Genomic DNA, 120,026 nt, shown 5'->3' with positions numbered 1-120,026 from the left:
TGATACATCTTCAATACTAGCAAGAAAATGTTATATATGCAAAACGACTTTTATTTGCATGGATTTAGTTAGAGAATCTTGCTATACACAGAACTATTTTTATGTACCGTAGAGAACACAAAGTTTCGGTACATTCTGTGCATTCATCATTTGTATTGCTGGTAGAGAGTGCACCAGGGTAATATCATAGTGTATATGAATCAGTTCTTTTTGTAACACAAACCTATTTGTCAGTGTAACAACTTGATGCAAATGGTCTGAAGGCAAACCAGTTTGGGTGTTCTACAAACAAATTAAACTAAATAACAACACTATTATCAAACATATATTACATTTATTAGCTTAACTGAAGCTTATTCAACAAGTTCATCTGGGTTACATTTTTGGTACAAAATTTTTAAAGATTAACTGACAGAATTTCCAAATTACACTATGTATACCATTAAAATCATGATATTTCATTTTTCAGCAATGATTTGAATGCTAGAAAAAAACAACCAGTTTTGGATTCAAAAACACTTGCAATGCAAGAACCAAGTTGTGACATAAGGAATTCATTTTTTTGGAAAAACACAAACACTTGAATTATTGAGTCAGTGCTAACGATAAGCCAATGCATAAACATGAGACAATAGCACTTTTATTGTCTGCCTTTCTTAAACATTTTCCCCATCTAGTCGCAGCGGTATGTTGTTATGGTTACCCTACATGGCAGTTAATTGTAGTGAAGGTTGAAGCTGAATCAATAAATAGTAAAAAAGTATCCGCCGTATTTATCTGTCCCGCGTTAACTTTTAAAAAGTAACTATTGAATTACACCAATTGGCTTATGCGTCCATCTTGTGAAGTGCACTAGCAAGAAATTCTTCTTTTACAAATAAGAACTCTAAAAAATTGTTCCTAAAAACAGCTATTATTGGAAATCATTGATTTGAAACCCATTAACAGATGCTCTGCTCTCCTGAACAAAGATTGATTTGAAACCCATTAACAGATGCTCTGCTCTCCTGAACAAAGATTTTCAACAAAAGATTTTTAGATAATCTAGTTCAGAAAATGAGCGATATTAGTATGATTATATATCATTGCAGCTGTTTTCGGTCAATATTTTGTTAAGATCGAGAATCATTCTGTCCATTTTCAGAACTAGAAAATATTATTGAAGACCACAATCTGTATTGTTATCTGCTACTGTTAATGCAACAGAATTTTCTGCTATCTGTTAAACTTTAAGGATACTTACAGGCTTGCACCATCAGAGTCTGCATCCGCAATACCTAACTCACCCATTTCACTATCTATAAAACACTAACTGCATATAAAGAAGCTTAAGATTTTAAAGCTGTCATCAGAACAGTGGATATTGAACATGCGGGACAATGTCCTGTCATCTAATAGGAGCTAAACAGTGTGTGTATTTTGGTTTTAATGAGCAAAATAGGTGATGTCCATTTCTAACAAGTTACACCGGTATAGTTTATGATACCCAGTATTTATCCTTTATTAATAAAAGCTCTAGATGTTGTTTACAGTGTCTGGAACTGATAAGAATGTTGCTGATGAGCTACCTGTAATCTACGAGCTGTCATTCACAATGGCTGGTTGGTATTCATGTTCTTATTATAACTACATGTATATGCAGACATCTGCATTTCTGTTTTAATAGACTGACCAGGGGAATAGGATTGGTAATGAATCTCTCTGGTTATATGTTACAGCGGGTAAAGGTAAAACCAAGGCTACATTGCCAGTTGCGGGCCGGACATTCTACATAGATGAGCTAGAGATATCTAAAGTCAAGTTGAAGCGACTGGAGAAGTCATTGAATTTACTTGGGGCTGTGAGTAGTTCGTTCACTGTCTGTTACGTTTTGATCTCAGTGTGAGAAAGCTTTATGGAGTTAGTCTAGGAACAGTTCTGCTTTGCTGTATGTATCACTTTGTCGAGAAGTTTCTAAAACAGGTATTGCCCAGTTAGCCATGTTGAGAATTCATTGCAGGAACACTGAAAAAATATAGCTATACCATGGGTTAAAACTGTTCACTTGTTATATATTGTGGATTTTTAGAAATTAGTTTCAATTCAAGACACACAAATATGTGACACATTGTAGGAGTGATAGGTTGAAACAAGTTTTGAGGGAAATGTGATGTTTGATGGAAAGGTTATTATAGGATTCAGTTTTCCCAACATACCTGGAGTTACTATCAAGTTTGATAAATAGAGTACATCTTAGTGGTAATTGCTGTGAAAAAAACTTATACATCGTAATAATACATGTGCTGTCATGGGCATCACATGTATCATCATGTGACACATGTGATGCCCATGACATCACATGTGTCACATGATACCAAATGACAATATGTAATAATTTTTGATTTGGATTTTTTGAGCCTCACAAAACACATATGATGTGACTATAAATGTTTCGCACTAGAAACCAGCACATTGAAACAAAATATAAAAATCATGTTTTCAAAGCTACACACAGAAAGTTAAAAAAATTCAGAATTTTATCAAGTCCTAACACACACTCATTGCTACTCCTGTAGACCTGAACCTTATAAAGTGAAGAATTCTCACCACGATTACTACTCATGCTGACAGCCTGATCTCGGAAGGCAATGGCTAGACTTATAGTCAATTATATTTTAGTCATTGCTTTCTTGTATATCATGGTTTTGCAGAAATTAGAAAAATTCTTTACAAAGGATATCTTCTGTCTTATAACCGATCACGCCCAGCCTACGGACTACAAGACTGAGTCACACAGCGCAAATGGAGGGTCGGCCTCCACTCCTAGTCCATTTGCTGCAACCCCTGGCAGCGTGGGGACTGTGTCTGAAGGCCTGAGTGGTAAAGCAGCACACAGCCGTGGGGCTCTTATGCTTACCAAGAGCCAGGAACAGAACAGTCGTCATGTATGTACTCAGACCTTTGTTTTATATTTAATATTTACTGACTAACTACAGAGTGGTAGAAAGAGATCTCATTCATATTCTTCCAAATAAAATGTTGTACGTAGAGAGTCGGGTTGATATTGGTTACCATTTGGTACATGATCATTTTTGTCCAAGTTACAGTTCTTCACATTCAGTTTATCACCTTAAATGTTTTTGACCAATTCAAATGCTAACAAACAATTTGGTTTTTGTGATATTTGTTATTGGCAGAGTTCTGTTGGTACTGTGTCAGTCAGTGAACAACTGGTCCGGAATGCCAAGCAATGGTGCATCAAGATTATTAGAACTGATGGTGGGTTTACTCTGTTTTGCTGTTTGTATCCATTTTGGTTCACTTTACCTGTATATTTGTTTATTTTATCCTCTATATGACATCGTTTCATCATCCGTGTGCCATCGCTTTATCATCCGTGTGCCATCGTTTTATCATCTGTGTGCCATCGCTTTATCATCTGTGTGCCATCGCTTTATCATCTGTGTGCCGTCGTTTTATCATTTGTGTGCCATCGTTCTATCATCCGTGTGCCGTCGTTTTATCATCTGTGTGTCATCGTTTTATCATATGTGTGTCATCGTTTTATCATCTGTATGCCCTCATTTTATCATCTGTGTGCCATCGCTTTTTCATATGTGTGTCATCGTTTTATCATCTTTGTACCATTGTTTTATCATCTGTGTGCCATCGTTTTATCATCTGTGTGCCATCGTTTTATCATCTGTGTGTCATCGTTTTATCATCCGTGTGCCGTCGTTTTATCATATGTGTGACATCGTTTCATCGTCTTTGTGCTATTGTTTTATCTTCTGTGTGCCATTGTTTTATCATCTGTGTGCCATTGTTTTATTATCTGTGTGCCATTGTTTTATCATCTTTGTGCCATCGTTTTATCATTTGTGTGCCATCGTTTTATCATCTGTGTGCCATCGTTTTATCATCTGTGTGACATTGTTCTATCATCTGTGTGTCATTGTTTTATTTCAGGCCACATCTCAATTAGCACAATTTTTTGGATCTGAACTCACCTCATCAACACAATTTAATACATTTTGGCATTTAAATAGGAAGCTCCGTGAGCAGATATCTAGCTACATCACATATCTAGCTACATCACATATCTAGCTACATCACATATCTAGCTACATCACATATCTAGCTACATTGCGCTAAAGACATTACACAAAATCTTTTGCTTTCTTTTATCATTAAAATAAACATTTCATTTCAATTTTAAGTTGTGCGACTTATCTTTTTTATCTTAACCTTTGCGTCTCATTGGTACAGATGAGATGGTACTCATTAGTACAGATAAGCTTCTCATTGGTACAGATAGGCTTCCCATTGGCTTTAGAGATAGGCTTTAGACATACAAAATTGTATGAAAGCATTCCATATAATGTACATGTACGAATAATTTCTTTATCAAAATATTTAAGAAAGTAGGGTGTTGCCAATGTTACTTCTGATCTGCTTTCTGCAGTTCATGTCACTTAAACAGATTATCACGATGGGAATTTGCTTTAAAAAGGTAAAAGTAGCTTATAGAGATTTGCGTTGCATCATCTTGTTTAAATTTGGCCAAAACTGTTTGGAATACCTTGCTGCGTTGGATGTTAATGTCCATGCCAGACCTCTTTTGTTTTTTAGTCGCTCTGCACTGGATGGAAAAGAAGATTCATTCCCTCGGACTTAACAAGAGAAGGAAGAAATCTTCTGATCGAGGCGAGAGAGCGCCCAGGCATGGAGGTTGTAGCACTATTTCATGTTTTCCAAAAGTTGTGTATGTTTGATGGTCGTCAATCATCATCGTGATGTTCTATGTTCGAGTTTCTCACTAATATGATAAGAGATTAATGAGAGAGTCTTGACTGCTTGTAAATGTCTTCAAGGTATCTGCATTAGAGCTCTCTCCCAACACATCCTCTCTGCATTAGTGCTCTCTCCCAACACATCCTCTCTGCATTAGTGCTCTCTCCTAACACATCCTCTCTGCATTAGTGCTCTCTCCCAACACATCCTCTCTGCATTAGTGCTCTCTCCCAACACATCCTCTCTGCATTAGAGCTCTCTCCCAACACATCCTCTCTGCATTAGTGCTCTCTCCCAACACATTCTCTCTGCATTAGTGCTCTCTCCTAACACATCCTCTCTGCATTAGTGCTCTCTCCCAACACATCCTCTCTGCATTAGTGCTCTCTCCCAACACATCCTCTCTGCATTAGAGCTCTCTCCCAACACATCCTTTCTGCATTAGTGCTCTCTCCCAACACATCCTCTCTGCATTAGAGCTCTCTCCTAACACATCCTCTCTGCATTAGAGCTCTCTCCCAACACATCCTCTCTGCATTAGTGCTCTCTCCTAACACATCCTCTCTGCATTAGTGCTCTCTCCCAACACATCCTCTCTGCATTGGTGCTCTCTCCCAACACATCCTTTCTGCATTAGTGCTCTCTCCCAACACATCCTCTCTGCATTAGTGCTCTCTCCCAACACATCCTCTCTGCATTAGAGCTCTCTCCCAACACATCCTCTCTGCATTAGTGCTCTCTCCCAACACATCCTCTCTGCATTAGTGCTCTCTCCCAACACATCCTCTCTGCATTAGTGCTCTCTCCCAACACATCCTCTCTGCATTAGTGCTCTCTCCTAACACATCCTCTCTGCATTAGTGCTCTCTCCCAACACATCCTCTCTGCATTAGTGCTCTCTCCCAACACATCCTCTCTGCATTAGTGCTCTCTCCCAACACATCCTTTCTGCATTAGAGCTCTCTCCTAACACATCCTCTCTGCATTAGTGCTTTCTCCCAACACATCCTCTCTGCATTAGAGCTCTCTCCCAACACATCCTCTCTGCATTAGTGCTCTCTCCCAACACATCCTCTCTGCATTAGTGCTCTCTCCCAACACATTCTCTCTGCATTAGTGCTCTCTCCCAACACATCCTCTCTGCATTAGAGCTCTCTCCTAACACATCCTCTCTGCATTAGAGCTCTCTCCCAACACATCCTCTCTGCATTAGTGCTCTCTCCCAACACATCCTCTCTGCATTAGTGCTCTCTCCCAACACATCCTCTCTGCATTAGAGCTCTCTCCCAACACATCCTCTCTGCATTAGTGCTCTCTCCCAACACATCCTCTCTGCATTAGAGCTCCCTCCCAACACATCCTCTCTGCATTAGTGCTCTCTCCCAACACATCCTTTCTGCATTAGTGCTCTCTCCCAACACATCCTCTCTGCATTAGTGCTCTCTCCCAACACATCCTCTCTGCATTAGAGCTCTCTCCCAACACATCCTCTCTGCATTAGAGCTCTCTCCTAACACATCCTCTCTGCATTAGAGCTCTCTCTCCCAACACAACCTCTCTGCATTAATGCTCTCTCCCAACACATCCTCTCTGCATTAGAGCTCTCTCCCAACACATCCTCTCTGCATTAGTGCTCTCTCCCAACACATCCTCTCTGCACTAGTGCTCTCTCCCAACACATCCTCTCTGCATTAGAGCTCTCTCCCAACACATCCTTTCTGCATTAGAGCTCTCTCCCAACACATCCTCTCTGCATTAGTGCTCTCTCCCAACACATCCTCTCTGCATTAGTGCTCTCTCCCAACACATCCTCTCTGCATTAGTGCTCTCTCCCAACACATCCTCTCTGCATTAGTGCTCTCTCCCAACACATCCTCTCTGCATTAGAGCTCTCTCCCAACACATCCTCTCTGCATTAGAGCTCTCTCCCAACACATCCTCTCTGCATTAGAGCTCTCTCCCAACACATCCTCTCTGCATTAGTGCTCTCTCCCAACACATCCTCTCTGCATTAGAGCTCTCTCCTAACACATCCTCTCTGCATTAGAGCTCTCTCCCAACACATCCTCTCTGCATTAGAGCTCTCTCCCAACACATCCTCTCTGCATTAGTGCTCTCTCCCAACACATCCTCTCTGCATTAGAGCTCTCTCCTAACACATCCTCTCTGCATTAGAGCTCTTTCCCAACACATCCTCTCTGCATTAGTGCTCTCTCCCAACACATCCTCTCTGCATTAGTGCTCTCTCCCAACACATCCTCTCTGCATTAGAGCTCTCTCCCAACACATCCTCTCTGCATTAGAGCTCTCTCCCAACACATCCTCTCTGCATTAGAGCTCCCTCCCAACACATCCTCTCTGCATTAGTGCTCTCTCCCAACACATCCTTTCTGCATTAGTGCTCTCTCCCAACACATCCTCTCTGCATTAGTGCTCTCTCCCAACACATCCTCTCTGCATTAGAGCTCTCTCCCAACACATCCTCTCTGCATTAGAGCTCTCTCCTAACACATCCTCTCTGCATTAGAGCTCTCTCTCCCAACACATCCTCTCTGCATTAATGCTCTCTCCCAACACATCCTCTCTGCATTAGAGCTCTCTCCCAACACATCCTCTCTGCATTAGTGCTCTCTCCCAACACATCCTCTCTGCATTAGTGCTCTCTCCCAACACATCCTCTCTGCATTAGAGCTCTCTCCCAACACATCCTTTCTGCATTAGAGCTCTCTCCCAACACATCCTCTCTGCATTAGTGCTCTCTCCCAACACATCCTCTCTGCATTAGTGCTCTCTCCCAACACATCCTCTCTGCATTAGTGCTCTCTCCCAACACATCCTCTCTGCATTAGTGCTCTCTCCCAACACATCCTCTCTGCATTAGAGCTCTCTCCCAACACATCCTCTCTGCATTAGAGCTCTCTCCCAACACATCCTCTCTGCATTAGAGCTCTCTCCCAACACATCCTCTCTGCATTAGTGCTCTCTCCCAACACATCCTCTCTGCATTAGGGCTCTCTCCTAACACATCCTCTCTGCATTAGAGCTCTCTCCCAACACATCCTCTCTGCATTAGAGCTCTCTCCCAACACATCCTCTCTGCATTAGTGCTCTCTCCCAACACATCCTCTCTGCATTAGAGCTCTCTCTCCTAATACATCCTCTCTGCATTAGAGCTCTCTCCCAACACATCCTCTCTGCATTAGTGCTCTCTCCTAACACATCCTCTCTGCATTAGAGCTCACTCCCAACACATCCTCTCTGCATTAGAGCTCTCTCCCAACACATCCTCTCTGCATTAGTGCTCTCTCCTAACACATCCTCTCTGCATTAGAGCTCACTCCCAACACATCCTCTCTGCATTAGTGCTCTCTCCTAACACATCCTCTCTGCATTAGAGCTCTCTCCTAACACATCCTCTCTGCATTAGTGCTCTCTCTCCCAACACATCCTCTCTGCATTAGTGATCTCTCCCAACACATCCTCTCTGCATTAGTGCTCTCTCCCAACACATCCTCTCTGCATTAGTGCTCTCTCCCAACACATTCTCTCTCTAAACTTTTTCGCTTAACTCTAAATTGATCTTCAGAAAAGTCACATAGAACTCGAGGATCAGAATCCATTAATTTCTGCAGTTTTATGGTTCATCTACCATCTATGTTGACCTCGGCTTATCTATATGTACTTCAATATTTCAGTTGTGGTTATTCAGTGTAGGGGTATTACTCTTTATTCGTATTCCAGTAACCCGCTGATTTGTAAATCATGGTTTTCATGCATTCTCCGCTGGGCATGGCATAGCAGTATTGTACAAGATACACAACAGGGATGAAGTTTTAGCGAAATTAAGCCAACACGATTCTACATGGGATGTCAAATCTTATGCATCATATGACCAAATATAAAAACAACAGTATATGTACTTATAATCGTTGTTTTATTATCTTTTTCATACAGAGTCTGTTGAGAAGTTAATCAATTTACATTTCTCTTATAATGCCAATTGATCGTTATCATTGTGATGATACATGTAATAATAAGAGAATGGCAACAGTAACATCGTACATTTGTTGTTTATTAGAAAAAAGGTTTTATGTAGTCTGTGAAAAGATAACGTGACGTCTTATGTAATTGTTTGAACGTCAGGCCTAATGATTTTTTAGTGTATTAGCCACTTGATACTGTATTAGCTGTTTTCTGATTTACTAGTCATTCTACAGTTGTTAACTAGATAGGAGAGAGTCTTGATTGAATGTTACAGAGCTTTCTTACGAAAGGAACATATATAAAGCTTGACATTGTTTGAGTTGTATTTTTTAGTTGTACAAGTTTAGATGCTAAGTTTAGCTAGAAATGTTATTTTGTGTCATTTTATTGTGACAGGTAAGGTACTAAAAGCGCCATATGTGAAGATAGAAGACAAGACCCAATCATATCGGCCGATTTATCGTCAGTTCGGGATTGATGCTGTACCAGTTCTCAACACAGCTGCTGACTGCTGCCCATTTGAAACAAGAGGGTGGGCCACAGCGCAGGCAAATACTACAGCTTCACAAGAAGAGCCAAGTGGAAATGCAAATACAACACTCAACACGTAAGCTTAGCTTCGTCAAGTATAAAATTAAAGGTTGATGTTCCCGTGGGAGTTTAAACAACTGCCTAGCTGTTTGTTTAGGAATGTAACTAACATGTAAAACTATGATAAAGAAGTCTGATGTGCATGTGTATCGATCAACTTGTCTCAAGGCTACTTGCACTTAGTTGTACTTTTTATAATGAGGTTGTAGTTTTTCTCGCTTCACAGACTTTGATTTTAGCTTCTCTATTTCAATTCCTCTTTTTGCTTAGCCTTTCTGAAAAGTAGCTGGAAAGGCTGCATGAATGGATCTTGTACACCCATTGTTTAGGCAGGTTTGATCTTTAGCGACCACCAAACACAAATATACCAGTTAATATATTAACATAAAATATGATTTGTCCTGTTACAGATGGTTAGTTTAATGAAAAATGCACGAGTATGAAATAGTTTTTACTGCAAGCTGGTAACATGTTATCAATTTATATGGAGTCAACCTTGCGATGACATATACATATAAATGATTTGGCATATAGTGCACCTTAGGATACGACTGCCCAAGTATACGATTTTTCCACCTCACAGTATGAATCTTATTTCACCATACGACTTCAACACAAATTTTATCCCGCGTTCAAATTTGGCAGTCGGTATGCTTATTACGTATGTTGAAATAACAAAGACGCCGAGATGTTCGCCGAAAATATTTTCACCACGCCTGAAAGAGACGCGATGACCTATTTGTCTCAGTTCAGCAATTCTCGTATGTAAAACTAATACTTTCCTTTTTGAAACCAGTAGCAAAGTTGGAGTGTCAATCCCTTCAAACAGAGGGATCAGTGGTTAGACAATTTCCTTAACCTGCTAACAAAAATCACTTCATCACAAAAACAGCATCGATTGGGCTTTCTTGCCAAATTAGGTTGAAAAAGTTTTAAGCAGATCTACTGAAAGTTCAGGTGAAAGCGAAGACAGGAACTGGTAGGTTATGAAATTTTAGTGATAAAAAGCTGAAATTCAGTAAAATAGTTAAAAATACATACTAAAACTTAGCTTTAAGTGTGTGTTTAGTTAGCTAAACTTATTTGAGGTGATTTCAAGGTTTATGTTATATGTACGTCTGTCTTGAAGGTAAGAACTCTCTACGGTAGTACTGCACATGGTACATTATAATGTTACATTTTGTTGCAGATCATAACCACTAAATACAACAAAGTTACTGTAGATAACTATAGTTATTAAGGTTAACATACTATTTTATTACTAATTTTTAATATGTACAGTACGTATATAAAACTTTGACGATTTTTACCAGGTCATGTTTGCATTATATAATTACTATGGTTTCTATACTCCTACATACGATTGTTTCACCATGCAATGCCAACCCTGGAACGGATCAAAATCATATCTTGAGGGTGCACTGTACGTTGTAAAATTTGAATTAATACATGCACTTGTCCCAACGTAAGAAGCAATTATTAGAATCCGCTGTCAACAATTTTTCTATAACATGATAGTCTTCTATCTAAAATAACGCTTAAAATAGTATCAACTAGATAAAGTATGTTGATACAGTCAGTTAGAGTAAGCCACTTGGGTATTTCTATTATTCACTCCACCATTCAACCCATGCATTACTAGTGCTGGGACGATATTACAATATTTTAGTATACCATCGATACCACTTTCTGATACCAACCGTATCGAGTGCTTTATGCCCATATCGAAATATCGTTGATATTTGACGATATCGATGATAATATCTATATTCTACTCGATTTGTTACCCGATTCTTCAAATAATTATACTGGTACATTGATTCATTAGGGATTTGTTCTCCCATGGCAGCTTTTTCTGACAGATAAGACAACTCCGAATGACAACCCGATACTTCGACATGTACCGAAACGAATTTTTGATATCGTCCCAGCACTATGCATTACCAAGCCTAGTAGTTGAAGTAAGAATAAAAATCTCCTTTAGCGTTATTACTTTTGATCTTACAAGCAATTTACCTTTTTTCATGTAGTTTTTTGATAGTTTTATATCATGTATTTGTTTTAATTATATAAATGGCCAATTAAAGTATTTATCATTTTTGATTGAATTCTAGAGCAAATTAAACTAAATACAATGCGTTCTTATAAAAACATTTGCTTCAGTGTACAACATTTTTGACTTGCGGAGCATTTAACGCAATGACAGTTCATTGTGTTACATGCTGAATAAGGGCTTCTGCAGCGATGATGTCACAAGTAGTTGCCTCTGTTATACTCTTACAAGCCATCATTAATGGTCTATATTATATAAATGTAGTTCAAAGCTAGAAGAAAATGGAGGTAAAGGGAAGCAGATGACCAAGGAGAAGACAAATAATGTTGCTAGCAAGCAGCCTAAAGGAGTGCAGAAGAAGCTGACATTTTGTATGGTCTGCAAGGTGCGGTTCGAAGACCTTGACCAACATCTTCGTTCCGATCAGCACAGGCAGTTTGCAGAAGACGACTCCAACTATGAAGGAGTGGATAATCTAGTGAACAGTAATGCTTGCATGGAGAGATTTCTTACAGACATCATGAAGTATCACTCAGTCCACCAAAAGGAGGGCCTTGCTCAGCAAGATAAGTGAGTAGGCCTACATGGAATAAATGCAGTGGAACTTATGGTACACCAACCTTGGTGTTTGCTGACCTCTTATTTAGGAGCTTTTAAAGAAAGGATAAATCTCATTATTAAATGTTTTAGTTCAGTTCAGAGGCATTGAATTCTTGTTTTTAGGTATATCTGGCAGTGAAAAACTGGAGTTTTTCTTTATTTTATAAAGCATTTCTAGTGGGCCCAAAAAAGCTGTGAGCCTTTTTTCTGTCAGCTCCACTGTGCTGCGCACTTAACCCTAATGAAAGTCTAAAACTATCAGGCAAGCAAATATCTGGGAAAAATTGTCTATGATTGATGAAAAAATTAAGACTCGACTGACCTTGTTCCATGAAGTTATCTCGTGCAATAGGACCTGTACGCTAATCTGTAGAGTGAAATATACCATCATCTCTGCAGAATATTATGAACCTTTCAGCATACCCACGATTAATATTCACATGTATCAGAGTTTGTATGGTCAGTTCTCAAGAATGTATCAGAGTTTGTATGGTCAGTCCTCAATAATGTATCAGAGTTTGTATGGTCAGCCCTCAAGAATGTATCAGAGTTTGTATGGTCAGCCCTCAAGAATGTATCAGAGTTTGTATGGTCAGTCCTCGATAATGTATCAGAGTTTGTATACTCAGCCATCAAGAATGTATCAAAGTTTGTATACTCAGCCCTCAAGAAGTCTGAGGAAACCCACTTATATTTCTGTCTGTCATGAAATAACATAACTTGTAACAATGGGAATTAGACTTGCTTCTCACAGGAGTTAACTTTGATGTTATATTTTACCTTGTCCTTTGCTAATAGCCTTTTACAACAGATAATCAGAGATGTAACATTCTAACATGGCATAGATCATACGGAGCTGCTATATATTATATGGAGTTGGTATATATTATATGGAGTTGGTATATATTATATGGAGTTGGTATATGTTATATGGATCTGGTATATATAATATGGAGCTGGTATATATTATATGAAATTGGTATATATTATATGGAGCTATCATATATTGTATGGAGCTATCATATATTATTTGGAGTTGGCATATATTATATAGAGCTAGCCTATATTATATGGAGTCGGTATATATTATATGTAACTGATATATATTACATGGAGCTGGTATATATTATATGGAGCTGGTACATATTACATGGATATATACACATGGATACATGGATATATATTACATGGAGCTGGTATATATTATATGGAGCTGGTACATATTACATGGAGCTGGCGTATATTATATGGAGCTGCCCCTGTTAGTTTATAACATTCTATCTTTTTATTTTGGACTTCTGTTGCAGGATGATAGATTCAGCCATAACAACTGCCTCATCGGCTCCAGCAAGTACATCTACTGTCCCTGATGTGTTAGATACACCAGGTTTGCCTGTCAATGTTGTCCACAGATCTGTCTCCGACTCGGAGGGAAGTGTCACTATTCCATCTCATGTCGAAGGTCTGTCTTAAGAATTCACTCTCTGTGATAACATCTGCGATAGTTATTAGATAGTCCGTTTATCTGCACTAATTGGTTGAGGGCAAGGAATTACATACCTCCTGCTCCTTTACACTGTCTGGGCAAACTTTTTACCTATGTCTGCGAAAAACAATTTATTGAAATAGCTCCACTTTACAATTCCGTTAGTTTTATTTGCTGCCTTGGAGTAATCAAGTCATATGTGGTGACAAATCATGTTCATTGTCGACCATTCAATAATTTACTTAACAACAATAGTCGGTAACGGTGCGTCTTAGGTCGGTACAACGTGCATACAACTCATGCGCAACGCACATATAATGCACTTGCAACGCACAAACATTGTGGATACAATGCGCATAAATAGAATACTTTGTGTATATTTTTAGACCTGTTTTATTAACAGACTATAAATATAAATACAATATTGAATAATAGTATAATATTATTACTACAGTATTATTATTATTACACATTAATATTATTAATGTGTTAACAGTGTCACGTTGTGGCGCATGCGTTGTTAATTACTTGTGTCAGCGTTGTATCCACAATGTTTGTGCATTGCAAGTGCCTCGTATGTGCATTGCGCATGCGTTGTAGGAGTGTTGTACTGACCTAAGATGCACCGTTACCCAAGAGTCAAACAATCAGCTACACCCTTCAGAATAAATGCTTAAAAATTTTCATTAATGATGTCTTTACCGGGAAAATTATAATGTAAAAACTCCCTACATCAAAATTTCACCATCATGGTTGTCTCTCAGCAAGACGCGTGCATTCCTTTTTTGAAAATGAAATCTATTGTTCTATTTTTTTTCTTGGATTTGAATAAATTTGGGCTTTCATCAAAGTTGCGCAATGCACTTGTAGACGATGCTGCATTAAATGATAGTGTAGCGCAATCTCCCCGCCCAGCAACAAGGGATGCTTCAATATCGGTCAGTGATGTCCCAAATATCAGCAAGGTTATTATCAAAGCTAAATGTGATGAGGGAAGTCGAGTCTCTTATCAACACAACTCCAGCATTGAATCTGATCGGGCTAGTTTTGCCGAGTCCCATATATCTCCATCAGAAGCCGTAAAGCTGAGAAAACGAAGGGTGACTATAAAAACGAATACAAAGTCTCCGAAGAAGAACTCACCAGGTAATTGCTGTTCGCTGCATGAAAATTAATAACAGCGGCTACTCAGACTTTAGCTTGTCCCTGGCATACTTTAGGTCTATGAATCATCAGTTGAACCTGCTCAACTCTAGTCATCCCACTATATAAATCTGTTGTGGTCATTATCACAGAGTTGCTTCCCGACTACTTGTTATTAATAAAATCTAGATTGTGAAAAGTGTTAAGACAAACATTTACTGGTTGTTCATCGATGTATATTTAGAATGCATGATAGCCTCCAACACATGGCTAGAGAAATGATAGTTAACTAATATTTACACACTCAAGGTAAATCAACATCGAATACTCATCAAATGAACGATGAGATTACAAGTTTGATTGACCATGTAGTTTTATAAGCAGACACCTTGCTTTTGAATGTTATTCTCTTTTTAACACTTTTGTTGATGTGCTACATGCATAGACAGCTACAATACGAATCATAAGCTTGAACTTCAAACGCTTTGAATATCCACTTCTATGCTATAGTTACGAGTGAATGTCTGATAAAACATTTCGCTACTATTTTCCTTTTCAAACCTTTCCAAGATGAATTCGATTTTCTGTTACAATTATTTCTCTTTATCAGCTTGAAACATTTTAGAAAGCAAAAGGATATAAACAGCTTCACCATATAGACTAGTTGCTTCTAGTTGCTTCTAGCCTAGTTATATTCCTGTCTCTCAGCCTCTTGCCTGTGGCACCTTTGAGCTTGTCCTCTCCTGCATGTGTGCGTTTGTCCTCTCCTGCATGTGTGCGTTTGTCCTCTTCTGTATGTGTGCGCTTGTCCTCTCCTGTATGTGTGCGTTTGTCCTCTCCTGCATGTGTGCGTTTGTCCTTTCCTGTATGTGTGCGTTTGTCCTTTCCTGCATGTGTGCGTTTGTCCTCTCCTGCATGTGTGCGTTTGTCCTCTCCTGTATGTGTGCGTTTGTCCTCTTCTGCATGTGTGCATTTGTCCTCTCCTGTATGTGTGCGTTTGTCCTTTCCTGCATGTGTGCGTTTGTCCTCTCCTGCATGTGTGCGTTTGTCCTCTCCTGTATGTGTGCGTTTGTCCTCTTCTGCATGTGTGCGTTTGTCCTCTCCTGTATGTGTGCGCTTGTCCTCTCCTGTATGTGTGCGTTTGTCCTCTCCTGCATGTGTGCGTTTGTCCTCTCCTGTATGCTACCTTACTGAACTTTAGCTTTTGCATTAGCTTATAATTTAATGTTATAGGCAAACGGCTGTCCAAAACTAAAAAGCCAAACAAGAAACTAAACAATTTGGCAAACATTGAAGCCAATTGGTTGGTAAGTACTGGCATACTAAATAGCATTTTCACCTTGTCATGGTTTTATTAGCATAATTTGATTGGTTAACTCAAAACTTCAAACCATCAACAGATTGTTAGGTTTTTCCTTTAATACTGTTGTCAAGCATTATGTGTAATCATTTGTGAAATCCCATATGATCCTTCGTGTCTTGAAACTCAGACCCTCTTCGCAGCTACTCCGTGACAGGAAACGAGATAGCAACACAAGCGCGTCTGTCCTCCCAATGGATGTATCATACGGCGTCCTGGATGAGTCCCAACTGGAGGTTCTGGCACAACAGGTAACCTGATTTATCTTGACAGTTTGCCATCTGCCCCTAACACTTCCAGTCGATGCTGTTACAGTTGAACTAAACCACTCGTCGTCATTTGTTAACACCTCAACGCGTTTTGGCTTGTTAATCATTTTATAAAAATTTTATTTAGAGGGCTAGTATTACTGCGATGGAAGATGATGACAAGTCATTGGTTCAAAGCATTCATGATCTCTTGCATGATGTTGCATTTGAAAGTCTGAATGAGGGCGCATCTAAGGAGTCAGATGACCCGCTGCTTTCTTGTGACAGCTACATCAATCACAAGTTATCACACACGCAGCAAGTGAGCATATGCCATAATCTCTCTAGCTTTTACTTTGTGTAACGCTCCATGCAGTCTATCCTCTACTTAAAAACATCTCAACATATGAATTTTTCCAAAATTTGATGTAGAATGTGAATGAGTATTCTATTACGTACCTAGCTTAATTTCTAACTTTCAAAGTTTTTCAAAACACTTTAGACAGAGATTCAGAAATAACAAAATTTCGTCAAGTCCAAGACTTCTAATCCTTACTTATAATTACCCTTATTAGGCATTATCACTCTAACACAAAGTCTTTGTAGTCTAATAGCCTAAGGCCTTTCTAGCCTATGATATTTAAAGGTATTTGAAGGAAATTATCAAATAATGCGTGATCTAAGTAAAATAGTATCCACACTCAACATCAAATGGAAATTGTTCAGCTTGGACCTTTTGAACAGATTCCATAATTTGTTTCATGTCACGCATGCTTATAATAAATGAAGCTGAAAAAATACAATGCATAGGTACTATTATTTGTTTGATAGGTCTGTTGACCCTTAAATATGATGAAATATTTTCAGGAGATTATTGGCTTGATTACCAATGCTATTTGGCTGGGTGCAATTTGGCTACTAAGTAACACTAAAGTACCACGTCTCTACGTCTCCAAACACTAGCTCTACGTCTCCGAACACTAGCTCTACGTCTCTGAACACTAGCTCTACATCTCCGAACACTAGCTCTACGTCTCCGAACACTAGCTCTACGTCTCCGAACACTAGCTCTACATCTCTGTAGACTAGCTGAATATGTTATATTTGTAGTTTTATACAAACTGTGAAGCTCTTTCAAGGGTTAGGATAAAGACAGTTACAGTTACAATTGCATATTGATTCTTTATTAATTTTAATACACCTTCAACCTGTGACTATAAAAATCAGTTATCAATTGGCAGTCAATTCGGTCAATTACAAAATAATAATTTTATAAATCAAACAATTCCTTTAATCGTGTAATTAAAAAAGCATGAAAAAATGCTAAAAAAGTAAAATACTGACCTGTGCCTCTATTAAATTCATTTAATACTCTGTTGTAGCAGTTCTGTATACTTCGGTCATGTCTTATCAGATTTACATTCAAAATAACAAACTAGCGTCACGTCAGTACTTTCCCAATCAGTAGGACTATTCTGGACCACTAGAGGTCAGACAAATAGGTTAGCTGCAGCAATGACCAATGATGGGCAGCCAACCCTTATCTAGTGACTCGCCACACTCAAACAAAGAGGTTTCACAAAATGAGACCATAAAAAGAATTTCGCAACCATCGGGGAGATGAACAGCCATGAAGCTAAGTGCAATGTTGAAATGAATGCAGTATAGTTATATTAATCAGGGCAAAGTGAGTCGTATTAATCAGGGCAAAGTGAGTCGTATTAATCAGGGCAAAGTGAGTCGTATTAATCAGGGCAAAGTGAGTCGTATTAATCAGGGCAAAGTGAGTCGTATTAATCAGGGCAAAGTGAGTCGTATTAATCAGGGCAAAGTGAGTCGTATTAATCAGGGCAAAGTGAGTCGTATTAATCAGGGCAAAGTGAGTCGTATTAATCAGGGCAAAGTGAGTCGTATTAATCAGGGCAAAGTGAGTCGTATTAATCAGGGCAAAGTGAGTCGTATTAATCAGGGCAAAGTGAGTCGTATTAATCAGGGCAAAGTGAGTCGTATTAATCAGGGCAGAGTGAGTCGTATTAATCAGGGCAGAGTGAGTCGTATTAATCAGGGCAAAGTGAGTCGTATTAATCAGGGCAAAGTGAGTCGTATTAATCAGGGCAAGGTGAGTCGTATTAATCAGGGCAAAGTGAGTCGTATTAATCAGGGCAAAGTTGCTTGTGCAACTGTTTGTTTGAAATTCAAAGAAATTTCTTTTACATTTTAAATGTATTTTTGATTTCACTAAGGCACTGTCTTACAACAGACATACAGAAAACAAGAATACTCATAGTTTGCGCTAGTTTTGTTTCTTATAAAGCCCATGCAACCTGTTCAAATCGTGTGCGGGTAATGATAAACTATTATAATTCATCTCTATTTTTTATATATATGTACTTGTATAATCAACGCCTTATGTGTATCCATTTAACATCCAAATACACATGCATTATTGCACCGACTTATCAATTGTCTGCAAGACAGACTTTGTGTTTGAAAAAGTTTTTCTGGGAGACTGCCGTAGTTTTCATCTGTTACAGCACAGTGATTTATATTTGAACGTAGATAGAAACTGGCTAACAATGGTTGGACAAGACCAAGACATGCTGCTTTTTCTGATATCAATGTTTGTCACCTGTTCCATCAAGTGCTTTCTGGTATTCTTTATTTCAAGTTTTACACAGAGATACTTTTTACTCAATGATATGGTACAATGTATATCCCCGAACAGGGCGCCTAATGTTCTATCGGTCTTTGCAGAACAGTATGTTAAAGCCTGCGTCTCCAAAAAAATCGCCGCGTGTCTGTCTCGGTGCAAGGGACCTGCCTGACGAGCACTTCTCACCACAAAAGCAGAGAATGTCACTGTCCATTGAGAAGGAGAGAAGACACTCAGAATCACAAGTCTGGCAGAAGAAGAAAGTTTCAAAATTAGATTTTGATAAACCAATCAGGTAGGAAATTTATTTTTAAAAAATCTTTCAAGGGCCATTTTAGGTGGCTAAGGACATAATTCCTGTGAGTTCTATTATGAGCATATGATAATTCCAGATGCTACATGATGAAGTATGCCAGATGATTATCATGCATATTTTGACGCTTTGATTTGGTAGTGAGTCTCCATCCTCTCTTACGGAGAACAAAGAAAACATTTCTGATGCGAGCTCCCCATATGAAGCGTTGGAATTGTCTTGCATCAATGGGGATGCCTTACACACAGGAGATGATACCAAAAGTGAGAACAGCAGAAGGTAGGTTTATGTGGTATACCATACTCTTCTTCATTCTCTATGCGTAATGCTTAGTATCACAGCCTTCTTCCGTGTTAAATTGTCATACACTGGTGCAGTTCACATTGTTGTACAAACAATGTGATGAACAAAGCGAATGTGCGAGATATGAAACGGGTCCCCTGATCCCAGACCTTATTAATAACTTTCTATCGACTGTAAAGTGCATAGAATAGCCCAATTCCTTGTGAACTGAGTATCATTGTGAAGCTCTAAGCTTGTTGAAAACATTGAAAGAAATGGAAATCAAGTACCGTCATACCTCGTCATACGACTGTTCCGTCATAAAAAATTTGAGAAACAAGAAAAATTGCAAGCAAATTTTTGCCTTGCTGTATCAAACAGAATGAGGATCTGAGCATGCAAGAGGCTGGTTTTCAAAAGGAGCCAAGCTGGAGGAAGATAATGAAAACAAACTTAGAATTGCATTTAGTGTAAGGTTAAAACTTGGGTATGTGCTTAGTATGCTAAATTCATTCAATTTAAAGTTTATATTATGTTGAGCGTCACAAAGGTGTCGTGTATCGCACTTGCTGCCGTCGAGTATTTCACACCGCCTTTGTCTCAAGAATTCGTAGTTTTTAAAACATCTCTTGAAACTACAGAATTATTTTCAAGTCACTTTAAAATCCCCACAGTATTTTGGCATTATCTCAAGAATTAGTAGTATACTGCAAACGCATCATGCACTAAGCAGCTAAACGAAACAGTCGAGTTTTCTTGAGCTCAGGCTTTCAAAGTGTAGGATCCTTTCCATGACAAGTTTTTGCACAACCAAACAGCAAAAAACTTGAAACAGTTGATGCTGCCTGTAGAAATTGCCGATAATTTGCCATAACATGCTAGTTGAATTCTCTACCAACCAATTTACAATGTAAGCAATCACTTTAGCTCATAATACAAAACCGATCATCTTAAAACAACTGCTGAAAGAAATATATTGTGTGCCCGTCAAAGGTCGGAGATTTACAGCTTTGTATGAATGTCTGGCAACAATGTGTTGTTGCAACAGAAAACCTGTCGCTGCTAGAAGGTGACGAAGCTACAAATGTTCTCCTAAATCTGTGAGCTAAGCCAGTTGTGGATATTTAAAGTTGCCCCGAGTAACAGGCGTTTTACATTACAATGTAAAATATCCGAATACATGGCTGTTTGAATTGCTTTATAGTGAATTTGTTGTTCATTTTGTTCAATCTATCACAAAATGCTACAAACTCTCAAGAGCAATAGTTACTGTAAACTAGATTGCCGTTCACTATATATGACTTACCGGCTGCAAATTTTGAGCAATTTCCTGTAGCATTGACATTAATCTACTCAGTAAAATGTTTTGGTTAAAAAATCACTTGCAACAGAGAAATTTTAGATAAAATTTGAGTAACAAATGATCTGCTGAATGTGTTGAAAGTCCAACTGGTAACTGTTTGCACTATGAGTGTCCTCATTTTTACTGATAGCTTATTCCCACGACCAAACGAGCGGATGCGAAGTTAGGAAGTTTTTATGATAAATGCATGTGCACACAACTTACGAAAATTATTCATCAACAATGAGACGAACCCTTGTTTGAAAATTTTGTCAACAAATTTAACCATCGTTTTGTAGATTAGTTAAAGTATAATAACGATACAAAACACATATAGGCCTATTTAAATATGTTACCAAGTCTTTGTAAATTATCGAAATTCTCTAAAAACTTACCCATCTGATCGGATTATACACAGATAGACAGATTTATTAGGACGAAAATCCTCACAAAACGCTTGAAAAGCTTAGTTTAATAAAAGTTAAGACCGGAAATTGAAACGGCGGTCGACAGAGAATAGAACCATCAAGTCATGCGCATTTCGTGAAAAAATAACGTGCACATTTCACCAGTCTATGGCATTGTTTACTTATAATCGAATTTATTTGAAGGTTTCTGTAATAAACGTAAACCATTTGAGGCGTTGACCGATTTATAGGTACGAAATTGTGGTACACAGTTTATCAGCTTGTTTTTTGTCTAATCACCGAAGGCTTCATTATTTACAACGTTAACCGAAATTCTTTAGAACTTATGTACAAGCTAGGGCTGAACTACAACGGCCCTTTATGACGAGAACCTTGTTTTATTTTGCTCCAGTTTGCAGAAAACTTTCAGACGCGTGAACGCTCATACTTGCTTTCTGTTAAAGATCGCTGCAAAATTGTGCATTGGTTTTCTATTATTACTGTATTACTAAGTTTGGATATGCTTTTTGATACTTCTTGATATTGTTAGCTATGACGTTTTTAAATGTAAACAAAATTGTTCATTGATTTTCTATTATTACTGTATTAATAATATTGGTTATTCTAATAATATCAGTGCATTTTACTTCTAATATTGCATTTCTCCTATTGCAGCGGGAGAGATATAAACATATAATCTCTTCCTTTCATTATTGCTGTTTGTCATGACCAAACACTTTTTTAAATAGATTTTCTAAAAATCTATATAAATACCACTTCTTGATATTGTTAGCTATGACGTTTTGAAATGTAAACAAAATTGTGCATTGGTTTTATACTATTACTATATTAATAATATTGGTTATTCTAATAATATCAGTGCATTTTACTTCTAATATTGGCCAATATTGCATTTCTCCTATTGCTGGGGTAGACATATAAACATAATATAATATTTTCCTTTCATTATTGCTGTTTGTTGTATGTAATAACACCCACACCCAGTACATTACAGCTACCATTGCAGTTATCCTATTGCACTGCAGTGCCATTTGTCTGCTAATATTGCATTTCTCAACCATCAGTACCCTTTCTTTTTTCCAATATCACTTTGGTCGTGGGCTGTATGACAGTGGAATTTATAGTGTATTAAAATGATATAATCTGCAAGTTTTTTGTGAGGTTATGTGATGTGCCAGTGTACATACAGCTTAACATTTTTTCGCTGCGTACATGACTGAATTTGTGAGCATCTTTTGCCCAAATTGCTAAGACTAGATGCCATGCTGAGTGTATGAATAGCCTACATACAGTAACATTGTGTCTACATTTATAAATAATGCATTTTTGCATAGGTAAGCCAATTAAAAAGTGTATTTGACAGTTGCACAAATCGCTTTAAAAAGGTGTCAATTAAGTCTTTGTTACTTGTAATAACTGCACTAAAAATGTTTTACGAAATTCTAAAAGCAATGAACAGTTGCATTGTCATTTCAACGCGGATAATAGGCCTATATCAATATATGTACCATTTCACCTTGGCAAGGATGTTGTTCTTCTTTTAGGATTATCACATCACCAAACCTCCCAATTGGAAATGCAACAACCCATGAACAGTGCATGTCAACACCTGCGTCACACAATCTTACCTCTACGCAAATTGTATGCTCAACACCTACCTCAAACAATTTTAAACAATCATTTGATAGCGAACAACAGTCTCACATCACAGCAGCTAAAGTTGTACGTCCTAAACGAAAATTTCGGCAAAAATGTAAATCACCTGTAACTTTCAAACAAGATGCGCGATCAATGGAGTATCCCGATTGTTTTGGATTTGATGAAACAAAGACCAAAGAAAGTGCGAGCATGGACAATTCTATTTACCCCTCAAGGCACACTAAGTTTGAGTATGAACGGCAGAATTCCTTGCTCAGTTTTGGCAGCATTTCACTTTCTCAATATGATGATGTTTTTAGTGAGCTTCCAGAAATGCTGGGTCCCTCAGTAAACCAGAGCAGCATTGAGAAGTCACCAGTTAAATCTCACCTAAGTGCAAAGCCTCCGTCAACTGCGGTTAAAAAAGGTTCGAAAGTTCCCGGGTTTAAAGGTGCATCAAGTGTGAGGAAAAAAGCAAAACACATAGGGATAGTGCAGCAAAGACAATCTTGCGTCGATAAGGATGGCACAAGAAAAACGAACAACAAAAGAGCATGTCCAGCAAGCCGAAATAGAACGTCAAAGAAAAACTGCTTAGAAAAATGCGAAGAAGGTGTTTTGTCGGAGCAAGATGTGGTGACTCGGTTTGAAAGTGTAGACATACAAGAGCATGCACCCGAATCAAGGTCTGCATCTCCAACACCATCATTTCGGAGTTTACCTGATTCTACGAGAGACTCAATTATTCGTTACAAATATGATTATGCAATCACGCCGAGCAGACAGCCCGATTCAGCAGATGTATACATAACCAAAAAGATACACACCTAGACATACACCTGCACACTCGATTTTATTCCATACAGTTGTTATAAATTACATATGTTGTACCAATTGTTCATATGTGTATACTGTAGAGTTGTATAGTCAGAGATAATATATTTTTATGCAACTTTATACATCATTGAGATAGCAACACAATTGTTATTGCACACATGCACTCATTCTATACATGAAAAGTGGTTTGTAACAAATATTTATACATTGAGTAGTGATTGGTTAATTGTCTGCCAGTTTTTGAGTAAACCAGAATACCAACCAGTGAATTGAATTTTACTATTTGTCAATTGTTCATCCCTACATCATGCCGCCCATACCACCCATTCCACCCATGCCTCCCATACCGCCCATGCCTCCCATACCACCCATTCCAGCTGCACCTGCTGGCTCTTCCTTTGGAATTTCTGTAATAACACATTCAGCTGTCGATAGCAGTGAGGCTACTCCAGCGGCATCCACAAGAGCTGTCCTGATTACCTGCCAATGACAATGCGTTTGGTTGTGAAAATTTATTTTACCAAGTTTATTTGTATCACATGTTACTGCTGAGGAAGACAAAGAGTGACAGCCAGAGAAATGACCTATTGCTGACTTTGTGGTCGAGTCAGAAAGTGATTTTTGTTCTACTTATCAGCATGCTTGCGCAAAAGTAGCGTAAATCAATGACAACAATGATTATAGCGATGTAGCCTACTATCTTAATAAACATGAACTTGGCTAAAGAAACTTCAAAATAAAAACCAAAACATACTACGGACAACGCTGCTGTGTCAGTCTGTTTTTCTTACAATTTTGCATAAATTTGTTTGAGACTGCCTAACATCCCTTACAAATATGTTAATGAGTGATGTTATCGCACCCACTTTTCCAATTTAACATTGCTAAGGAATTCAGGTCTACCGTATGCTGCAGTTTATCAGTGAGAGCAAAAGTTTATCGCTGTTATAAGTCTGAGGATCTGATAATTTAATGTTTCTTGAAATTTTGTTTCAACATTACCCGAATGGTACATGCAAACACTGATATTCTTAATCACACTAAAATATAATAGCCTATTTTAGGTATATACGCTTATATCAATAATTGAGTATGCATAGTAAAATACACTGTCGGCAACATTTGGCCGTACTATTGGGTAAATGTGAAAGAGGATGCAAATCTAAAGATGGTTTTAACAGAAACCAAGACACATTAAACCACATTTAAATTTGAAGCACACGCTAATCTTAATCAAGGCTATTTGTTCTGGCACTACATTGTCCTACCGTGCAAGATAAATACACAAATGTCAGTTTAACAGCAATTAATTTTAGTACTCAACATGTTCAATTTGTAATAACTAAAAATTTCAGAAAGTGAAGTTGTTCTTAGATCAGCTTACGTCCCGATTGAACAAAAAAATCGCACCACCTAAATGGAGTTTTTATTCTCTTAAAATCTCAAACAATCGGGAACCTGTTGCATGATAGGCAGGAGCTCTTGAAACACATCAACATGAATATTTTACCTTCGTTGGGTCAACAATTCCTGCCTTCATCATATCAACATGTTTCGAAGAGAGTGCATCATATCCCATATTGCCACCAGCCTTTGTTACAGTTTCAACTACTTCAGCTGGCTCTATTCCTGTGTTCTTTACAATTTGGGTGATGGGTACAGTCAGAGACCTTCGTACGATCTCAACACCTGGTAAACACACCCAAACTTGTAGCAATATCGGTTCGAAAAAGTACATATATACATTCATATTCATATATATATATATATATATATATGGGAAACATTTAATCAAGCCATACTGATTCTATAACATACACTAGATAATCGGCACAAAGATTTATCCATATTTAGCATAAGGAAACATTGAGATCTGTACAATAAACTATTTAAATGCTCTTGCATACCAGTAAAACAAATTTGTCTGCTTACATCGAGCTTTGCGCAAGAGATGAGCATATAACGCATCATATCAATAACTAACACGCTGACCATGTGTTAAGCAAGGTGAAAACTATGTTTTTATTGTTCTCTAGATGATTTGGGTAGATCATTGTTTCTAGTTGATTCGTCTTTAGCATTCATTTCACTTCTTGTTGAACTGCTTGTCAATCGTTGCCAACAAGCGTTTAACTTTGAGACTCAGACTAAGTTTGGATAATTTGAAAATGGGCCATCCTAGTATAAGTGATAACAAAATTCTGTTCAGATACTGACGAATTGATATTTATCATATATGCAATTTGTTAAATATTGCTACATTATGATTTATGTACTGCTATAATCTGCTTACAAACCTCTAGACATCTACATGTATATAAAATGATGCGTTTGATATCTAACAATAACATTATGATGATTATGTCGGCAAGCAGTCAGTTATTTAATATCTTGAACAGACACGGAACTGGAACTCTGACCAGAGAATACCTAGTTATAAAAACAACACAAGGCTAATTAATAACTATTTATCAGTGCGAAATCTCTTTAAAGATTCACTTAACTTGCAGTTGCGAAAATAAGATCTACACCTAGTATAAAAACTGGCAATGAGCAATCACTTAAATTTGGGTCAAAAGCATTATGATTATCGTTTATAGATCACTTATTATCCTGACGATTTTCATTATATTAATAAGAATAATATACATACATACCTCCTACATTTTATTTGCTTATTCCATGCTATATACATGTACATGTATGCAGCTGGAAATAAAAATATAATTACTATATATTCTTATTTCAAGTCATATTCAAGTATATGGTTTGAAATACGCAAATAAAAATGCATGCGGTGTGATTATATCTGTAAAGATTGTTGTCTTCAACCATTAGGAAAATGTTTAGAATTTAGCCTATATAATCATTCGAAAACACTTTACTGCTGTTTGGTTTACATATTTGAAATCTGGACAAAATGAGGATTAACTTAATATTTAATTTATGGCTATCGACTAAATTCAAGAGTAACAATGTTTTAACTGGGAAATTTAGTATTCCAACCAAGGGGGTTCAGTTTATTTAGCACACCGCCGTATTTAGGAATTGTCCATTAAGGAAAGCAGATAGGGTGTAGCAATTAGTAGGTAAACCTACTGTAATAAATAGATAGATAATATAGTCTTTAACTCTGAGAATGTAAGCTTCGAATTACTATATATACCTTCCTCAAGTCTTTCCTTTTTATATTGCATATTTTTTACATTTGATTTTTGATTACCTTGAAAAGCCTCTCCGCTTTCACTAGTTTTAGGTGTTCTAGTCATCGCACCACTAACTTTCATCCTCGCAATAACTTGACAGCTTCGTAGATTTGTTACAGAATTTATATATAGTTGCTTGTTTGTGTTTTTTATTGTGTTTAATTATAAGACACGCATCTCGTAAGTTCCCAATATTGCTAACACTTGTGCCAATATCCTTGGGACCCATAATCTTAAACATACGCAAGGAAGCTACGTATAAGCACTGTTTAATACATTCTGGCACATCAGCACCCCGAAGGGTCAGTCAGCATGAAATTAACTTTAATAGCGTTCGTCTACCACCTACCCAATTTTTGATCCTCATTGTCAACTTTAATTTCATCAAGGCAAGGCAAACACCGGAGCAAAGCCACGCCTCCTCCTGGAACAATGCCTTCCTCCACAGCCGCTCTTGTGGCATTCAATGCATCAGTAATACGGTCTTTCTTTTCACCCACCTCCAGTTCACTGTATCCACCGACCTGTGGAATAACAACAGTAACACTTGTATCAACAACACTAACTCTCATACCAACAACACTCGGGCTGGTTGTATATTGGGCGATGAAGCTACATGCTCAAAGCAATTTTTAGAACTTTTTCAACTTCACAAGATGCAACAAAATTCAGAATGACAAATTTACCATTTTTCACATGATAAACAAGTGCTTGATTTTAGCAAAATTTGCTAATATAGCACGGTCAACGCTAAAGCATTCTGAACAAACAAAACACTAAAAAATCAATGCCGGTGTTAGAGAAAAACACTAGGTTTTCAAGGCCTGGGTAGATCACTTTGTATCACTTTTTATTTGGCTATCGCGGCCATCAACAATTATAATAAAAATGCACTCTACGACAAAACCAGCAAACCTTTATAAAACAGATACCAGTTTTAATAGTCTGTGATTGTGAGATGCAAATCAATTTATTGCTAATAATGCAGGATTTTTGTAGATTGGAAATATGTAAGTGCATCTAAGTTCATGACAGCAAACAAGAGCGTCATGTCAAAGTCTGGATGTGTTTTTTACTGATGATCAGAGCTCATTACCATGTTAGCAACAAAGGTTAGTATATTATCAAGGAAAGATAATATACTTGACTCTACATAAGATGAGCTACTCTCAGTGTTTTACACCATAGACGCTGCCTCCTCTTATTTATTTCGAGTCTCACCTAAAGCTAGCAAGACTGACAGAATTACATATTATATAATATATACAGGTAACATATGATTTAGGTTATTCATCTGTCTGACAGGTTTACGAGCACCAACCTTGAGCACAGCCACACCCTTTGACAGTTTAGCTAGTCTCTCATTCAGTTTCTCCTTCTCATATTCTGATGAAGTTTCGGATATGGCATCTTGTATTTCCAACACTCTCTTCGTAATTTCCGCGGTTTCTCCTCCTCCCTAGTAACACATCGGGCACATGATTACGAATTTGCTTTTAAGATTGCCGACTGTGACATACAAGCTATCAATTCAGCTTGCCAGCAGGTAGTACCTACTACCTACCCTCATAAGAGGTGCGTCATCCTTTGTTACAACTACTCCAGCAGGTAGTACCTACCCTCATAAGAAGTGTGTCATCCTTTGTCACAACTACTTCGGCAGCTGAGCCAAGGTCATGCAGCTGAACATCATCTAACTTATGGAGGTCAGCTTCATCGTTGAAGACAATAGCACCGGTAGCTATGGCCATGTCCTTCACGGTGTTTTTCCTGTTGTCTCCAAAACCAGGCGCCTTAACTGCACACACTTGCAGGCCTATTTTTAACCTGCATAAATAAAGAACTAGGATAAAAAAGTTTTCACAGCAAAACCGTATCCAGGTACTGGCAACGTGGCAATCAGTAAACGTCAGGATTTCTAAAATTCACAACTACCTTAAACATGGCGGCAACATGAAGTTTAATTTTATCTCATAAATGCACAGAACAAGTTACCTATTAAGCACCAAAGTACTAAGGGCCTCTCCATCGATATCTTCGGCAACTATCAGCAATGGCCTCTTCTCCTTCATGGCACATTCAAGGGCTGGTACAAGACTCTGCACTGTAGATATCTTTTTCTCCGAGAAGAGGATAAGGGCATTTTCAAACTCACACTTGGCACCTTAGGAAAAGAGGGACAACAGTCTGTCAGGAACATTAGAAAAAATGAGCATTTGAGGTCTCTAAAGTAACCAAATAAACATAAGTGTAAATTTGGATATTAGTGGTCGCAGCAGACTTTGAATAACTGCGGAATGAAATTAGCAGCATGAGCAACCTGATACAAACCCAACTTTATGCAGTTAACATATATAGTTAACAATGACTAAAACATAATTGTATTCCTGTTAACATTAACGGAACAGAACTAAATTGAGTAAGTACTGAATGCTTATTCTACACAAACCACTGCTTCACTTTATCAACTGTAAATCACTCTATTTGAACGTCATGGCGTTCTATTTTTCAACCTTTCCACTACAGTGGGGTTATATCAGAGATGACGTCCAAAATAAGAGTGGCGCTGTATGTATCAACTCTTCTACGCTGACATTCTATTAGAGGTGGCGTTCATATAAGTTTTACGGAATTCATGAGCGAGCTTGATTGGTATACCACACGATGCTTGATTAAGCAAGACCTACAGTGTACCTTTGGTTTGATTGATGAAATACGGAGAAATATATCCTCTGTCAAACTTCATTCCCTCAATAACCTCAAGTTCATCAATGGTGGTTTTGCCATCCTTCACCGTGATAACTCCCATTCGACCGACCTTTTTCATTGCTTCTGATATGAGTCCGCCAACATTTGAGTCACCATTGGCTGAGATGGTCGCTACCTAAACAACAGCAAGACAAATCCAAACTTTCTAGGATTTGGCCATCAATTACATTTCCTTTAAAGGTTTACTTGCAATAAAATTGACATTACAGTTATTTGGTATCAAAAGATTCATCATGTCTTACTCTGCTGTGTTGTAGGTGCAAAATATGTGGAAATGTGATTAAAAGCTCTTAAAAGCGAACAGTTGATCGCCGCCATCACAAAACCGCTGTAGATTAGAATCTCTTTCCGAAACGGCTCAAATGGGAAGTAGTTGAACGAGATGGCTTCTGTTTACACTCATATCACGTATTCAATAAAAACCATGTCTAATGTCCTTACACCTCTATTTCATCGTCATTGTGTTGCTGTCACTTTCAGCACTGATATCTTATAACTTACCGTAAAAATTTGGTTAATTTTTTAACCTTAGCTCGAAGGAGTACATATCATTGTCTGATAAACATAACAAGCCTGTTGGTCACCTGTGATAGTCGAAAAATGCTGCAGAAATTATCCGCGTTGTTAGACAGGAAGTATGGGTTACATGATCAAATTACGACTAGACGATTAGACCAAGCCGAAACAACACTGTAAAGTAGCGAGTATCTATATTTTATATGGGCTTTTCGGTAAAACCTGAAGTGTTTGTCATAAACTAGTGCTACAAAAAGTTTTATAGTGAGCCTTTTATTGGCCTTTCAATTCACGTGAGAACATCACTAGGTTAACACAATAACCAAATGGAATGACTACGCCAGAGAAATAAACTGATTCCGATCTACGGAGGCTTTGTGATGGCGGCGATTAACTGTTCGTTTTTAAGCTTTTAAGAGCTTGTAATCAGATTTCCACATATTTTGTACCTACAACACAGCAGAGTAAGACATGGTGAATCTTTTGATACCAAATAAATGTAATGCGAATTTTGTTGCAAGTAACCCTTTAACAAAATTGCTTCATTGGATACAATTGTCACTGCTGGAATTTGTGGGTTTTTCAATTATATGGTATATTAGTGTGTTATACTATCATTACAATGCTAAAAGTATAGGAAGTCTCTTTGTCTATCTAAACATTAATTTCAGGTTCATCCTGTAATACAATTAATCATCTTGCCCTGGTAAATATTTGGCTAATGCAAAAGCTATATCATAAGAATTATCCGTTGAAAAGCTGCTCAATAAATGAATGATTGTGTAAAGTTGAAATTTTACAGTTAAACATGAATACTTAATGTCATGCAATAGCTGCTGAACAGTCATATTTAGTGATAATTATATTTTGTGAATGTTTAAGGTTTTTGTTATCAAGCTTCTGTGGTAAAGCAAGCCTTCAGCTGGTTGCTGTTGCCAAGTCACTAGACTTTTCTTTCTTCACCCAACAGATGTAGTTCAAGGTTGACTTGCAACAAAAATCACATTACAGTTATTTGGTATCATAAGATTCACCATGTCTTACTCTGTTGTGTTGTAGGTGCAAAATATGTGGAAATGTGATTACAAGCTCTTAATAGCTCAAAAACTAACATTTAATCGCAGCCACACGAGACCGCCGTAGTTTGGATTCGCTTTCCAAAACGGCTCAAATGGGATGTGGTTGTTACAGAATGGTTTCTGTTTACACTTTTATGCAACCTTATTCGTCGAATATTTTCACAAATCTACTTCACGCATTCAATAAAACCATGTCTATTGTTCTTACGCATCTGTTTTATCGTCATTGTAATGCTGTCACTTTTAGCAGTGATATCTTATAACTTACCGTAAAAATTCATTTAATTTTTTAACCTTACCTCGAAGGAGTACATATTATTGCCTGATAATCATAACAAGCCTGTTGGTCACCTGTGATAATCAAAAAATGCTGCAGAAATTATTCGCGTTGTTAGACAGGAAGTGTGTGTCACATGATCAAATTACGAATTGACAATTAGATAATGCCGAAACAAAACTGTAAAGTAGCGAGCATCTATACTTCATATGGGCTTTTCGGTAAAACCTGAAGTGTTTGTCATCAACTAGTGCTACAAAAAGTTTTATAGTGAGCCTTTTATTGGCCTTTCAATTCACGTGAGAACATCACGTGTTAACACAATAACCAAATGGAATGACTACGTCAGAGAAATAAACTGATCCCGATCTACGGCGGCTTTTCGTTTTTGAGCTTTTAAGAGCTTGCAATCACATTTCCACATATTTGGCACCTACAACACAACAGAGTAAGACATGGTGAATCTTTTGATACCAAATAACTGTAATGTGAATTTTGTTGCAAGTCAACCTTTCAGTATTGCTGACATATTAAAATTATCAGTGGCAATATTGGATGTGACCAGTTCAAGCAAAGTTCATATTCGGGTTTGCACACATGCACACGTAACAGGCACGGCATATCGAAAGACGTACATACACTTGACAGCTTCACAAAATTGTCCAATATTAGCAATAAACTAGTATTTCATAGTAAAACAGACGGTAGGATAAGAATTTGGAGAGCCACCTGAACTTTCGACAAATACAAAAATTGAAATCTTTAATAACTCGGCGCACTCGACTACCAAGCCAAGATGTTAAAAAAGCAACTCGACAGTAACTGAAAGATACCTGTGCAATCTCTTCAGGTGTGGTGACAGCTTTGGACAATGTTTTCAATTGGTTAACACATGCATCAACGGCTTTCATAACTCCCACTCTGATCTCTACAGGATTCCTACTTGATCCCTCATCTCTTAAACTAGCAAAACCCTCTGTAGCTATTGACCGTGCAAGGACTGTCGCACATGTTGTTCCATCTCCTGCCTACACCAACAAATCTGGCATATAAACTAAATAGAACACACAAAAACAAAAATGTCAAAGTAAAATAACAGGAACACTTGCTAGAATATAAAGGATGGTAAAAGAAAAGAGAGTAACATTTGTAACTCACTTGTTCATTGGCATTGTTAGCTACGTCCTGCACGAGTTTAGCACCGGTATTTTGATATTTATCAGAAAGTTCAATTCCCTTTGCTACAGTTACACCGTCTTTTGTGATCTTTGGACTTCCCCAGCTTTGCTCAAGGATGACATTTCTTCCCTACAAAAGTGTACAAAAGTTTCATCTACTCAGTTAACCAATGGTTTGGCAATCTGGATTGATCCAAGAGAGCACAACCTCCTGTCCTTACCTAACAGCACGTTTTAGTTAGTAAAACGAATTAATGAAACCATAAGATCTAATATTGATAGGTGGCCGTAGTCATATAGGATTAACTACACATCGAGTTTGCAGCTTGATGTGTTTGTAGTAAGATGGGATAGTCTTCAGGCTAAATGTATTGCAAGTTTTTTTAAAGCAGACTGAAGGTGAAATTGCTTAAATCAAGATGGCATGAGTAATTAACTGATTAAAGTTTATTGGCAAACAACAAACACATTTAAAAACAGGAAATGAGACAGCTTCATCTCCCTGGTCTAAATGGTAGAACATCATTCTTACATCAAATGCTAAAAATTGTGCTGCTCATGCAGACAATTGCATCTTATAGTACAGTGTTTTATTAATAGTCTTGGTTTTTAAGAATGAAGTGAATTGACAAGTTATGGAGCAAATTAGCTGGTGAATGGACGGATATTGATGCTGCAGCTGACAGTAACGCATTCGATGAATTAGGATGTTTGATAGTTCTGTCAAGATTAGCTAGCTGCTTGTCAATAAGCATGACAAAGCTAAATCCGTGACACCACAAGTGGTTTAATAAATTTTTAATAAAAACCAATTCGACTGATATAACATGAAAAACTATAGGTTTTTTTAGTAAGCTGATAAAAATGAATATCAAAAAAGTATAAGTTATATTACAGGTGATATTATAAAAATAATTGTAAGATGTAGATGTCATGAGTGTAAGATTACGTCTGTATTCGACACATCCTACTTTGGAGATGTGTACTTTTGGAGACAATTAATTGAAAAGTTGATGCTCGTACTACCATTTTGCAACGCCTCTATTTCAATTTTAGTTTGCTTCCGCCTATGCATGCGAGCATAAAAGGACCTGTATGTTGCACAACAGAAGGCTAGAGTGGAAGGTTATCACATTACCTTAGGGCCCATTGTTAATGCTACAGCATCTGCCAACATGTTCACACCCTCCAGCATGAGGACTCTCGCATCTTTGCCAAATTTTATGTCTTTGGCATAATGTCTGTGTAGTGCTGTAGTAGGAAGTCTGCTTATGGCAGAGGCAGATCTAGCAATCAACGGAAGCCTATACATGATGCTGTTCTGAAATGAGACCAAACATGCCACCATAGCTGTAAGTACAATTTTCAGTTAACTCAAGGCACATGAACCATCCAATTGATAATCGTCAGTGAATCAAAGAATATTGAAAAGATTGTTTTAAAATATAACTGATTTTACGCGTCAATAAATAAAAATGTTTGAAAAATATAAACCTAGTCCATATCACTGGCTTAAATAGAAACCATCGGTATATTACTAATTTTTTGATACGGGCAGCCTAGCGATGTCAGCCTAACCTGTATTTAGTTGAAAGAATTTCGAGTTCAACTAAAATGTAATTCTATATAACGCAAACATAATCCCGTCTACTCACGCTGTCACAAAGACAGCCTTATTACGTTAATTTGACCAAGTATACTAATAAATATAAAACTTTAACAGTTTTAGATAAAACATTTGCTACCTGTACGCAACTAAACATTGACATTACCTTATTCACTCAACAAACGCAAATGCCTAACGTCACCAACAATGGACAGGGTGGAGAGGAGAACCAATCTGCAAAACGTGCTTCAGCCCGGTGATAGCTTAAGATCTTTCGAGACTGATCGCACTGGTAATCTTAGATAGAGTCTCGCGAATGTGATAGAAACTGGGTGATAAACTTATAGTTCAAGTTTTAATGCTTCGAGTCCAAACAAAAATGTTATCAATTAGACTATTTAGTTGCGTGCGGCATTCATATCTCGGCTATGCTTTTTAAACAATCTCAGAAACTTCTCGAAAAACTGATGAAATTATAATAGAAGTTGTGCTTTCCTTAAATAACGTAATTTGTAGGAGTACGCAACTCCTGTTGTACTCCAGCTGAAAGTTATAGTACATGTACTAAGCTGTCCCCTGAATGTATGAACAATATTGTTACAGAATTTTTGTCCAAGTTCATTCATGTGTCATTCTCGATTTCTCCATATGCCAAGTTGAGTATAGTTTCCATGATAACATAGATCATTTTATGCTCATCATGCAGGTACATGTACATTGTATACATGGCAATTATATTGAAATGTTAAAACCGTCTCTTCAGTGATTCAGAATATCCAAAAACAAAACAGTGCAATTATGGATAACAATGCCATATAGCGATTAAACGTTACCATGTATATTATGTCATACAATGGTGCACATAAAGCCATAAGCAAATTACAACACTAATAACAGAATTAATAAGAATAATTGAAGCAAATAACATGCAAACAAGTTTGTAATATGGGAAAATTTGTTTGATTTGACTAAAGGGCTATTACAAAACTGTCAGAGATTTGAAATTCGGTTGACATAAAATAACCTTATCATCATAAATGGCTGTTGCCAGTGACTAAATTGGTGACAGAACCAATGAGAAGTTCAAAGGTTGACAAAAATACCGAAACTAATAATAAATCTGAAAGCAAACATGGAAGTTAGCAAAGCCATATTGAAAAACAATACGTATAAAAAAATTTTTTGCCAAGCTAGAGGTGATGCGATGTAAAATAAATATATCAGCCATGAGTATCAACCAAAAATATAGCTCTAATGCAGACAATACAAAAATTGTGTAACTAACTTCAAAAATAGTTTAGTCTGCCCAGAATTCACTGTGACACCCTCAAAAAGCTTACTGCCATGGGTCCTAAAAGCTCAACCTTCATACTCAACAAAACATAACAGTGACATCACTTTAAAAAGATTAATTTTAATCGAAACTTCCAAAGCTGCCAAAACTGCCAACGCTGCCGAAACTGCTGAGAGAACTCCAACTACCCCAGCCACCGCCAAAGCCAGGGTGTCCAAAACCACCAAAACCTCCTGTCATCTTCCCAAGCATGTAGCCTGCTGCTGCTCCACCCACCAGCCCTGAGATAGCAACGCAAATGTGTATGAGAAAGTAGCTAGTATGAAAGGTATCAACTCTGTTCTATTTCTGATCTAGAGAGATAATATTGATAATAGTAATATATAGAGAGATAATGTTGATAATAGTAATATATAGAGAGACAATATTGATAATAGTAATATATAGAGAGATAATATTGATAATAGTAATATATAGTGAGATAATATTGATAATAGTAATATATAGAGAGATAATATTGATAATAGTAATATATAGAGAGATAATATTGATAATAGTAATATATAGAGAGACAACATTGATAATAGTAATATATAGAGAGATAATATTGATAATAGTAATATATAGAGAGACAACATTGATAATAGTAATATATAGAGAGATAATATTGATAATAGTAATATATAGAGAGACAATATTGATAATAGTAATATATAGAGAGATAATATTGATAATAGTAATATATAGAGAGACAACATTGATAATAGTAATATATAGAGAGACAATATTGATAATAGTAATATATAGAGAGATAATATTGATAATAGTAATATATAGAGAGACAACATTGATAATAGTAATATATAGAGAGACAATATTGATAATAGTAATATATGGAGAGATAATATTGATAATAGTAATATATAGAGTGATAATATTGATAATAGTAATATATAGAGAGATAATATTGATAATAGTAATATATAGAGAGATAATATTGATAATAGTAATATATAGAGAGACAATATTGATAATAGTAATATATAGAGAGACAATATTGATAATAGTAATATATAGAGAGACAATATTGATAATAGTAGTATATAGAGAGACAATATTGATAATAGTAATATATAGAGAGATAATATTGATAATAGTAATATATAGAGAGATAATATTGATAATAGTAATATATAGAGAGATAATATTGATAATAGTAATATATAGAGAGATAATATTGATAATAGTAATATATAGAGAGATAATATTGATAATAGTAATATATAGAGAGACAATATTGATAATAGTAATATATAGAGAGACAATATTGATAATAGTAGTATTATAGAGAGATAATATTGATAATAGTAATATATAGAGAGACAATATTGATAATAGTAATATATAGAGAGACAATATTGATAATAGTAATATATAGAGAGATAATATTGATAATAGTAATATATAGAGAGACAACATTGATAATAGTAATATATAGAGAGACAATATTGATAATAGTAATATATAGAGAGATAATATTGATAATAGTAATATATAGAGAGACAACATTGATAATAGTAATATATAGAGAGACAATATTGATAATAGTAATATATAGAGAGACAATATTGATAATAGTAGTATATAGAGAGATAATATTGATAATAGTAATATATAGTGAGATAATATTGATAATAGTAATATATAGAGAGATAATATTGATAATAGTAATATATAGAGAGACAATATTGATAATAGTAATATATAGAGAGACAATATTGATAATAGTAGTATTATAGAGAGATAATATTGATAATAGTAATATATAGAGAGACAATATTGATAATAGTAATATATAGAGAGATAATATTGATAATAGTAATATATAGTGAGATAATATTGATAATAGTAATATATAGAGAGATAATATTGATAATAGTAATATATAGAGAGACAATATTGATAATAGTAGTATATAGAGAGATAATATTGATAATAGTAATATATAGTGAGATAATATTGATAATAGTAATATATAGAGAGATAATATTGATAATAGTAATATATAGAGAGACAATATTGATAATAGTAATATATAGAGAGACAATATTGATAATAGTAGTATTATAGAGAGATAATATTGATAATAGTAATATATAGAGAGACAATATTGATAATAGTAATATATAGAGAGATAATATTGATAATAGTAATATATAGAGAGATAATATTGATAATAGTAATATATAGAGAGACAATATTGATAATAGTAATATATAGAGAGATAATATTGATAATAGTAATATATAGAGAGATAATATTGATAATAGTAATATATAGACAGATTTTTTAAAGAAGTATCAACAGTTTCTTAAAAACAAAACCCAAGTTCTACCACTTTAAATATTAACGGTCAAATAGAATGCAATGAATTTAACATAATTAATAATGTAACACAAAATTCAAATGTACACAATCTAATACTGGACTATATGAACAAACGCATTTACTATCTACTCTTGGTAGTACGCCAAAATGTATTTGCATGCCGATGAGCGCTGTTGACCTCTGCTAGCTCTTGATGTCTTGCTTATTGATACTTACCAGCTGCTGTCTTCTGGTTCACTCCCATAATCTTCTTCTTTTTTGGCTTGCCATCTTTGTAGACTATTTGATGAGTTGGCTGGCCAGCATTTGGATAGCCTGAGTATCCTGGTGGTTGTGCATAAGCCCCTACAAAAAATGTATGTAAGACGCTAATTGCAAGTTCAATATAATTTTCAACCCTTTTCTCACAGTGGCGGTCAAATAGAGGTGGCATTCAAATAGAGGTGACATTCAAATAGAGGTTTGACGGTACATGAAGGGCATACTGAATAATATTACTGCTACAATGATGGAATAATATCGCTGTCCTAATAAGTAATGAGTTAAAAATTGTGGAATAATACTGTTGCCACAATATGTTGTGAGTTATCCATGGTGGAATAATATTGCTGCCACAATATGTAGCGAGTTAACAATGATGGAATAATATTGCTGCCTCAATATGTAGTGAGTTAACAATGGTGGAATAATATCACTGGCTCAGTATGTGGTGAGTTAACAATGGTGGAATAATACTGTTGCCACAATATGTAGTGAGTTGACAATGGTGGAATAATATTGCTGCCTCAATATGTAGTGAGTTAACAATTATGGAATAATACTGCTGCCTCAGTATGTAGTGAGTTATCAATGGTGGAATAATATTGCTGCCTCAATATGTGGTGAGTTACCAATGGGAGAATAATATTGTTGCCACAATATACAGTGAGTTAACAATGGTGAGATAGTATTGCTGCCACAATATGTGGCGAGTTGCCAACAATATGTGACTCATGCGCTGCCAACAAGGGATATGTGCCACAAGGTCATGTTAAGTGCATCACTGCAGGGTTACACTAGCAGCATTTAACTCTTTATTGATAGCAGGACATTAAGTTTGACCCGATGAAACCCAATGTAGATTTGCCATGTGAATTTTCAAGCAATCAAAAAGCTTCGCTTTTGCTGAAGGGATGTAAAAAGTACTTTCGCTTTTTCTCTTTTTTTCAAAATTATGGTCAAATTATGTTTAAAAAATGTTGTCAAAAATGTTTCAAATTTTGGAATTGGTCAGAGGTGTACATGCACCGGAGTGGTAAACTGGAAAGTGGAGTGTTCTTTCAAAATCGGTGCAAAATTATAAAAATGTGCAAGGGCCTTTTTTACCAGATTTTTGTCCTGAGCAAACTTACCACGCAAGCAAGGAGTGATTTCCGAATTGAATTTCAAAAACTCAAAAACTATCTCCAGACACACCACAGCTCAATATGAAAATGCTTACCAGGTGGTGGCTGGTTGTGCTGAGAATATTGCTGTTGTGGATAACCTCCCTGTTGGGGATATGTTCCCTGTTGGGGATACGGTCCCTGAGATGGGTAGCCTCCTTGCGGTGGGTACCCTCCCTGTGGAGGGTAAGATGCCGGTGGGGCCTGCTGTGGGTATGGGGACTGCTGAGGATAGCCCGACATAGCCTGTGGAGGGTAACTTGGTGCAGAAGAGCCACCTACAATCAGCATTGGGCTTTAGTATACTCTAGTCAGACACCACATATTCATACATATTGATGTTATTCAACTATCATGTCATCATACAAGTTAGTTAATGCTAGAAAGTTTGCACAAAGCTGTACAAAGTGCTTTTTAAAAATGTACATACACAATATTTTTGTAAATTTTATCAGAAAAAAAATCGGTATTTTTCTATTATATGTGGTTATCTTTATGTTTGAGGTGATCTGATTGTCAAAATGTTTCGATGAAACTTGATCGCGATTAAAATGCTTAGATGAAAAGGACATGTGAAATGACATCACTAGTTATTGTCATTGCGATAGTTGATATCAGCTACTGCCTTCAGGTTGCAGCATTATGTGTCTCTATTTTGTATGTCTCTTTGCAACTATAGACGCCATAAATGCACTTTCGTTTGATCTGAGCATTTTAATTCTGATTTAATTTTTTATTCTGAGTGTTTTAATCGCGATCAAGTTTTATTGATTTTAATCTTGAAACATCCTGGCAATCGGATTACCTAGCGATCAGCAAACAACTGCAAATGATAGAAAAATACTAATAATTTCTGATAAAATTTACTAAAAATTTTGTGCAGCTGCACATTAATACTGGCAACAAGTATAGTTGATAATTTAGAGTGACATGGCGCCGATCTTACCAAAACCTATATCAGGTTGAGGCATGCCCCCTCCGGAACTGGGGTACGGTGAGTTATTTGGATAAGGTGAGGGACCAGCTGGTGGTGCTGATGGTGGAGTTTGCTGTGGAACTGGAGGCAGCTGCAAGCGCACAAAAGTAAATCAGCATTGAACAATGTAAAGGAGTTGTGCTATCTTGAATAAGCTACAAGCCATCAGAGCAGGTCACATATAAATTAATGTAAAGGAGTTGTGCTATCTTGAATAAGCTACAAGCCATCAGAGAAGGTCATATATAAATTAATGCAGCTTTGATCAAATGTGAAAAGCTTACCTGTCATTCAATATCTTCTTAAATATTTTGGATACAAATATGAAAAAAAAGTTTATTAATTCAAAAAGCTCCGCAAATAAACTTCAACACATTTTTTTTATTTATCTGGCTCCGTACGGCAAAACAAATTGAGAGTTATTGCTTCTCGATGCACAAAATGAGGTTGGAAAGTCAACAATTATTATCAAAATGGCTACATACTTACAGTTGATACGATTTTAGCCATCCAGTCGCTACAATAAAACGCACAGACATGTGAACAGACTTATAAGATCTGTTGCTACTAGGCTTCAACTACAGTACAACATGTTGGGCTAAGTGCTGAGGTAGAGGTAGCAATACAAATTAGCAATAAGATCTGAGAGTAGTAGAATTCCTGTCATATACACATTACAAACACTTTTGCTGATAATGAAGTTCCACTTACTCAAGCTCAGGTTTTGTGTTTGCCATGAAGAACTCTACAAAGGCATCTCTACTTGGTCTGTCAGGCAGGGCTAGAAGCAAATCAACTTGCATCGATGTAACTTTAGGAGCCGAGGGGATTCTCGTAGCATACACGCCGACCGCAAAAAACTGTGCTACAGACTTTAAAAAAGAAGAATATGTATGAGTGTTTAGGATTAATCGATCGGCCTTAAAAACGATAATAAACTATGTTACAGAGAGACGAGACAATCTCTCTTGGCCAAGAGGTAATAGAAAATACTATGTGCAAGATATTGCTGTAAATACATACATAAGTTAACCGAGCAAGCCAACATATCTCTAAAAATACCCATTACATATGAACCTTGAGATACTAGCAGTCTGATATATGAGGATTTTTTCATTTTTGCAAAAAGAAAATTACTGATATCATGTTGTTCTTGTTATCAAGGAAAATGGCCTTGACATTTAATGTTAAAAATGTACTTTTCCAAGACCACCTCCACCTCTGTTAGCCACATATATCTGTCACTGAGACAAGAAAAGTTTATAATTGATTATTTTTTATTTAATCTAACTTTGTATGTGCTTTTATGAAGCATATAAATGTATTTATATACTTCATGCATGAAGTATATAAATACATTTATATACTTTTATTTGAAAGCATCTTTATTTTTATGATTTACAGTGATCATGGGATGAATTTTAGCTCTGGAATGCATTCATATATTTTAAATGGGGATAATTCAATTGACATAAATGTAGAGTGACATGCGGACTCGATCACGAAATGAATTAAACTAAAATTTCAAGGTTACACTGTAATTGATTAAAAGAGAAATGTATATACTTGATGTAATTGATTGGATACTAATATCCAAGTATTACTACCCAACATTAGTACCCAATTTAGGTTTGAAGCAGTAATCACTCTATAATTGATGTTTTTCCAGTTGTTGGAGACTAAAACGGTGATTAGATACCTTAAGGTTTACTTGGCCCTTTGGTGAACGGTCATTCTGGTGCTTGTACCATGCAAATGTACCATCACCAAACAGTACACACCAAATCGATTTCCAGCCTTCCTTCATAAATTTGCCTAAAATGAGTTGATTTGTTGACTATAAAACCACAACTAGGATAGAACATTACAATATGCTAAATACAATTATCTCATCGAGTCTTCCGCACGCTAAAGCTAAGGTTTCAATGCAAGAGATGAAATAAACAAAATCAGCAATCACAGAATAATATGTACCTTATGATTAACTCTGACAAACCATCCATCTACAAATCTTTTCTATCCCTTCATATAAAAACTAGATAAAAACAAGGTTAAGCAACCTTTGAAAGAAATGTAAAAATGAAAATACTTCAAAACAGCGGAGAAATACACACTTTTAAAGGGATCAAACATTACAAACATCAAGCATCAAATAACTGCAAGTGAAGGGATTGCTAAATAGTACAAAAGAGTAAGAGTGATAATGCTTACGGCTGTATCTTTGCAGAAATCCGGATTTTAATGGAGAAGCCATAGTTTCTGGTAAGCACTGCTTACAATATTTCTCACATTGCTGAAACACCTAGCATAAAATATTATTACAGAATTTAAACCTCGTTTATGCTTAAAACTTGATGCATTACAAATAAACTAGCTCCTATCACACGCTAGAAAAAAGAAATTATCCAACTGTCGAGATTTAAAAGAAACAATCAATAATTACCTCCCTTATCGCCTTCAAGTTTTATACTTTCACAACCATATGCATTCACTACAGTTCACATTCTTCAGCTATGCACTTGCAAAGTAGAGAGCTTCACCAGCATTAAACTGTTTTCATTTTTCAGTCAGGTCATTTTTTTGAAATAGAATTTTTCACTAATATATCTGCATCTCAATTTTCTGTAGCTTACAAAAGTTTCTGTAGTGATCAAAATCATCACCCAATATTAACTAAAAGGATTTTCGACACCAATTTTCTCAAGTCATGCTCAGTTATTTTGTTTTCGGATTTAGTAAAACGCGTGATGCGTGAAACAGCGTGATGTTTAGAAATACTTTTAAATAACATAAAATCCTTCTAAAACACTCATAGATGAGTTTTGGAGGATTTTCAGATACGTAAAAAAAATTGCGTGAAGGTCTGATGCCTGATCATGCCTGATGCATTTTAAGTAATATCTCAACAAACCAGAAAAATGTGTGAAGGTTAAAATTTGTCAAAAATGTATCAAAACCAGTTAAAACACTTTAAAATCTATTAGAAATCATCAAGAGTCATATTCACACATGCTTGGAAAAAACTTCTACCTCTATTAACTTGAAAATAATTTAAACTTAACTGGTAACTTTTGTCTATCTGTTTTGTCTATTTGTCTGTCTTAGCTTGTTATCTTAAATTTACAATTATATCATCTAAGTATCTCCTTGAAATATTAATCTGGCAAAACAGTTCCTGGGTTTTTAGGCTAAGTTGTGTAACATTTCAATAGCGAGTCAATATCACAATGAAAAAATAACTCCAAAATTATATTTTATTTTTACTTTTCAAATGAGAGAACTATGAAATTTGTTTAATAAGACTAGAAGTACGTGTATATAAACAAGGAATTACAATATAATTCCTTGATATAAACACTAATGTACTGCACTGCATGCATATTTGACCAATGATATACAGCCCCCAAGGATAGCCGACGGCTATCATATGGGCGGGGTTTAATGATGGAGCTCTATTAGGATTATGCTAGCCTGGGTTTCGGAGCAAACACAACTCTCGCGGGGCGGTCGCGTTGCCTTGTTAGGTTTTAGAAAACACGAATCGCTGTTATCGTTTCATTAGCTTTTTCAGCCAGTAGACCCCGCGGGTCACAATAGCAAACATTGAATTTCTGCAATGTAGGGGTAATACCTAACCAAAATAATGTATTTATTCAAAATAAAACATTTCAAATTACCTATTTTTAGTAATTTTAAAATTGGTAAAGGTCGTAGTATATGCCTAAAGTTAAATATAATTACTCGAACAACGGCATTATTTTTCTAGTTTTTGATTAATATTTTGCCACCCCTAATATAAAATGACAAAGTCTTTCATCAGTTTCACATTGTTTTACCTTGCCAATAAGATGGGACAGCAGGCAAAGCTGTGCAATGTAGTTTTCATACTCAAAATCTAAATGCGAAACCGAATTTGAGCTATTTTACGATCGTGACTATTAATATCACGAATGCTTGTGAATGGCAACTGACTGATCATAACGGTGACAATATTGGGATACTATATTTATTTGACAACAAAATGAATTCAACAGATAAGTAAAATAACCACTATAGTTCATAATATTCGTAAATTTACAAGGTGCTTTATTCAGCATATTTGTTTGTTCGGTTGCCGTATTCGGGTTAATCCTAACAGAGCTTCATCATTAAACCCCGCCCATATGAGCGCCGTCGGCTATCCTTGGGGGCTGTATATCATTGATTTGACTAGTAATTATTCTTAACACTTAGAAAATAATTGACAATGTTAAGCATTTGACAAGTCAAATAAAGTTCAAATACAAAAAAATATTTTGCGATTAATTGTCATATTTTTTTAATTTCACAGAAAGAAGTTGTGAAGATTGATGTATGGCACATCTTCTATAGAAAATCAGAGTTAGTACCTAAGGTATTACACAACTTAGCCCCAAGAACTACTTTGCCAGATTGTTATTTCAATAGTGCCTAAATGATATAATTGTAAATCTAGGATAACAGGCTAAGATGGACAAACTACATCGGATTTCTTTAAAAATACGCAAAGGTTTCCATTGATTTTCTTTCCAAGTTTAAGTTATTTTCAAGCTAATACAGATGTAAGTTTTTTCAAGCATGTGTGAATATGACTCCTGACAAATTCTAATAGATTTTAAAGTGTGTTTAGCTAGTTTTAATACATTTTGGACCAATTTTGACCCTCACATATTTTTCTAGTTGGTTGAGATATTACTTTAAATGCATCTGGTAAACCATTGTTAGCAATTTTATGACGATCTGGCATGATTTCAGCCTTCGGGCAGTGTCACGCAATTTTTTTTACCTAACTGTAAATACTCTAAAACTTATCTATGAGTGTTTTCAAATGGTTTTATGTTGTTTAGAAATGGTTTTAATCATCACGCTGATTCACGCATTGTTTTACTACACCCATTTTGCTTTTACAGTCAACAGTTCAAAACATCAGTTGTTCTATATCTTAGTTAACGGGTGATTCCATTAGATGGTTTACTACTGAAAACCTCCAATTCAAAGCACAAACTCCAAGTTAAAGCATTGTTATCAAAGAGCAACTTTTATATGACAATAATCAAAAGATTAAACTTCAAAATAATCGTGTAGAATAACCCAAATATTGTTAGCAGTGATGGCTATCTAAACACCTTGCAAGGAGCATGTAATAAAAGGGCTAAAGGAATAAAGACTTGTTATCGTAAGACTCGCCTATATATTTGTGTATGAACCAAGTGACTGGCTTACACGTCTAAAAATTACAAGCGTTTACAATTTTAGAACTTTTAATCATCGACAACTATGAACGGATATACTGTTCTTTGCTATATAAGCACAAAAACGTCGCATTTGGCCTTCATACTGATTTGTTCATTGGTTCATCTTATTGGATGCCAGTAAAATAGGCGTAAGCCTATTTGTTAACCATTGTAGCCAATAGTGTTCCCGCATTACTTGTTGTCAAACATGGCGGCGTTTATAAAAAGCTTTAAGCGTTATTTGTTGGAGTCAAATTACAAATTATTTCAGCCGTAGGACATTTAACAAAAATCTTAAATCACGGAATTTACTGCTTGACTTTATATCGTGTTAGTTTGCATATAGTTTGTTTTAGCTACTCTATATTTCAAAATGTAGAATTGTATTAATCCGATGCAGATAATTCAAATAATAATTCAACAGCAGTTTGGCTGTAGAACATAATTCTTTACTTTCGTAAATAGTCTGCTAGATGTGTATTCTTGTTTATGTAGTTGCAGTAAATTTTACCCTCTTTTTGTTTGAATTTCTGTAGATAGTTGGATAATTATCTTGGCGATCAAGGTTTAGGTTACTGTAATAGTAAGTTATTTGCATACAGCTGTTTTGCTACATCGTGTAAGTATTTTCATACCTTATCAGTTGTAGCAAAATTAGATAGCACTCATCACATTTGCTGCAATTACCCATTCACATAAAATTACTAAAACGCATTTTGTTTATTTAAACTTTCTGTTAATGGGGTTGTCCTCAGCGGCTGCACCTGAATTCTGATGCCACCTCTGTGATGTAACCGGATGGGTAGGATTAGTCATGCTGTCTTTAGGATGTATATGTAGGTGTGCATGGCAAGTGTTTTTTTTGCACTAACTACCCTAATGTCCTTAGTTGACCACCACGTACATATATATATATATATATACAGTCAAACATGGATAACTCGAACTTCACGGGACCGAGCAAAAGTGTTCGAATTATCAGAGCGTTCAAGTTATCAGAGCACTGTCACAAGTCCATGTATTTACTTATTTATTAGTAGATACATGTACACATGCAAACTATAATATAAATCAAAAGCACAAATGGCTTGTTTCAAATTAAATGCTTCTAATGTAAAGTTTAAAACGTTTTTATCAAAAAGTATAGAGATTTTTCTATCACTTGAGATTGGTTTGTTGTTTGAGGTAATGTTATTGCCAGGACATTTTTTTAGATTGACATTGGCAAAACTTGATCATTGTTGAAATGCTCAAAAGAAAAGACATCTTTTTCTTTTGAGCGTTTTACCCACGATCAATTTTGCCGATTTTTCTTGAAGTTTATGCAACTTCAAGAAAAAGTTACCAAAGAAAAATCTCTTACTTTACCTGGGATTCGTTAAGAGCAACACTCCGAGGCAGTTCAATTAAAAGTTTTACGAGGTTTAACGGTACATTGTATATCACTCACGCTTTTTGAATGGATACTTATTGAATGTACACACGTATTCTATGTTTAGGTCAAACGATGAATAGTTTTTTTAGCTAAGACAACGTATACGTTTAATAAAAACATTTTTTAAGACGTTTTAAACATTCAACATTCCGACGTTGATTCAACACGGAATCAACGTCGGAAAACTATTCGTCATGGGCTAGCCGGGTCACGCACTCAAGGATTTTCGCCACGCACATACAAAACAACATGCTGTTTTTGTTTTGTATGTGCGTGGCGAAAATCCTTGCGCGCGTGACCCGGCAAGCCCGTGCTATTAATCGTATAGCAGTATAAATCAAATTTGACCAAACCTTTAGAAAAGTCGTTGACAAAATTATTTTGCCGATGGTGGTAATAACAACGCTTATGAATTACGAAAAGATGAGGTTTACCTCTATGGCTTTGAATAAAGTGATTTTCTAAAGCGATAACAACCGTTTCGGTAGCCGTTGGGCAAAAAAACAGTTCGAATTAACAGTGTTGAGTTCGAGTTATCTATAGCAATTTATCATTACGTGGGAACGGACCAAAGAAACCGTTCGAATTAACCATGTGTTCGAGCTATCCGTGGACGAGTTATCCATGTTTGACTGTATATATATATATAGCTTCATAGTTTATCTTCAAGTCAGACTAGATGGAATTGTAGGAGAAAGAAGAGCAGGTCAGGGAATTACACCATATTTTTCTGTCAAATTTGAAGAATGAACTATGTTTTATTACTGCTTTGTTTTTGCTTGTTATATAACTATTCAAATATGGATTTTGGCTAATTAGTGCTATGTAATTGCAAGCTTCACGGTACTGGGTAATGCCTTACTTATTGCTAACAAATCAGTTATGAGGCAAACTTCCAGATCAGTAGAGTCTCCTTAATTATGCAATTCCAAATAACAATCCAAGTTTTCAGGTTTTTTTTACAAAATCCTACATCGGTAATTTTGTGATAGTCTCAAAAATGTAACTAAAAATATTAAGTTAGTTGAAGCATATATAGAGGTGAGGTTGCAAGTTGTTAGGTGGCCATAATTTTTTTCATCAAACGATGTGAAGTTGGTTTTGGCAAAACATTTCCAAATGTTGGTTAGGTGTATTAAGACGTTGCGTTTTTACTAAAGTTAATTCAAATACCGGTTTCTGTGTTTTCTGAAACCACATTTTAAACGCAGAAATTTTCCATAGTACAGCGTAGTGTGTACTGACCTGCTAATAATTTATAAAATATTCATATAGATGGGTGAAATGTTGTCTCCAGACGAACATTTTTCGGATAACGACTCTACTGTGGTATCATCTGTAACACTTCCTGAGCCTAGAAATGGCTGGGGTTCAAGTTCGACATCAGAAGAGACGACAAGTCAGTCATCACGACCATCTACTCTTGATGAATTAATTGGGAGTCCTAGATTGTCTCCAATCCTTATCAGAACTGAAACCTCGTCAGAGGGCGGAGACTTTGATCAAGATACAGTGATTTCTTTTAATGAACCAGATGCTGGTACTGTTGAGGTGGTTTTTGTTGTGAGTTTGAATGTTTTTTATTAGTTTAACAAATTCAACAATATTTTGTTCGGTTCCTTATGCTGCAAATACTGCAAAATCATCTAATATATTAAAGATAATCGACTTGTGTTGCTTGGTTATACTAAGATGTTTAACTGAGACTTTTTTTTTATTAAATTATTCAGTAATAAATTCAAGTCTAAATTTAAACATCAGCCTCCTATCAGCTCACCAAGCAATGCTTAGCGAACTGACATTGTGTAGCATTATTCAAGCTTCACACAAGGACGGCTTTCAATTTTTTTATTCAGGAAGAAAATACTAACAATCGTAGATGCGAGGAAGAGGTGATTACTGAACTAGAAAAAGACTCACAGTCATCTCTCACTGAGCCGAGTGGTACAGAGAGTGAAGCTGTATCAGCAGTGGCCAGTAAAGCAGAACTGCATCACCTTAAGAAGATGGTAAAGAAACTAAAAAGTGAACTAGATATAGAAAAAGGTGGGGTTAAATTATCATAACCATTGAAGCTATAAAATAAATTACATCGGTTGTCTGCGTCTTACTATATTGATTGTTTATTATTATTATCATGATATTATCACATTGTTTAACCTACTCCTGTAGACTCTGTGACACAGTTACGGAAGAAGCTAATGCTAACAAACAGAGACAAGCTTTGTCAGACTTCCCAGTTCAATGATGAGGTAAAGCACACAGATTTTACCTAAATGTTGTTGACATCTCACTTTGACTGAGAGGATTTATTTGAATTTTTTTAAATTATCATCAAATTTTATGTCTGCAGGTGCTTCACTTATTTCCAATAAGTACATATTGGGTGATTAATAAAGATCACCGCATAAAACATACTCGATGAGACAGTTTTGTAAGCTCAAACCAAATTGTATTATAAAATGAATAAATAAATTATCTAAAATTTTCAATAACATATAATTTTTAGTATTTGAAGTATAGTTTCTTTAAGGAACAACTTTTCCAACCAAATTCCAACCTTATCCTTGTGGATAGCTCACTACGTGAGGACTGCAAGTCTAAAATAGACGAAGTCAGTAAGGCCTCATGCGCTGTTACAATTGAGCTATAACGTCAAGTGACTGGCATATGTAAACTAGTATATCTACAGATGTCACTACTCAAGTGTGAGAATGTGGCACTGCAAGCGAGGCTGGAGGAGCAGACAGTTTATACGGAGCAACTTGAGTACGAGCTCGCTAAAGTTCGCAAAAAACAGAAACAGGACAAAGTGTTTGCTGATCAGAGAGAGGCCCAAGATACTAAAGAAATCGAGGATTTAAGAGGTTGGTCTTGTTTATGCATATACAGGTAGAGCATACTGAGTAATATTCTGGCTTGTTTATACATATACAGGCAGAGCATACTGAATAATATTCTGGCTTGTTTATACATATACAGGTAGAGCATACTGAGTAATATTCTAGCTTGTTTATACATATACAGGTAGAGCATACTGAATAATATTCTGGCTTGTTTATACATATACAGGTAGAGCATACTGAATAATATTCTGGCTTGTTTATACATATACAGGTAGAGCATACTGAATAATACTCTGGCTTGTTTATACATATGCATGAAAAGCATACTGAATAATATTCTGGCTTGTTTATACATATGCATGAAAAGCATACTGAATAATATAATTCTGGCTTGTTTATACATATGCATGAAGAGCATACTGAATAATATTTTGGCTTGTTTATACATATGCATGAAGAGCATACTGAATAATATTCTGGCTACAATGATAGAATAATAACACTGCCACAGTATGTTGTGAGTTAACAATGTTGAAATGATATCACTGCCACAGTATGTAGTGAGTTAACAATTATAGAATAATGTTGCTGCCACAATATGTAGTGAGTTAACAATTATAGAATAATATCGCTGCCAAAGTATGTAGTGAGTTAACAATGTTGGAATGATACCATTGCCACAGTATGTAGTGAGTTGACAATGGTAGAATAATATCGCTGCCACAATATGTAGTGAATTGACAGTGATAAAATAATATCGCTGCCACAGTATGTAGTGAGTTGTCAATGGTAGAATAATATCGCTGCCACAATATGTAGTGAGTTAACAATGATAGAATAATATCGCTGCTACAATATGTAGTAAGTTAACAATGATAGAATAATATCGCTGCCACAGAATGTAATGAGTTATCAATGGGGGAATAATATCGCTACCTCAATATGTAGTGAGTTATCAATTATAGTGGAATAGTACTGCTGCCACAATTTGGGGTGAGTTAACAATAGTGGAATAATGTCGCTGCCACAATATGTAGTTTGTTAATAATGGTGGAATAGTATTGCTGCCACAATATGTGGTGGGTTAACAATGGTAGAATAATATTGCTGCCACAGTATGTAGTGAGTTAACAATGGTGGAATAGTGTCGCTGCCACAATATGTAGTTTGTTAACAATGGTGGAATAATATTGCTGCCGCAATATGCGGTGAGTTAACAATGGTGGAATAGAGTTGTTATCACAATATGGGGTGAAGTAATAAAATGATATATCCAGATAACGAATTATTGGAATGTGTAGCATAATAAACACTACATAGTCAGTTTATAGTGACCAGATGAATGACATTCAGGGCGTCTATCAGAAACACAGAGCAAGCTTACAACGTTAGAAGAAACTCTGTCTATTATCAAAAGAGAAACTGCTGAGGAAATATACAAATTGAAAGTTGAAACTGAGAATAAGGATAGCCTCATTACCAGAACAGGCAAAGAGACGGAGATTGCAAAGACTGAGAACCTCAAGCTTACTGACTTCATAAAGGAGCAAGAAAGGTGATTGTTAGTTTTTCGTCAATATTTTATTTCAAGTTATGACAATCAGATTACCACAACGGCTATTTCTTTCATAGTAATGTTCTAGGCAAACAACGCGTTAGTTACTTTATTTACTAAACTTTTATAAATACTTTATGGGCTGCTTGCGTACTGATTGTGAAGTTATTTCAAAAGATAACTTAAATTGCATCTAACATTGTTTTGTCTGTAAGTTGTTATTCCGTCTTAGCTGAATCACTTGCCATGTCTCAGGGAAGGTTCCATCTTAGCTGAATCACTTGTCATGTCTCAGGGAAGGTTCCATCTTAGCTGAATCACTTGTCATGTCTCAGGGAAGGTTCCATCTTAGCTGAATCACTTGCCATGTCTCAGGGAAGGTTCCATCTTAGCTGAATCACTTGTCATGTCTCAGGGAAGGTTCCATCTTAGCTGAATCACTTGTCATGTCTCAGGGAAGGTTCCATCTTAGCTGAATCACTTGCCATGTCTCAGGGAAGGTTCCATCTTAGCTGAATCACTTGTCATGTCTCAGGGAAGGTTCCATCTTAGCTGAATCACTTGCCATGTCTCAGGGAAGGTTCCATCTTAGCTGAATCACTTGTCATGTCTCAGGGAAGGTTCCATCTTAGCTGAATCACTTGCCATGTCTCAGGGAAGGTTCCATCTTAGCTGAATCACTTGTCATGTCTCAGGGAAGGTTCCATCTTAGCTGAATCACTTGTCATGTCTCAGGGAAGGTTCCATCTTAGCTGAATCACTTGTCATGTCTCAGGGAAGGTTTTGTTAACTTGAAGGGAAGCAAATGTCTTTTTGTATGCTTGAATTTTAGTTTTAATAGTTTTATATTTATTTGCTTTTCACAAAGTTTCATTATTTTTGTCTAAATATTTAGTTTATCGTGAAACTATGATATCAGCAAACGGGCTTCAAGTCGACCAATCTGTGACAAAGAGTGACTGATAAAATTTTTCAATATTTGATATTATTCAACATGTTTAATATTTCAACGCTTATAGATGGACCCCCATTTTGTAGTAAGTTTCTTTTGTTTATGCCAACTTTTTAGGAATTCATGCTAATTCTCATACTAGTGACTGGAAAGGTTAACATTTAGGCGCTGAAAAATCTGATACTAGATTAGCAGTGCAATTTAGTTTGGTACGACAGATTCAACAAGGTATTTTTTCTGCTCTCAAATGAAGAGAAGATGAGAGTTCGCATCCCGGTGCTGAAAGCAGCAATTCTTTCCAATGTTAAAAATCTGAACCAACTGAATATAGTAGTTTAAAGTAGACAAACTGAATACTAGTGATACAATATAGCAATCAATAATAATAATAAAGGCAAATGAACTATACTTAAAACATTATTGACATATAATATTACTTATTATTGATGATTGCGAGCAAATAAATTCTTTGATCCATGAGATAAATGAGGTAATACTCAAAGCTTGGATCAATCAGTTAGTTTGTATTTCCAAGATGGCTACAACAGTTCTAAGACAATTGGTGGAAGATTGTAAAGAAATCGCTATAGAAATCGATATGTTGTAGGAGTTAAAAAGACTTGCTATGTTGTGCTGTGTATTTTCATGGTGTCAGTACAATGAAAGAGATGTTAGAGAAACTACAGAGTACAGAGACAGAGTTGACAGCAGCTAATGCTGAACTGAGTAAGAAATCAGGTGAACTGACGGAGCAGAAGGAACTCATATCAGAACAGCTCACCAGACTTCAAGTGGGTTACGAATAGTTTTATGGCAGTGCATGTAGGATTCTGGCTTTTGAAAGGGCTTTTTGTGTTTGATTAATCCAATGTTTCCATAGAGGGACTATTTTATAAGTGTTTATGGTTGTTGATGTTGCATAGAGATTTTCTTTGATCATGAAGACGTGTTGGTTTTTATTAATTATTAATGGTGCATTTCAGCTTTCTTCTTCACATTTGAGCTGCACAATATTGTAGCTGATTTTGTGCAATATTTGCTGTTTGTTTCATGATTATTGTTTTAACTTTAAGGCTCAGAAATGAAATGCTCAAAATTCTAAGTAAATATTAATGACACGTCAATGTTGGATTAAAAACAAACTCTTTTCAAATGTTCCCCGGAGCTCAGTTTGAAGTGAAATTAAAATGGTTGCAAACTATCACAAAATGCTGTTAAAAAGTTTAAAATTGCGTTAAACACAATCACCTCCGGCTCCTGTATATTTCAAAAGAACATTTACAGGAGCAGTTCGAGTCAATGCTTGTGGAAAATGTAGGGTAGAGCAGTCTGTCTCTATCAAACCCATAAACCAGAACGATGTTGAGGATTAGAGGGAAATTAATATACAACGTTAGACTGGCTGTAGTATTCAATTTTTACTATGATAAGACCTCTGTCTGCAGATAGGCCATGAGCATTATGAAAAACTATTTCCACAGCCGGGAATCAAACCCATCAAACTCACCGGAATCAAAAGCAAGCGCACTTCCACTACACCACTCAATCACCTTACTGCTCACTGGATAATAATGCACATACTGATTACTCATGACGATCTCTCACAGCGCACGAACTGCAAAGCGTACTAGTATTAATAGCGTTTACGTATTTCCAACAGATGCAGATTATTATACCTGCGCTTTTATAGCCCAGGGGTAAAATGTATAAAGAGTGTTTATAGTTACCGTACCGTCATGGCACCCCATTCTAACTCTGTATTTAACTTTGGCTAGCAAATTTAATAGTAAACTAATTTATAAATTGAGACTAATTTATATGAACATATTTCTGTATGTTAACTGCTGAAGGTTATTCTAGTTGTTTAACTTACTCACCATATAACAACTTAATTAACATAATAATCGTATTATAAACCAAAGTAAAGAGAAGCATAGAGCAGCAGTGGACCAGTGGTCTGGAACCCCTGACCTACATAGAGCAGCAGTGGACCAGTGGTCTGGAACCCCTGACCTACATAGAGCAGCAGTGGACCAGTGGTCTGGAACCCCTGACCTACATAGACCAGCAGTGGACCAGTGGTCTGGAACCCCTGACCTACATAGAGCAGCAGTGGACCAGTGGTCTGGAACCCCTGACCTACAAACAACAGGTTGGGGGTCAATTACCAAAAAAAGGCCACTGGTGATGACAGGGATGAGATCTAAACTTAGATTGCTCTCCGCTACTGGGTATGAGATTCCCTTGCCACTGGTCTCGGACAAGTCTAACCAAAACCACAGAACTATTGTTTTTGCAATAATACTTTTAAAAAAATTCGCACAGACTCTGCTTGCAGTAAGCTAGGTGGAAATCATACTTGATATTCGAGGGATTCCTTTAACACAAAGTAAACAAAACCTTCGCATTCTTTAGTCTGGTCAGTATAAATGAATTCAATTTCTGCTAGCATTAAAGCAGATTATTAGCTGAAAGCAGATACAGCCATCTATCAGTCATAGCAATAGTAAATATATAGCATTCAACTCCGTCTTCTTGCCTCGTTCTTTTAAAGAAGCTAAGTCTTGTGTCATGCTGTTCAGTTTCTATACAGGACCTCAAGGAGCAGTGTGAGTCTCTAAGCACTCAGCTCACAGAGGAGAAATTAGTAACTGGTAAACTCCGCAGCACTACTGACTCTCTTGAGGTAATTAGCATTTATTATTGAAGTAGTCACTATAATAACCTACAGCTGATGACACGCATTGCTGTCCAGTATATAAAATAGAAGAAGGTATGATCTACGATGCTGTGGTTAGTTTAACTAGACAAAGGTAAGATTCTAAGGCTATTAGGAAGCCTTCAACTAAACAGAGTACTAGACTGTTAGGCTTTCAGTAATAAGTAAATAGAACTTATTCACTTTGACTATGATCAGGTGACCTTCTGTAATTAATTCTTTACCTTCTGTGCCGGCTTATAAAAACTTTATATTTTTGACCTTTTCACACATTTTTTATCACTGTTATTATTAACCCTTAAAAAAAAGAGGGTAAGTGTTTGTACATGGCTCACATGTTTGTAACTTTTGAGATAGCATATCATAGTACGTATCACAATTCTTCCTGATTGGATTCCAAGTGTGGCCTTTCATTGTACATGTCAGCTGAAATGATTATCAAACATGAATCTCTTATATTAGTAGCTGTTATTTCAGATCTATTCAATTAGGTAGGGAAATCTCTTAATGGCCTAAGAGAGTCTTTTAACAGACAGTCACTTTTTAACAGACCCCAGAATAGTAACTTTTTAAGCCAGTTGCCCGAGTTTTCATTAATCTGTTACAATAAATGCTAATAACTACTATAACCTGTTGCTGGGCAGTCAAGAGCTGTTCAATTAGAATGTGCTCTCAATGGAGAAAAGGCAAACAGTGGGGAATTACGCTCGACCCTGGAGGTACTCAGGCTGCAGTACAGCAGGCTCGAGGAGACACAAACTAATGAGAGCAGAGAGCTTTGTGATAGCAAACAATCAGTTACTAGGTGAGTTTACTTTATGGTGTTGAAGGCTTCAGTTTTTGCTTGCTTGTAATATCATTTGTGAGAATCTGTTATGTGCTGATGTCAGTTTTGGGGCTTGAATGGTTCTTAGATGTCTTATAAATCATTGACTGTATGCATGAGTGTTAACTTATACTTATGCAATACACGATATATGTAAAAACTGAAGTACCGTTGCTACACCAGCCTGAGCTATCAAACACACCTAAGACAAAAAGATTCCTGAAGCGCTCCTAGAACAAAGCATCATTTGGCTCACGCCAGAACGAGTGCATCTCTAATTAGCTATTCCATATGAGAAAAGAGAAGCGTGGCGTGTCACTTCTGTTTAGTTTATAAAACAGTTTATTCGAGAAACCATGCAAAATTTTTATCTAATACCTTATACGAGAACCATGCACTATTTTTATCTTTTACCTTATGCGAGAACCGTGCATAATTTTTATTGGTTACCTTATTCGAGAACAATGCACTATTTTTATCGGTTACCTTATTCGAGAACAATGCACTATTTTTATCTATTACCTTATACGAGAACCATGCACTATTTTTATCTATTACCTTATTCGAGAGCCATGCACTATTTTTATCTGTTACCTTATTCAAGAACCATGCACTATTTTTATCTATTACCTTATGCAAGAACCGTGCATAATTTTTATCGGTTACCTTATTCGAGAACCATGCACTATTTTTATCTATTACCTTATGCAAGAACCGTGCATAATTTTTATCGGTTACCTTATTCGAGAACCATGCACTATTTTTATCTATTACCTTATTCGAGAACCATGCACTATTTTTATCTATTACCTTATTCGAGAACCATGCACTATTTTTATCTGTTACCTTATTTAAAAACCATGCACCATTTTTATCTGTTACCTTATTTAAAAACCATGCACAATTTTTATCTGTTACCTTATTTAAAAACCATGCACTATTTTTATTTGTTACCTTATTCGAGAACCATGCATTTTTTTTATTTATTACTTCGATTAAAAGACTCAACTTGCGATATCTGAACGAAATAGCAAGAATATTGCAATAGAAAGCAAACTGAGAAATATTCTACAGCGCTAACATTTACAATAAAAATGGTTCTGTCATTAGCATGACTCATTCGAATTATAATAATGCCTCACACGTTGCACGAATTTTGGTCAAGGACCTGTTAGTTGATGTTATCTTGAGCCTTTTCGTACCGCTAATAGTCCGCAGACTGTGAATCATTAGTAACTCAACTCACTCTTTTCACCAAATTATTTGCTATGTGCAAATCCTACTCAAAGGGATAACATCCAGGAATTACTGATGTGTTACCACCTAATACGCTATACTCTGATGAGCAATGTCCAAATGTTATTATATGAGAACTGTGTTCAATAGACAGTCCCTTAAAGCTAACATTGTCACGTTCTTATAGAGCGATTCATTTATCTCTACGTTACAGATCAGAGAAGGAGCTGGCCAGCCTTAAGAAGCAGCTACAGGTGGAGAAGGAGGATAAGAGAGATGTCGTGGGTAAACTTAAAAGGCAACTCGATGTTCATGAAGAGCATATGAAGAAACTCAAGGCTGATCTTGCCGCTGCCAACAGGCATCAGGTATTCTTTCTTCTCATATTCACCCTTCATCATCACCTTTGCATGCCTGTAATGTGGTTAATTCTGCTTGGAGGTAATAACCTACAGCTATAACCTATGTACATGTAGTTAGACATGAAGAGTTGCGACTGCTGTTTCTAGTGCTGATATAAATCAGGTATTACCATTCCTTCCTTTCATACTCAGACCTTGCCTGGTGTTGCAATTGTTGGGCTGACTGTTATATAGCCATTCTCTTATGAATGTCAAAAGACTAAAGCTAAATCATACTGTCTTGTGATAGTTATATAAGAGAATACTATGCGACTGCAATTTTATTTTGGGCTTGACTTTTCTATCAGCCGAGTAAGTGGCATACATTGAAAGTCATTGTGACAAAGACGCGATGTTGTAGCTGCAACACATTCAGAATTCTAGCGTTGTTTAAGGTTTCAGCAATGCTACTGCACAGTGTTTGTCACACGCATCAGCTTCATCACTCAGTCTGGCAGCACAGTTAACTTTTATCTCTAGAATCTACGCAAACTTCACCTCAATCAAATTTTAGCAAGTAATCAAAAGTTGAAATATTTCAAAAAGTTATTTATTTGTACATCTTGTTTCAGAAATATATGGAGCAAATATCACAAAAAATTGTAAAGGATCTTCAGCCTATCTTCAACGGTTTTCCACTTGAAGGAGGGGAGACGATTCTTGATACATATCATGCAAAGTCAACATCAGAAGAGCGAGCTAGGAATATTTTTGATACGTTATATAACACTGTCACTGGGTATAAACGGCGACTAACCTCTTTGGCGGAGGAGGTAAGAAATTGCTATTTAATATTTATGAAACTTATTTTGTGCTTTCTTCTAATTAGTGAATCATTTACTTTAAAGCTAAACTAACCATATTTGTTATGTTGGCGCAGAAAGACAAGGCAAAGGCACTGTGTGATTCACTGACCAAAGAGTCTGCATCATACAAGGGAATGTTGTATGATAAAGAAAAGGCATATGATGTAAGTATGGACAACTCCTGGTTCAACCTTCTTGGCAACCAAAGATATTACAACATAACTTCAGTTTGGTAGACAGAACTTGTTCATGTCAGTGATTGGAAGGAAAATCTAGTTTAGTTTTAATGAAACCTGAGCATGATTAATGAAGTCAGTATATAATTTAATAGCAAATCCCATTCGCATCAATAATTGCACACAGTTGTTACTTGCGACAGCAGAAGTTAGATAATAATAAATTGGAGAAAAACAATGAAGCAAACCTTTTTTTTAGGAGGTTTATTAATATCGTCGTTTGAATAATCCATGGTGCTAATGTAAGTTGGTTAACAACAGGAATATGTTAAAATTCACAGTGTTATTCTATACATTTTAACTACCAATAACTAATACATTGCTAACTAATACCTTACTGTTATGTTGCTCTTTAGTAAGACTGGCCTCTGAAAGTTAATCCACATATTTACAATGTTGTGTTTGGTAATAATGTGGTGGTAGTTGTTAGCGGAGTATACTGTAACACAACCTGGCTGTACAACATTTGATAATTGAATGACTACAGATAGCAAAACATGAGTCACACTAGACAAGGTCACTAACTAGAGCTAATATAGTACAAAAAACATAAGAACACCTATTTACAAAACAAAGCTATACATGTAGATGAAATGTGGCTGACATATACAGTGCAGTCTGGGTAATCGGGGCCAATCTTGGGACCATAACTCATGGCATCGATAAAACAGAATGGCCCACTAACGAGTTTTGCATACGCTGACTTCATAAAAAAGCCTGAAATGCCTGTGCACATACATAGGCGCATACATCATCTGCAATGCGTATATATTCTGTTGCATATTGTGTTGCAATATGCGACATAGCACCACCATAGTCCTCCTTAGTATACCATAGTCTACCATAGTCCTCCTTAGTCCACCATAGTCCTCCTTAGTCCACTTGATCAGGTGCCCAATAAGGCGGACTGCACTGTACTTCATACACAATGCTGATAAGGTAGTTGTAGGCCTCATGTGCTGAGGTATTAGCTATGTAATTGAGCACAGTTTGACGTGCATGACTACTTCATCCTCTGCTGTTCACAGGAGTGCAAAGAGAAGCTTGAGAATGTAATGAGAGAGACAGAAAGAGTCTCTCAAGACTCAACAGAACTGGAAGCCAAATGTGCAACTTTTACTGTTGACCTCGAAACCGCCAAGTCACATAACCAGACATTACAGTCGCAATGCCAGTCTCTTAAGCAAGAGGTAGGAATGTGCAGCACAGAAACTCTCGTGTGTTAATTTTTTATGATCTAATAACCAGAGATCTATCACGATTTGTGGAGAATGTAATTGATGGAATTTCTGGCCCGCATCATTTTACAGCCTGAGTGTCTAAAGTGGATTTTTGCAACTTCAAACTTTTTTGCTGTTAGAAGAGCCTTTGGTTCACCAACCTGACACTGGTCAGACAAGCTAGCTGGTTAATTTCCAGTTTCTATAGTTAAAGTGTTCACCCAACTCTGGTTACGTAGAGTTATTTTAGTAGATGATTACAAATCATCAGGAGCTGAAGTTATTACGCTAATGTATGAGGTCACCATATAGTTTTCTTATCTATCACTTCCAACAGCAGTTCTGTTTGATCTACTTGACTCTTCAGCATCTCTTCCGACAGATTCTTCAACTGAAGGCCAGGTACGAGCGAGAAGTCGATGAAAAACATCTTTACCTTCAGCATATTCATCACTTGCTTACGTCTGACCTCGATGTAAGTCAAGGTCAGCTGCTCGGCAGCAGTGGTAAGCTGTCATGGAACGAGCTGAGTACAACTGTGACAGAGCGCCTGGCAGCGGTGCTGACAGAACTCTCAAACCTAAGGTCACAGGTTAGTGTAATTTGTAAGCATTTGCTTGCTGATGCCTGATACTGATTTACCTAATACTGATATGCCTGATACTGATATACCTGATACCGATATGCCTGATACCGATATGCCTGATACCGATATGCCTGATACCGATATGCCTGATACCGATATGCCTGATACCGATATGCCTGATACCGATATACCTGATACCGATATGCCTGATACCGACATACCTGATACCGACATACCTGATACCGACATACCTGATACCGATATTCCTGATACCGATATACCTGATACTGATTTACCTGATACCGATATACCTGATACTGATTTACCTGATACTGATATACCTGATACTGGATACACCTGATTATTGTCATTATCAAAGTCGTGATAGATAAGATAAACTATGAATAAGTGAATAAACAGCAACTTTCTCTATTACTGAACAATGTGCTCGTATCAAACTGTGTAACAATTTTTTGTATTTATCATTTGATAAGTATTTAAGATAGTATATACAGTAGACATTCCTACAAAGTAAATATTCATTCCGAGATTGTTTATTTTATTGGGGTTTACGTTTTATGAACAGTAAAATACTGTATATGTAAATTGTACCAAACTTCGCCCTTTGGCCTTTTTAATTGGAAAAACCAAACTTTTAATTTAATGACTTTACAGTAACTTTAGTTTTAATTGTTCATATCAACAACTTTTCTCTTTTTGTCATTTTACGTGGTTCAGTTTTCATGATTATGATAGTTTTACCCTAAGTTAAGGGGAGCGCACACCTTTGTAGTCAATTTAAATTATTTTTAAAATATTTTTTGTAAAGCAAGTTCTATGGTAGAAAATAAATCCAGAGTATTGTGTATGTCTAAAATGAAGTAAAACAACAATATATATTTCCTATAGTAAATATAAACGAGTAAGTGTAATAACCTTATTATTACACTAATAAGATTTTTAGTGTAATACAGCAAAGGCTTTTAAAACGTATCCGGGGTAATAAAATCAAACACAGCCATGTCTGGGTGTCTGTTCATTTTTCTGAAGCCGAATACATTTTAAAAGCGTTTGCTGTATTACACTAAAAAACGAATTGCTCAGATATGTGTGAAAAATCACAATTGTGATCAGTCACATAATAATACTATACTATTTCTTGTGTTTGAACTGACATTATAAAATCCTTACTCTAAAAATTTAATATAAATACTATACAACCATTCTTCAATGCTCTTACCTTGCAGCAACTCAAAGGCATAACCAAATGTTGTAGATTAAAATTCAGCTTTTGTTTTTGTATTTTTGTATTACTTGAATTTGTAACCAAATTTAAGTAGATTCTCTCAAGATTTTCATGCGAACACTGCTGACACTTGTCACTACTTTGTGACAGGTGTACCGGCTAGATGAGAGCATTCGCAAAGGTGACAGTTACATGGAAAACATGAGAGAGGAGTATTCTTCTAAAATGGATGAGATAAATGCACAACTGGCAGCATCTATTGAGAGAAACAGCGCGCAGTGGAGAGCTGAGCGATCTCAGTTGGAGGACCATTACAACAATATGATGAATGAAAACCAGAACAGACAGCAGGTAAAACTTTGATGGAACTTTGGCTATTGGATTAGTATGTAGTACATTAAATGTTTATTAGCTAAACCATGCATTTGGCTGCCATTATTTCCCCTCAGAGCAGATCATTGATCCAGTAACTAATAGCGCTCCGGGTGTCCTGGTAAGAGAGTCTACAATAAGAATATACTTTTGTGATGTACGTTCATCTTTTGTTTGTCTGCTTCATGCACTTGCCTTGCAGCAAAAAGCCTGGCTTACAGACCAGAAGCTTTTTGTATTAGAAATGATTTTCCTATCTATGGCAGACTAAAAGAATGGTGTTTTCTTAGCACCTCCTTTTGGTGTCGTGATTACCCCATTCTATAAACACCTTAGATAATACACATATTATTTCTACATTAATGTTGCTATCATAATATTCTAATATGCTGATTTATTTAACAGATCTACAAAGAACAACTCGAGGTATAAGTATTCTTAATCCTGCATGACACACACACACACACACACACACATTGTCTACATGCACATGTGTCACATTACTACGCGTATGGAGTAATGACGGAGGCGCAGGTCTCTGCTGCAGACTAAGAGTACCTGCGTACAGTCACTATTTTGCACATATAATAGCAGCACCCTTATCAGTTCATATCCCTCCAAAATTAACCCTCTTAACCCTTAACTCCTGGCGCTTGTCAATGATGTATCAAATTTACTCACCAACCAATTTCATAGAGGGAGTTGTTTCTACATGTAGGTTCCTGCACGGCTTTGTTGATTTGCTGCTCTCGCTTTATTACTATGTTACTGTTGCTATAATTACTATGTTACTATTGCTATTATTACCATGTTACTATTGTTATTATTACTATGTTACTATTGCTATTATTACTATGTTACTATTGTTATTATTACTATGTTACTATTGCTATTATTACTATGTTACTATTGTTATTATTACTATGTTACTATTGTTATTATTACTATGTTACTATTGCTATAATTACTATGGTACTATTGCTATTATTACTATGTTACTATTGCTATTATTACTATGTTACTATTGCTATTATTACTATGTTACTATTGCTATTATTACTATGTTACTATTGCTATTATTACTATGTTACTATTGCTATTATTACTATGTTACTATTGCTATTATTACTATGTTACTGTTGCTATTATTACTATGTTATTATTGCTATTATTACTATGTTACTATTGCTATTATTACTATGTTACTATTGCTATTATTACTATGTTACTATTGCTATTATTACTATGTTACCATTGTTATTATTACTATGTTACTATTGCTATTATTACTATGTTACTATTGTTATTATTACTATGTTACTGTTGCTATTATTATTATGTTACTATTGCTATTATTACTATGTTACTATTGTTATTATTACTATGCTACTATTGTTATTATTACTATGTTACTATTGCTATTATTACTATGTTACTATTGCTATTATTACTATGTTACTATTGCTATTATTACTATGTTACTATTGTTATTATTTCTATGTTACTATTGCTATTATTACTATGTTACTATTGTTGTTATTACTATGTTACTATTGCTATTATTACTATGTTACTATTGCTATTATTACTATGTTACTATTGCTATTATTACTATGTTACTGTTGCTATTATTACTATGTTATTATTGCTATTATTACTATGTTACTATTGCTATTATTACTATGTTACTATTGCTATTATTACTATGTTACTATTGCTATTATTACTATGTTACCATTGTTATTATTACTATGTTACTATTGCTATTATTACTATGTTACTATTGTTATTATTACTATGTTACTGTTGCTATTATTATTATGTTACTATTGCTATTATTACTATGTTACTATTGTTATTATTACTATGCTACTATTGTTATTATTACTATGTTACTATTGTTATTATTACTATGTTACTGTTGCTATTATTATTATGTTACTATTGCTATTATTACTATGTTACTATTGTTATTATTACTATGTTACTATTGTTATTATTACTATGTTACTATTGCTATTATTACTATGTTACTATTGTTATTATTACTATGTTACTATTGCTATTATTATTATGTTACTATTGCTATTATTACTATGTTACTATTGTTATTATTACTATGCTACTATTGTTATTATTACTATGTTACTATTGCTATTATTACTATGTTACCATTGTTATTATTACTATGTTACTATTGCTATTATTACTATGTTACTATTGTTATTATTACTATGTTATTATTGCTATTATTACTATGTTACTATTGCTATTATTACTATGTTACTGTTGCTATTATTATTATGTTACTATTGCTATTATTACTATGTTACTGTTGCTATTATTATTATGTTACTATTGCTATTATTACTATGTTACTATTGCTATTATTACTATGTTACTATTGTTATTATTACTATGTTACTATTGTTGTTATTACTATGTTCCTATTGCTATTATTACTATGTTACTATTGCTATTATTACTATGTTACTATTGCTATTATTACTATGTTACTGTTGCTATTATTACTATGTTACTATTGCTATAATTACTATGTTACTATTGCTATTATTACTATGTTACTATTGCTATTATTACTATGTTACTATTGTTATTATTACTATGTTACTATTGTTATTATTACTATGTTACTATTGCTATTATTACTATGTTACTATTGCTATTATTACTATGTTACTATTGCTATTATTACTATGTTACTATTGCTATTATTACTATGTTACTATTGCTATTATTACTATGTTACTATTGCTATTATTACTATGTTACTATTGCTATTATTACTATGTTACTATTGCTATTATTACTATGTTACTATTGCTATTATTACTATGTTACTATTGCTATTATTACTATGTTACTATTGCTATAATTACTATGTTACTATTGCTATTATTACTATGTTACTATTGCTATTATTACTATGTTACTATTGCTATTATTACTATGTTACTATTGCTATTATTACTATGTTACTATTGCTATTATTACTATGTTACTATTGCTATTATTACTATGTTACTATTGCTATTATTACTATGTTACTATTGCTATTATTACTATGTTACTATTGCTATTATTACTATGTTACTATTGCTATTATTACTATGTTACTATTGCTATTATTACTATGTTACTATTGCTATTATTACTATGTTACTATTGCTATTATTACTATGTTACTATTGCTATTATTACTATGTTACTATTGCTATTATTACTATGTTACTATTGCTATTATTACTATGTTACTATTGCTATTATTACTATGTTACTATTGCTATTATTACTATGTTACTATTGCTATTATTACTATGTTACTATTGCTATTATTACTATGTTACTATTGCTATTATTACTATGTTACTATTGCTATAATTACTATGTTACTATTGCTATTATTACTATGTTACTATTGCTATTATTACTATGTTACTATTGCTATTATTACTATGTTACTATTGCTATTATTACTATGTTACTATTGCTATTATTACTATGTTACTATTGCTATTATTACTATGTTACTATTGCTATTATTACTATGTTACTATTGCTATTATTACTATGTTACTATTGCTATAATTACTATGTTACTATTGCTATTATTACTATGTTACTATTGCTATTATTACTATGTTACTATTGCTATTATTACTATGTTACTATTGTTATTATTACTATGTTACCATTGTTATTATTACTATGTTACTATTGCTATTATTACTATGTTACTATTGTTATTATTACTATGTTACTATTGCTATTATTACTAAGTTACTATTGCTATTATTACTATGTTACTATTGCTATTATTACTATGTTACCATTGCTATTATTACTATGTTACTATTGCTATTATTACTATGTTACTATTGCTATTATTACTATGTTACCATTGTTATTATTACTATGTTACTATTGCTATTATTACTATGTTACTATTGTTATTATTACTATGTTACTATTGCTATTATTACTAAGTTACTATTGCTATTATTACTATGTTACTATTGCTATTATTACTATGTTACCATTGCTATTATTACTATGTTACTATTGCTATTATTACTATGTTACTATTGCTATTATTACTATGTTACTATTGCTATTATTACTATGTTACTATTGCTATTATTACTATGTTACTATTGCTATTATTACTATGTTACTATTGCTATTATTACTATGTTACTATTGCTATTATTACTATGTTACTATTGCTATAATTACTATGTTACTATTGCTATTATTACTATGTTACTATTGCTATTATTACTATGTTACTATTGCTATTATTACTATGTTACTATTGTTATTATTACTATGTTACCATTGTTATTATTACTATGTTACTATTGCTATTATTACTATGTTACTATTGTTATTATTACTATGTTACTATTGCTATTATTACTAAGTTACTATTGCTATTATTACTATGTTACTATTGCTATTATTACTATGTTACCATTGCTATTATTACTATGTTACTATTGCTATTATTACTATGTTACTATTGCTATTATTACTATGTTACCATTGTTATTATTACTATGTTACTATTGCTATTATTACTATGTTACTATTGTTATTATTACTATGTTACTATTGCTATTATTACTAAGTTACTATTGCTATTATTACTATGTTACTATTGCTATTATTGCTATGTTACCATTGCTATTATTACTATGTTACTATTGCTATTATTACTATGTTACTATTGCTATTATTACTATGTTACTATTGCTATTATTACTATGTTACTATTGCTATTATTACCATGTTACTATTGCTATTATTACTATGTTACTATTGCTATTATTACTATGTTACTATTGCTATTATTACTATGTTACTATTGTTATTATTACTATGTTACCATTGCTATTATTACTATGTTGCTATTGCTATTATTACTATGTTACTATTGCTATTATTACTATGTTACTATTGCTATTATTACTATGTTACTATTGTTATTATTACTATGTTACTATTGCTATTATTACTATGTTACTATTGCTATTATTACTATGTTACTATTGTTATTATTACTATGTTACTATTGCTATTATTACTATGTTACCATTGTTATTATTACTATGTTACTATTGCTATTATTACTATGTTACTATTGTTATTATTACTATGTTACTATTGCTATTATTACTATGTTACTATTGCTATTATTACTATGTTACTATTGCTATTATTACTATGTTACTATTGCTATTATTACTATGTTACTATTGCTATTATTACTATGTTACTATTGTTATTATTACTATGTTACCATTGTTATTATTACTATGTTACTATTGCTATTATTACTATGTTACTATTGTTATTATTACTATGTTACTATTGCTATTATTACTATGTTACTATTGCTATTATTACTATGTTACTATTGCTATTATTACTATGTTACTATTGCTATTATTACTATGTTACTGTTGCTATTATTACTATGTTACTATTGCTATTATTACTATGTTACTATTGCTGTTATTACTATGTTACTATTGCTATTATTACTATGTTACTATTGTTGTTATTACTATGTTACTATTGCTATTATTACTATGTTACTATTGCTATTATTACTATGTTACTCTTGCTATTATTACTATGTTACTATTGCTATTATTACTATGTTACTATTGCTATTATTACTATGTTACTGTTGCTATTATTACTATGTTACTATTGTTGTTATTACTATGTTACTATTGCTATTATTACTATGTTACTATTGCTATTATTACTATGTTACTATTGCTATTATTACTATGTTACTATTGTTGTTTTTACTATGTTACTATTGCTATTATTACTATGTTACTATTGCTATTATTACTATGTTACTCTTGCTATTATTACTATGTTACTATTGCTATTATTACTATGTTACTATTGCTATTATTACTATGTTACTATTGCTATTATTACTATGTTACTATTGCTATTATTACTATGTTACTATTGCTATTATTACTATGTTACTATTGTTATTATTACTATGTTACCATTGTTATTATTACTATGTTACTATTGCTATTATTACTATGTTACTATTGTTATTATTACTATGTTACTATTGCTATTATTACTATGTTACTATTGCTATTATTACTATGTTACTATTGCTATTATTACTATGTTACTGTTGCTATTATTACTATGTTACTATTGTTATTATTACTATGTTACTATTGCTATTATTACTATGTTACTATTGTTATTATTACTATGTTACTATTGTTATTATTACTATGTTACTATTGCTATTATTACTATGTTACTATTGCTATTATTACTATGTTACTGTTGCTATTATTACTATGTTACTGTTGCTATTATTATTATGTTACTATTGCTATTATTACTATGTTACTATTGTTGTTATTACTATGTTACTATTGCTATTATTACTATGTTACTATTGCTATTATTACTATGTTACTCTTGCTATTATTACTATGTTACTATTGCTATTATTACTATGTTACTATTGCTATTATTACTATGTTACTGTTGCTATTATTACTATGTTACTATTGTTATTATTACTATGTTACTATTGCTATTATTACTATGTTACTGTTGCTATTATTACTATGTTACTATTGTTATTATTACTATGTTACTATTGCTATTATTACTATGTTACTATTGCTATTATTACTATGTTACTATTGCTATTATTACTATGTTACTATTGCTATTATTACTATGTTACTATTGCTATTATTACTATGTTACTATTGCTATTATTACTATGTTACTATTGTTATTATTACTATGTTACCATTGTTATTATTACTATGTTACTATTGCTATTATTACTATGTTACTATTGTTATTATTACTATGTTACTATTGCTATTATTACTATGTTACTATTGCTATTATTACTATGTTACTATTGCTATTATTACTATGTTACTATTGCTATTATTACTATGTTACTATTGCTATTATTACTATGTTACTATTGCTATTATTACTATGTTACTATTGCTATTATTACTATGTTACTATTGCTATTATTACTATGTTACTATTGCTATTATTACTATGTTACCATTGCTATTATTACTATGTTACTATTGCTATTATTACTATGTTACTATTGCTATTATTACTATGGTACTATTGTTATTATTACTATGTTACTATTGTTATTATTACTATGTTACTATTGCTATTATTACTATGTTACTATTGCTATTATTACTATGTTACTATTGCTATTATTACTATGTTACTATTGCTATTATTACTATGTTACTATTGCTATTATTACTATGTTACTATTGCTATTATTACTATGTTACTATTGCTATTATTACTATGTTACTATTGCTATTATTACTATGTTACTATTGCTATTATTACTATGTTACTGTTGCTATTATTATTATGTTACTATTGCTATTATTACTATGTTACTATTGCTATTATTACTATGCTACTATTGTTATTATTACTATGTTACTGTTGCTATTATTACTATGGTACTATTGTTATTATTACTATGCTACTATTGTTATTATTACTATGTTACTATTGCTATTATTACTATGTTACTATTGCTATTATTACTATGTTACTATTGCTATTATTACTATGTTACTATTGCTATTATTACTATGTTACTATTGCTATTATTATTATGTTACTATTGCTATTATTACTATGTTACTATTGCTATTATTACTATGTTACTATTGTTATTATTATTATGTTACTATTGCTATTATTACTATGTTACTATTGCTATTATTACTATGTTACTATTGTTATTATTACTATGTTACTGTTGCTATTATTACTATGGTACTATTGCTATTATTACTATGTTAATACCGTATTAGGCACAAGGGTTTCAAGCATCCGATTTCTTCTCACCTCACCATTGATTTGTCCATTCTCAGATGCAATTGTTTGATTGTCTGCATCATTTAAACCTTTTGTAATGGATGCGTGATATTTTTGTGCTCTCAATGTTGATAATAAAAAACTTTTTGTTATGCTGCTGGACTCATCATTTACATTCAACAAAGTTTTTCAATGAAATTTCTTCATACAGGTCGCCCAGATTTTTCACTGAGATAAAGAATCGGGAACAAAAATTACTTTCTTGAAATTTTATAACTTACTAAATGGAAATAGTAAGTCACAGGGCACATATTCAAATAGAAAAATAGTATTGTTTATAACTCGAGGTGATTTTAAAAATAGATTTGTGTGAGTTGACCATAGTTCTGTAATTGGTTTTGATAATTTTGTGATATGATCTGATTAGTGTAGTTCAGTCATATCTATAATATAGAGTCAACAGTGGCACTTGTCAGACTCTCTTGTCTCTTACCAGTCAGCTAGGCGTCAGATATCAACGACGGAGAGACAAGTTAATCCTATCCTGAAGTTGGCATGCCCCTCGTAAGCTGAAAATATATTTTAGTCAAACAGAACAAGTTTGGGGCTTGTCAAGGATAGGTAGACATGTTACCAAGCAGCGAGTGATAAACATGGTGTCTGTATATTGCTATGTTTTGTTGAACACAAGAACTGAGGTTTCTTGCTGTTTAATGGTGTAGAAGTCACAGCGAAGTGCTGACGAGGCGTGGGACAAGCTTAGAGATTCTGATGAAGTCAACAGAAAACTTGAGGCGGACAGGCTGAGCATTCAAGAGAAAATAACTTTACTTGAGTGTCGGCAGCGTGCATTGCTCTGCGCTCTTGCTCTTGTTTCGGGCAGTTATTTTCCACTTCTTGCTCGATACAGACATCTGAGGGAGCAGAGAACCATGCTTTTGCAGCAAGCTGAAAGGTTCTTTTTATGATTATGTTACCAGTTAGTCTCATTTCCAAAACAGATGTTTGTTAGTGAGTGTGCATGACATGTTATGGTTTTGACTTCAAGGAACCAAGAATAGAAAAGAAATTCAGTTGCATCACGCCAGTATGTTTAGAATGGAATGTTATTAAAGGACTTTTTTGTTGCAAATACATTTATATAAAAATCACTTTAGTTTGATGTAGAGACTCATCTATTCCTCGTGCAGTTTATACATGTGTATTCTTGTCCATGGGCTATGCACTCTGTATACTTCATCACATTTCTTGTGTTTATGTGTTCACTATTCGGGACCATATGTTTATGGTTTATGCTCTTGGTTTGTATAACCACCTGTTTAGGGCTCATACCATCTGTAAGTCTGTACTTGTAGTTTCATGTCCTAGTTCATGCTCTTGATAGCCTTTTGTATCTACAGGTCTTGCTTTCTGTGTAACAGGTTTGCAGCATTCAAAGCCCAAATAGGCAGTCTACTCCATACCCTTGTGCCAGATGCCACACCAAGCCTTTCTAACTCACTAGTACCTTCTAAAGTGAGACTGAGGCTCAGAAGAGCGGTCATAGTCGTTCTTGCTGTCGGCAGACTTCGCAACCTTCACACGAGGAATGTGATCTGCGTGAGAGATGATGATAAGTCTATGAGTCTCTGCTGGTCTACTCTTGATTGCGCAGGTTTGTGCCAATTTATAGTTAGTAGTATATAGTCAGTATGTCCATGGTTCGTGTCACAGTGTTGTCTGATGTAGTTTATAGTTAGTAGTATATAGTCAGTATGTTCATGGTTGTGTCACAGTGTTGTCTGATGTAATTTATAGTTAGTAGTATATAGTCAGTATGTTCATGGTCGTGTCACAGTGTTGTCTGATGTAGTTTATACTTAGTGGTATATAGTCAGTATGTTCATGGTCGTGTCACAGGGTAGTCTGATGTAGTTTATAGTTAGTAATATATAGTCAGTATGTTCATGGTTGTGTCACCGTGTTGTCTGATGTAGTTGATAGTTAGTTGTATATAGTCAGTATGTCCATGGTCGTGTCACAGTGTTGTCTGATGTATTTTATAGTTAGTAGTATATAGTCAGTATGTTCATGGTTGTGTCACAATGTTGTCTGATGTAGTCTATAGTTGGTAGGATATAGTCAGCATGTTCATAATAGTCGTGGCACAGTGTTGTCTGATGTGGTTTATAGTTGGTTGTATATAGTCAGCATGGTCATGGTCGTGTCACAATGTAGTCTGATGTGATACTTGCTTATATCTCTAGATTAATCTCTAGTTTTGCTGGTATTAGTTCAAAAACTGGAGCAGAATGCTTCTATGGCTTATTATTTTATGATTGTCTGGTGTAATGCATCTTCATCATACATCTAGCTTTTCTACAACAGTATTCAATGTATTGCTTTTATAGATTTACCTGAGTTTCAAGAGTTTTCACTTTATCAGCTCTACTAATTAGGAATACACATTGGGAGCAGCGGCTATATTTTTGTTTGCTTAAAAAGCTTTTCTCTTTCACAGCAATATAGTTACACATGTATTACTTGTGTAGTGTCTACAGAACAATCAAGGTATTATAGTTAAACATACATCACCCTGTGTAGTGTCTACAGAACAGTCAATATATTATAGTTAAACATACATCACCTTGTGTATTGTCTACAGAACAATCAATATATTATAGTTAAACATACATCACCCTGTGTAGTGTCTACAGAACAGTCAATATATTATAGTTAAACATACATCACCTTGTGTATTGTCTACAGAACAATCAATATATTATAGTTAAACATACATTACTATGTAGTGTCTACAGAACAATCAATATGTAATAGTTAAACATACATTACTGTGTAGTGTCTACAGAACAATCAAGGTATTATAGTTAAACATACATCACCCTGTGTAGTGTCTACAGAACAATCAATATATTATAGTTAAACATACATTACTGTGTAGTGTCTACAGAACAATCAATATATTATAGTTAAACATACATTACTATGTGTAGTGCCTACAGAACAATCAATATATTATAGTTAAACATACATTACTGTGTAGTGTCTACAGAACAATCAATATGTAATAGTTAAACATACATTACTGTGTAGTGTCTACAGAACAATCAAGGTATTATAGTTAAACATACATCACCCTGTGTAGTGTCTACAGAACAATCAATATATTATAGTTAAACATACATTACTGTGTAGTGTCTACAGAACAATCAATATATTATAGTTAAACATACATCACCCTGTGTAGTGCCTACAGAACAATCAATATGTTATAGTTAAACATACATTACTATGTAGTGTCTACAGAACAATCAATATGTAATAGTTAAACATACATTACTGTGTAGTGTCTACAGAACAATCAAGGTATTATAGTTAAACATACATCACCCTGTGTAGTGTCTACAGAACAATCAATATATTATAGTTAAACATACATTACTATGTGTAGTGCCTACAGAACAATCAATATATTATAGTTAAACATACATTACTGTGTAGTGTCTACAGAACAATCAATATATTATAGTTAAACATACATTACTATGTGTAGTGCCTACAGAACAATCAATATATTATAGTTAAACATACATTACTGTGTAGTGTCTACAGAACAATCAATATGTAATAGTTAAACATACATTACTGTGTAGTGTCTACAGAACAATCAAGGTATTATAGTTAAACATACATCACCCTGTGTAGTGTCTACAGAACAATCAATATATTATAGTTAAACATACATTACTGTGTAGTGTCTACAGAACAATCAATATATTATAGTTAAACATACATCACCCTGTGTAGTGCCTACAGAACAATCAATATGTTATAGTTAAACATACATCACCCTGTGTAGTGTCTACAGAACTTAAACTCGTAGGTGTAATAATTACTCTAATAATATTTTTTACATGTATGATTAATCTACACAGCAATTATTGACGAGGCTGGCGAGTACCATAACCAGCAACAATAATTATTACTATGTTAGTCACAATATCTGATTAAGATATGCAATCTTATACATTTTGTGTGATCTGTGGGAGATACAGTGTTTCTATCAAACACACAATAATTTTGGTATTATATTACATGTACTAGCGTCATCGGTACCTTGGGATAAGACACAAAGTACAGAAGCATGGCTCATACAGTGGATGAACCACACAGAGCTAGCATCAGTCGCTAGCTTGTGCACCAAGGATATTCTAGAAACTGTGGACAAGCCTACAGGTACCATTGCTATTTTATAATTAGAACAAGATGAACTTCATAGACAGATTTAATGTCTTATAAAAGTAACAATAAAATTCCTTTTCAAAATAGAATAGCTTGAACCGAGAGAGATTGACAGAATTTTCAAGTCTATTACTAGTCTACAGTGCTGTCAGAAATTATGAGACCACCCAATAATTCTCGCCTTTGTTCAACTTTGCACCTCTGCTGGCACCATATTAATTCATTCATTTGCCACATATTGTACATCATTAGATGCAGAAATTTCTCCTTGTTCTAGTAAAGTAAATCAGGAGTTTTTCATTGTTTTTTTACAGCATCGGTGATAGAATTAGTGTCATCAAGTTATCTTTTCAGTGTCCGACCACATAGCTTGTTGGTGGTAAAACGTGATGTCATCACTATGTGTTGTGCATTCTGTAATCTCACAAAGTCAAATAGTTTGGCATAAAAAAATAAAAAATGAATAAAATAATAAAATGAATAGAAAAACGAAAATATCTTTTCGTTTTTTTATTCATATCGGTTGCATATGCCTTTCGATTGAGATAAAAAATAAGTATGGATTGTTATTTGATGGAAATTTGCTTCATATTAATCAGTAGAAAATTCCGCATCTAATGGTATATGGTTTATGATAGTTTTTTGTAAAACTAAGTCAGTAAATCATTGCTACCACCTTGTCTCTTAAAATGTGAGGTGGTCTCATAATTTCTGACGGCACTGTAAATGCCCTTTCTGTTTATTTCTTTATCAATCAGGTCAAATGTTCAACCCTTTTACTCTCAATCCTAAGAGTTAAGTTTCACTTTCATGTATTGTCACATTTTTTTCACAGGTCAAATTTATTTTTTATGCAACAATGTGACTTTTCATGGTACATGTATCACTTACGTAAATATAGAAACTCATTCTTGGCTTTTAATGAGTTTGAATTATTACTACATTATTACTATTATTATTACATTTACGACCCACTTGGCATACGACTTTGTATCTACATATTTACAAATATGTAGATATGCAATTTTCATTGGAAGCCAATCTGTAAAATCTATGTTTTTTTGCTTGACTCGATCTTAGCAAATATCCCTAAATACAACACAGTTATTTTGAAAAGTGTGAGTTAGTAATAATATATTATGGCATATTATATATCTTGTTTGGAGCTAATTTTGCACCTTTAGTGCATCCCCAAATGAGGACTTTCGTGTTAAATATGATATTTACTCCTGGCAGCGATAAGGTAGTCATCTAATCATATCATGGCATTATAGATGTATTATATCAATGCTTAGATAAGTTTATTATATCAGATGCACCATATGTCTATTTATAGCTTGTTGTGGTTGATTGAATATGTGGATTTCCAGATTTAGAAGGCTCCGCATTTTCAAAGAGAGGACATTTGCAATCAGTCGTCTCCACTTGTCTTCCCAAACTGTTAAGGCAGCTCTCAGTTCTCTACACAGTAGACAGCACCCCTGTTTGGTCAACACCAAGCTACTCCGCTGCCACTAGCACGCTATCCATTCGGCTCCTCAATGGTCTCAACCGAACCATGTCTAAAGTCTGTTCTAAAGACCACCTACCAATTGGGGCCGCTCGGGTGAGTTTCATTTATGGTTAAATTAGTCACAAACTTATCAATGTTGACTAAAGGTCTCACAAGTTTTAGATCTCATTTGGTTTTTATTATAACATGGATTTATTAGAATCCATTTTGATGTACGCTTACTAGGTGAATGCCTGGCATTGCACAGGTAATAACTTGTCTTAATGAATTTGAGTAACTTCCCTGGTAAGCTAGCAAGTTATTAATTTCAATCTTCACTATAATAATAGCCGTGTTTGAAGCCATTTTTATAATCGTTACGCATAATAGTCAACTCCCAGGAATTTCGCTCTCTTCTATTCACCCCCAAGGCCAGTCTGAGATGTTATAAAATGCACCCTTTCTACTGACTTACACATTAATAAAAAAACGACCCTTATCGCTTCACCACCACAGACTAACTTCACCACTACTGACTTCAACAGCCCCTAAGCGCTACACCACAGCTCATGAATACCCTTTTCTGTTGCGTGGAACTCAATGAGACAGGTTTGACCCCTATACACTGCACCAAGCTAAAAAACATAGCCTTTTTTATGAAAACACTCTAGAGTGTCTGGCCACCAAAAAACACCATTAAAACGTGCTTTGTTTCGTCGAGCCCTTGAAGATAAAGTTGAGAGTGAAACCCCAGAGGGTCAACTGTGCTAGTTAAGTTTTATTAACGCTTTTAACGCTGTAATGAATATCATCACTATTATTAATCATTACAGCCAGCTGGACACGCTGTTTACTGGGTCGACTCGCCTGTCTCAGATCTGGAGACTCCGAGTTCAAATCTTTCACGAAGCGGATTTTTTGTGCCTAAAACTCTATGGCTATAAGTGGACTCACAAACGACAGACACTGGGAATTGTATAAATGGAGTCATATATATAAAAAGTTTTTCAGCAGAATAGTATTTGCTCAGCTTCACACAAGAATACAAGTTGTAATTGTAAAATTTACAAATTCAGCCCTGATCTGGTAGAAGGTTATTATACAGTAAAGTATAAAGAGGGCCCACTCCATTAAGTAGGATGGCTTAAAGAACATATTTCAATATCTCACTTTGTAGATCTTGGCAACAAATTTACAAGAAAAGGTTCTCAGTTTTGTTCAGCAACTGCACAATAGCGAAACAGATAGAAAACGTCTTAAAGAATCTGTTGAGAGACTCTCAGAGGCTAAAAATCAACTGCCACAATACCAGGAGGCATGCGCTGACCTTGAGAGTGAACTGCGTAACACCAGGAAACATGTGAGTTCAACTTATCACGTAGGGAGAACTTTGTTATCAACTGTGTTTTCAAGGTTTGGAAATTCTCTAGTAGCATTGAATTATACTAGCGTGGAGGAGTGTGAATACTATGTACCATCTCAACGCTTGTAGTGTGATATTTATGAACAATCTCAATGCGTAGAGTGTGACAGCTATGTGCTATCTCAATGCTTAGAGTATGACAGTTATGTACCATCTCAACGCTTGTAGTGTGATAGTTATGTACCATCTCAATGCGTAGAGTATGACAGTTATGTGCCATCTCAATGCGTAGAGTGACAGTTATGTACCATCTCAATGCGTAGTGTGACAGTTATGTGCCATCTCAATGCGTAGAGTGTGACAGTTATGTGCCATCTCAATGCGTAGAGTGTGACAGTTATGTGCCATCTCAATGCGTAGAGTGTGACAGTTATGTATCATCTCAATACGTAGAGTGTGACAGTTATGTGCCATCTCAATGCGTAGAGTGTGACAGTTATGGCCATCTCAATGCGTAGAGTGTGACAGTTATGTGCCATCTCAATGCGTAGAGTGTGACAGTTATGTACCATCTCAATGCATAGATTGTGACAGCTATGTGCCATTTCAATGCGTAGAGTGTGACAGTTATGTGCTATCTCAATGCGCAGTGTGTGACAGTTATGTACCATCTCAACGCGTAGAGTGTGACAGTTATGTGCTATCTCAATGTGTAGAGTATGACAGTTATGGCCATCTCAATGCGTAGAGTGTGACAGTTATGTACCATCTCAATGCCTATAGAGTGTGACAGTTATGTGCCATCTCAATGCGTAGAGTGTGACAGTTATGTACCATCCTAGAGTATGGAGGGTGTACTATCTTTTTAGTTCTAGCTGGATCATTGCACTCTGATTATCACATTAATTAAACAGATAATATAATTTTGTTATAGAAACCAATCTTTTCATGCTTTTTTCAATTCTGTAATACTCATTACTTGTTTATACCTATTCCTTTATGTTAATTTGGCACAGGCAGTCCTAAATTTAATAAAACAAGGACTCAAACTCTAGTCAAGCTTACGTTTTCTTATTTACATGTGCTGCTATTTTAGATGGAAAAACTTGTGCCTGCAGAGAATCTGCAAGACTTGATGACACAACTTCAAGAAGCACTCGAGAGAGAAAAAGATGCTCAAGCCCTGCTAACCCAACAAGGATCAGAGCTGAAGCAATTGGTGCTTAGGCTAGAGCACGAACAGGCTGACAGAGAGCACTCTGAACAGTCTGCCAAATTTGCTCTCAAGGTATGTGCTGGCAACCCAAGATCGGTGTTTGTCATGGTAGATAAAAGTTGTTCATATTAATTTGGCTCTAAGCAAACCATTTCTTCAGTCAACCATCAAAATTTTCGTTGTGCTACACTTAAAAGTAAGATCAAGTGTTTGTTTGTCATATGTCTAGTCTATAGAAATTGGTTAAAATACACACGCAGAACTACTAGAAGAACTTGAACTGGTACTCTTAAACTACTAGGAGAAAAATACCCCCCCAGATTTCTCCAAAAACAACGCTTGCAGCCTGATGCGCTGTGACAGATCATGATGTGATATGATTATAAGCACAATTATTCCAAGCTGTGGCAAGGTGGTGCGCTTGGCTTAACATCGGTTCATCCGAATGTGTGGGTTGGATTCCCGTGAGGTGCAATCTTTTTTCTTAATACCCAAATGAAAGGATAGACATGCCTCTCATTATTGTAAAGATTTAGACTAGCTTAAGTTACTGAAGTTTATTGCGTAAAGAAATTTAGGCAATGGCAACTACATTACCCGCCAGTATTTATAAGCTGTTTTAAAATTTGAGCGAATGTGTAGCATAAGAAACAAGAAATGTTTTTGAACAATCTGTTTTGGCAATGCCTCGAGCTTTCAAATATTTAAATTATGCATTGGATGGATACACCCAGAGATACACAGACACTTTCATTTAAAAATTAAAATGGTAAATATTGTATATATTGAATAAAAACAAATTTTCTGTGCAAATCTTGTTGTCATTATTGGTGCAACGCCAGGCATTCAATAGTCTCATATACTATATTAGCTTCGATGAGGAGTTAACTTTTGGAAGACATTCATGTTTTACGTTAATTGTTCACTGAGGTTCAAATGAAATGAATTACTATGAGCATCATAATCAAGGTCATAGTATTGTTACATAGAACTTAGGTACTTTTAGGAGATATTTTTATAGACATCGAAAATTAAGAGTATGCAATGTGTTTTGATTGCACCTACACTGCTTGTTTTTATGAACTTATTGAAATATTAGGTTTCTTTTCGGTTTGGGAAATATGGTAACAATCCACGTCTGTCATCAACCAGAGTAACTATTCTTGCGTATGCATGTGTGTGTTCTAAGTAAAAAATTTTCTAAAATAAAAATAAATAGATAAAAAATCATTATTTTTGCAGCCACACCTACTTAAAATCGTAATCTGTATTCCAACTTTGTAAAGCCACTAATCCTTCGTCTTTCTCATGCTGCTTCTAACTAAATACATTTACATACACGTATAGTGTAATTACATTCATGACACACAGCAACACACGGCGGCATACCTTACTGTGTTTGATGAAATTCCGCTCTATGCAATATTATAATTGACTGCGATTGTCTTCTGTCACCACATACCACTATTAAACATTCATTTCGAATGCTTGCAGTCCACAGTAATTTTGTTTAATATTTCAATTTTATATTGATCATTAAATACATTTTGGCAGACTCTCAATGACCAGCTGGACAGTAAGGCAGGAATTGTCAACAATTTATCAAGGCAGGTTTCAAGCTTGGAAGGAGAGCGTCGCTCTATTCATGACAACCTCCATGATGCGGAGACAGCACTCAAGTCAGCGGCGAGAGACAGGGAGGCTATATCTAACTACGTCGATACTCTCACTAAAGCCTTCGCTAGGGTATGAGAAGTTATATCCGTCACTTCTTCCTAGAGCATCAGGAGGAAATTAACTCCCAATAACTGTCTTGTTAACAATTGTATATGTAAACAAGCTTCTCTCTCACACTTGGATGTCGGTCATTTCGACAATGACTGTCTAATACTTAGTTTTGGCTTTTTGTCCCATTTTTATAAAACTGCATGAAGAAGGTATTAAGGAACACTAGCATTTGTGTTGTGCATTTGGGAGAGTCCTTCTCTGGGCAGTACAGAGATGTAAGACAGCAGGCAAGACCTGGCCCAGACATACTGACATCTTTGGTCTGCTGCAGCGGCTGGCCGGTCTCTATTCCCACCTTTGAGTGTGGCTGCGGCACAATTTCTGGAACAGCTAATCAGACACTTTGTTCCAATAAGATGCCCAGATACGGGCCCAAGCTTGGAGCTGGTGGTGCCAGTTTAGTTGTCAGCAGTCCTACCCATGACGCAGGTTGTGTCAGTTTTCTTGGTTAGTACAGGAGATACAAGTACCTGACCTAGACAATATTACTTGTCTGGGGTAAGGTAGGTCGAGAGTACGACCTACCTTACCTACACAAGTACATTTAGGCCATTACTTACTAAATATGATTACAAGGTTGCGTATGTACACCTTCTGCAAGTCAATGTGATGTTTTTTATTATATTACAGTGTAGCAATGATGTTAATGCTGATATGTCTCGTGTCTTACTGTCTGGAGAATTGATCCCGAGTGGCAGGGCTGCTCCTGACCTCCTCGCCGTGCAGAGGCTCGCTCAGAAGTTTGTCGAGTCTCACACAGCTCTGCAGACGAGGATATCAGCTCTTTCTACTGTAACTACAGAGCAGCTGCAGGAGGTATCTCGTCTTAAGCAAGAGATGTCACTCGTCTGCATGGGACAATCTCAGCAGAGCGGTCTGCAGGTTTGTTCATCATTGATAAGTTGATGGAGTAATTCATGTATGTGTAGAGAACATGGCACTAAATTAGTAAAATATTTAATCTTTATAATCAACTTTCATTACAGTTACACTGTTTATGTAGCTTTGTCCTTGGCATGTTGAAGCGTGATTCTAGATGCTTCACAGTTTCTAGTGGTGTTTGAGAAGAGGGAAAACCCATGTGAAGTTTGCAGAATCAAGGCTTTCCTTTCACTCTTTGTAGTGAATAATAGTGTCTTTTCTTGCATACACATGATTATCATATCTAACGATTGTCCAGACATGTGTTCAAAGCTGATTGGGTTCACATTTCTTTTTGTGTTCCTCATATGGTTTTTAAAATCATATCAGCCAATAAAATTTCTGTTTTGATTAAACCACATAATCAGCAGCCTAAAAAACTTAATAGATTCAAATCTTGAGGCTATTGCCTGTGAGGCTTGACTGCTATGGCTTCAATTCCTTTTAGAGATAAAAGGCTATTTGATTTCACATGTTCTTATAGACTTACCAGTACCCGTCCTCAGGCTATGCCAGCAGTCTTTCTCCACTCAAGGTTGGCAGCGACTACTCTCCAGCCAGACGTTCTCCTGCAGTCCTGGATTTAGGGCCCATGAAGCTTCCATTGCCTTCTTCTCCTCACAGGTAATCAATCCGTCAAGGGATGACATGTGTATGAGTGGATGAAGATGAAATCCAGGTGCAGTGTGCATTAATGAGTGACATAAAGGTAGTCTTGTCTCAAGGAAGAGGAATCGTTTTTCATGAGCTTTGTTATAGCAGAAAGCATATTGATAGCAATATTTCCACTATATTAATGTCAGTTGTATTTCACTTGTCCATCCTCAACCAGCAAGGCAAATAAGATTTTCTAGGCAACTTTTTGATAATTTTATGTAAATTGTCTGTGTTCTTGCAGAATGTCTTCCAACAGAGGCTGTCCTTCACCACGTCTTGAAATGAGTGGTAACGTGAGACGATGAGCAAAGAAAGCTGGGCTGGACACGCATGTTTGATGAAAATATATCACAGCAAATGATTGTGTGCTATTTGACTGCATTCCATATATGAATTTAGTATTTTATTGTGAGATGTATTCACTTTGTAATATTTATTGTTGTAGTGATCGGTTTGATTTCTAGCTGTATGCAGGAGCTGGTAGAGTTCTTTATAACACAGCGATAATTCGATACACCTGTATATAGCATTGCATTCCTACACATTAGTTTTTGAAATGAGCATGTTTGATGTAAACCAACAATAAATAACTATTCGCAAATGACACAATTAACTAGCCTTATTTGCTAACCGGTAAAACAATGTGTGTTGGGCTGAAACATATATTATAAATATATAAAATAATCTTGTATAAAACAAATAAAAATATATATAGGTCATTATTTTCTAAGTAAGGAAAGACGAACACAAACACTAACAAGTATATGAACTATACACTTATAAAAACATGTTTGATATGGTAACTAACCATTTCTATTAATCTTGATAAGTAAAAGGAACTACAATAAGTACATGATTTTACAGCTGAATCCTACTACAAAGACGTGACTGGATTAGACTTCAGCTAAAAGTCAGTCATGTATATATTGTTTTGACTGTTAGCTAAAGTCTAATCTAGTCAAGTCTTTGTAGTAGGACCTTTGTACTACCTGTACAACCAGTTTGGTTGGAGGATTCAATATAGCAGAAAGGCGCGCTGTTCAATTAGTTAGAAAGGATTGTTGATATTCTGTTGCCATATACGATATACAGTTGTTCAATAGTCATGTATATATTGCTTTATTGAACAACTGTATATCGTATATGGCAACAGAATATCAACAATTCTTTCTAACTAGTTGAACAGCACACGTTTCTGCTATATTGAATCCTCCAACCAAACTGGTTGTACAGGTAGTGAAATATTGAATACGTAATTACAAAAAAGGCTGATGAAAATAGAAGCCAATTAAGAATCAGTTGAACATTTTCAGACGATTCAATCAAGTTATTTCTTTCCACAAGTGCAAGATTCTTTGTTGGATTTGTCGGGCTTCACTGCAAAGAGATGAGTCAGAGGCTTTAGGAGGTGCTCAATGACAGGCACACACCATGACCGGCCAAGAAGCTTTTGTCTCTTGCCTGGCGCAAGATTACCAGCGTCTGTGTAGTGAACTGGTAGTCCAAAAACTCTAAAAGTTTAAAAGTGGACTAGAGATAACTCTATGTTTAAAATGTTGTTGGCAAAGACGGCATCATCAAAATCTTTTGACATATACAGCGTGTAGTACGTTTTTGTATGAAGATCCTCTCCTATAAATTCACCAAAGCTATCAATAGGTCACTGAAATATTGTGAAAAGGAAATATTTCACATTTAGCAACAATAGCAAATTAGAATAACAAACAAAAAAGATTTAGAGGAATCGAGTGGTGAAAACTGCATTCAAATTGCATCGACTGAGTGGTTATTCTGTGTGATAAATAAAGCGCAATAGATCACTGAAGTGAAAAAATACCCTTTAAGTTCAATTAGCTGCTCAATATCGCTGCAACATACTGGCCAACACAGCATAGCAACATTGGAGATGAGACATGTCTTGTATAGGAACTCCTTTTCATTTCATATCAAACGCTGTCACTTTACAAAAATCAGTTTTGCTTCGCGAGTGAGTATGGTTAAAAGAAAAATTAATCCTTTGCAACTATTTTGGCTCATAAAAATGTAAATGTAATAATAAATTTAATCATAGTAACATGGCCGAAATGATATTCTTTTTTCAGAATACAAGCGCTGCTTTATGATCACCTCAACGTCCCAACTTTTTGACATACGAAATAAAGTTTTTGAGCAAATATTTTTCTGGACATACAAAGTCATTTTCAACATCCATGTATGATACGACCTCAGAAGTGTCTCCAAATCTTGTAAATCAATACTATGATATACAGTTTCATGTCAAAGTTGGGTTTCATTGAGCTCTAGTAATATTGAACAGTGCTTCATATCTTGCTTCTATAGATGACAAATCAAGGATCCTAAGAAGAATTGAAACAAAAAATAATATAAAAATGAGTAAATATTTCCAGATCAATTTGAAATAAAACATAGCAAAAGGAGAATATTGAAAACACTTTTAATTAACTGTAAATCAATACTAAATCAATAAGCTACTACTGGCACAATCAAGGTGCTTTATATTTATCCCAGCCTCTATGGAGCCACTGAGATATTAATTTGGCTTAAGACCCACTTTTCGAGTTCTGTAGGCCACAGTTTGTCGCTCTGGCCATTCATCACCACAGCATGTGTGTCTTCGTTTTTTCCTTGCAGCAGTGATGCCCCTCGGGTTGTAACAGTTCTTATTTTGCTCACTGCTGCTTCTCGACCCTTCGATAACACATCTTGTAGCCTGATGTTGGCTGACGACATCTCCGGGCTGATGGGACTGCAGAAATGCCAGATTTGCATCTTGTGATTATATTTGTGTGATAAAAGATGAGTGATACTTTCGCGTATAAGGTATGTATATATTTATATGACAGCCATTTACAGTTGTTTTCTGTTGCATCAATCAGCTTACTAAAACAGGTTGACACATATGTCTACTATGAAAATGAAAAGATCATTCGCTACAGATATCCTTATTATATGCACTAAATGATCAAAAACAGGGGACATGTTTTAACAAAAAATGTAAGATAGATTATTCTTACCAAAACATTCCAGGTATGTTCCCCCAGAAGTAGCGAGCACGGCTCTGTGCGGAAAAAACTCCGGCATCCAGTTTAACTGGTTCACACTGTAAGTGCAAAATTTGCAATCATTCACATTAAGCAGCTGTTAAATATACTAAGCATTAGAATTTCTGGCACTGGCAATGCGATTAACACAAATCCTATAATCACTGCATACTAGGGTGCTAGTACAATAACTATGCATTGAATTCATTGGTACAATAACTATGCATTGAAATCATTGGTACAATAACTATGCATTGAAATTATTGGTACAATAACTATGCATTGAGATCATTGATACAATAACTATGCATTGAAATCAATGGTACAACAACTATGCATTGAAATTATTGATACAATAACTATGCATTGAGATCATTGATACAATAACTGTGCAATGAAATCATTGGTACAATAACGGTGCATTGAAATCATTGATACAATAACTATGCATTGAAACCATTGATACAATAACATTGCATTGAAATCATTGATACAATAATTATGCATCGAAATCATTGGTACAATAACTAAACATGGAAATCATTGGTACAATAACTGTGCATTGAAATTATTCATACAATAATTATGCAATAAAATCACCGATACAATAACTGTACATTGAAATTATTGGTACAATAACTATGCATTGAAATCATTGGTACAATAACTGTGCATTAAAATCATTGACACAATAACTATGCATTGAAATCAATGGTACAATAACTATGCATTGAAATCACTGATACAATAACTATGCATTGAAATCACTGATACAATAACTATGCATTGAAATCCATGATACAATAACTATGCATTGAGATCATTGATACAATAACTATGCATTGAAATCCTTGATACAATAACTATGCATTGAAAGCACCGATACAATAACTATGCATTGAAATCACTGATACAATAATATGCATTGAAATTATTGGTACAATATTTGTGCATTGAAATCACTGATACAATAACTACAAATTTAAACTGTAGACTCACAAACTATGCACAAAAATGTTTGGTACAATAATCAAGTATTGAAATCTCTGATATAAGGTTTCAATGTTGTGTTTTAGTTTTTCACCTTTTCAACAGCGTGTCTGAAAACCAAAGACTGTCAGTACACTATGGATAACTACTAGTCATTGATATCTCATAATTGTGATGTATAACAATTTTATAACTAGAACCACTAGACTTTCTAAAGCATAGCGCTATTCAACATAATTTACTGACAAATATTTTCGAGTCAGTGAGCTCGAGCCTCTTCGTGTCAGCGACCTGAAACCTCTCTCAGTCATCAGCTTGAAGGCATGGCTACACGTACTGACGAATTGAGCCATTTTCATTGGCAGCTTGTCGGCGATGCCCTATCGGCTTGTCCCCGATGCCTTGTCCACTTGTCGCCGATGCCTTGTCAATGTGTGGTTTCAAAATGAACACGTCGGTCAGCAGAGATAAAAGCAATGCACTTGTATTTGGCTGAAATAGTTCATTATAATGGTCTCGATTCAATTTATTCATTTCTGAGGCAAGCGAATTGCATCCCAAATTGGCTCTCAAGCGACGATGACAACAGGGCTTCATGCAAACAACCATTAATATGTGAACAAAGGTATTCTAATTTGTAACATATATATGAAACATTTTGCATGATTTTTGTATTAGTTATATTAAAATCCTCTTTCTTCTATAGTTTAATGTATGTCCTCACCTAAAAATATTTTACACTTGGATGTTTTCATCACTAACTTGTCAGATTTTTTGAGCAAAATATATCAATACATGTAGTTATACAAATGCTATCGCTATTACAAATCATTCATGGTCCGTATTATACTACAACTGATGATATTTCAATAAGAGTACTTAATAAAAAATCCAGCAAGGACGCCACAACCACCACCCGACTGAGGCCGATTCTCATTGGGCGATCTATTTATTAAACCACAACTGTCACGTACAACTTTTTTTCTTATTTTCTAGGTAAGTCAGACACGCTGATTCCGATTTTGTACTCCAAATAAAGATTAGTCCACTAACTTTCAGAGTAATGAAGGCTTTTTTACAGCGTTTTAATATCGGTCTCGAAAACAACACGATTGGCACAACAAGCTCCGCCCATAAATACGTGACGTAACCTAGCTTTTTAGGAACAGAAGTTACGTAGGGATGTTTAGACCGATTTAGAATGATAGAGATGGGTGTTTTAAGATCCATTAATATCTAAATTCAGCCTTGAAAATAATCTCAGTCCTTTCTGAAAGGTAGATTAACTATTTAACATTGCATATTTAAAAAAGCGCAATAACAACGCCAGCTTGTGATAAAACAGCACTTTTTGAGCTCATTTTTCTCGGCATCCAGCCTATTTAAACATCATGTAACAAGTTACGACCAATTTTAAATAGTTTATATACCTTTCATAAAAGACTGCAATTATTTTACAGGCTGGATTTAGATAATAATGGGTTTTAAGACACCCATCTCCATTCTTCTAAATCGGACTAAACATTCCTAACTTCCATTCCTGAAAAGGCTAGGTTTCATCACATATTTATGGGCAGAGCTTGTAATGCCGATTGCGTTGTTTTCAAAACAGATATTGAAACGCTTTAAAAAAGCTTAAATAACTTTGAAGGTTAGTGGACCAATCTTTATTTTGAGTACAAAATCGGAATCAGCGTGGCTGATTTACCTAGAAACTACGATAAAAGTTGTACATGACAGTTATGGTTTAACACAACACATCGCTTTGTAGGGTCGGTGTGTGTAGCCACAGCCAATGTCAACACTACAAGTTGTTGGCGATGCATTTCATTCAGTGTATGTAGCTAGGCCTCCATTGTCCTTAGGTAAATGATTTAAAGCATTACTAGGTTACCAACTGCTAGTATCCCTGTGCTACTAACCTCAAGGAATCTTGAGATAGCCTCCTTTGTCTCCTTGTTCATGTGAACAACATTCTCGAAAAGCCAAAGGACTGAGTGATTTGGCTGCCGGCTCATCAGAGTCATAAGGACTCGGTAGAAGTCAAAGAATAGAATTCCTGTGCCAGTTGCATCTGCCAATTCATGCAAATATTATTGTTTTTGTTTATATCATATGAAGGAGAGATCTAGTATTAGTTCATGTGTTTGTCTGTGTCTTTCCTATTTTGGCATCATGAATCTACCGTTTCACTTTAGCTAATACTAAATACAGATACGCAGGATTATCATTAGACAATATGTCGGTGTTTAAAAATCAACCTGCCGTAAGGCAATGCCATATCAACGGCAACCCATTGGTGATGGTACATCAGCAAATGCAATGAACTTCCTTATGGTTACGTAAGTCAACGTGATGTTGAAACATAACCAGTAATCAACAGAATGTTGGGCTTTAGCGTCAGGATGCATTTGAAAACTCAGTCTACTTAAAAAAAACTTGTTATTATCAGTATAACATTTCTAGCTATTTTGGTTTTACCATTCCAAAGGAGTTCACCAATAAACTAATGGGGATTTCCAGCGCCGAGTATACTGATGATACACAGATCATATATAAGTGAGCATTACATGTAAAATGTATGATAACATGTGGTAGAGTCCAGTCAACTGCTACATGAACGGAACACAATATCAGCTCTCAACACAAGTATATTTAGTTTACATACCATAGAGGCCTTTCCTCGCAGGATTCACTAGGGCCAAGTCATTACAGGGTGAGCCACCAACCAAAAGATCGATTCGTCCAAGTGATGCCAGCTTCAATTAAAGTAAAAAATACTCAATACAGCTTAGTAGTACATGTACTAAAGATATTACTATGGCTGAATAAACTCAAAGATACTGTGTGGATTTTATTATGAACTGAAAAAGTCTCCATGTTGGAGGGCTTTGATAGCCATGACCCAGTGATATGGTCCCTCAATATTAAACTTCACTATTAACCTTTAGAGTGACAAATGCTGCAAGTCAGAGTCCAGAAGTGATTGAATTAGCAAACTACGCACCTTCTCCTCTGTAAACTCCCGAATATCCCCGAGCTGTATTATGCTATCGCCATGATTCAGGTTTACCACTTGAATGGCAGCTTCTTCTATTTCGAGAGAATAATACACCTCCACATCCAGATTCAGGTTGTCAAGGACAACCTTGGCTGTGCCAATTCCATCGAATAAAGAGATCACCCTCAGTTTCCTATCAGGCTTGCATTCTGGCAACTGAACATCCAGAGACTTACTAGATATGACGATGACAGTGATATAACAGGAACAGTTTTCAAGTCTGTACAGTATATGACAACATAATCTTTGCTATAATAAGGGATAAATCTGTCTATTGGAGTTGTCCCCCAATTGGGTTGGGAAAAACATCCCGTCATACGAGATTCAAGCTCCCGGCATCCAGCGTTGCCATCCGGCATGCTACCACCTGCACCAATCGATCACCTCATGCAGTGCTAGAATTATTGTGCACATACTTATTCTCTGTGCCTTATTGGCACACTTGACAATCTCTCACAGCACACTGGACAGCCAGAGTACTAGTGTATATAATTTGTTGCTTAGCACGCAAAAAGTGGCAATATTAAAAAGCTCTAACTGAACCCTATCATGGATAGAAAGACATTTGTACTTCAAATAAGAAACACTTCAAAGTAGTAAGGATGAAATTACAAATGATTTAAAAAAACAGTTCATACATGATAATATCATTTCTCTGATTGAGCTGTCTACACAGACAACATAGAGTGCGTAGGCGATATCAAATTATCAGTTTCATTTTAGTACAAGCAATCCATGGTCTTTCCAGGTCGTGCACTAAAATATAGTGTGTAAATAATGATACATAAAAAAGCAAATAACTAACATGCCATTAGATTTAGGTTAGATAGCAATATAATTGACATAAGATACAATCATTTCAAGTACAATAAATTTAAAGGTTGACTTGCAATAAAATTCACATTGCAGTTATTTGATATGAAAAGATTCACCATGTCTTACTCTGCTGTGTTGTAGGAGCAAAATATGCGGAAATGTGATTACAAGCTCTTAAAAGCTCAAAAACAAACAGTTGATCGCAGCCACGCGAGACCGCCGTAGTTTGGATTCCCTTTCCAAAACGGCTCAAATGTGACGTAGTTGTGGTAGATGGTTTCTGTTTACACTTTCATGCAACCTTATTCGTCAAAATATTTTCACCAATATACTTCACGAATTCAATAAAACCATGTCTATTGTTCTTACGCGTCTGTTTTATCGTCATTGTGATGCTGTCACTTTTAGCAGTGATATCTTATAACTTACCATAAAAATTCGTTTAATTTTTTAGCCTTAGCTTGAAAGAGTACATATCATTGTCTGATAATTATGACGAGCCTGTTGACTACTTGTGATAATCGAAAAGTGCTGAAAAAATTATATGCGAAGTATTGGGTCACATGATCAGATTACGACTTGCCGATTAGACCAAACCGAAACAAAACTGTAAAGTAACGAGCATCTATATTTGATACGGGGTCTTCGGTAAAACCCGAAGTGTTTGTCATAAACTAGTGCTACGATAAGCTTTATATTGAGCTTTTTATTGGCCTTTCAATTCATGTGAGAACATCACGTGACAAGACAATAACCAAATTTCATGACTACGTCAGAGAAATAAAGAGATTCCAATCTACAGCGCCTTTTTTTTAGCTTTTAAGAGCTTGTAATCACATTACCACATATTTGGCACCTACAACACAACAGAGTAAGACATGGTGAATCTTTTGATACCAAATAACTGAAATGTGAATTTTGTTGCAAGTCAACCTTTAACTTTGCAAAAAAGCAAAGACCACTTAACACTAAAGTTGAGCTCTGGACACTTTTTCCAACCATCAATATACATTCTAACACCAGATTTACATTCCTTATAGGAAACTTACGTTGTGTAGTTTAGACGGTTTTTGATAAAACTTCATAAGCCTCTGCTTCCAATCATCCCTTCTGTGTATGAGGACACCCTCGCGACTCATTGGCTTGCATACAAAACATGCCCATGGATCAGACTCTTTCACATCCTCTAGGAGCTGTTCGCTACCCAAGACCTCTATACACTCATTGCAATATGTTCTGAAATACAGTCAGTCACAGCTTATGAACATGTTGACTCAAGTACATTATGAACACGTTGACTCATGTGCCTTATAAATACATGGACTCATGTGCCTTATGAACATATTGACTCATGCGCCTTATGAAAAGGTTGACTCATGTACCTTAAAAACATGCTGACTAATGTACCTCATAAACATGTTGACTCATGTACTTTATGAACATGTTGACTCATGTAACTTATGAACATGTTGACTCATGTACCTTATGAACATGTTGACTCATGTACCTTATGAACATGTTGACTCATGTACTTTATAAACATGTTGACTCATGTACCTTATGAACATGTTGACTTATGTACCTTATGAACACATTGACTCATGTACCTTATGAACATGTTGACTCATGTACCTTATGAACACATTGACTCATGTACCTTATGAACATGTTGACTCATGTACTTTATAAACATGATGATTTGTGTACCTTATGAGCGTGTTGACTCATGTATCTTATGAACATGTTGACTCATGTACTTTATAAACATGTTGACTCATGTACTTTATAAACATCTTGACTCATGTACCTTATGAACATGTTGACTCATGTACCTTATGAACATGTTGACTCATGTACCTTATGAACACATTGACTCATGTACCTTATGAACATGTTGACTCATGTACTTTATAAACATGATGATTTGTGTACCTTATGAGCATGTTGACTCATGTATCTTATGAACATGTTGACTCATGTACTTTATGAACATGTTGACTCATGTACTTTATGAACATCTCGACTCATGTACCTTATGAACATGTTGACTCATGTACTTTATAAACATGTTGACTCATGTACCTTATGAACATGTTGACTTATGCACCTTATGAACATGTTGACTCATGTACCTTATGAACATGTTGACTCATGTACCTTATGAACATGTTGACTCATGTACTTTATAAACATGATGACTTGTGTACCTTATGAGCATGTTGACTCATGTATCTTATGAACATGTTGACTCATGTACTTTATGAACATGTTGACTCATGTACTTTATGAACATCTTGACTCATGTACTTTATAAACATGTTGACTCATGTACCTTATGAACATGTTGCCTTATGTACCTTATGAACATGTTGACTCATGTACCTTATGAACATCTTGACTCATGTACCTTATGAACATCTTGACTCATGTACCTTATGAACATGTTGACTCATGTACTTTATAAACATGTTGACTCATGTACCTTATGAACATGTTGCCTTATGTACCTTATGAACATGTTGACTCATGTACCTTATGAACATCTTGACTCATGTACCTTATGAACATCTTGACTCATGTACCTTATGAACATGTTGACTCATGTACTTTATAAACATGTTGACTCATGTACCTTATGAACATGTTGACTCATGTACTTTATAAACATGTTGACTCATGTACTTTATGAACATCTTGACTCATGTACCTTATGAACATGTTGATTCATGTACTTTATAAACATGTTGACTCATGTACTTTATGAACATCTTGACTCATGTACCTTATGAACATGTTGACTCATGTACCTTATGAACATGTTGCCTTATGTACCTTATGAACATGTTGACTCATGTACCTTATGAACATCTTGACTCATGTACCTTATGAACATCTTGACTCATGTACCTTATGAACATGTTGACTCATGTACTTTATAAACATGTTGACTCATGTACCTTATGAACATGTTGACTCATGTACTTTATAAACATGTTGACTCATGTACTTTATGAACATCTTGACTCATGTACCTTATGAACATGTTGATTCATGTACTTTATAAACATGTTGACTCATGTACTTTATGAACATCTTGACTCATGTACCTTATGAACATGTTGACTTATGTACCTTATGAACATGTTGACTCGTGTGCTTTATGAAGTTGTTGACTCATGCGCTAGAATTTTGAGCAGCTAACTTATAACAATTGACACCGAGTTATCACAGTCGGTATAAGTTCTTTGAATAGAGTGATGTGGCAAAACAAAGATCTAAGAGGTTGTCAATATCTAACATGGTGATGAAATGAGGAGAGAAGTTAGTGACAAGCTTACCGTCCACATGTCTGTGAGTCGCAGACAAGTAGCTCTCCACCGTGACCACAGATAACGCAGTAAGACATGCAACCATCCGATCCAAAAGAGAAAAATGAATCTTTCACGTGATACTGCAAAAAAACTCTCGGTGAATGGAATACATTGGGTATATTTACTTCAGTATCAGACCAGATAAAAACATTGAGAGCAGCTGAGGCCTAGTTGTCTAAAACACCTAGCCTGAGAACATCATACAAGGGATCGCCTACACACATTGATTGTAAAACAACTGCTTATTTGCTGGCTTGAATTACCGACCAAGCGTCGCCAAATAGATATATACCAATTAGCACATGGAGGGAGGGGGCACTTCACTCACGGGCCACCAGCTAGATCAATCCTAAGCTGACAACCCAATGGGTGCGATGCCGTCATGTAAGAAAAAAGTTAAACGCCCCACTGCTTTTCTGTTTTCAATGCAGTTTTTGCTCTTAACGAACGGCTGAATATCTCTTCTTTCAAATGGGCAAATTTAAAATAAATACAGGCCCAAGTTATTGGCGATCACATATACCTAACTTTGGTGAAAACTTATTATCAGCTGTAATCGTGTTTACAATATTTTATTAACACAGTTGTGTCATAAAAATTAGGCAACTCTGCAAAAACCTAATCATACAATTTTTTTAATTGTATTTTTTTAAGATACTCAATCAGTGCTCGGCTTAAATTTTCTGTTAGACTTGGACAAAAGGGTAAACATTTTAATCAGTTTGAGGGCCAAGTAAAGCAATGTTCATGAAACAATAATAAAAGTTAAATAGTTCACCAAAGATACATTCATCTGACTATAAATTCAATATACCGTCTTTAGAATATCAAACACTCGACATTGTTTTTACTGCTGAATGAGACACAAAACGTTAAGTCTTAAACAATTTGGGATCTTAATACACAAATATGCGTGTAGCATAAAGGATTTTAAACAAAATTCTTACAAGCCAGGCACCTCAATTACGCCATGTTCGCATTAAATCAAATGGATTAACTTTGCAAATGACAGATATGTAATTTACGTTGTGACTAGAATGTCTGGTGTGATTGGGGTAAAACCTCTAGAGGTATGCACTAACTTATCTATGTAATTATCACTGTGGTTGTGATCATCATACAATTGAAAAATCCTTCAGTATTATCCTAGTATGTGAATGTATAAATAGTACAGCAGCACATTTTACTGCTATACATGTAAAGCATTCATTTTCATGCGAGATGTAATTATTTATAGGTAGTTTTTAGTTGTGAAATGAATTAAACTAAGTATAATGTATTTCCATTAGAATCTTTGCTCCAACATATGACAGTCTCGACATGCGAAGCAAATACCAAAATAAGTTAACTCCGAATGTCTAGATTTTACTGTGATAATCTGTTACTAACAGAATAGAAAATGTTCTTTTAAATAAACCATGTGTTTTCAGGTTGGGTTGAGACATTTATCAATAGCTCAAAAATTTGCTTGGTCAGAAAGAGTTACCATGTTCACCGAATTAGAACACATTCAGTATGGTTTGCAAGCGAATTATATCACCATGTTTTTAGCGCAACTTTTGACAAGACAAGTTGCTTAACAGCCAATTACTTACCTATTGTATAAAGTATAAATGATATATTAAGTATTACTTTTATTACTTTCTAATTTATTGTATTAGCCATCAATGATTTTGTTTTCTAAGATTAATCTTTGCTAAACAAATCTCCTGTATTACTAGTATTTTAGTGTTGCTACTAGAAGGAGCATTGATAACTTATCAATTTAGTTTGATATAGGTAACACTTTCGCACATCTCACTCATCGTTAACCCTAATATTATATTCAGAGATTCACCTATACAATATAAGTTTATAATATACAATAATATAAAGTGGTTGCCGCTTATAATGTCCACAGATACAGTGGCCAGCCGGGCATAGTGGCCATTTTTGTCCCGTACGAAATTTTTACACAATAAACTATGCTGCTTTTGTGGCCACCCGCCGCTCATAGTGGCCACCAAAGGTTGGAACCGAAAATTGGACCAAACGAAAGTTGGACCAGAAATTCCAGCGTGAAAATAGGAAAGTTCTCCTGCTTATCTGCTTATCCACAACTGCATAGCACATGTTAATGCCCGAGGCTTAAAACCCATCACCGTCAAACTTTTTCCGCCAAACACAACGTTGATTTTGCAGCCCTGTGATATGGGAGTGATTTGTATACTTAGGGCATAACTCCCAAACGAAATTAGGAAAAAGATCATCGACGTAATTAAAGACAGCAATAAAGATTCTTTAGTGAATGATATCGTAAAGAGGGTTTACCTTCTGAATACTATGAACTTTCAGAAGGAATCTTGGTCAGGTATAACTGAGTTGATAATCATCAGTTGTTGGTGCAAAGGAGGTTTAGTGAAAGCATATAAGGCGTTCCCACGAACGCAACAAAAGATTCACAAATGGCTGTAAATTTATTTAGAATGATTGTAATGATTCTTTGACGACTCTGAAGTGGATGATTTTGTGTTACTTTTGTGCAAATGGATGAGCATACAATAAAACAAAAGGTTTTACATATTTTCACTGAAATCTGGCTACCACCGGTTATAGTGGCCATTTTTGGCTGGTGCCGAGGTAGCCACTATAAGCGGCAACCACTGTAAGTTATATAACTTATCCTACTTTTCACACACAAACAGTATACAGTCAGTAGAGTACCTTAAATACATGAGTACATTTACTAGTTGAAAGTGTTATCATTTAGTTATTACTGACATTATTCTTTAATATATTTAGATATACTATATATCCAGATATATGGTGTCCTATAAATAACCATTGGATAATGAAGAGATAGAAACAGAATCAACAGCTCAAATGATACAGAATAGAAGATGTGCAGACTTTTTCCCAACAACGCTAAGACCACCTAGTAGCCACCTTTTGTAAAGTGAATATAGAATGCTAGTTGGGCTGCAAACAGTTTGTATATCTAGAAGATAATGAGAAGGGTGAAAAATGAAATATTACAGAAGAAAAACATGAGAAGCGCCTCACCTTAAAAACAACATTGAAGGTAAAAACTTACTAACTAAAGTTCTTGTTTTTTTTGTGAATATTTATTTTCAAACCACGCTAAATCAGAACAATAAGTTTGTTACCGAAAGTCATTTGGAATGTTGAATGGATCGACATTGATAATTTGGATGATCAATGCGATTGCTTCACATCGGGTTGGAATTGCGACATATGTAAGGGAGTGAGTTAAAATTTTCTATATACATATGGGTGTTTCCTGACATAAAATAATGGATAGATTTTGATAAAGCGGTATTAGCTAGTGCTGGGCACAGGTAATAAAACTCGTTGGATTCGCGAGTTTATCTTCTCTCGAGTACCAGGTAATAGAGATTTTGAGCATTTCGGTCTTGAGGGTTCGGGTTTTGACTTGCGAGTTGCGGGTTTTGGTACACGGATGCATCGAATAGAGTGGACAAAACCTTGGTCTATTGCGCCCTGCTCTCTAAACACTCTTTAATAACCCGCCTGTTAACCCTTTGAACACTGGACTTTTTTGTCATTGCGTGTAAGTAACCCTGGGCAATGTGTCCAACGATACGGAGTTTTTAAACTTTTATTATATATATCTGAATGTGTTTATAATACAATGATATTTGGTAAAACACTAGTAAAAAAGTCGGGCAACCCACAGCAAATGTTATCAAACAGAAAAAAACAGTACTTTATCATTATTCGGGCCAAAACTATAAAAGTTTGTACGATTTTAAAAAACTCGTATAAACATTTACAATAGCAAGATATCCATTGAGCCCATGTTCATAATTATTGTTTGACTCAAAATATACTGGAAAATTGTAATTAGTATTATAAAGTTCTTTATTTGCATCACAATCGTTCATGACCTACCAACAAACCAGTCGTGTCAATTTTTTCGCGATATTGTTCAAATAAAGTTTGTTATTAAAACGGAGGAAGTAGGTGAAGATATTTGAAAACTGTTACAAATGGGAGTAAAATCTCTGGTCAAATATCTTATGCAAAAATTAATTTGATTGATTTAGCTGTTACTTAAAAACGGCTTTTGTAAACAAAGCCATGTGAATGCCGGAATTCCAGGCGATAGAGATTCTGACACACCCTACGCCATGCCTGAAAACTGACAGTTGGGGTTCAAACTTCCAAGGGTTAAGGCTGCGAGCACGAATGTCGGTCGTTAGAAAATAGTAAAAAACAATAAATAAATTGAATATAATTTATAATTGCATTGTAAATTTTAAAATGTCTGATGTTTAGAAATTTTTGACATAAAGCCCGTATCAACAAACCCGATACCCGAAAAATCTGTTGGCCAAGAAGTACTCCTGCCCGGACGGGTATAACTGGAGTGTCTCAGAACCTGCATGCAACCGCAGAACCTCTATGCATGCATGTATGGATGCATACATGCATGTATGCATGCATATATGCATGCATAGAGGTTCTGAGGTTGCATGCAGGTTCTGAGACACTCCAGTTATACCCGTCCTTCCTGCCCAGCACTAGTATTAACTCACTATTCTTTTAGGAGTTGTCTCATCATTACTCTCTCACTTCTTTTTCATACACACTTCAATTGCTTGCTCAATGTATACTGAATGAATTTAAATCAGCCTGAGATCTTATACATTCATACTCGTAAAATAAAAGGTACTTTAGCTCAAATTTGGCCAGCAAATAGGATTTACGACATTCTGTCATACACATGTATATCTCAATCTGGAGTTTGGATGAGTGACTCAATTTGAAAAATATCTTTTGCATGTTATTCGTAACATATTTAACAATATTATATTCATCAATCATACATACCCTAGTAATTTCTAATTTTTATCCAAAATTTGTTGCCCTATCTCATGAAAACGATTTTGGCTCGTGTACAAGGTTGGATTAGCAATGCTTATGTAAGCCAAATATTTTGGATTTAGAATTAATCGATGGGGCTACTGCAGAATATCCTTATACAAATAAATATCTAGAAGTTAAACTTAGTGACTAGCTTTTTTCTATTTGTTTATTCAATTCTTTGACTAACACAATATCTTAACTAAATCACGAGCCAATTATTGCTCATCAGGTTTGCGAGAGTCGATTGAAAGAGAATTATAGCAGTGTTCAGCGCTTGCCTTGGAACAGGGAGACATGCGCTCATCAATCCACATACTAATACTGCTAATATTACTACCACTACACCTCTTCTTACTCCCTCCCACTCCTACTACTGCTACTACAACCACTAGTACTACTACCAGTGCTACCACTACTACTAGTACTACTACCAGTGCTACCACTACTACTAGTACTACTACCAGTGCTACCACTACTACTAGTACTACTGCAACTACTAATACTGCTATTGTGCGCCCCGGGTTACTTACGATGTTATACAATTTTTTCAGCTTACGATGTTGAACACGAGGTTTTTTCATCACCGCCATACAACATTTTTTCCGCCCTACGATATCAACAAAAATTTCTCCCACAAAAAATTTGGCAGTCAGTATGCTGAAAACGTTGAAATAAGAAAGATGCTGATATGTTATTCGCCAAAATCCCTCTCACAACATTTGAAAGAGGTACGATGCTCGCTCTGTCGTAGTTCAGCGTTATCCGCTATAGGTTATTGTGAAAACGAAACTGGAAACCGATCGGTGATAAAATTTTAGACAATTTTAGACAATGACAAAGTTGAAGTTTAGTTTAGTAAAATAAATACATACTAAAACTAAAATAAATAACGTACACCATTACACTCATTATATTGTTGGTAGAACAACATAAACAATTGAGCTAGTCGAATACTACCAAAAAAGATGCTTATAAAACTTTAAAATATGACTCAATTCAATCCAATTCTCACCTAAAAATTAAAAATTCAATTCCCTATTCTTTGCATCATATGTCATGTAATTCAATTATCAATTCTTTAGCTATCCTAACTTCAATGGCAATTCAATTCACCCAACAAAATAATTTTTTACAAAAAATTGACTTATGGCAATAAATCAATTTTTGATTAAAATAACAATAACCCGCAATCGCTAAGTTAGCTACATGCATTAGCTCAGTCCTTTGATTGTTTGTATAGCAAATATCAACTATTTCATGACTTATTTCATTGCTTTTTTGGATAGAATTAAGTGATGCTTACCATTTTTTGCTGGCATACACTAAGTACTTCTGCTGTAAAAGCAGAGTTTGTCATATAACTTCAACTTAAAGCTTTTTAAAATCAGCAAAAAATGCTGCGCAACAACCAATGCATTCGAAAACAAAAAGAATGTTTAATAATTTTGTAGTTTAGTAAAATTGGCTGCAAAAAAAAACAATATCGTTTTTGCAGTTTGACCAAAACGCAGACACACATTGTCTAATATATAAATGTAGTAGTCAAAAATATTTTTGTTCTAGTGTTGAAGTATTTCACAAGTATTTCGCTAAAAATATGAATAGATCGCTGTTTACAATATTTTTTTAATTTTTACTAAACTAAAAACGAAAATAAAAAAAATTGAAACAATGATTTAATGCGGTATTTTGTGAGTAAAGAAAAAACTATGTAACTGTTTTGACTTTGGCAAAAAGGATAGCCTAACTTCCTAAATTTGTTGTGGCCAAGTTTTGGGTAAATCTGTTAATACTACTATATGTGATCAATGTTTTTGTCTAGGTACAAATGCGAGTCACTACAAAGGTTTTCGGTAGAATGAACGATGTTCGTGAGTAGTTATAAAACGTCTATAAATAAGCTTATTGTCAAGGCACAGGCAAACTATAATAGAGCTATACTATATTAGTGTGTAGTATGTATTATTGGCCAATAAAATATTGGCACTGATATCAAGGTCTTGTAAAAACCTGTGCAGCTGGCAACATGGGACTGTTCTGACATTTTCACTTTGGCGCACATCAAGTAACAAATTGGTTATTAGGATATTACTGTTCGCAATAGATTTTTCGTTAACGCAGTAAGAATAAAGCAAAACATTGGTGCATTATGACTCTATAAGTCAGTTTGCTTATTAAAAATAAAGAATCAAGTCAATTCGTCTATGGTGACAGTAAAGACTTGACCCGATTCAATTTTTACTGGTAGGATGCTCCGAGTCGAGTCAATTCAATTAGTTAGTTAGTTACTCTTACATGTAGTTAGTTAGTGCCGCTCAGTTACCCAGGCACACATATCCACACAAACAGCACTTACCATAAATACCTACAGAAAACAGCACTTACCATGCAGGCCTTGCATACCCCTCCCCTGAAAAGTGGGTGCTCATTCTGACTTGAACTGACTTGATTTCCACAGGATAGACATACACTTTCTAAATCTATCCCCTCTGACTTAACCTGAGCCATCATAGTTGCTACAAAATGACAAACATAGAAGCTTATATTTATTACTGCTTTTTACAAACATTTTGAATTATGGCAAAATTATATTTTTCTATTTGCAATGCATGCTCTTAAAAAAGAGTTTAAATTTTTGTGCAAGGAAAACTTCTGTTAAGCTGGACCAAATATAATGAAATAGGCTTTTATCGAAGAAACAAACAGATGTGCTAATGTAAGTTTTGGACATGTCAATGTAACGGTTTTAAACGTTTACAGTGTTTGCACTGAGGTATGTTAGCAAAGGTTTTTATAAAAATATACAACGGCCATAATCTACACCTATATATAAATCTACAACAGACTTTAGGAAACAGCTTGTTTTATTCAATAGGAAAATAATTAATACTTTAAACAATCACCAATTTATTTTGTGGCTATCTAGGATAATTTAATTCCTAAAAAATTTGAATTTAGTCTCCTTGTAAGTGACATAGAGCCTGTCAACAATCTGCAAGAAAAACATATTTCACCTTTGTAAATTTTTTTATAAAAATGGCTGCAACACAAATGGGCTTTTAACATTTGATTATTACCAAGAATGCAATTAAAAATTTAACCACTATAATTTTAATATATGAACCAACAACTGTCTAAACACAACTACATTGTTTATTTAATATATGTTATGTTGTATTGTGATAGCAGTTGTTACGACCGAAGTTGATGCATATGCATATATATATATATATATATATATATATATATATATATATATATATATATATATATATATATATATATATATATATATATCTATATATACATATATACATGTATATATATAAATTTATATATATAATATATAAATATATATATATATACATGTACGTATAAATATATACATATACGTATATATATATACATATATATATATACGGCATATATAAATATATATTTATATATATATACCCAATGGCTACTGAGATGGTTGTTATCACTTTAAAAGGCTGTATCACTTTATCTTAAGCCATCAACATCAACTTCTAGTACTTCTTAGGCATCATTATTACTATCATCGGCAAAATATTTTTGTTAACGACTTTATGAAGGTTTGCAAAAATTCAAATTTTACCAAACATCCGCTTTGCGATGGCCCTTTGAAAGCAAGGAAAAGCGAGATAATCTTCTAATAAATTTAAAGTAAAATTGGCAAAATTGATCTTGGTTAAAACGCTCAGGAGAAAAACGGTCTTTTTTCAGAGCATTTTAACTGCGATCAAGTTGTGCCAATTTTAACCTGAGAATGCCCTGGCAGTCACATCACCTAAAACAACCAACAAATCTCAAGTGATAGAAAAATATTTATACTTTCTTATAAAATTTTTAAAAACTACATGAAACTTGCAACAAGCAACCTATGCTTTTGACTTATATATTGCTTGTATATGTACATGTTTCTACCGATAAATACATGCACTTGTGACAGTGCTCTGATAACTTGAACGCTCTAATAACTCGAACACTTTCGCTTAGTCCCGTGAAGTTTGAGTTATACCAGTTTCACTGTATATATCTATATATATTTCTCAAAGTATGTATGTGTGTCCCTCCAGCTATAGCTATTATTAGACTAGCGTAGCTGGACAATGCTGACGCAAACGTAATGGAGTACCATCATTAGAAGTACAGTAGTGCTTATTAACTAGCTTAGCGGAATTTTCTATTGGCAATGTGCCAGGCCACTTGGCAATGGCCTGTCACTTGCTGGAGAGTTGCCTGCCAGTAAGTGGCAGGCAACTCTCATTACTCCTCATTGTTTATGGGTTGATTTTTAAAACCATTTTCTATTGGCAATGTGCCAGGCTAATCTCAAGGGGTAGGCAACTCTCATCATTTCTCATAGTTTATAAGCTGATTTTTAATACCCGGGCAACGCCGGGAGGCACAGCTAGTATATATATATATATATATATATATATATACACCGTCCATCTAATTCTCTACTAATTTATATATATATAAATATATATTACCTCTTGACACTAGAGCCACCTTCCTCTCAGCCGCTTCTTTTTTGGATTTAGGAGTCAAATTCCTTTGTTTTATTCTATAATCTTGGTCTGTGCCATCATCACTTTCATCCGCCGAATCCTCAGCTTCGTTAATCATAGCCACAATTTCTACCAGTCTTTCTCCAACTTCCTTAGGTACTAATAAAAACGCTTGAGTGCAAGCAATATGTTTCTGTGTTCTGTGAAAGAGCAGTTGTGATATCTATAATTTTGAACTTGTGTGACAAACAAAAATCAGTTAAGTCATACAAACTTCATGACTGAAATCATGTGATTTGAGAGGATAGCATACAGTAGTCATATGATAGCATACAGTAGTCATATGATAGCATACAGTAGTCATATGATAGCATACAGCAGTCATATGATAGCATACAGTAGTCATATGATAGCATACAGCTGTAGTCATATGAAAACTAGAAGCTCTGCGCAGCTACCACAGAATAGAGATATTTCAATATTGTTACTGCGACTATTCCACTAGTAGGAATAGTAATATATATCACATGATATTTACATGTATACAATGCTTTGTACTAGTTATAATATAATTTGACTTATATTATTGCAACACATGAGCTGATAGTAGGTAATGCATATGTGTGGTAAGATCACTGTACCATCATGCTAGCAATGTACCATAAGTGATACTGTGACTAAAGTCACCACACTACCGGTGACCTTTAACCCTCTGGTGGGTAAATTTATTTCCAGTGTTTCTCCTCCGTGGGCGGCTTGATAAAATAAAAATGAGTGTTATGTTTTACATTAACTATTTTGGTCATCACTCAAAAATGGTTTGTTTTATCTTCATGAACCTGCTATTAAAAGTGAGCAGTAGAAAATTCTCCACAAAATGGTGCTAATAATGAGTAGATTACATCAATATCGATTAATTCTTTTATTGATGTAGTCGTGCGTGCCTGAGAAGATCGATCATCAGAATCTTCAGAACTGCACTCTAATTCAAAGCCAGTAAGGTCTAGATCTGACATACTGTTTTCAGATTCAATTATAAGATGGTTTACAACTTGATCTGAAACTTTAAAATGTTTAGATGGTCGAGAAGAATGCTGTTCATAGTAAACAAAAATAGATGAAGCATTGTTTAACTTTATTCAAAGAAGGTAGAACAAGACTGTAAAAGAGAATTGGGTATGTATGTGCTGATTACACAGTGCCCTATTTCAAACTAACTGACACATCATATGTTATTTGTATACATATTCGCTCAAATTTTAAACTGCTCTTCCAAAAATTTGTATTTTCACATAATCATGAGTTGAAATTTGATTGTAGTTACCTTATAGAGATGCTATATAAATAAGATATTATATCTAAAAGCTGCACATTATAAATCATGAGCGCCTTCTTATGTAACCAAATTACTTGAAAATAATATATGAAACTGAAAAGTGCTACCTTCTCCATCGGAGAGAATCGATACATCTGAGCAAAATCTTTCGTCGGCCCACTCGACCAAAGCCTCCAACCCATCGGGCATCGTCTCTGCAGATGGTCTATCATTGTTTGTGTTGAGCTGTGTCCAACAGTCACGAAGAGCCTCTATAACTGCGGACTGATACACTGATCCAGAGTTTGATTTAAAACTGTTTTTGAATCCAACATCAAAGTCATGTAGACGGTTTATCTGTACCTAAAGCAAAGAAGAGTCATATAGAAAACTGATCTGTACATAGAGTGAAGGGTCATATAGATGAGTTATCTGTACCTAGCATGGACAAGAGACATATAAATGAGTTATCTGTACCTAGAGTGAAGAGACATATAGATGAGTTATCTGTACCCAGAATGAAGAAGAGTCATATAGCTGAGTTATTTGTACCTAGAGTGGAGAAGAGTCATATAGATGAGTTAGCTGTACCTAGGGTGAAGAAGGGTCATGAACTAGGGAAAGTAACTACTGTAAATTTTGGCGTACAATTCGACCCGGCGTCTAAGTCGAGGTCTAGTTTAAAAAGCCCTGGCTTTGACATGTACCTGCCATACAAGTCATTTCCCTTCTCTGGCTCAAATTGTTTGATCGCTAATAGTTCAGTCAGCATCAGAGGCAGGTGATGCGGAACTGAGGAGAATAGATTCAAACTCCAGCAGTAAAAGTGCCCATATTTTTTGTACCGTCAGCAATACGTACAAAAGTTAACTAAAGTGCGAAAGTTAACTAAAGTGCGAGAGATGACAGTTCCAGTGAAAACCACAAGACACGAAAAACAGTACTTGACCATTGTAATAGCCCACCTAGCCAATAGAACGAAACCGCCACCTTTGATAATAGGTACGTTTTTAACAAAAAAAGCCATGTCGCAAGACAGATTTGTCAGGAATCGTGATTCGTGTACAAGAAAAAGGATGAATAGACAATAGTAGATGTTAGATGAATTACCGAGGTGTGGGCTTGTAGGCAGATATTACGAAAAAAGCATTAAATTTGAAAAAAAACACGTTATTACAGAAGAGAATCCTAGTGATGACAATTTGATTGGTAAAGAATGCGACTTGGCGTTTGTTCCATCTCATGTTCAGTAGGATTATTAGTATTTTACTAGTTTATAAATAAATCCTATATGCTATATTATACCATGTAATTTTGATTTGCGATACTTTTTTAAAGTCAAATTTTTCTAGAATTTGTGTTATGAAAAACGTGACTGCCGAATAAGTCAGATAGATTTTTAAGCTTGAAATTTGGCGTCAAATTTTCGACTTATACGCCTGAATTTACGGTAGTTATAAGTTTTAGGCTAGTTATTGGGGATAGGAAGGTTGAATGGAGGAATGTCTTATAGCCTACAAGATGAAAATATCCGATGGATTTAATAATTCGTGATTTTGCGAACAGATGATTTCGCGAATTATTAAATTTCGCGAATAATCAGTTCTATTTTTAACAGAAGGGAGAATAACTACTGCCTCAAATTAAAAACTAGTTGCTAGGCAAAAGTAGTAAACGTAGCCGAGTTCCAATTTTTTTTTAAATCATCGCCGGGGCTTCGAGTTAACCCCATTGCCAATGCATCACACTTCTTTACAAAATTATTCAAGGTTGTCACAAGTTATTTGGAATTCGGCACGGCATCATCATCAAAAAAAATCTCCTGTAGTTCTTTACGCTGAAAAAACTCATAACTTACCACAAGTTGTTGGTTCACGTAAGGGCCCTGAATTGATGAAAATTCATTAAAACCTCTGGATGAAGCCAAAAATCTATAGCTTAGCATGAATTATGCTTAGCTTATGAATTAGCATATGTATAAATACATTATAAATAATTACAAAATTGAGTGTACAACTAAAATATTTCAAATACAAACAAAATTTTACAAACAGTGAATTAAGTAAATAAAAACAGTTTGGCCCATATGGCGGTTGTCTGGCAATAAAATTAAACTGATACTCTTGATAAGTAAATACTAGCGTGTAATGGTGCTCTCTGACTAGTTATTTTGGTAATAGCAACGCTATATCGCTATCGCTGTCACTGTCTTGGGTAGATGTTAAAGACGATTCTCTCACTACTACATGGCTGGTAAGACAGTTATCATCGGAACTCTCCTCGGGGCTTGCTATTGCAACGTTCTGCCGGTTGGCCAAAGCTTTGTGATCGTAAAGGTGTTCTTGTACCTTTTTTAAAACAGATATGTTCTCCTCGTTAGCAGCTGCAGTCACTTCTACCTCAATTTCAAGACCTCCCTGAATGATTGGCGGTCTTCTAGGAATGACATCCACCACCCTTGCAGTCATTGTGCCTCCGTGTATGATGAAAAGGCTGCTTACTCTACTTATTTCACGGGGTAGATGACCAACCGGTATTAGCTTTACTGAAAATGGGTCGCGCAGATTATTGGGCTCCTCTCTAACACTAAAATGAATAACGAAGTGGTTGAGATGGAAAAAATAAATATTGCGTTTTACGAAAGAAAAATTCAATTAATAATTTAGTAAATGGTTTTGAAAAAACTCATTACTTACCACGAGTTGTTGGTTCATCAAAGGCCGCCAAAGCGATGAATATTTGTGAAAACCTCTGGACGCAGCAAGAAATTTATAGCTTAGCATGATTGACTCTTAGTTGTCAGCTAAATACAAACCTAAACATGCGGTGTACGCATGCGAAGAGTTGACTCTATTAATAGCTGCAATAGAGTTAACTCTTAATAGAGAGTGATTGTGTTCCTCCGCGAATAAATTAGTCCGCGAATATGCATGAAAAAGGCGATTTGCGTGAAACTCAACTCCGCAAATATTTTCATCCTGTAGGGTAATGATCGATGCCAGTAAACTGTACAAACTATATCAGGCGGTCGCCATTTTGATGAGACACTTGCATGAATATTGTGTATGTTCACATAGACAAATATTTTTCAATTTCTATTTCCGCCTAGAAAAGTTACTTTTCACCATTTTTCTATTAGCAATGTCACCATTTTCAATTTTGTACTGTTGCAATTATACTAGCGCTGAGAGCATGTTGATCGTGTTAAATATGCTGCTGTATACGCAAGATTAACTGTAAGGATCTCACGACCTAAGCTTAATATTTTGATAACTTATTACTTTATTTTTTTGCTGAAAGGCCTATGCTTGAGAATTAAAACTTTGTCACCAAATAACTCCTGAACAATGATAATAGCTCAATAAAATCTCTACAACTGATAACAGTCCTATTTTTTCGGCCTAGAATGCTTTAAAATAATTTGTCCTTACATATTAAGTAACTAACTAGTCTGTAATGAGACAAGTTATCTTCAATAGATCAGCTTAAAAGAAATTTTGGCATAAATGTTGTGAATTCAAAACAACAAATGTATAAAGAAGTGCTTATGTTATTCCTTCCATTGGGCAATTTGGAAATGTTACCCATATAGTATGGAGTGCCATTTGTAAAATTTTGTGATATCCACAATATAAAAACTTTTTAGTATATAAGTTTACATGTTTAATATGTGAAGATTCATGTTTAGTATGCTAACTTACATATTTAGAATGCCAACTTACATGTTTAGTATGTGAAAATTCGTGTTTAGTATGTCAGTTCACATGTTTTATATGGCAAGATTCATGTTTAGTATGCTAATTTTCATGTTTAGTATGTGAAGATTGGTGTTTAGTATGTCGAAATTCATGTTTGGTATGCTAACTTTAATGTTTTGTATTGCGAAATGCGCATGTTCGCTATTCCGCTGCGATCCTGTTTGATATGCCAATACGCATGTTTGTTATTCAACTTTTATTTTATATGCGATCTCCTTTTTATTGCATTTCGAAGAAATGCTCCTAAGTCAATCGCGCCCTGTTTTACACGTAGCCCGTGGCCCATCGATAAATAGTTGGCAAACTTGGAGAATTCCTCAATAACTATCTAACTTTTAATAACATCTAATAACGAACTTCCTCAATATATTATAAAAAAAGGTCGTTGAAGAACTCTACGTCGTTGTTACTACAAAACAGAACAGTAACCTACAATACTCACTTGCTGTGATAAAAAATCACATATATAGAATGTTGAGTCTTAATAGAATCTTGACTCTTACATTTTTTCAAAGTCAAGCAACTTTTGAATTTGAAAGAATTTTCTATTAAACGAGTGTGGCAAAGCTAGCTTCGGATGTACGCAAGTGAGGAAATCTCGCTATAGTGTCTTCGCTCCCCAGGGTTATTGATCGAAATTCTCCACGTTTGCCAACTATTTATCGATGGGCCGCGGGCTACGTGTAAAACAGGGCACGATTGACTTAGGAGCATTTCTTCGAAATGTAATAAAAAGGAGATCGCATATAAAATAAAAGTTGAATAACAAACATGCGTATTGGCATATCAAACAGGATCGCAGCGGAATAGCGAACATGCGCGTTTCGCAATACAAAACATTAAAGTTAGCATACCAAACATGAATTTCGACATACTAAACACCAATCTTCACATACTAAACATGAAAATTAGCATACTAAACATGAATCTTGCCATATAAAACATGTGAACTGACATACTAAACACGAATTTTCACATACTAAACATGTAAGTTGGCATACTAAATATGTAAGTTAGCATACTAAACATGAATTTTCACATATTAAACATGTGAACTTATATACTAAAAAAGTTTTTATATTGTGGATATCACAAAATTTTACAAATGGCACTCCATAATATAGTCAGTAAAACAGACACCCTACACTATCTGTACCTGTATGTCAATGCAGAAATGTTATTCAATATAACAGCTAGCGAGAGATCCTTTCAATCAGACCATTACTGCTGATACCACCTACTTTGGTGCCATATTACTGGCAGTACTAACACAGCTCTACATGTACACTACTGATAGAAGGAAATAATTGTATGCAGGTAAAACATACATTATATAAAACGAGCTATACAAAGTTTCATGAACTCACACTTGTAAACGAAACAAAGGTATAAAAGTGTATTTTAAAGGTAAATAAATAGCGCATGCTGCAATTACCTCGGAGACTTTGTGTTCTCCATACCAAAAGACCCACTGGCTGTCTGCGCTAGCGGGACTCTGCGCTGCTAAAGTGTTTTTGATCGTCACAGCGGGCCAGGCCTTACTTCTAGCAGTCAGTTTTGCCCACACAATTCTCCCTACTGTTTTTCCATCCATCTTTTCTTCCTGATTCTTTGGCGATTTCTACAATATTTCAACAACAGCTCTAATTCTTCAAACAAAATTAATGTTTGAGATTGTACAGCTAGCATTAAGTTTCTTGCCTACGAGCATGGTGGTTGCATTTGAATCGGTTTTGCCGCTTCGCGTTAGTGTCACAATGCGAAACGGAACCACATCACGTTAGAGAACCCAAATAGTTTCTTAACCACAATGCAACGCTCTTGGCAGCTCTATTAGTGTTATTATATTGAATGTTTGAGGAAGTATTAGATTGGCACAAGGCCACTGAGCATGCCCTGAAAAAAAGACTTATTGATTGATCATGATGCATCAACTAGCTAGACCAACTGCACTTGTATGGCTTGCTAGAATGTCAGAAAACAAATGTGTGCCTTTATTTTTTAAATCATCAGAAAAATTGGTTAACCCCTAGACCTTTTTAGTTTGCAATAACAATCATAGTTTGGCTACTGAGAGAAAGGGTAAAACTAGTGGGGTTACTTTGTTTTTATAGAAAACAAGCTAAGACTGAGTGATAGGAAATGGCTAATCATCACGGTGAGAATAGATTTGTCATTACACGGAAAGTTATGTCATTAAAGGTTTAGTCAGGTATCTGCTAGCTTGCGATAACAATGGTATGAATGCGCTTTAGAAGTGAGAAAATAACTACCAATGAAACACATTACCTCATCCAGTCCTGCTGATGATTGGCTACTATTCGCTAAGGCTTTCAGATTCTGAGCAGAATCAGCAGACGGTTTCAGAATGTCTACCGCAGGTACGTTAGTTTTATCTTTACAAAGTTTTAGTTGAGCTGGAGTTGTCACCCTTTGTTCCTTGCTCGTCTTGGTCTTTAAAACTGGTCTGCCAGGATCTACACACTTTTTTCTTTTTGGTTCAGGATAGACAACTCGGAAAAAGTCAGTTTGGCAAACTCTGCGACGCCGACTAATAATAGCTGTATCCGCTTCTCTAGGTGGCTCCGGAGGAGACTCACATGGAGATAACGGTGCAAGTGAACATTCCTGGCTTTTGGGTTTTTGCTCGACTTTTGAATCTTCCACTGACAATTTTGAGACAGCACTGCTCGCTGGAAAGGCTTCTCTAAACTTTTCACTTTCGCTCTCATTTTCCTCGCACGCTTGTTCTACAATATGAACTTCTGACAAGGAGTCCATCGATGTATCAACTGAAGTAAGCTTTTCCTCAGGATGTTCCAATGTTTTTATGCTGTCATCTGGTGGTGGCAGCTTCCTTGTGAGAGCTCTGTAAAGGTTAGGGGAAGTCTGGGATGGCCTTCGCTGTTCGTTTGGAGAAATAGGAGATGTTTGGGCTGGTCTGCAGTGTAGATTTAAAGGGGACAACATGACAGGAGACGTAAAAGAAGCTTCTCCTAAAGGTAGTTGAGAAAGAGTTTTTTTCGACAAATTATCCTTTGTCATCCCGTCTGCAGACAGAGAGATGGACTTATGCGGCTGCTCAGCTATCATCAAGTTCAAATCTAACGGTGAGGATGGAGAAGAGATTGACAAAAGCTCAGTAGTCGAATCGGGCACCATCAAAGTTTCATTCAACGAATCTTCTGCTGGTTTATTGACATTGCACGTTCTATTTGAAGAGTCGTTGCAATGTTTTCGAGTGGAACTCCAAGAGTCAGCCATGTTTGAAAAAACTTTGGGTTTAGAAAAGTTTTTAGCCTGCTTGTCTGCTGACTGTCTTCGGCTAATCAAATCTATAGCAGTGTTCTTTTTGCCTCGGTAGTCATGGATTACCTGATACCGCTCAACAGGTCGACGACTCCGTGAGCGTGAACTTGTGGGCCTAGGAAATTTATTTACCTGCAAAAAAGTACACTAAAATAAGCAACTATTAGATGGAAAATGACTGCTTCGCATTAAAACTATTAGCAGATTCTAACTAGATAAATACTGCTCCGTTCATATGACAAGAGCCAATCTAAATATTAATATCTATATGATAGCAAACTGACACATGTTCCTATGTGAGAACAAGCAATACAGTGATGAAGATATTACCTTTGGCATCTTGGATGTGCATGTACATGACACCACAACCACCTAGCATGTAACTGCTTTGCCACACTGCCGCTGCTGTTAAAATAACACTTTAAGGCAGGTGACACCCGTGTCAAAGACATCTGGCAGGTCACCAGTGGTGTATAGAAAAGATAGTTACAATAGGGATAAAATTATTGAGAATATGCCGAGACATTTCCATTTCTTTTGACTATTTATAATAAAATTACAGACAATGCGATGCCACAATAGAGTAAGGTAAGCCGACATGTGATATTTCACAAGTGAACTATGAAAGGAACCCCTTCATTGTGGGTAAATATTCAAGTGGCGTTGAAGTGGCTGCAAGAGTTCACAACTAAACATCTCCATGACATCATCACACTAAGATGGCTTAGCCTTATTGCGCACTCTTATCTTCTGTGTCCAGAGGTTCAGAATTTAAGACATCAAGCAAAGCACCACTGCTGTGAACATGACATAACAAATTATGTTAAGTTGGATGTTTGTTCCTATTTTAGGTGAGCTATTATGGTTCAAGATTAGTTTGGATTTATTGCAGTGACAAACCTCATAAAATTATCAGACTTAGCTTTAAAAGATGGCTGATCAGCTTTACAGTAATTCACTAATCAGTCCTAGTATATACCAGCATTCCTTGAACATATATATATAGGGAGTTACCTAAATATTAGGATCACAAATCCTACTAAATACCAGTGGCAACGTGAAAAAATATTAGGTCATATCATCATTTGCTGCACAGCAAATGATGATTGTCTATCATGATTCCCCATAACCCATGATGCTGCACATCATGAGTCTAATGAAAAATTCTTCAAAAGTATTAACTTTTTATGAGTAAACTTTTATTCACGTAGAACAAACATTGTTTTCTATTCCGTGACACCAACATGCATTACTACATCCACCTTCATGTTTCAGTTTATGAATTTTCTGTTACTACAACCAACAATTCACTACCTCAACTTATCAGCAGTACTATTAGATTACCAACCTTCACAACACTTATATTCAACTTAATAATGCTTGATTTCTGTCATCTCATTTATGTTTTGGCATGTAACAAGAAGAACATCATTTTGCTAAAATGATTACTAATACGAAGAAAAGGTTGTACATACGGTACATACGGTACATACAACCAAGTTTCCATCACACAGTGAAATATTTGTACGGCGGATAATTGTATAAACACAAATTGATGCTAGTAGATGCATAGCTAAATTGTAACCAGCTATCAATAGCCTACAATTTTTAGAAAGCGACGTTGTCGGAACTAATTTAACCATTTTGGGTGTAATAACACATTCCTAGTAAATATTCACTAATAGCCACTGTGCATAACTAACACACAGCGACAATGGATTATAATCCAACTTTAAAAATTAACAAATTATTGGCCATATTTATAGCATTGCGATTTTACAGCTACTTTTAATACAATTGGATCAATCTTTTCAAGACAGATTTTATTATATAATCAAAATTTTCTCAACACGATCGATCTTTTAAATTGTATCGATTATATTGTGTGGATATAATTTCTGGCAATCTTTACTGGAGCGGTACTAGCTGAAGACTATTTATTTATCCATGTTCTAGTCATCTCGTGTATCGGCTTGATATGAATACATGACAAGTGGTGCCAAGTTTCCAATTAATGTTGGTAGGCATATGGCTATAGCATAACCAACAATCAATGGCCTTCAACTTTGGTTTCATAAACACATTATAGAGCTTGCTTCATTTTTGAAGAGAAAACTCACATTAAATGTAAAAATAATATTATTTTCTCTTGCGCAAAGTCATTGATGTCCTTCAGATCAGTGTGAGTTCGGTAAAACTCGCAGATACAAAGAGTACGTCGTATCGATCAGCATCGATCACCACTGTCTGTTGAAATATCTTAGCTGAAAAGCTATAGATCATGGAAAGACCATTCTACATACCGACTCATATCCGTACACTGATTAACCTAATCTTCAGTGCAATATCACTTCCTTGAAAGTCATTGATAGATAACTACAGCTACCATTCTAGTACGGTATGCTTTGAGCAGACAGGTCAAGACTGGAAGAAACAGCATATACTACACAAATAATGGAAACATCAGCATTTTTAAACATGTCGATTATTATGGGTATCAGTTCCTAGACCAATTCAAAGGTTGAAAGCAATTTCATGGCATTTTGTATTAAAGAACGGTTACTTATGTAATTTTGTGATAGATTTCACAAGTTCAATTTTTCTACTATAAAAAACCTTAAGAGTCGCCAGATTTTTACATTCACAACACAATCTAATGTAGGTAGAACTCTATGTAGGTAAAACTCTAGGTAAGTACAGCTGTATGTAAGTAGAACTCTATGTACGTACACATCTACACAGGTAAAACCCCATGTAAGTACAGCTTTATGTAGGTATAACTCTATGTAGGTACAACTCTATGTAGGTACAACTCTGTGTAGATACAATTCCATGTAAGTACAACTCTGTGTAGATACAAATCTATGTAAATACAACTCTATGTAGGTACAACTCTATGTACATACAACTCTAGGTAGATACAACTTCACGTAGGTACAACTCTATGTAAGTACAACTCTGTGTAGGTACAAATCTATGTAGGTACCACTCTATGTAGATACAAATCTATGTAAATACAACTCTATGTAGGTACAACTCTATGTAAGAACAAGTCTGTGTAGATACAACTCTATGTAAATATAACTTTATGTAGATTTAACTCTATGTAAGTACAACTCAATGTAAGTACAACTATGTAGATACAACTCAATGTAAGTACAACTCTGTGTAGGTACAAATCTATGTAAATACAAATCTATGTAGTACAAATCTATGAAGGTACAACTCTACGTAGGTACGACTCTATGCAGGTAGAACGTTATGTGGATACAAAATTATGTAGATAAAAAATAGAAAAAGATAGAAAAATGAGCTCAAAAAGCGCTGGCTTGTAATAAAATCGCGCTTTTTTGAGCTCATTTTTCTCGGCGTTCAGCCTATTAAACATCCTGTAATAAGCTACGAGCGATGTTAAATAGCTTATCTACCTTTCAGAAAATACTGAGATTATTTTGAAGCCCAAATGTAGAGAACAATGGGTTTTAAGACATCCATCTCTATCATTTTAGATCGGACTAAACACCTCCAACTTCCGTCCCTAAAAAGCTAGGCTACGTCACATATTTATGGGCAGGGCTGGTTGTGCCGATTGTGTTATTTGTGACGCCGATATTGAATCGCTGTAAAAAAGCATTCAAAAACAAAAAACGATTTTGAAAGTTAGTGAACCAATATTTATTTTGAGTACAAAATCAGAATCAGCGTGTCTGAATTACTTATGAAAAAACAATGAAAGCTGTTCGTGAAAGTTATGCTGTAAGACAATTGACCAATAGCAAGCCTTGATTGATAGGCTGTGATAATGAAGGATAATGAAGGATAATGATAATGAAGGAAATGAAAAGGATAATGAAGGGAAAGGATATGAATCACAGATTCCAACGCATATGGCCGGATAAGTAGAGCAAAATTGCGAGAAAACCTGTACATGATCGCCACCTCTGTTTGAATGGGAAGGGTTGAAAATTAGAATGCCACCCTTTAATTGAATGTCACTTCTATTTGAATGCCATTTCTAATTGACTGCTACTATTTGACATTCTTAATCTTTACGAACCTATAAAAGAAAGTTATCAGTAGAAAAGTGTCCACAAAACCGTACTAATAATGACTTGGTTACATTATCAATAATTAATTTGTATGTTGTTTCTGTTAATATCGAAGTCCAACTCTAAGTTTTTAGGTTTTGTCATTAAAAACTTTGATTGCAACACGATAGAAATAATTAGTAGCTGTATTAGGCTAATAGTAATATTTTTAATGCGGTCTTGCTACTTTGATGAATGTGGGAGGTTTTCGCATTTACAATGAAAAATGTTCCACTAAGTATTTTGATGTTATAATTTTGATGCAATTTGGATGACACGCGCTTTATTGGCGATACAAGTTTCTAATAAAAATGGCATCGCACAAATGTTTTGCTCTGCTAAAAAGTTGTTTGGACGCTATTATCGACTAGCTCATCTGCGCGGAAGAAGGGTTGAGGTAGGAAGACATTGTGGAAGGTATTGGACAGCCAGAAAAACATGACATGGTTCCAATCAGAACGAAACTGGCCGAGCAAACAATGCTACTATTTTTATTTTTAAAATGTTAGTATTTGCTTTAAAATGTTAATTTATGTTGCTGCATGTATTATAATTATTGTTCGTTTTTGTTACTTGTTCTTGAATATATATTGGTAGCATTTGATAGATTATTATTACTTTTATAAAACTTATAAATTTGGAGATTTATAGCATTTATAGATTTACTTGATAGCATGATTGTGATAATCTGACCTCAGCTTAAAATGAATCGATGCTCGCAACTCCGGTTCTATTGCACATAAAAAGCCAGTTTTAGCTGCAAACTGCAGCAAACATATCAATGAGTGCAATGAGCTTTTATGCAACCTTGTTAAAGGTTGACTTGCAACAAAATTCACATTACAGTTATTTGGTATCAAAAGATTCACCATGTCTCACTCTGCTGTGTCGTAGGTGCAAAATATGTGGAAATGTGAGTACAAGCTCTTAAAAGCTAAAAAACGAACAGTTAACTGCAGCCATCATGAAAATGGCGTAGTTTGAAATCTCTTTATTATGATGACAATCTCAAACATCTTGGTTATCGTTTTGATACGTGATATTATCACCTGAATTGAAAGGCCAAGAAAATGTTCAACATAAAACATCTCGTAAAACTAGTATATGACAAACACTTCGAGTTTTACTGAAAAGCCTGTATCAAATACAGATGCTCGCTATTTTACAGTTTTGTTTCAGCTAGGTCTAATTGTCTAGTCGTAATCTGATCATGTGACCCATACTTCCAGCCAATTGGCGCGAAAAATTTCTGCAGCATTTTTCAACTATCACAGATGACCAAGAGGCTCCTCATGTTTATCAGAGGATGATATGCACTCCTTCCAACTAAGCTTAAAAAATTTAACAAATTTTTAACGTAGGTTTTACGATATCAGCGCTCAAAGTGACAGCATTACAATGATGATGAAACAGACGCATAATGTCAATAGACATGGCTTTATTGAACGCGTGAAGTGTATTTGTGAAAATATTTCGACGAATGAGGTTGCATGAAAGTGTAAACTGAAGCCATCGCGTTTAACTACGTCCCATTTGAGCCGTTTTGGAAAGGGATTCCAATTTACGGCGTTTTCGTGATGACTGCGATTAACTGTTGGTTCTTGAGTTTTTAAGAGCTTGTAATCACATTTCCACATATTTTGCACTGCAACACAGTAGAGTAAGACATGGTGAATCTTTTGATACCAAATAACTGTAATGTAACCTTTGTTGCAAATCAATCTTAAAATATAGTTATAAAATAAAAATACTTGTTAAAATTTTAAAAGAAATAAAAAACTTTAAAGCTCCGAATTGCAGTGCAGGCTATAAGATCATCGCAGGTTAATTGCAAGCAACATATGTCAACTGGTAGAGACATATATTACGTTTATCGTGCATATTTATTTAAAGATCTACAAGTTGGAGGTAAGTTAACAAATTTCTTAAATCCAAATGGGTTAATATCGCACCGCCCGAAAGAGAGTGAAAAATATAGGCGGCATTCGATTTGCCTGTGAATGGGTTAAATTTATCTTTTAACATTCTGACGAGGGGTTTGAAAAATACAATGCCACCCTTTATTTGAATGTCACCTCTAATAAAGCGCCACTCCAAGGGAAGATTTGAAAAATAGAGCGCCATGGCGTTCAAATAAAGGTTTTACAGTATATGGGAATTTTAGAAGATAGATCAAGTTACCAGGACATAAAATTACAAGTAGCATCTAGCTGAGCAGTTTTGTATACCAATGAAACCAACGCTAGATAACGTCACTGGAGATGTGTACCAACTAGTTTAGACCATTTTTATAATTTTTCTTATGACAAAAATTGTAATATTTCAAATTCGTGTTAGAAAACATCATAGGGGGATAAAATATTTCAAGTTATACTTGAGAGATGAACAAGAGAGATGGGTGTAAACAAATGATTTGGGCTTTGCATGAGTTGAAGATGTTGCAAGTAGTTATATTTAGTGTTTTTCACTAATCGAGATAAGTGTCTTTTTTCATTATGAAGCAATGCACAGTGCCTTGACATACGAGTGCTCAATATATGAGAAATTTAAGAAACGAAGAAAACTGAGATACAAGCATATGAAATGGTTCTCAACATGAAGTATGCGGGATGAAAACAGCATTGCTCGGTCTGTCTCGTTAGATGAGTATGAAAAAGTTTAAAAAGGCTAGCTAAAAGAGAATGTGAAAGCGAGGCAAAAAGCCAAAAAGAAGATAATACAAAACAGTTAAAATGAAAACAAATTTAGAATTAAGTTTTGTATAAGATTAACACTTACTTTCAAGTGTGTGATTAGTAAGCTCAATTCATTTAAGTTAAATTCAACATTTATGTTAAATTTGAAGGTTATGACATGTTAGGGTAACAAAAGAATATGTACTGAATAGCGTATTACAATAGCATACTGAATGTGTTGCCGTTAGCAGCTAACACATGTTCCAAAAGCAACATAATAATGTTACATTTTATTCCGGATGGTACATTTTATTCACCACAATTTGCTCCCATTTGTTACTTTGTGAATGTAGGTGGCAAATTTGAACAATTAAAAACACGTTTTTCCATTGCGATATTCTGCTTTTGGGTGGTTTTGGGTGGAAACGGATTAATTTGTATTTAGTTATATTATACGGTAGAGGAACAATTGCTTTGAGATACGAGCGAAATCACTTGGAATATCGCAACGAAATGCATATTATTTTGCCATTATCTATTTCTTTTACCGCTATTAATAAAATACTCGTTCTATATGTTTAAAACTGCTTCGTAGGCAATCTAACTATAATTCTATTGTGAATATATCAGGTTTGTAAATATTTTGTAAACATATTCTGCACATTCACCAGTTGATAAGTTTCATAGATTCTGAGCCACTGCTGATTCGCAGAACTGGAGAAATGGTAGCCGGCTCACATGATCGTTTGTGCAGTAATGAGGAAATGGCACCAAAAGGGTTAAGCTCGTATGTCGACGTATGAGTGTGCAACATAAATTGTTGCTGATTTTGAGGATGTTGCTGGAACATTTATCACTTGATCATTATAGCTGTCGCAAAATTTTCTGTCTTTGCATTTACATCGTTAGTATAGCTACATTGTTGTTAGTATAGCTACATTGTTGTTGGTCCAGCTACCTTGTTGTTGGTACAGCTACATTGTTGTTGGTCTAGCTACATTGTTGTTGGTCCAGCTACCTTGTTGTTGGTACAGCTACATTGTTGTTGGTCTAGCTACATTGTTGTTGGTATAGCTACATTGTTGTTGGTCCAGCTACATTGTTGTTGGTCCAGCTAAATTGTTGTTGGTACAGCTGCATTGTTGTTGGTACAGCTACATTGTTGTTGGTAAAGCTACATTGTTTTTGGTCTAGCTACATTGTTGTTGGTCTAGCTACATTGTTGTTGGTACAGCTACATTGTTGTTGGTAGAGCTACATTGTTGTTGGTATAGCTACATTGTTGTTGGTACAGCTAAATTGTTGTTAGTATAGCTACATTGTTGTTGGTACAGCTACATTGTTGTTGGTACAGCTACATTTTTGTTGGTATAGCTACATTGTTGTTGGTCTAGCTACATTGTTGTTGGTACAGCTACATTGTTGTTGGTACAGCTACATTGTTGTTGGTACAGCTACATTTTTGTTGATACAGCTACAGCGCCGTCAGCTTTTCAGTAGGCAATAACTTGCTGATGATATGAAGATTTTCATATCGAACATATTCGGCAGTATTTATGGTGCCTAATGTCATGCAACTTGACAAACAATTTTTGCACGACTAACTCCATAAAATTTTAATGATTAATTATATATGAACCAATTATTTTGGACAAGCTCAGGCTATGATACAACCTTCTTTAGTCTAATAAACCGACTAACCTGTCCGCAAGAGGTATCGTCATTCCCATCATCATCTGGCAATGGTTTTTCGAGTACTCCACCAGGCCCATCATGGTCTTGATCAGATGAACTGAAGAGCTTCAAAGAAGAATGGTTATCTTCCCTTCCCAGTGGAGAAGTGGTATAATTGCTGACTTCTCTAGGAGAAGTTAGAATAGGCATACTGTGGGCCTGGCTTGGGCAGGCAGGTTGACTATGGAATACTGGCGAAGAAGGGGCGAACCGACGCATTGAAGGTTCATCAGTGTTTCTAAATAAAACAGGCAGATGTTCCAAGGAAGGGAACGCTTTTGCATCTAGTAAAAGGTTAACACACAATTGGTAACCGATAGTTAATGCTACTCGAGTTATGGACTTATAATATACCAGCTGACTAAGATGCTGATCTCATTAAGATATCCTCTCTAAGATTAAATCTTTGGCCCAAAAGTAATCAGTGATAAACAATCAGTGATATATACAGTAAGCGCTCCATTTGCTAATACAGTAGATGCCCTAACAACGTAAACAATTCGTTCGTGAAACGTTTATGTTATAGGGATTTTACGTTATACAAACAGTAAAATACATGCAAATTGCCTAATCCGTTCAAAGATCTTTCAAAACTCGCCCAATTGGACCTTTAAAAAGGAGAAAACTAGACCCAACTTTTTAATTTATTGGCTGTACCGTAGCCGTAGTATTATTGATTTGTATTGGCAATTGATTT

General features: G+C 35.1%; 5 protein-coding genes across 6 annotated transcripts; 2 read left to right on the top strand and 3 right to left on the bottom strand.

The window, feature by feature from the left end:
• The first annotated feature begins 1,536 nt into the window (after window positions 1-1,536).
• Window positions 1,537-24,005, top strand: LOC137395021 (uncharacterized). The gene is made up of 15 exons (XM_068081806.1): window positions 1,537-1,601; window positions 1,719-1,840; window positions 2,691-2,924; window positions 3,177-3,258; window positions 4,612-4,710; window positions 9,154-9,364; window positions 11,666-11,971; window positions 13,309-13,463; window positions 14,358-14,633; window positions 15,864-15,937; window positions 16,134-16,241; window positions 16,387-16,560; window positions 18,993-19,186; window positions 19,346-19,483; window positions 22,801-24,005. The coding sequence occupies exons 1-15, from the start codon at window positions 1,595-1,597 to the stop codon at window positions 23,723-23,725; spliced, it is 3,105 nt and encodes a 1,034-aa protein (XP_067937907.1). The 5' UTR covers window positions 1,537-1,594; the 3' UTR covers window positions 23,726-24,005.
• Window positions 23,731-34,652, bottom strand: LOC137395022 (chaperonin homolog Hsp-60, mitochondrial-like). Its single transcript, XM_068081808.1, has 11 exons — window positions 34,529-34,652; window positions 33,895-34,077; window positions 32,737-32,886; window positions 32,412-32,606; window positions 29,632-29,821; window positions 28,933-29,101; window positions 28,557-28,764; window positions 28,259-28,396; window positions 27,287-27,461; window positions 25,242-25,420; window positions 23,731-24,211 (listed from the first exon to the last, which is right to left on the bottom strand). The coding sequence occupies exons 2-11, from the start codon at window positions 34,066-34,068 to the stop codon at window positions 24,032-24,034; spliced, it is 1,758 nt and encodes a 585-aa protein (XP_067937909.1). The 5' UTR covers window positions 34,069-34,077; window positions 34,529-34,652; the 3' UTR covers window positions 23,731-24,031.
• A 532-nt stretch (window positions 34,653-35,184) lies between these two features.
• Window positions 35,185-45,754, bottom strand: LOC137393819 (annexin A7-like). 2 transcript variants are annotated; one of them, XM_068080526.1, is made up of 9 exons: window positions 45,650-45,754; window positions 42,656-42,746; window positions 42,144-42,259; window positions 41,156-41,316; window positions 40,934-40,961; window positions 40,415-40,535; window positions 39,525-39,746; window positions 38,261-38,389; window positions 35,185-35,937 (listed from the first exon to the last, which is right to left on the bottom strand). In XM_068080526.1, exons 2-9 carry the CDS (start codon window positions 42,696-42,698, stop codon window positions 35,777-35,779), a joined length of 981 nt encoding a protein of 326 aa, XP_067936627.1. In that variant the 5' UTR covers window positions 42,699-42,746; window positions 45,650-45,754; the 3' UTR covers window positions 35,185-35,776. The 2 variants fall into 2 exon arrangements, with proteins under 2 accessions (XP_067936627.1, XP_067936628.1); XM_068080527.1 differs by lacking the exons at window positions 42,656-42,746; window positions 45,650-45,754 and having other exon boundaries at window positions 41,156-41,225; window positions 42,144-42,239.
• Window positions 45,755-48,406: 2,652 nt separating this feature from the next.
• On the top strand, window positions 48,407-82,821 carry LOC137394051 (coiled-coil domain-containing protein 171-like). Its single transcript, XM_068080769.1, has 24 exons — window positions 48,407-48,694; window positions 48,988-49,177; window positions 49,304-49,383; window positions 49,824-49,998; window positions 51,331-51,532; window positions 53,140-53,275; window positions 55,078-55,170; window positions 55,848-56,008; window positions 57,480-57,633; window positions 58,239-58,439; window positions 58,547-58,636; window positions 59,737-59,898; window positions 60,311-60,520; window positions 61,911-62,111; window positions 70,769-71,001; window positions 71,468-71,704; window positions 74,182-74,282; window positions 75,659-75,894; window positions 76,958-77,140; window positions 78,240-78,431; window positions 79,914-80,105; window positions 80,778-81,029; window positions 81,553-81,692; window positions 81,967-82,821. Exons 1-24 carry the CDS (start codon window positions 48,407-48,409, stop codon window positions 82,028-82,030), a joined length of 4,173 nt encoding a protein of 1,390 aa, XP_067936870.1. The 3' UTR covers window positions 82,031-82,821.
• A 55-nt stretch (window positions 82,822-82,876) lies between these two features.
• On the bottom strand, window positions 82,877-119,443 carry LOC137393602 (DNA (cytosine-5)-methyltransferase 3C-like). Its single transcript, XM_068080231.1, has 14 exons — window positions 119,297-119,443; window positions 109,813-110,964; window positions 108,959-109,144; window positions 103,894-104,128; window positions 102,433-102,609; window positions 100,301-100,431; window positions 92,993-93,105; window positions 90,704-90,890; window positions 88,785-88,994; window positions 88,446-88,536; window positions 87,700-87,851; window positions 84,761-84,846; window positions 84,298-84,492; window positions 82,877-83,236 (listed from the first exon to the last, which is right to left on the bottom strand). The coding sequence occupies exons 2-14, from the start codon at window positions 110,785-110,787 to the stop codon at window positions 83,053-83,055; spliced, it is 2,922 nt and encodes a 973-aa protein (XP_067936332.1). The 5' UTR covers window positions 110,788-110,964; window positions 119,297-119,443; the 3' UTR covers window positions 82,877-83,052.
• Window positions 119,444-120,026: the final 583 nt, after the last annotated feature.

Source organism: Watersipora subatra, chromosome 4, assembly GCF_963576615.1.
Source record: "Watersipora subatra chromosome 4, tzWatSuba1.1, whole genome shotgun sequence".
NCBI lineage: Eukaryota > Metazoa > Bryozoa > Gymnolaemata > Cheilostomatida > Watersiporidae > Watersipora > Watersipora subatra.
This window is presented reverse-complemented; position numbering and strand designations above follow the sequence as displayed.

Coding starts and splice junctions, on each gene's coding strand:
- LOC137395021 (XM_068081806.1), top strand. Junction 14,634..15,863: donor TCCGAAGAAGAACTCACCAG/GTAATTGCTGTT, acceptor TTAATGTTATAG/GCAAACGGCTGTCCAAAACT. Junction 16,561..18,992: donor AGTTATCACACACGCAGCAA/GTGAGCATATGC, acceptor CGGTCTTTGCAG/AACAGTATGTTAAAGCCTGC.
- LOC137395022 (XM_068081808.1), bottom strand. CDS start 34,068: ATGTATAGGCTTCCGTTGATTGCTAGATCTGCCTCTGCCATAAGCAGA. Junction 29,102..29,631: donor TTTCATCAATCAAACCAAAG/GTACACTGTAGG, acceptor TCTTTTCCTAAG/GTGCCAAGTGTGAGTTTGAA. Junction 27,462..28,258: donor AGGGTGTGGCTGTGCTCAAG/GTTGGTGCTCGT, acceptor GTTATTCCACAG/GTCGGTGGATACAGTGAACT.
- LOC137393819 (XM_068080526.1), bottom strand. CDS start 42,698: ATGGCTTCTCCATTAAAATCCGGATTTCTGCAAAGATACAGCC. Junction 40,962..41,155: donor AACACAAAACCTGAGCTTGA/GTAAGTGGAACT, acceptor GTTTTATTGTAG/CGACTGGATGGCTAAAATCG. Junction 38,390..39,524: donor GCACAACCAGCCACCACCTG/GTAAGCATTTTC, acceptor CATTTTTTGTAG/GGGCTTATGCACAACCACCA.
- LOC137394051 (XM_068080769.1), top strand. CDS start 48,407: ATGGGTGAAATGTTGTCTCCAGACGAACATTTTTCGGATAACGACTCT. Junction 71,002..71,467: donor CTTTTGCAGCAAGCTGAAAG/GTTCTTTTTATG, acceptor TCTGTGTAACAG/GTTTGCAGCATTCAAAGCCC. Junction 77,141..78,239: donor TGCGTAACACCAGGAAACAT/GTGAGTTCAACT, acceptor CTGCTATTTTAG/ATGGAAAAACTTGTGCCTGC.
- LOC137393602 (XM_068080231.1), bottom strand. CDS start 110,787: ATGGCTGACTCTTGGAGTTCCACTCGAAAACATTGCAACGACTCTTCA. Junction 90,891..92,992: donor GACTCACAGACATGTGGACG/GTAAGCTTGTCA, acceptor ACTGTATTTCAG/AACATATTGCAATGAGTGTA. Junction 84,493..84,760: donor AACATACCTGGAATGTTTTG/GTAAGAATAATC, acceptor GCATTTCTGCAG/TCCCATCAGCCCGGAGATGT.